The sequence below is a fragment of the Lygodium microphyllum genome, chromosome 23 (genome assembly GCF_053477565.2).
Source record: "Lygodium microphyllum isolate KBCC chromosome 23, Lygodium_microphyllum_v1.1.10, whole genome shotgun sequence".
Classification (NCBI taxonomy): domain Eukaryota; kingdom Viridiplantae; phylum Streptophyta; class Polypodiopsida; order Schizaeales; family Lygodiaceae; genus Lygodium; species Lygodium microphyllum.
In genome coordinates, this window is record NC_141157.1 from 86,958,678 (window position 1) to 87,102,856 (window position 144,179).

The 144,179-nt window shown below is 40.0% G+C and overlaps 1 protein-coding gene across 2 annotated transcripts; it reads right to left on the bottom strand.

Moving 5' to 3' along the window:
* Window positions 1–20,909: 20,909 nt before the first annotated feature.
* MAP1D (methionine aminopeptidase 1D) lies at window positions 20,910–87,573 on the bottom strand. Of its 2 annotated transcripts, XM_087664720.1 has the most exons (10): window positions 87,348–87,571; window positions 87,179–87,260; window positions 84,798–85,029; window positions 53,477–53,638; window positions 53,203–53,244; window positions 53,029–53,100; window positions 42,934–43,013; window positions 39,916–40,013; window positions 38,775–38,822; window positions 20,910–21,485 (listed from the first exon to the last, which is right to left on the bottom strand). In XM_087664720.1, exons 1-10 carry the CDS (start codon window positions 87,451–87,453, stop codon window positions 21,340–21,342), a joined length of 1,068 nt encoding a protein of 355 aa, XP_087520846.1. In that variant the 5' UTR covers window positions 87,454–87,571; the 3' UTR covers window positions 20,910–21,339. The 2 variants fall into 2 exon arrangements, with proteins under 2 accessions (XP_087520846.1, XP_087520845.1); XM_087664719.1 differs by having other exon boundaries at window positions 53,029–53,244; window positions 87,348–87,573.
* Window positions 87,574–144,179: the final 56,606 nt, after the last annotated feature.

Sequence of the window (144,179 nt, forward strand, 5' to 3'; positions counted from 1 at the left end):
TCCAATATGCCTGTTTTTCCTTTCTGCAATTCCATTTTGTTGTGGGGTATGACTGCATGAATATTGCTGCTTTATGCCATGCTCCTGCAGGAACCTTGCAAACTCATTTGAGAGGTACTCTCCCCCTCCATCTGACCTTAGGCCTTTTATTTGCAGGCCTGTTTCTTTTTCAACCATAGCTTTAAGGGTTTTGAAATGCCCAAAAACTTCACTTTTCTTTTTCATAAAATACACCCAAACTTTTCTGCTATAGTCATCAATAAAAGTAACAAAATAATGACAGCCTCCAAGAGATGCAGCTTTAGTAGTCCATACATCAGAGTGGATTAATTCCAATGGCTTCTCACTCTCTTGAACATGTCTAGGAAATGGTTTCCTTTCCTGTTTTCCAAACTGACAGGCTTCACATACCTTATGCATTTCTGCAACCTTGAATTTAGGCAAACCTGCAACAATATTTTGGGCCTGCATTGATTTAAGTCGCTGTACATTAACATGACCAATGCGTTTATGCCAGATATGAATATCTGCAACTACACCGGTCCCATGTGCAAACATTGCTGCACTCAATTCAGACATGTCTGCATCCAATGTAAACATTCTGCCCTTCTTCTTTCCTTTTGCTATCAAGCGACCTTTATTTTTCATATCCTCAACAAAGCATCCATGAGGTTTTGAGAAGAAGAGCAATGCAAGCCAAAGTTATTCTCCTCAAGTTTCATCATAGAAATCATATTCACAAACTAGGGATGTCATCCCTAATATTCATAGATAACCTAAAGTTCTTGCTCATCTCCAAGTCCATCTAAGCATGCTCGCACAACATCGTCATCATCATCAAATGCTACATTGCTAGATCCAAGAGCTTCCACAATACTCTTGATCTTTAATGCATAGTAATTAATGGAAAGATTCTCTTTTTAACTTGATTCAGTTCTAACTTGAGTTGCAGCTTTCTAACATTTGTGTTTACCTCAAACAATCTTTGCCAAATTCTTTCATATAATTATAGGCATTTCGAACTCCTGCAAATAACCTATCATACTATTTGTGATGCTCAGAGATTGCAAATATATTGCTTTACTCTATGCCTGCTTCTAGGCCTTTATATGTTCTATAGTAGCATTTTGCTGAGGGATTTCAGATGCCATTGCCATGTCTCCCTCAATGTATTTCCAAAAACCTTTTCCCTTCAAGAAGCATCTCAATTTGAAATTCCATGCAGCATAACTATTGTTATTAAGCTTCTCAACGATAATTTTGGTTAAAATTGTCAAACACTTGGAAAAACCAAGAACCTTCCAAAACCTACAATCTGCAACCAAGCCAATATCAAGTGAACTACAATCAAAATACACAACCTTTTTCATTGAGTGCACAATAATTTCTGTAATATATAATCAGAATGCGACGCCTTCTATGTGTACAAACACCTAAAACCCTACAAATTCACAATATGTAACCTTTGCACATGTAAATGGAAAATATAGCAAAATCTGCAGTGTACCTAGAAACTACTTTCAAGCAACTTAGAGTGCTAAAACAAAGGCCAAAACAACCTTAGATTGTAAAAATCAGTGCAGGAAAGCCTAAAGGCATGATCTATAGTATATCCATTGCTCTTCATCCTCAACCATGACATCCTTATGAGCCTCTTATAGCTATATTCCAAGGCAAGAAACTCCACATAGCCACGGGACAACTTTGATACCGTATAAATAGACAAGAGGATAGAGAGGTGAAGTAACCAAGAGCACACACACTCAATTGAGACTTAAGCACACATAGAAGTAGGGCTGAAATATTCTTCTTATTATTTCTTCTTCTTCCACTTAAAAAGACAGTCTACAATGTGATAAAAGACTAATATGAAAGTATTAAAACATATGTATATGCGATTATTAAGTGTGAACCCACTAAGAAGAAATGAAGTGCCATAATGAATGTTGCATAACCAAGAGTAGACTACATGGGTATAGTCCAGCTATAGAATCACTAGCATATCCTCCATGTCAATCGCCTAACACACCAATGGGTAAATCCCTACCACCACATCACCAAGGCATATAGTAAGCATATAGTGGATGCTAGCTCATGTGGAGCTCGACATTTCAATAAAGCATAATACCCATGGATATATAAATTATTTGAATATTTAAATTTTGAAATATATGCCTCAGATGCTAGTTGTTTGTTTACAAGGATAGTAAAAATTTTGTAGTGAATACCTATATGTGGATGACCTTACAACATATGACTATGAAGATATAATCAATCAAACTTGAAGGGCTTTGGGCATCAAGTTTAAACTGATAGATTTAAGCTTTGATGCACTATTATTTAGGCATTGAAGCGTGGCAAGATCCTTGAAAATTTTTAATCTCTCAACCATATTATGCACATGATATCTTGAAAGCATTCAATATGGTTATGATTGCAAGGAGATAGCCACATCTATGGAGGCCAAATGAAGTTATCCATTGAGAATACCTTGCCACTAATAAAGATTAGGAGGTACAAGAAGCTGGGCAGTAGTCTCATCTATTTGGAATTTCAATAGGTTCTCTATCCTTATGCATGTCACGAGAACTCTGAACTTTGCATTAAGGTTTTTACACTTCTTTGGTCTAGCATGGTGGCTCAGATTGGTCAAAGAATAGTAATTCCAAGAAATTTTTTCGAATTCTTATTTCTCTTTGGGCTCAAAAATTCTCTTGGACCAGTAAAAAGAAGCCAACAATGGCATTTTCTTCTATTGAGGCTTAGTGCAAGGTAGGTTGTTTTTTTGCATGTGAAGCAATGTGATTCATGAAGATCCACATGGAAGTGCAAGATGAAGATCCAACGGTGCTAAGATGTGACAACTAGAGTTGTACTACCATTGACAAAAATATGAGTGAACTAAACATATAGAAATTTAGAATCAGTATGTGCACCACTTGATCAAGGATGGAATGGTGGAATTGGTCTACCATCCAATAGAGGAGAACATACTAGATATCTTCACCAAGGCACCTACAAAGGATCTGCTTCAACTTCATCTTGAAAAATTCAATGTTGTGCTAGGGAAGTAGTTTAGTTGTGGTCTTAGATATGCTCAGCATGCAAGCTATGGAAGGTGCCCTCATTATGAGAAGAGGCCATGGTGCAAGCCCCTCTTATTGGAGAAGTGCATGATGGACATAAAGGGTCCTTCAAGGTCCTCTTTCACACCTCAAAAACTCATGCCCACATCATGTAGTGTATTCCTTTGGTCTTGGATGGACAACTAATTCATGTTATTCTCTTGCGAAACCTAAAGGAATTAGAGGATGCTCTTAGGCAAGATTGTCTCATTGGGTAAAAGTGGTGAACTTCACACTTTTTCTCTTGCCTTGTGCTCATTGGGATAGGTTTTAGTGGAGCCTTACTTGACTTTCTCGAATAGAAACCTCACCCCACAAAATTACATTTCGAGACTGTTGGATTACAAGATTTGGTTTGTGAATTGAGGTGGAGAAATTTCTTTGGGAATATCCTTATGTGTGGCAACTTGGGTCATTGTATTTCAAAATGCTCCCTCTTAAGGCACAACAACATCTAAGGTTTCTAAAGCAAATATTTCTATGCAAGTGAATGGGCCTCTAGTTATGTCTCAACATTAGTACACATGTTGTCTTGGGAAAACTAAGCTCATCGTACATTGCTTACTTCAAGAGATACTCTTCATAATCAATAGCAACAATACCCCTCTCAAATGGTTATTGTTGGTTTTGCAAAGGGCTAACCTTGTGGATACAATTTGAAGTGAGATGGAGTAACGACAATAAGTTTGCAAGGGAAAGCATTGTAGAAATTGCTTTTATTCATCAATTATGAAGTTAGTGTAATGGAATGAAAGGGCCTTTTGACTAGTGATAAAGAGTATGGAACTCATGTACTGCCTTTGTTAATAACTAAAACATGTTATATGGAGGAGCGGAAGAAAAGAAACATTAGATGGCCAATGCTACCTCTGTATATAAGGATTATATCATTTTCTCTTATGGCCATGCTTCTCATAGATTTGGAGTTATGTCAGTGGTTCATTATCATGTGAATTATTGATGGTAGAGATTGTGTATTTGGATGAGGCTCCATGTTTACTAAAAGTATATGCACCCAATGTAGCTTGGGATCAACTTATAGTATCTCTCCAATGCTTGCAAGCATTGTGCTCAAGTGACTTTGGCTTGTTCTATGTTGGATGGTCCAAAGCACTAGGCGTAGGATGCTTTGGTGGCTTCCTAATTGAAACAAGATGTCGACTTTGCTCCACTCCAATTTTGCTTAAATTGCATATTATTATCTTCAACATCTTGATACTTGCACTAGATTCAATAGAACATACATTTTTTAGAGTGACTCTTTTCTTCTAGTAGTGCTAAATATGTAGATGGATCTTAAAGTATATGCACCCAATGTAGCTTGGGATCAACATATAGTATCTCTCCAATGCTTGCAAGCATTTAGCTCAAGTGACTTTGGCTTGTTCTATGTTGGATGGTCCAAAGCACTAGGCCTAGGATGTTTTGGTGGCTTCCTTATTGAAACACGATTTGGACTTTGCTCCACTCCATTTGAGCCTAAATTACATATTATTATCTTCAACACCTTAATATTGCACTAGATATAGAATGTACATTTTTTAGAGTGACTCTTTTCTAATAATAGTACTAAATATGTGGATGGATCCATGACATGTTCTTTCATATCACTCACCATCCTTCAGTATTAGAAATGATCCATTAGTTCGCATGTTCTTTTCAAGGGCATTAATTGCTTGCCTTTGTGACTCAATCAAGCTTGCTTGCTATATGATTACTTTCAAAGTATGTGCTGCAACTTACTGCTTTATTTGAAAAATGGGTATACTTTGAGGGTATGCAAAGCATGGTTTATTTTTTGGGAGAATGCATGCACATTGTCCCGCAAATATGGATTTGAGCATGCATTTGTTGTTAGAGTTGAATCATAGTGCTTTAAAATCTATGTTAGAATATTATTTTAGCTTGCAATAGGCTAGGGATACTTTTGAATACAATCACTTATATTCAGTGGTGGTTGAAATGTAGAGTTCAAGCTCTCCAAGATGAGCAATCTATAAAATATAAGTGTTTGCCCATTTAGATGCATTGCATGACAATAATTGCCAGACTTGTGGTCTTTTTACTCGTCAATATCAAAAGTATGCACATGAAAATGTTATATGCCTATTGGGTTCTAAAGGGGCTATGTTAAAGATGGGTTCAGACGGAGACGGTAGCATTGCAAACCATGACCAACCTTCTGCCTCCTTTGTGTGAGCAGTGAAGGCGGAGGAGGCACAGTGTGCTATATGAAGGTAAAAGAGGTTTTTTCTTAGTGCCAAGGCTCTTTCGAGGGGGAGGAGTCAGTAGAAAGAGGGTGGATCCAATGGAAAGAGGAGGGAAGTCTCAACCATTTGGGGGATGCCACGTCAAAATCATGCCCCTTTGATATATCTCTGTCGCGGCTCATTTGAACCCAGCCTAGGTGAGCCTCAAACCAAGCCTCAGACCATCATTCCAATGTGCCTAGATTACTATCATTACATTGGGTTCAGATGGAAGTCATATTGATATGTAATGTTTGTCACTAATATATTGTGGAAATAGTACAAGACCAACTTGAATTGAACAAAAGGATTTGATCAATCCTAATATCATTAAGACAAATGTGGAGATTATCTTATTCCATCTTCAGTGTAGTAAATGCCTTGGATATGATGCCTTGCCAGATGAGTTATTCTCAACTTATATTGATAAGCTTAAGGACCTACATTATCCACTCCATCGAAAAATTTAGAGAATGGGCCAAATGTTGTTGATGAAGGGAAAAGCCCGAGTGAGAGCACGCACAAGCGAAAGCAATGGAGGAGTGAGCTATGGTGGATGGAGCAAGAGAGAGAGAGTCTCAAGATGTTGGAACTCCAATAGTCATAATGTGTTACCGATCTTCCCTTATTCAAATGTCACTAAAGGAATAAAGAATGAAGTGACACTGATGGGCGTCCGCCACCTACAGTGTACAAGTGTGTGGATACTGTCAATACAGTAATACATGGATGGTATAAGTACATGTGCCTTTATCCCCAACAACCTCCTACTTAAATGCAAATGTTCCCCTAGTGAGGAAAGAATAAGAAAAAAGTGACAAATTACAAATGTATATAAAGTACAATAGGATGAGAAAAGATGTCATCTCAATCAATGCCCAACAACTTTTTAAGGAAGGCATAATGCTCCGCTGAGAAACTTTTAGTGAGCACATCTACAAGATATTGGTTAGTTGTTGAGATCTTGACAAGCTCAATACAACCTCTCAGATAAAGTGATAACACATCTCAATGTGCTTTGTCATCACATGGAAGACCCGATTCTTGGCCAATTAAAGCACTCAATAGAATACGAATGCAATGTAGGAACCACATTAGTAATACCAAGGTCTACCTAGAGATGGCCTAACTAGAGAGGCTCCTTGCAAGCCTCTATGGCTACAACATACTCTTAACTCTGTAGTAGAAAGGGCCTTGCATTTTTGCATCCTAGACATCCACGAAATAGCACCTCCAACAAAGGTGAAGACATAACCAAAGTGAATTTCGTATTGTCTACATGTCTTGCATAATCAAAGTCAATGTACACCACCCACAATTCATGTATCCTGGCCACCATAACATATGCACCTATATGCAAGGTCCTGAAGGTACCTCATGATGCCCTTTATAGCATTCCAAGGTTGTCTACTAGATGTAGCCATGCACAACAACTAGCTATCACTTCATACATCAAACTGCCCACCATGTATACATAAGGGACATTGGCCATCTTGGCCTTCTACTTATTAATAGACTACATACAATTGGCCTAAGTAATCTTCACATGAGGAGGTAAAGGATAGCCAATAGGCTTTACATCCTACATACGAAACCACTCAAGAACCTTCTAGATGTACTCCTGCAATAAGTAAAGGATCCCTTAGAGTAATCCCACATGATGCACACCCCAAGAATATATGAGGCCTATCCCATGTCCTTCATCTCAAAAATCTTTTTGAGCTAACCTTTCAAAGTATTCAGCTCATCATTGAGCACTCCTAGCAAGCAACATATCATCCACATAGAGTACCAAAGTCATAACGCTTCCATCACTAGCCTTCTTCGTGTATAAACACGGATCCATTTCACTACAGGTATATCCATGTGAATGCATGAAAGCATCAAACTTGTGGTACCATTCCCTAGGTGTCTACTTAAGGTAACAAAGGCTCTTTCTCAACTTGCATACTAGGTGTTCCCTACCTTACAACCAAAGCCAATACGAAGCATAGGGTAGTCATCTTGACTACAAGAGAAGACTTCATCAAAGTCAACACCACACTCTTGCTTAAAACCCTTAATAACCAATATGGCCTTATAGGTTGGTTTGGAGTGTCTAGGGGTACTTTTCAACTTGTATATCCACTTGTATGGCAAAGCATGCTTTCCACTACGCAAAGTAACCAAATCCCACACATTGTTTTTCTAAAGTGAGTCTTACTCTGACTGCATGGCCCTCTCACCAAGAGTAACTATCAAACTTCACCAAAGTCAACACTATGCTCTTGCTTAAAACCCTTAATAACCAATCTGGCCTTATAGGTTGGCTTGGAGTATGGGTACTTTTCAACTTGTATACCCACTTGCATAGCAAAGCACGCTTTCCACTAGGAAAAGTAACCAAATATCACATATGGTTTTTTTGAAGTGGGTCATACTTTGGCTGCATGGCCCTCTCTCAAGAGTAACTCTCACCTCTACATATGGCCTCATTATAGGTAAGAGGCTCAAGAGCATATGTTACTATAACATAATCCACAGAAGGCATAAACTGATCAAGTTGGTGTCTATCTCTAGTAGACCGCCACAAAACTAGCTCTGGAGTCTATACCTCCTATTTAACATCATGGTCCTAGGCCATAAGAGCATCAACTGCTACAAGTTGTCTAGCTAGTTGTATAGTAGCAGGAGGCTCCTCCACCTGAAATATCACCATGTGCACATCAATGACCTACTCAAGCTACTTATGCATTTTCTCCTCATGAAAAACAACATCATGGTTGTGGACAACCTTTTGATCCTACAAATCCCATAGGCGATAGCATATCTCATTTGCATCCCCATAACAAAGAAAGATGCATTTTACAGACTTAGGTTTGAGCATATTGTGCTTGTCCTTGGGAACATGGTAGAAAGCCTCACAATCAAAGATATACAAATGAGCATATGATGGAGATTTTCTAGACCATACCTTCTCTGTAACTTGATAGTCAAGAGCAGTATATGGGGATCAATTAATGGAGTATAAGGTACTAATAACTACCTCAGCCCAAAAGTACTGCAGTAAGCCTGCATGGCTAATTAAGTGGAGCATGTACAAGGCATTCAACTGATGCTTAATACCCCTCTCATCACAAAATTTTTGAAAGGCTTTAGATACATACTCACCCCCATTATCAAATCATAGGCATTTCAGTCGATACCCAAATTGGTCCTCAACAAAGCAAGCCAAAAATGAAATGTAGCCAAGACTTTTGACTTTTTCTTTAAGGGATATGCCTAGACCTTATGTGAGTAATCATCAATGAATGTAAGATAATACTTCACGCATTAAAGACTTGCAGGGCATAGCACCAAAAGTATCATAATGAACAAGAGCTAGAGGATCATCCATGCATGTAATGCCAGACTTCTTATGCAAACTATGGGTCTACTTGCCATAAAGAAAATAATCATAAGAATCAAAACACTTATAGTCAAGTGGTGGAAGATATTGCAAAGGAGTAAGCATTTTCATTCCTTTTAATGGCATGTACCCAAGGCGACAATGTCATAACGATACATGTGGTACTATAGCCACTACCAAAACATGGTCGATAGACCGAGATACAAGGGATAAAGAGTGCAAGACTTAACACCTTGTGCTAGAACAAGATTGCCACGGGTAAGATCCCACGAGGAATCACCAAAAGATACAACATAACCTTTATCATCCAATTGTCGACGAGCCAAAAGGAGGCTTTTAGTCAAAGTTGGAACATGGTGTACTTAATGCAAAGTAAATATACTGATTAAAGGAAATTGTAGCTAGACATCAATAATACCAATAATATCCAATTCCAAGTCATTATCCAATCTAACAGATCCTATCATGCTATCGTAGGAGTGGAACTACTCTCAATGAAGGGTGAGATGAAATAAAGCCCTTGAATCAGTTAGCCAACACTGAGCATAGGTGGACAAGGCATTAGTCAACTATGAAACATCAAGAGAAGAAGCTATAAGTATATAGTCATAATCAAAATTAGTCTGTATGACATTAATCTCTTCAATCTCAATGCTGGACTTACTAGGAACAATATTGTGATCATTATTCATTTCCTACACTTTGCCCTTTCCCTTTTCCTTGCGCTTATTATCATGGATTTTATGGCACTATGGCCAAATATAACCATGCTTCCCACAATAGTAACAAGTCAATGAAAACTTACAGCCACATGACTTATTGTGAGACTATCTACATGACTGAGAGCAAGACTTCTGAGAGTCTCTCCCACAGTGGTCATTACCGCTCCTACTATCATGGCCTCTAACTATCAAAGCATGAGAGGTATGGAAAGCATGTACATTTTTTCTCTTAACCTCTTCATTCACCAAGAGTGCATCCTCTACATCTTGCAATTTTAGCCCATCTGCAAGCATATTTGCATACATAGTAGTATGAAATGTATCCCATGACTCAAACAATGTAATCAACAAGAATAAGGGAGGAAGATTGTCCTTCAATCCCCTACTATGAAAATAAGTGGTTGAAAAGAACATGAAACTCATTTAAGTGGACAAACAAGGAAGTCCCCTCCATACGAAGATCCATGAGTTGCTTCAACCAATACTTCTGAGCGGCAAGCCTTTGCTTATCATAGACATTACGAATCTTATTCCATAACTACCAAGTGGTCTGCGTGACATTACAATGTACTTGCTTAGAGAGTTCCAAATGATTGTAGATTTACATAACTCATCTAGTTCAGCCCAATCTTCTGCATCAATGCATTTAGGCTTGACACCCTCATGTCTCAATGGCTTAATCAACAATTTTTGCACTAGAACCTATCAAATGTGTGCTCTCTAATAGCTATAGTTGGTGCTATCCAACTTGTCAATGTTGAAGATAGCACTGTCATTCGAGTCTCGAGAGTATAGACATAACTCAATGGAGTCCCAGGGTTTCACTAAGGGAAGCTCAATTGGATAAACCCAAAGCTCTACTCAAATGAAAAATAGCTAAGTAGCTCAAGTGACTCCCACTTGAACAAAACCAAATGCCAAATGAGCAATGCAAGTTCAAAACATCAAGCACATGGCCATTTGAAATCCCAAATACATAAAGCATTAGAGCCAAAAGCATAAAACTTGAGAGGATCTTCAAGCTTGTAATGGCAATGATCACTATAGCAACCAACTAAAGCTCCAATACATGTAACCAAGCTTGAATGCAAAGCTCAAGGTATTCCATAAGCATATCTGGCTGCATAGCATCAATATCATAAATCAATACATCCATTGAAGTACCTAGATATCATCAGATCGCAATAGGCATAGACTTTCACAGTCACTTATCTTACTGTGACAGTATACAACATGTACATCCTAAACAACAGTTAACAACAGGTTTGTCCTGAACACAATAAATTACAAGTTTTTCCTCAATATAGTAAACAATAGGTTTGTCCTGCAACACGGTAAACAACAAGTATATCTTGTACATAGTAAACGGTGTCGTGCTGCTATGTGGTCACAATGTGAAAAACTCTAGAGTGCATCATCATTCGACTTTCTTATTAATCTAGAGACCCAATGCCATATTAGTCATTAAATTTTTAGAATAGAATGATATATATTAAAAAAAACAAGTGGCTTCCACCCATTTTGGGGGGATTTTATGCAAAAAGAAGGATTGGCAAACTCGCGGGACGTGTGATCTCAGTTTTCAAGCAATGAACAACACTCCAAATTGGGAGAATAAAAAGGAGTGATTTGGGGGGATTCTGGTCAGGTGTCCTAGTATTTTACCCCCCTTTCAGAGCCAACAAAAGCATGATATTGGCAGTCTAAGCAACAGAGAGGAAGTTATTATTTTATGCACGTTTTTGTCTACAAGCTATTTATCTTCTCGTGATACAAAAATAAATTGGCAGGCTTCACCTCTATAAGTAGTCTTCTACATCTTCTATTTCTTTAAACCCCTTATCTCCCGTCTACTCCTCTCCCTGAAGCTTCCTTCACCCTACTATATCTTACCCTCGTGGTATACTTTCGACCCCAAATGCTCCAACAATGGTAAACCTGGCGTCGACAGGTGTGTAAACATGGGGGATTCTGCAGGTTCAAGTAGTGGTGATGCTTTACAATAGATGATTGCTTTGTTGCAGCAACAACAACAATAGTAGTTGTTGTAACAACAACATATGAAAACTCGGCAGGAAGCAGAAAGAATTGATTCCTTAGCTGTGAATGCATTGCATGCCAGTGGGATAGGAATTGAAGTAGTTAAAGGGTCAAAATGTTTCGGCCTTCATCCGGTTGTATGAAGAAAAGATGTTGTTTCATGGGGTACTATAATATGCATGGAGTCGGTATTTCTCCCGTTTGGACATACATGCATTACATGATCGGATTGATGAGTTACATCATAGAAGAGATGTTGATTGGGCAGCTTTTAAGAGAGCTTTAAGAGAAGAGTTTTTCTTGAAAGATGTAGGGTTGGTAACTAAAAAGACATTTATAGATTGGATTGAAAAGCCTAATAAAGGGTTGGCTGCTACAGCTTTGCTTTGTGAATTTGAAAATCAGTATGCGCAGTTGGATGCCGATGAGCAACAATCATTAGAGAGTCAGAAAATTGATTTATTTCTAAAGGCTTTAGATCGTGTCTTGCAAGAGAAGCTGACTGATCCTTTAGAAGATGCATCTTCTGAAACGGGGCTGAAATCGAATTGGGCTAATGTAACCGAGGCAGTGCATATATTGGTAAAGAGAGAGTGAATGAAATTAAGATGGGGTACATGCACGACACCTGCCAGTGCTTAGAAGGGGGCTAAAATTCCAACCAAGGTGCTTGTAGTTATGGCATAACAATTGGCTATACCTTTGGTCCAACTCTTAAAGGTGATGTTATGGATGAATTAATCAAATGCATGCATGATTTGACGTTGAATTTGGCATTAATCTATGCAAAGGTTGAAAATTTAGATGTTAAGGTAGAAGAGAAGGCTCGTGCAACAGCCCAAAGACCGTACAAAACGAAGGAGACAAGAGGAGATGCATTTGGTGTGACTATTTATAGCATGAAAAGTGAGACCATACAACCTACCGTGAAGCGGAAGCAAAAAGGTTAGTCTTTTGGAAAAATGGCAAAATACATGCAACAAAAACTAGTCTTCCAATAGAGCCAAATTTTGGAAATTGCGGCATGGAGAAGAGGTTGGAAGAGATGGTTGCAAGGACAACATTTATTGCCATAGATGCAGCCACATATGGGTTGAGAATTGAAAGGACTGATGAAGCTCATAAAGGAGGCATGGCTGAAGCAAAATTGTGCATTTGCATGCAAGCATGAGATTACATGGAAAAGGGTAAAACAACAAAGTTTGAATTTGTTGATGCAAGTCAGAGAGTACGAGGGAGAACAAGATGGAGTGCATCAGTGGATTCATTTTCAGCCTATGCTTATTTGGCTAAGGTTCATAATCAAGAAGCTCTTGTGAAAGAAAAGAGAATAAGAGATGAGGACGCTGCTGATCCTTCCTCTTCATGCCCATCTAAATGCATAACATGAAGTAAAATGGAGCAGTAGAAAGAACTGAAAAAGCCATACCTGAGCATGTTATGGAGGATGCATCTCAGGAGAAGAAACAAGAATGGCTCCACTCTATCCTAAGTGTCTTCAATGTCCACTATGTTAGACTCTTTGTCCCACAATTCAAAGTCAATGGGTTCTTTGTCCATTCTTCTAGACTCCTCATGAGCTTTAAGCTATTAGTTGTCTTGATAGATCCTATGTGAGGAAGTCACCACTTGGATAACATACAACTATCTCTCATCTAAAGGATTTGGGTGAAAATTTATTTGACAAGTATAAATGATGTATATAAGCAATGTCCCATGCAGATTTTACGCGTTATTTGTACAAATATCTATACTTGCACACAATGCTCAAGAACAATGAAAGTATTGATGCAGGTTGACAAAGACATAGAGAAACAAATTCAAAGGGAATATGATGATGCATGTAATGCTGATTTGGAGCAGGTTGATGTTGAAAATGGGTTAAATGGGAGTGTAGATAGCAAGCTTGTGGCTAAAATTGGTCTTATGGGCAGCAGTAAGCATAGAGATAAGGCTATGTATAATGGGAATGTCCATCAACAAGCACATGAAGAAGAAGATGCTTGTTTTATTCCAAGAGGTCATTATTCATGAACGCATTAGGCTCATACCTACAACAGACACAATTTTAAAGTGGGAGAAAGAGAAATGCCTTGCATAGCTTTCTTGGATCATGGTTCCAAAATCAATGTTATGACACACAGCTTGTATAAGAATGAAAGTTGGCCAATTGATGTAGATCAAGGATGGCGTATGCGGGCAACAAACAATTCATCAAGGGATCTTTATGTGGCTTGTCTGAATGTACCCGTGACTATTGGAGATGTTAGGGATGAATATCATTTTTTTCTGCAGGATTCATGTAGTTATCTGGTGATTTTGGGGCAGCCCTATATTTCAGAATCAAGGCTAGAAACAAAAGCCTTAGATGATGATTCTTCATATGCCCGGGTTTGGAGTAAAGGCAATACAAAGACGTTACAGTTTCGCATTGTTTGTGTGAATCATCCCCGCAATCGCGATAGTAATCACATGCCACCTAATGCACGCGAGTTTAAGGATTTTTAGATAGCAATGCTATAAGTGGAGGCTATGGCAGTGCCTCTAGGAAGATAATTATGCCTCCAAGAAAGGGAGAAAATGTGTTTGTGTCTGGATTTCAAGAATGGGCAGCATGTAGTATTGGTAGTTTTAAGAATATTTTAGCCATGTGTAGGGCCTGAAAAGAAATATGTAGGATGGGTTGAAAAAGAGCTAAAGACATATGATTTGATGGCTACAAATGAAGGTATTTCAGGGCTGCTTGATGTTGATATAGTGACTGAAATTTCTACAGCAGTTAATACTAAAAAGAGGGTAGAAAAAGAGGTTATTTATGTTGACACTTTAGAGATGTATCAAGTCATTCAAGAGTTTGTTGAGCATGAACGTTATGGGCTGCAAAACAGGGTTGAAGCAAGGGTGGATACAAAGTACAAAACAATTTCAAAGAAGGTTAAGCATGTGGCTTTGCCTTTACCACCTGAAAGTGATAGGTTGACTGAAAAAGTGACTCAACAGCCCAGTTTACGGTATCTACATGGAGTAGGACATAAATTTACAACTGAAACTTTACAAAAGCTAAAAATTGGTGATGCATGCTTTCTTTTGCTTGTAAAAGGAGCTTGTTTCTTGCAGGTGTTGGCAAGGCATGGGAAAGCCTTTTCGTTTCAACCTGATGAAATTGGACGTGTTGATTCCGACTATAGTTGCACCTATGGTAATCTTTACAGTACCTCATGTGCCATGGAATTTAAAGCCTATTCTAGTACCTCGAGCATATTTGCCTAAGCTGCTAGAGCTTTTGAACGAGAAGATCAAGATATCTGGATTTTGGAGCCCTCTTCAACTCCATATTTGAATCAATGGTTTACTGTTCCAAAGAAGAATGGTTATTTGAGCTTTTGAACGAGAAGATCAGGATATTTGGATTTTGGAGCCCTCTTCAACTCCATATTTAAATTAGTGGTTTACTGTTCCAAAGAAGAATGGTTATTTGAGGTTTATATAGGATTTACAACCAATTAATAAGGTCACCATAAGAAATCTTGGATCAGGCCCGATAGTGGATGAATTTGCAGAAGCATTTGTAGGCAAGGAAATTTACTCTATGGGAGATTTATATCCAATATATGATCAATTCCAGGTTGCATTAGAAAGCCAGGATATCACTACCATGAAGACACCACTTGGATTGGTTAGGATGTGTATGCTTCCACAGGGAGCAACCAATTCATTGGCGCATATGATGAATGCTATGCATAAAGTTTTGAGGGAGTATATTCCTCAGTTGACCTTACCCTTTCTTGATGATGTGTCGATCAAAGGATGTGATATCTATGAGAAGAAGGAAGAGTTGAATGAGCATGGATGTAGAAGATTTGTGGTTGATCATATTGCTAATTGTGACAGGATTTTGAGCCATCTTGAAGAAGTGCATTTGACTTTGTCAAGAGAAAAGTCAGTTTTTGAAGTGAAGGAAGTATTAGTTGTTGGGCACATATGTGGACCATATGAGAGAAAGCCCTCACCAGCAAAGATTGATGCCATAAGCAGGATGCGGGAGACATGTTTGAATGTATCATCCGAGGTGAGAAGATTTTTGGGTGCATGTGTCTTTTACTTGATATGGATTCGACATTTTGCTCATGCGACTGAAAGTTTATATCAACTCTTGAGAAAAGGGCAAAAGTTTTGGTGGGTAAAGAGCATACGAAGGCAGTTCAGATGTTAAAGAGCTTATTGATTTTAGCCCCAACACTAAAGAGAGCAAATTATGAGAATGGGCGGCCTATTATTCTCACTATGGATACAAGCCCAATTGGCATTGGTTGGGTAGTGGGTCAAGATGATACTGATGGGAATAGGTATGCCATTCGGTTTGGAGCAAAGGTCCTCAATGAACGGCAACGACGGTATTCTCAAGTTAAAAGAAAGCTTTGGGGTGTAGTGACAACCCATAAGTGTGATAGGGAGTATTTTGTGGGAACTCTTGTAGTGGTAGAGACTGATTGTCTACCTCTATTGGGCATGATAGTAAATTGCTCAACTCCTGATATTTCCATGTTACAGTGGATTGCATATATAAAGTCACTTAACCCTAATTTTCAACGTATTACAGGTAGAGAAAACCTTGTAGCTAACATGCTTTCATGACCAAGGTTTGAAGATGAAGAGGAGCTGATGGAAGATGAAGAGGACAATGTGATAGGTGCTGAAAATGACTTTATGATAGCAAGGAATGAGTATACAACTATTGTACTATAGGTATAATTGTTGTAACAGGTATATCAGTAGTAAGAAAAGAACTTACAGCCATGGTAAAGAGATGGGCAGTAGAGAGAAAGCATTATCAGTGGTATGCTTCTATGAGAACACAATTTTTGTAAGAGTTGTATAAGAATGATTTGCTAAAACTAGGACAATATCTCAGCCTCATGACAAAGAAGGTTGAGTGATCTGAAGCTGAATTCAAAAGGATTAACACAAAAGATTATGGGTTTTTCTTGAAAGATTGATATTTATGGAAGCATGCAAAGAAAAAGAGAGGAGCTCCAGTATGTGTATTAGGAGATAGGGCTTCTCAACAACAGGTGATACAGGAGTTTCATGAAAGCTTATGGGCTGGACATAAAGAAGTTTGGAGCACATTTGCCAAGATCAAAGAGAAGAATTGGTGGCAAAACATGTATAAAGATGTGGAGCATTATGTGGAATTATGCAGTGTCTGCTAGATGTATCCCATGGTAAAGCATAGAGATGGGTTATAACCAAACTATGGTCCTACGCATTAGACAGTTAGAAAGAAGGCCTGAAGACATTAAGACAACCATGAAAAAGCTGAAGACTGCAAGGATCAAGAACAAGAAGAGTTTTAACAAGCGACACAGGCTTTGACCACGAGCTATACAAGAAGGGGACTAGGTGTCAGTTTATGACAACAGCTTGGAAAATCAGCATAGTGTCAATCGGAAGATGGCAAAGCGATGGTTTGGTCCATATGTGGTAAGGTTTGTTTTTTATAATGCTACCTATACATTAAATGAGATGGATGGGACATGTCTAAGGATTCCAATGGCTTTAAAATGTATCAAGCTCTTTAAACATAGGGAGTCTTCAACACATAAGTTGAAGGAGTTGGATACTGAGCATGAACATGAGAATATGGAAGAAGAAGAGATAGAAGATGAAGACATTGACATGGCAGAGGATACTTCTTTTGACACTACAGATCCATATGACTTTGGCACATGCCAAAGGATATATAGGTTAGGAGGGGGTGGATGTCATGCCACCACACGGTCACAGTGTGAAAAACTCTAGAGTGCATCATCATTTGGCTTTATTATTTATCTAGAGAGTCAATGCCATATTAGTCATTAATGTCAATGTCCGCAGTGTGGATAGTTCAAAAATACTAGATTTTTGGACAAGTTTAGCCAATTTTTGATATTTTAGATATTATCTCTTGTAAATATCTAAAAATTGTAGACAACTTCTAGTATAGGATGACATCTTTTTTTAAAAAAGAAAGTGGCTTTCAACCATTTTTAGAGGATTTTATGCTAAAAGGATTTGGCAAAATTACGTGACGCACGATTGCAGTTTTCAAGCAATGAACAACACTCCGAATTGGGAGGAGTGATCTGGGAGAATTCTAGCTAGGTGTTCTGATATTTTACCCCCCTTTTGGAGCCAACGGAAGCATCAGAATGGTGGTCTAAGCAACAGAGAGGAAGTTATTGTTTTATGCACGTTTTTGTCTACAAGAGATTTATCTTCTCAAGATGCAGAAATAAATTGGCAGGCTTCACCTCTATAAGTATTCTTCTACATCTTCTATTTCTTTAAACCGCTTCTCTCTCGTCTACTCCTCTTCCTCAATCTCCCTTCACCCTACTCTCTCTTACCCCCGTGGTAGACTTTCGATCTCAAACGCTCCGACAACAATAAGTCTGTCCTGCATAGAGTATACAACAAGTATGTCCTACACAGAATAAACAGTGGGTCTATTTGCGACTATTGTTGACACACTAGAGCACTTGTTGAAGCTTATTAGGTCGAGAAGAAGCCCACACAAGCCAGAAGAAGCCAATGAAGCATAGAACTAATGCGTACCTTCTTGAGGGATAGCCATTTAACCTTGAGCTTAATTTATAAGTTTCAAAACCAATTTGAAGCACACTAAATAAAAAGAAGCTCCTCAAAACAATGCTCTAATACTAGTCAAAGGAAGAAGCCTAAGTGAGAGCACGAGCAAGCCGAAGCAATGGAGGAGTGAGCTATAGTGGATGGAACAAGAGATCAAGAGAGAGACTCAAGATGTGGAAACTCCAACAATTACAATGTGTAATTGGCCTTCCCCCTATTCAAATGTCACTTAAAGAATATAGAATGAACTGGCAATTATGGGTGCTTACCACTTGCAGTGTACAAGTGCACAGATACTATCAATGTAGTAACACACATGCAATGTAAGCACAAGTGCCTTTACCTCCAATAGTTGATTAAAAGATTGCAATGCTTCTATTGTTACCAAAGGTTCCTTCATCTCATACTCTAAAGTAGTTAAAAACTCACCAAAGAAAATATAATTTCACTTTGAGATAGAGCAGTATGCATAATAATTTAAATGGTGAGTTGGGGGACTCATTATGCCAAAGCATCAAATCATGAGATTTTAATGATTTAGCTAAATCTTGAAAAAACATTTAATCATATCAACTATTCTTTTCTTTGTTGCCAATCAACATCTTCCATTGATTTCGGTCCTAGAATACTCTTACTATTTATACAATCAACTTAAGTGGAGTGGCACACAATGCTTGATGGAGAAGTAATCGAAGCAATCTCTCACTTGATCCCTTTGTTAGGGATGCCCTCTTAGCACTTTGTTCTTCACCTTGGTGACTCACCCTATGCTCTCTCTACCATGGCTAATGGTGAAATCATATGTCTTGCTTTTCCCAATGGGATTAAGCTTCCTAGATAATCTCTTATAGAGGATTGATTTATATCTCTAAAGACTAAAAAGTCTAGCTTGAATAGAGCAATGGTCATTTGAAGAGTATTTGGTGTCACATTAGGTCTCAACATTAATACACAAAAATCCACTCATTAGTTGTATATATAGACCTACACTTTGGGTTAGCAAGGTGGAATTGCTTTAGATGGAGCAATCACTAGTACCTTGGGATATCCATTGGAGTTTATTTGGCCCCTCAAGCATTGCTTAATTGGATATCTTCACACATTTTACGACAAATTTATGTACAAAAAAATATCAAGGTTGGCCTCTACATATGTACCTTAGTAATGATCAATATAAACCTACTTCTTGCCTTTGCTTCCTTGAACATTGAAATCATTACAAGAAATAGTATAGCCCATTCGTTTTGCTATGCAAAAAGCAAGAGATCATCTAGGCTAAGTATATGTCTCTTGGTAACCTGCTACTATACCATATAGATAGAGATGCATTGTTAGACATTAAGATTCATATAACACTATGGATGGCCCTGTTACAATTCTTATATAAGCAACACAACCTTGAGCGAGTATCGCTCCATGGCTTTACTTGGCGTCTCACATGGTGATGACACTCAAATTCGACTCAAAAATTCAAAATACCACAAGCTTTCCTTTTTTTCCATGTGATTGCTTCTTGGCAAGAGAGACTTCACTTCACTACTTGTTCCCTAGACACTAAAAAGAATTTTGATTACATGCAAGGGCCACATAAGCACATGGAACATCATAAGTTTAATATAGTGGCACAACCATGTTTGAGAATTATAAGAGTATGTCTACTTTCTCACCAATCTTAGGTTTGTTCTTATCACATTGCCTATTAATACTCTCAACTTCCTCAAACCTACCAACAGACTTGGACCAATTTGGAGGCATGGCTTCAACACCAACCTCCTTAAGCCTTCTTTACAACAATTATCCCCATGATTTAAATTATTAGGCTTTTGAACACTCAAACTATTATTTGAAACAATCAACCAATCAAGTTTATTATGAGATAGTTAAGAATAAAATATCTATGACTAAGAAACAAACAAAGTTTGGTTTTCATAGGATAATAAAGCTATGAGTCATGATATGTTGCTTCAATTGTGTAGGTCTAAGCTTTCCTACCAAGATAATGTCTTTAGTGGAGGCTTATTGTAGGGGATTCTCCAATAAGAATAACGCTTTGATGTTGTGAAAGGCCTCATGGCAGATGCATCTCTTGTACCACATGTAATGGGACTCATCTCTTTATTTCCAACCAATTTCTCCAATATAGACTTTGGTGACATGACAACACCTAATCATACATTTCTAGGTTTCCAACAAAATGCCATCAACTAGTTTAGACATGGAGCATCCCCATCTTTTTTTATTTCCTATTTGGAACTAGTATTTGGCACATCTAGAAGGCATGTAATGCATTCACTTTTTATTGAGCCTCAAGTATCCATGTACCATGTTCATAGACTATTAGTGCAACAAGTTCTATGGTTTCTACTGGTTTGGTCTTTAGAGAGGTTATTGCATGGTTTCTATTGGTATGGTCCTCAAAGAGGTAGTCACTCCATAGATGGCTCATGTGTTGTACCAGCTTTGTGATTCCCTTCTCCTATCATTTAAGCCTTGTGGCTTCATGTGTTGTTTTCCACATGTTTTCTAGCCCCCTTGGTTGGTCAAAAGGTGTAAATATTTCTGTTCTTTAATTCCATATTCCTTGTGTGTGTGTGTGTGTGTGTGTGTGTGTGTGTGTTGGTAAAATAGCCAAGCCCCCTAATATTACCTCTCAAAAGATAAGATACAAGTCATTGAAACACCTTTATGGATTCTATGAAAGAGAGAGAATCTGGATTTTCATATTGTTGGCCTGTCCACTGCCATACTGTTAGACTTCTTTAGAGTGAGATTGTTTGTACCAATTGAAATAAAAAGGTGCAATAAAAATTACATTGTTACATGTAGAGAAACTTTCTCTCTTGCAATATGCCTCTACATAGCTGAATTTTTATAACCTCCAAAAATAAAGGGCATGCAGTGCCTTAGTCCAGCCCTTTAGGCAAGACTCAACTTTTGTGCATCGTGTATCAGGCAAGAACATTGCCTGAATCACTTCCAGTAGAATCACTTGATGATATTCGTATTCATATCTGTAAGCTGTCTCCTGAAAACTTCTGACAGCCATGTAAGGCCTTGTTTCATTTACAAATGCCCTGTCAAGGAGTTTTTTCTCTCTACAAATTTCCTTCAAAGTTTGGAGCTTTGATTTCGAAAAAGTAGCACTCAAAACATCGCCTCCCTTGTTCCCCTTGTTCTTGCTTAAATCATGCTTTTGTCAAAACTTCCACCCCTGTCTCTGTTATGAGAAGTGTATGTTCAAATTGTGCAGACATACTACAATCAGCTGTTACCGCAGTCCAATTGTCATCCCATAATTCATCTTCAATGCTCCCCATTGTCAACATTGGCTCTGTGACAAGCATGAACAACTAGGTCAAGGGGAAAAAAAAAAGAGCATAGCCACACAGTGAACATATTTAAATTTTAGTGTTTATCTTACATCAACAGAATTCTGATTTGGACACTTGGTGCATCTTAAAATTGAGAATATAGCTTGGGGTTGTTATGCAAAGAAATTGCATACATCGTTAACACAAATGAAATTTCATCAAGAGCACAAACTGTACTATATTGTACTGTGCTCGTATTCTTAGCATGCTAGCTAGGCTGAAAATGAATATCTGAACATAAAAACCTGGCATCATCTAGTCTTGCTTCATGAAACCCTATCTTGACACGAATGTATCCGCATGCATGTGCCTTCTTATAGGAATGTGTTACTTCTCACAAGTCTTCACTTCCAGGATTTTAAGCAGTTTTGACATCTTTGGAAACCATCTTCCATTTCCCTGAGGATATGCCCTCTATAACAGCAAGCAATGGATGCTTGATATGTCTATGCCACACTCATCCCCAAGCTATGCCATCAGCCAATTAAGTATAGCCATGCACAAATCAGTACACACAACACTACTATGTCTCCTGTTATCTGAAAGGAACTGGGGAGTCCGACCTCTTTTATGAGGCCAACATTTCCTTCGTCATGATTCTTTCACAAACAATGACAAGGTAGGATGTTACAATATGAGGGTCTCTTATAGTGGCACCTGTTTTATGCTTGATAATTCATGCATCTCTTGGTTCAGCAAGAGAAAGCCCACCATCGAGTACATGGCAGCCTTTAGAGCTGCTATGGAGTGCCTACAGCAGCAACATTTGAAACTGGCCTTTGGAAATAATCTAAAGGGCACTGAACATAAACTAACTTGCAAACATGAAATAAATCAGTAAATTCAAAAGACACTGAACAAGAGAGCTAGAATGCTCTAGCTTAGCAGACGATACTTGCTAGGACCCAAAGGTTGGTGCACCTTACGGTATTTCTTCATCACAGTTTGAAGCTTACACAAATCACAAGTGACCTACGGTGACAAACCAACACTCTCCCAATGCCAATGATCCAACATGTGCCTTGGTCTTGAATCAGCCATATTTTTCCCCAATGCAGTGTCTCAGCTGCTCTCACCAACCTTTGACCAAATGTGCAACAAATTTGTCCATCCACACTCGAGAAGTGTAATATACAAGAATGCATGTTGTCCTTTGTCCAATTGACATGCATAAGTGACATTGGAGATGCAAACTGCATCCCACACTCCTATGTGCTGTAAACAATGTGTAATACATACAAATCTTAGTTCCGAAATAGTTTGATCCACTATATAAAGCCTCAACCCTATTCATGCATCAATCCTAGTGCCTTGCTCTAAACATTGCACACCCAATTCACTATCAAGAAACTGATTTCACGCCTGCCCTACTATCACAATAAACAAGCATTCAATTCATGCCCAAATCCAAAGGGCAATTGCTATGATCCTTACTAGATGTAATCCGTTAGAACTTGCCTTGCATTTCTCTAATTTTCACATGCATTTTCCGCAACAAAGGGTTGCAATCTAACTTTTGTATACTCCAACTTAGTTCCGAATGGTTGTTATTTCAGCTACAACCAAGCAGATGCTCAATGACCTTGTCATCTTCAATATTGATCTCCAACCAACTTTAAAGTGTTCCCAAATGCTGAATGCATAGAGCTGCCAAACCCTAAAAATGACAGCAATATTTGAGCCCAATTTCATAGAATATTTACTTTGATGACTGTCTTGCATAGTCCCATGCAATCGCACACTGCTCCTCTCACAAATAGAGGAATTTCTTACGATGAAATTGTCAGAAAGTCACTCTTTTCACAGCAAAATTGTTCAAAAAGTGTGCAAGGCTCAAGATTTTAAAGCAAAAGAGAGAATCTCAACCCATGTTGTAATAACCTATTTTAATGATATTTGGCTAAAAAATAACAACATACCTTGTATAAATGGAGTCAAAGAGCTACTCAATGGATTCCCCATGCAAACGAGAAGATTAGCTACTATCCCGAATCCATCCATATTGTCAACTCATGTTGGTATCACCATATTTTGGTAGTGATGTGTGTGAACATACTTAGGACCATCAATGCACTTTTTCTCTCTAAGAGGTCTTTTATCTTGACCTTGTATTCATGCCTATTCACTCTAGGGTGTACCTAGTCTTATAAATCAATCTATTGATAACTCTTAATGGACGCTCTCAAGCTTCTTCTTCAAGTTATGTGTGCATTCTTGCAATCATAATTCAAACACTTGGTATCAAAGTAGGCTTTGACCTCTTGGGCAAAGTCATCAACACCCTCTGATTCATCTCCTCTGATTGGGATAAGATTTGACAAACATTCATAGGTCCATTAATACTAGTAACTACATGTAGGCTTATAGGGCTTGGCATTATCATACTTTCAATTCAGGTTTTTTTCATGCTCCGTTTGCACTACCAGTTTAGTACACAACTTCTTTTGTTCATTTATGCAAAGTTTTCGAGAGCAATCATTTCTACAAGGGCTTTTCCCATTGACTTTGCGTTTGTGCTATACAGCACGGGTTGCTTTTATATAGATTTTCCTCTATACATGCAACTTTTGCATATGGCTGGGCTTACATGATATTTCATGTATTTGTTACAAAAGGGCTCTAATGTTAGAATTTGCCAATTCCATGGGTAGTGCCTAATGTTTTAGTTATTTGGTTTGTAGTGTGAACACAACTACATTAATAAGTTGTATCGCCACTTCTAGAGTTAAATGAACTCTAGTTGAGTTAGGGATAGGTCTAACTTACTAGAGACCTATTGTACTTTCATTCTACCATACTAGCACTTGTATCTTTTGAGTGTGCAACTGCTGCCCACTCTTGCTCATTGTCTTGTGTCCACACACTCTCTCTCTCTCTCCATTTCCAACTTTTGGTATCAAAGCAGCTTCTACATACAGATTTCAAACAGCCACCATCAACGAGTGCCACTCCACCAAGGTCTTGTTGCAACTAGCCAATGTTCAGCCCGAGGAAGAGAAGTTTTGGAGGAGGTGATATTGCTATTTTCAGCTTGCACGCGGTTCCATACACAGTCTTGCATGCAGCTATGCACATATAGTCTCTCTTAGCCCTATTCGTAATATTCTCAGCTTGCCTGCCATTTTCTCAACCTTGCCCACCATTTTCTGCAGACTTGAGAAAAAACGCAAAAGCTCTAATTTCCCAAATTTTGGGGTTTTCAAAAATTTCTACAATTTCTCATCCATCTTGTTTGTCTCATACTAATTTCGAATAAATTTTCAATTTCTCACACTCTATGCCAATAAATTTAGGGATTTTGGACGGACTTTCCCAATTTATAAAATTTCTCAGAATTTCTTCAAGGAAAGTTGGAGCTTTTGCCCAATTCAAATTCCCCTATGTGAATCTCCACCAAAATTGGCAACATTGCACAATTTCTTCAACATTGGTGCGAGGAATTTGGGGCTTTTCAGTTTTTTTGGCTCCAACATGCATCATGAGACAAATTCCAGCTGTAGGTTGCTATTGGCACATGTCCCAAGGCAACATTTTTGCAGAAATTCAAACTGTAAGGTAAAAATTTCTTCAATTTCTTTGAAATTTTAAAAAGAAATTTGGGGCTTTTGTCTTGCACGCATCCCAATGCAACAACCAAGACTATTTTACACATGACTTGCAATGACCAAGAGGTCTCACACCTCAAACACCTCAATGTCACGCTCAAGGACAAGTTATGGTGCTACTACTACTGCCTCTCCTCCCCTCCTGCGAAGGATTAGAGGAAATAGGATTCGAAGGATGCTCAAGCACTTTCTTTGATAGCAATATCAGTGAAAAGGGCCACCATTCCACATATTCAATCTTGCAATACCTCAAAATCAGCATGGGATATACTTGAGCGTATGTTTGTTGCCTATAATGAGACCAAGATCTCCTACCTTCGCAAAGAGTTGAAAAATCTAAACATGGATAAGGGTGATAGCATGACAGATCACTATGCTCATGTACAGGATTTGCGTGAGCAATTGCTTAATGTTGATGAGATTATTCAAGATGGTGAATTGGTGAACATCACCCTAAACTCTCTTACAAAGTCATATCTTGGTTTTCACACCTCTTTGATGTTATCATTGAGGGAGGGGACAGCAGCCCCTTACTTTTGTGGAGTTGAAAGGCCTCTTATTGCAAGAGGAGCAAACTCCAAATAATGTTGCATTGTGGTCACGTGATGTGGCTATGTTTTCCAAGTTTAAAGGCAAGGGTAAAGCTAGGCAAAAATACACAAATTCAGTAAAAGGGTGATGATGAACAACCATCAGATAAGGCTGTCCAAGACTTAGATAAGTCTAAAAAGAAAGAAAAATGTCATTATTGCAAGAAGCCTGGTCACTATATTGATGAGTGCCGAAAAAGATTGGCCAAGGAGAAGAAGAAAGACTCCGGTTTGGCTGTCCAAGAGGCATCAGCCAATAAATCAATAAATGGTGATGATTCAACCAACTTGGTGGACAAGGATTATGCATTTCTCACATGCAGTTATGATTCTTTTATGGCTGATTCAGCATTTAAAGCTCCTAAAATGCAGCAAACATGGTATTTTGATAGTGTTGCTTCAAAGCACATCACTTCTAGGAAGTGTTTATTTACTTCTTTGCATTTGGCTCCTATTGGGAAGTGTGTCACATGTGCAAACAGCAACAATAATGATATTTGTGACATTGGGATAGTCACTATTACTATTGTAGATTGTTTAGACTTCGTGGTTCTAAATGTATTATTTGTATCTGACATTACAAAGAACTTGATGTCTATTTTTTACTTCAATAAGCATGGCTTTCAAGTCATCTTTGAGGATGACAAATGTATCGTCAAAGATAGAGAGATGGACTATATACTCAAGCTATCAACAACCTATACAAGGTCTTACACCCGCTATGCAAAATACAGAGCTTTGGCATGCCTATTATGGATATATGAGCTTTGGGAGTTTGATGACCCTTTAGAGGTGTCATATAGTAGATGCATTGCCTCTAGTGGAGACTCCACCTCCTCGTACATGTGAGGTATGTATTTTGGGCAAGATGCACATATTTGGCTTCAAAAAGGATGGTGCAATGCATACTATCCAAAAAATGTGGCTCATTCACTCTAATGTTTGTGGTCCCATGAGGACACGTGTACTTGGGGGTCACCTTTATTTTGTTACATTTATTGATGACTACTCAAGATATACATGGGTGTATGGGCTGAAAGCTAAGTCTAACATATTCGTGCATTTTAAGCATGGGAGTATATGTGTCGTGCATTTGAGACCCATTTGTTGAATCGTGGCATTACACATCAAGCCAGTATTAGAATGACTCCTCAACAAAATGTAGTTGCTGAAAGGAAGAATCACAATCTCATGGAAATGACTCGTTGTATGTTAAAAAGCAAGGGGCTAGCTCATAAATTTTGGTTAGAAGGGCTTCAATATGCCAATCATGTATTGAATAGGGAACCTACAAAGGCTTTTAAGACGATCACTCCATTTTAAGCTTGGCATGGAAAGAAACCCAAAGTTGACTACTTTCGGGCGTTTGGTTGAATGGCCTATGCACATGTACCAAAAGAGCTTTGTGGAACGCTTGGTGATAAGGCTGTAAAATACATTTTTATTGGCTATAGTTTAGAAAGCAAAGGCTATCGCATATATGACCCATGCACGAAGAAGGTGTTTGTCAATAGGGATGTCATATTTACTGAAAATACAGCATTTTCCCATGAACAATTTCAAAGCCAACCACGCATGACATTGGTGATGTTTTTGGAGGCCTTTTACCACTTTCTTTAGAGTCCATGCCTGTTGTAAATGGCATGACAGACCTATTAGAGCAAGTTGTTGCTACTCCATATACTCTCGAACGATAAGGTATTAATGAGGGTTTGCCACACGCAGTGAAGGCAACAATTCGGTATGAAAGGGCTGCTGTAAATCCAACAAAAACAATCTTGAGATGGCTATTACAAACTCTCCAGGAGTGTAAAATAGATGCCCCATTACCTCAACGTACTAGACAGACTACTACCTCCTCCTCGAAACCATAATGCTTTCTCAGAACTTCCAATGATGGAGAAGCCTGATAAGGCATCATAGGATCCGAAGAAGAAGGTGGTAGAGACATTATGAGTCAAAATCGAGTTGCGTGTGAGTCTCACACAAAGACTAGCCTCCACAATCACCGTAGGATACTCTTTAGAAGAGTACCGGCTCTAATACCATGTGAAAATATGCTAGGGTTTGCACTAAGGAAACACAGCATGTACGACCAAGACTGAAACACAAAGACTTAGACAAAGACAAGCAAAACTCAAACACATAGACAAACACAAAGAGAAGAAACTCAAAAGTGAATGAATGCTGTAAATGAAAATAAGAGTTTACAGAATGCCCAAGGGCAAAACAATGCAATGTCGGAGAGTAATGTCCATTGGAGATGAATCCCAAGTACAGTGACCACCGTTCAACAGTGCGGAAATTGAGGAAAACACCAAATGCTAATCATCGAAGGATTAGATGACTAATATAACTACAAGGAAGGTGCCTGGGAAGCAAAGGCTGGCAGCAGGAAGCTACAAACACAGCTGTAGAATGGCCGCCAGCAGGGAGAAGACGGTCACCAACTGTCGCCTGGGATAATAATGCCGAACACAAACTGCAAGGCTGACGCTTGATGATGAGGGAGGGCTGCCACCTATCGCCTAGCTGATGGGGAGTCGAACGCACAACGAAGAAGGCAATTTGTGGGCTGGTAATGGTAGATGGACCAAACGTGATAGAGGAGTGAGTACATGCACTGAAGGGCGAAGTCTGCATGTCTGTTTATAGATGTTGAAGAGTATCCCAAAAAATTAGGGTTTGGAGGGACCACTCAAACTCTCTCTCGTTAATTAAGCGTATTTGGGGGTTGTTTAAAAATGCTAATCAGCTATAAAGTGTATTTTAGCTCAACAGGCTCCTTGTGTATGCTACTTTAAAATTAATGCTTATTTGGCCAGCAAGGGTTCAATAATAGTTCGACTATTCCCACTCTATACATTAAGAATGAAGGGGGAGACTTGTTGATTATCATTCTTTATGTAGATGACATGCTACTCATTGGACCTACAAAGTGAAAATTTGCAAATTTTAAGGCTGAATTAAAACATGCATTTGCTATGTCACATATGGGCTGTCTACACTATTATTTGGGGATTGAATTCACCCAAAATCAGCATGGCATCATCATGTCACAATCACAACATGTGGATAAGTTGTTACATAGGTTTAATATGCAAGATTCTAAACCTTTTGTGCACTCCTATGGAGCCAAGCTTAAACCTATCTATGCAAGATGGTGAAGAGATGTCTGTTTTTACAATTTACAGCCAAGCTATTGGCTATCTTATTTATCTTTGCAACACACACCCTAACATTTAATATGCAATATCTCAAGTGGGCAAGTATATACATAGCCCACGGACCATACATTGGCAAGTTGTTAAATGGAACTTTAGATGTTTGCAAGGTACTCAATCACATGCATTATTATTTTTCAAGGAGGAGACTTGCATCTATAGACTTACAATGATTCAAATTGGGCTGGTGATGCAGACACTAGGCAATCTACTAGGGAACATTGTTTCTTTCTAGGCCACTTGTGCATTTCATGGCTAAGTAAAAAACAACCTAGAGTAGCTACCCCGTCTTGTGAGGCTAAGTACAAGGCAGCCTTCATTGCAACAGTGAAATATGTATGGCTATGTAGATTGTTGGCTGATCTACAGATTTCTTTGGAGCGTCCTACACCCATTTTCTTTTACAGTCAAAGTGCTATTGCAGTGGCACGGAATCTTGTGTTTCATGCTCACACAATGTGTTTCGTGCTCTTACAAAACACATTGAGATACATTCCAAGGGAATGCTAGAATTGGTCAATTCTAAGTAGTGTATGAATTTGTTTCTTGTAAATAATGAAAAATGCACTTAATAGCTTGTTAATGTAGTATCTATAACCAGCCTTCCTCCTCAGATAGGGTGGTAAATAACCTAATTAAGCACTATTTACAGCAATTAACAAATACACAAAACTAAAATGCACACTTTCCAATATAATCTTGGACATTGGACATCATGTTGGCCCCAAAACTAGCGCCCCTTTTGGTCATTTATTTAGCTTAATTGAAGAAGAAGTTGATGTACAATGGGATTCTCCCAATCCCTTTCGGTATTCCAACTCTCCTTGCTATCCAAAATGACCAACAAGTCTTCAATCCGATTTGCCCCTTGATTCGGGCAATCAATTGGTCTTCACCCACTTTAATGAAGATGGAAAATGTCCCCAATTCAATGATTTGCTAGTCCCTCCACTTGAATAGGCTATAAATAGCTTCAACCTTGTTGAATCCAAGTCTTGGAGCTTCCAATTGTTGGCACGCTTCCCAAGGCTGCTGCTAAACCCTAATTTCTGCTGCAGATCAGGGTTTACAACAGAGAAATCTAAAATTTCTTAGTCTCTAGTGATCTCAATGTTGTAATCTTTGGAGCAAGGCTGTAGAAAGGCTAGGAGATGAGAGAGAATGTTGAGGAGAGAGAAAATTCAGACTTTCTTCGTGAAGAACGAAAGAAAATATATCATTTATTGCTGCTGCCCTGTCTCAACAGCCTGTGGAGGCAAAGAACTAAAGAAAATCAGTCATTTACTATTGCTGCCCTATCTCAACAACCTGTAGATGCTATCACCTGCCGTTGATTGGTCTTCTCTTGCCTCCTCCCTCTCTCGTATAGACTGAATACACTAAAATGCTTCTCTCCAACCTCTAAAGACGTATTTCAGTCTTGCATGGGCATTTTTGACAAGTGGCAACCTTTCCAAATAATTTTTCCAACATTATCCATAATTAAATAATATTACTTTTCAGTCTTTAAATACTAAAAATTCATCTAATAATTATTTCAGTGCCTTGAAAAAAAATCTGACTAGCCAATAATTAAATTGACTAGGCAACTTCCATTCTCGAGTATCTCTACGCCATCTTTAACCATCAGATTAGCATTAGGTACCATTAAACGTCACTTCTCTTATGTCACCAACAACTGACACTTATAGCCAAATGAATGACCTACTGGCACCAAATACCACCAAGTACCTATGTGGCATAACTTATAGTAACTTTTGCCTTTAACATCCCATGATTTCCTTAAGTCCCGAGCTTGTAAATTTACTCTAACCCCAGTTACACCTCACATGTGCAACATTTACTTAACCATGTGATTAAAAATTAATCCACATATTAAGTGAGATTTCAAAAATGCATATCCTCATGACAATATCCTTCGACTATGCATATATTTGCTCACTTGTGATATTGCATATTGTATGTGAGAACAAGTGTTGTACAAATAGATGAGGCAACTAATAGCCTTGATTGTAAATAGCAACATTTCATAAATGATTGCCATCGTGCATTGAAAGTTTCAGTCTTATTTCCATAGGTATACTCATAGGCTTACAATCTTGCATGTTAAACCTTACTAACACCTACTGAACATATTGTGGCTGAGACATGAGAATAGTATGTTGGTTTTGGGTAAGTTGGTATGAACTTTGAAGATATGCTAGGATCTACACGCCATTATGTTAGAGACAGATGCTATACAAGAGAGATCTATTTGATGTATGTCCCTGCACAAGAGAATGTTGCACACGTTTTTACCAAAGCACTTCCTTGTGAGAAGTTTAAGGCTTTTCAAAAATCCTTGAACTTGCTACCCTTTGGTGATTGATCTTCCTATACTTCTACCACATTAGCACTGCAAGGGGGTGTTAGAATTTGCCAATTCTATGGGCAATGCCAAATGTTTTAGTTATTTGATTTGTAGTGTAAACACAACTACATTAATAAGTTGTGTCACCACTTCTAAAGTTTCTTCTAGAGTTAAATGAGCTATAGTTGAGTTAGGGATAGGTCTAACTTACTTAAGACCTATTGTAGTTTAATTCATCATAACTAGCACTCGCATCTTTGAAGTGTGGAACTGCTGCCCATTCTTGCTCATTGTCTTGTATTCTCTCTCTCTCTCTCTCTCTCTCTCTCTCTCTCTCTCTCTCTCTCTCTCTCTCTCTCTCTCTCTCTGTGGACCATATTCTGAGTGAGTGGACCATATCCTGTGAGTGAGTGGGCTGAAATGCAAGGCAAGAGAGCACAAGAACAGGCAGATTTTAGACGAGGATATACAGCGCTAGACTATATTCTCACACTTAGAACCATTATTGAGGAGGATCGAGCCCGAGACGAGGATCTATTGTTGTTTTGTAGACTTTCGCAAAGCTTTTGATACAGTGCCTCGTACACGCATCATGCAAAGATTGCAAGACATTGGAATACCAGAGGGTATATGATGGGGTGTCTATGCATTATATGAGGCAGTGGCAGGTCATGTACGAGCACCTGGGGGGGTTATCAGAGAGGATTAACAATACCATAGGAGTAAAACAAGGATGTCCACTTTCATCCACATTGTTTGGTCTATATATAGATGAAGTGTCTAGTTACATAGACCGAGGAGGAGGAACTGGAGCCAGCCTAGCAGGGGTGCTGATATCGATATTACTGTATGCAGATGATATTGTTCTCATTTCAAATTCACCAAAGGGATTGCAATGCCAAGAAGATGCTTTGCACATCTTCTGTAGAGATAAAGACCTCACACTGAACCTTGGGAAGACCAAAACCATGGTTTTCAATACTTCAGCAGCATGGGTGACTAGATCTATGTACCAGTTCACATTTAGGGGAGACATATTGGAGCATGTGAGGGAATAAGTCTGTTTGGGAGTCACCTTCTCCAACCCATGTTTTTCGTTGAGAGAGGCATCAAAGGCACGTTTGGCACGTGGATACACAGTACTAGAGGCACTCGAGAGTCAATGTGCAGAGGGATTATTATGATGGTTGGGAGTCTTAGCCCACTCACTGATCAAATTGGAGTAGAGAGGGATTATTATGATGGTTGGGATAGCATGGAAAGGCCATTGATCATGATGATAGCACGCATGATTAGGAGTAAGCCCTCCACCCCACATCCCATTATCAGAGCAGAGCCAGGGGCAACACCTATAGTTACGGAGGCGCTCTTCAAGGCAATGACCTTTTGGCAAAGACTATGGAAACTTCCACGCCATAGATACTCTAGATTGGCACTAACCTCATCTAGACAACTAGCAGCAAGATGCGAGAAGAACTATTGGTTTTCACAGATGGCTATTTGGATGAGCCTACATGTTTGGATATTGACTATCTTCCACCTTTGGATTATAGCCTTGACTGCCCTACACTTTCTCTCAGCCGATCAGAGTTGAACCAAGTGATCAAAGCTGATATCTTGAGAATTGAGACGGCAAGGACATGGATCCATCCATCCACCACTTCCTCTAGAATCAAGAATGGAGTTCTACAGGAGTCATTTCTTGTGCCTCTCTGATGATGGTTTCACTATTCGGCCAGCATATATGGACACCCATGACCCATCTCTCCCATAGCGTACAGGTTGCTATCGGACAGATTTGCACCTCCTCACATAGGCTTCAGATGGAGACAAGCAAATGAACAAGTACCCTAGCAGAGATTAGGACTTGCCAGCTTTGTGATCGAGAGCCTGAGATGACGGAGAAGCACTACATATGCAAATGCACAATATACTATGACATACGAGGACGGTACCACTACCTCTTCCGTGATGGATTTGGACCCCTTCGTCACGTCATGGAGTATGAGGACCAGAGATGCCTAGGTCTCTTCCTCCTGAAGCTCGAGAGACGCCGAACTGCACTACTTCAAGACAGGAGGCCAGCTCACCCAGAGGGACACACAGAGAGAGCAGTGACAAACTTCTTCTATAGAGCCAACCCTACCGACACTACCAGCCTAGCAGAGACAGAGCCACCCCGCCAGACACCTTACAAGCACACTGTGGAGTCACATTGGATAGAGCCATTTCCTTCGTCGAGCATGACGACCCCGTCTACCAGGACCACGTCCGAGGAGGCCACACCACAGTCGGATTAGAGCCATTATCACAAGACACCGCAGACTCACCACCAGGCATATCAATGAAGCAGCTAGGGACCGCATCATAGCTGAGATCATGTGCAGATCTTGAGACTACTTACAGCCCATAGTCTCCGCCACACTTTTCTACATGGTTATATCAAATCTGATTCTCCTTTCCTTTCCTTTTCTTTTCTATCGATGGAACAGCACTACACATGGTTTGTTAGATATGATCAATGCCCCACTCTCATTAGGTGCTACCAATGATCCATGGTGCTCAAAGTTGTAAGGCCCCAATTATGAGGAGAAGCCAAATGTGAGCCCGGACATTGGTTGAGTCCTGACTTGTATATCAGATGAGGTCTATGTGGCCGGATGGCAAAAAGGTGACCGTTGTGGATCTAATCTTTGGGTGATGGTAAAGGGAATATTCCCTAGAATATTCCCTGGCCGACTAGTGGAGGCTTATATGGTAGGTCGATCAAGCCAACCTCACGGCCTTCGCAGGCTATAAAAGCTAAACCCCTTCACAGCCATCGATCACTCATCTTTCACCCAGTCAGAGTTGTTGTTCCAGCTAGCCTTAAGCTTTTCACCTTGTCTAGATCGCCATCTAAGCTTCACACAGTGGAAGCGCATGGGTGGACAAAGCCATCTTTGTATCAGTTATTTGGAGTTAAAGAATTTACTGATTCTCCTCTTATCTGTTGTGTACTCTCTATCTCTTTCTCAGATTCTGTTCACTGCGCCGTGTAATATTTTACATGGTTCAACCCTAGTATAGTCTCATCATATAGTTGTTTTTAGTATTGTTTCATAGGCCACCTACTTATTTGTAATGTTATCTTTACCTTACTGATGAGATGACATTAGACATGGATATACTCTTGATTTTGTCTCATAGGCCACATTGGCCTCATGTAGACGTTAATATATCATTTCATTTCATCTTCTTTTTTTTCGTAAAAGGTAATTGTATTAATTACGAAAAAGCTTACGTGATTACAAGATACACAATGGCTCTACCCCGTCGTGTATACACACTGACTCTTTACAAGAACCAGACGGCCAAAGAGTTACAAAATCATGGCAAAGACACAAAGGAAATTGCCATATGCCAGGGACATAAGTCCTCCTGAGAGAGCATGTCAGAGTGCCGGAGAAGATCTATCTGCCAATACAAGAGACCTTTAAGCTTTGCAATATGCCGCTGAACATTATAGGTGGAATCAAAAAGGAAAGCATTCCGAATGGTCCAGTTGTGCCAACAGCCCCAATATCAAAGAAAGTTGTGCCAACAGCCCCAATATCGAAGAAAGTGAAACAAGATCTTCATATGCGGTTGTGCCGGTGTGGGATATTTGGGCTGCGCAAAAACCCAATCAAACGGGCGTAGCGAGAAACCAGCCACCGCTCGCCAGACGGCTGACAAGAATGACCAGATTTACTGAGCAAGGGGGCAAGAAATAAAACAATGATGGGCTGATTCCACAATGGTGGTGCAAAAGAAACAGTTGCCATTGGAGATTCGACGCTTGGAAAGAGCTGAAGCAAGCAGAAGACCACCAATCATCATTTCATCTCTCTCTCTCTCTCTCTCTCTCTCTCTCTCTCTCTCTCTCTCCATTTCCAACATCTAAAACATTGTGTAGGGAATTGGAGTTCGCCTTGTGGTGGTTTCAAAAGCTACAAGTGCAACAGAGCTACACATTCTAGTTTTGCTCCAATCAATACTAGAGCACAATCAACTAATCCTTGGTAGATTCGGTGGGATAGCAAAGATGCGCATGCTCATTTCTTGATTGCAATATCTATCAAACGTACCATGATTCCAAGCATTCACACATATGAGAGAGCTAAAGAGGTTTGTGATGCACTTACATATTTGTATCAAGGAAGAAATGAGGCTCATGTTGCTTACTCACATAAGCAATTAGAGAGTGAACATATGGAAAAAGATGACTTTATAAATAGTTTTTTGACTAAGATCAAAGATCTTAAGAAGCACTTTGTTGCTGCAAATGAGACTTTGCCAAACAATTCACTGTGCAAATTGTTCTTAATGGTCTTCCTTATTCATATCAAAGTTGTGTCTACTCTCTATTTGATTATGAAAGGCAATCCCAATGCTTTGTCATTTGATGACTTAGTTTCTATTTTGCTGCAAGAACAATCTCCGCAAAACATGTCCTTTATGCATGTTGCAAAGATCAAGCTTTTGTGGCTAGTCATAAAGTAAAGAAAGAGTGACCTTTTCTACTACTAAGCAAAAATTTGCAAATACTCTTCAGATAAAAAAGGCCAATACAGATGAGGAAAAAAATAATAGTAAAGGCTATTGCACTTATTGTAAGGCAAGAGATCATGTCATCAAGGATCGTTGTGAAAGAGGCTAAGAAAAAGGAGGCTAATATGGTTGTTACAGATAACTTTTCTTCTAATTTAGAACTTGCAAAGCGTGGACATTTAGAGCGCAGTGCAACTATAATCCTTCTATGTAAGTCTTCCATGTCTATTGTGGATTTAAACGTATATTGCTTTGCCAACAATGCCATTAAGCATATTACTTTGCAACACAATCTATTTACTTCTTGAGTTTGTCCCTAAGGGCAATAACAATATTGCCAACAACCCCTATTATCTTGTAAAAGAATCCGTAAAATTGTGTTGGTGCAGATAGTAGTACTTTTACACTTACAGATGTTTTGTATGTCCCAAAGATTAATAAGAATTTGCTATCAATTTTTACACTTCCAAGATTGGCTTGATTATCAATTTGTGGATAACATATGCATGATTCACGATCTCTAAAGTTGTGATACCATTTGTGCATCTAATTCACTATGTCATGGATTGTGCAAGCTCACTAATTATAGTAAATATGCAGATGATATGGCATATCAGTTACAAATTCACAAGTTGTTTTAGATACAAGCTTTAATATACACAAATTCATGAGTTTAGCTTGCAAAAATCTAGCATAATGTCTTCATTGTCTACTATTGAGGCACTAGCAAAACACATTCGTGAGGCCTACATATTGGGTAAAATACAACCTGTTTCCTTTTCAAAGGATCGTTTAGTGAGAGATGTCTCTAGACTATAGCTTCTACATATTGATGTATGTGATTTGACACACACATTATCCTTTTGTCAACTATCTATACTTCCTAATCTTTATTGATGATTGTTCCAAGCATGCATGGGCATATCCTTTAAAAGCCAAGTCCAAAGAGTCTGTATGTATGGCTGAAAATCCATTAGAATCTAAAGTGGGCACTCTCCGTTATGATCGAGCGGAAAAGTATATGTCTAAAGAGTTCAATGCATTACTAGTCAAATGTAGAATAAAAACCAATATATAATATTGTATACCCAACAAAAAAATGGTGTAGTTGAGAGAAAGAAGAGATCTATCATTGAAGATTGCACAATACATTATCAAAAGTCAAGCTTTACCACATGTTTTCTAGCTTGAGGCTATTATCTGTGCAACTTATGTACAGTGGAATGGACCATTTGATGCCCCGTAATGTATCCAACAGCCATCTAGGGACTGTCAGCTTCCCGAATAGCAACCCTCTCATCAACCATTTCATCATCAGCAATGCCTTGATCAATGGGCTAGAAATCAACTTATTGTTCAGTATGCGTTTGCTATTAATTTTGCTACTGCAAACCCTCAATAGGTTGCTGAAATTGACCAAAATTGGATGGTGCACTTGGTTGAAATAGTAGCAGCAAGACTGTCAAACATATCCATGGGGCCTACATTAGGCTGATTTTTTTAGCCCATGAAGGGCTAACTAGTATGTTTAATGAATACTACATCTCTACTTTTAAAAAATCTTGTTTGTAGAGGGCTGGTACAAGAGATACCCTTTACTTTCTGCACTATAGCCAATTAAAATGCATTTGATAGCCTTGTCTTGCAATTTATGTCTTTGTGGCTATGGCACCAAAGCATATGCCAAACAACCAAAGACATGAATGTGTGACTTTGCTAGCTTCCAACCATTCCAAGCCTCGTAATGTGTACATTCAGGCAATGCTTTAGTGGGATTGTGATTCAACACATATACTGCACATATAATAGCATCAAGCCAAAACTTAGGAGGCAGCTTATCATGTGAAAACAAACAATGTGCCATCTACATCAAAGTCTGCTTCTTTCAGCCATGCCATTTCATTGAGGTGTGTAATATGTAGAACATTGATGTTTTATGCCCCTTTCAGCCAAAAAAGAGTTAAACTCTTGTGACATGTATTCCCCCCCTTGATCTGTACAAAGAGTAATCAGCTTGCATCCACTGCCATTTTCAGCCAAGGCCAAGAAGGTTTCAAAGCATGCAAACACTTTTGATTTGTGCCTTAAAAGTATATGATATGCATCCTCTAATGCTCTCCTCTCATATAAATCAAGTTGATATAGGCCATTATACAATGTTCGAGTGACAACAAGGGCATCCCCATCACTATAGCTTGTTGCATATTCAACTAGGAGTTTCACAAACTAGATTGCTATACATGTGCAAAGGCATACGACACATCTGGAGAGAGAGAGAGAGAGAGAGAAGGAGAGATTGAAAGAGAAAAAATTTGAGAGAAGAGAGAGAAGAGGATTCCATTTAAGGAATCACGAAATAAAGCTTGGTCATCATCACAAAGATTGTGAAAGAGCCTAAATCTTGAAGCCTCGAAGGAGTGGACGTCATAGCACAAGAGAGGAGCACGTCTGGAATAGGTCATGAAGTTACACGAACAAAAAGGAATCCTCCATTTTCAAGCACTAGTCAGCCTCATCACAGGCTCGCTTGTTCAACTATCATAGGAACTCAACAGCATGAGTTATTTTTTTTTTTCATTAAATTTCATATATGTTACATTTAACCATTCACCCTGGCATGCAGCATGCTCTTGGATGCATCATAACAGACTTTAGTTTGCATGAAACCATTGTATGCTTCCATTGAACTGGTAATCATTTTAATGCTCATGTTATTGAAGGGTGTACTTAAAAACTCTATGCTTTCAGTTTAACCACCAGTTCGCAGACATCAATGCACTTGCAAACATCAAGCTCAAAAGAAACTGATCATAAAATGTTTCTGGAAACCTCTTACAAATCAGCAATAAACAAAACAAAGAAAACAGTCCCAAAAAGCAAAATTAAATCAATTGTAAAGAAATCGAACCTATTGTGAATGTCTGACCAACCACCATACGTCCAGGATTATTATTACCTGGCAGACATAAAGAGAACAAAAGAAAATTTTAACTGACAAATACCAAATGCACCAGGTTCCTGCATCCTTGATTACCAGTTATCTATATGGTTTCATCTTTACACCCAGTACAGATAGCTTGAAGGATGATTTTTATTGATATAGGGACTTTTAAAATTTTATAAAAAACTTTTGAAGCTTCCAACAGATTGTTGCATTAAAGGTCAATTTATATATATTTATGGATTTGTCAAACATTGAATTGATACACCATTTTTGATCAGGCAATCTTTCATAACTGTTCAGAGCCAGCTAAAAGCTTTCTCAAGGAACATATCTGAAGCCAATGTCTTACCTACTTCAGAAAGGAAACAACAAGCTTGTAAAAGTTATGACCTCCACTTACTCAAGGGACAATTAGTAGACTTGTTCCTCATCTTTATGACCCACACTTCAGAGGCATACTAGCTTCCCTCAACTTTTATTCAGTTATATATTTCGATAGTCTAATATTTAAAGACAGAGAAACTCCAGCCAGTGTCATAATAGCCTTGTGTTCAATTTTTGTACATTCGACACTGCAAGGTATAGCAACTGAGTGCCTAATCAACACCTTAAATTAGCATTAAATCATCAATGTGATCCATTGTGATTATATTCGTTAACATTGCTGGATCATATATCAGATATCATACGAGGAAGCATAAACCACCCCAAATAACTTTGTGCCTCTTACAACGAAGCATAAACCACCCCAAATAACTATTGATGATTAACTCACATAAGAAAAAACCTCCAGCGGTACTTATGCAAGCTGCATAGCATCAGCTGCATTGAACATCCAATCACACCATAATGAGAATGCACATATATTAATCCAGCCTTGTCAAGTATACCACATGGGGGCTGGTTAACATGACCTTTACCATTACATTACACACCTAGGAGAAAGTTTCTGCAGTATAAACTAGTTTTCAGCTACAAAACTGGTTCCTTGTTTCTACCAACAGAAAGTGTTTGGATTGATCATCTTGCTTAGCATTTGTTTAATACACGCTAAAAATGTCTCATACAAAGAATTTGATAGCTGGAGACAAGTTGCAGCACTTACGAAAGTGTAGTATTGTAGGAGAAGAATGAAAAACTTTCCCAACTCCGTGGCCAACAAAGTGCCTTACAACTCCATAGTTGAAATTATCTGCATAATCGCTAGAGAAGTTTGGATAGTAATCAGTACCAACCACAAGGATTCCTCTTGCCCTCCTCTTTTTCTCATTATTTTTTCCCACCTATTCAAGATGAACAAACCCAAATAAAAAGAAAAAGGGAGAACGCAGCAACCAAGCAGCTGGAAATAAATGCCTCACCAGGTGAATGTTTACTTTAACCTCTAAGTGAAGCCAAAAGAGTCCAAATTGTTGGGAAAACTAACATGTTAATGGATATAGCACCCTCTAACATTGTCAAGCATAAGAAAAGAAGGTTCAACCAATAATTGAAAAGAGAAGCACAATGATAATGTCAGTAGTTAGCCAAAAAAATGAAACTTGAGAATTTCCCTTTGGCTCAAATAGAGATGCCACAAAACACAATATCAAGCACAACTCCTTGGACGCCTTGCAGTCAATGTTATGTATATCTGAATACCAGATTCCCTAGACAATCCTCTAGGTGCAATCCTAATCCACTAGGTCCTTCTCAGAACCTATCACTCTTCTAACAAGAAGGCATAAGGTCTAATTGTAATCCAACACAATTACATGCTCTAACCCATGCCAGGTCCCAAAGCTGTTGTCTCCAAAGTAATCCAATCTTAGTAATATGCATTCATATTCTTGTTTTGAATCATAGGTGGAAGTTTCACCACTACTAACATGGGAATTGCCATTTTCCTATGTCTTCTTCTTATGTTACAAAGTATTCTGATAGGCCATCTCCATGTGCTAAATAAGCTAACTTCGTGACCCAGTCGAATGTTGTGGGATGGAAATAATTGGACAAGAGGTCCAGTTTGCCTTGGAAGCCCCTATGCAAAAGGATACAGAATCTTAGGTGAAACATTGTGAAATAATTTTTTTGCTATATCTCTGCAACTATCTCATGAGAAAGTTTAGTATGGACACCCACGTGGCAAAAACTCTCCATGTACGTGAGTGGAGTAAATCTTTACAAAGTACTATCCAAAAGTTTAGCCAATACCCAAAAGCTAGCTGTTTAGAATACCACATCTGTCCATGGCCCAAAAATAGAACTCCATAGGTGAAAGTTATATAACAAGTGAATCCCCTACTTTGGATACAACATGTTCCACCTTGCACCAAGTGAGCACAAAGATATCATCGTAAGTACCAAAAGAGTTTTTGAAGGTTCAAAAGACAATGTAGCCAAATGCCGATGCTGATAGGCTCGCACATGGAGAAGTATGAGTGTGAGCTAACAAAGCAGAGAACAAAACCACAAGATACTTTGGTACTATTGTAGGAAAGGGTGTGCGAGAGATTGGAAAGATCCCTCCCCAACCTCTACACTCCCCACCTGAACTAAAGAAGAGGATGTTGGAAGATTCTGCCAAGGCTTGATTCGAAAGAAGCAGCTGAAAGAAAAGGAAAGCTTTCCATGCTGGAGACAAAAACATGCCACAGACGCAGACTCTCAAGTGAGCAAAGACTGCTTCGTCATCACAGTCACAGACTCTTGAGTGAGCACAGATTGCTCCACAACATCTCAAAACTTGTCCAAGTGATGGTCCATCTAAATGTAGAACTTCATGCAAGACTCTGCACAAATATGTTGAAACTCAATCTGGAAGAAAAGAATTCTAGTGTTGCCAAAACTGGGTATCATGAAAAGGCACAACTTTGTAATAGGCCATTATGCAATCCAATTCAATGCCTGGCTCTGACATGTTCAGGCCCCAACTCCTAGAGAAGAAATTGGAAAGTGTTGAGGGGGTGCAAGTGACATGTGGAGAAGTGGGTGAAGAGGGACGTGCCTTGTGGTCACTTGAGGAAGAAACCAGTGAGGTGGTGTATATGGTAAATCTGCACACTCCTTGAGGACTGAGTACTGAATCAGCTGCCTATATTGAGACCTATGGAGCCTTGTAGACTTTGCTATGCCCGAGCATAATGGAAGAAATCATTAGCCTGACATACTCTGGTGAAAAAATGAGTAGTGCAGGTCTGCTATGTGTCTGGGCTAATCTGTAGAAAAAATCAGGGTTGGCTAACTTGCAGGACTAGCATTACGGAAAGAGATAATGCTGGCTCCAACACGCAGCCTTCCAGGATTTGAAAAAGCTGATGCAAGCATTGATCCACCACTGTTGAAGAGAAGCTGAGTCACCCGATTCTCTTCAACCAGCTACTCAAGACACAGCCTTGTAGACTTCACTAGGCCTGAGCAGGGTGGAACCAATCATCAGCCTGCTGTACCCTGGAGGAAAAATGAGCAGCGCAGATCTGCTATGAGGGTGTTGGGGTACGAAAAATCAAGGTTGGCTAGCTTCAGGACTAGCACTACAGCAAGAGAGAATGCTGGCTGCAAAAAGCATTCTTCGGGGATTATCTATCTCTCTATATATATATATATATATATGAAACCAAACTTTTACAAATCGACGCAAGTCTGCTTCAACATGATTGCAGGCCTCAAGTCATGACTTGCTATCTTTCAAAGTCGATGCAAAGACAACATAACACACACTCAGTTTGCACAAACCAACTTATTTGTTTCAACCATATTCAACTTTTTTCAAACGCCTTTATTTAAACAATTTTGGTAGCTCTAATGTCACTTTCATTCTGGCTGTTGAGCTCTTCTAAACAATCCTCTTGACTCTTAGATAAAGATTTGCACACATTTTCTGTGTTACTGCAACTCTAACACATCTAAGACTAGACATGTTTGGACAAAAGACCAAAAAGAAATTGTGAACACCCATTTACCATAATAACACTCAGGTATGACTTTGAAGTTTTACATAAATAGGAACTTTCACAGAGAACTAATCCTGTTACCACTACACACATCTTATTCCCAAAAATCATTTCCACCTCCAGATCTTTCCTAATTAAAAATTGACTTATAGAAGCAAATACAACAATAAAGCCTACTTCTCATTACTCACTTTATCACCTTCCCTATTCGTTTGAACTCAACACCTGGGCCACAGATCGAAATAGCTTTGTCTAAACATGTCCTTGTCACCTGAGAACCCAATGCACTGAATAAAAATCCCTTCATATTCCTCTTAAGCATGACATGTACATGGATGGAAACCAAATGGGATCCTTAAAAGCATCATCTATAATCACATTTGCAGTTTGATAGATTTTTTTAAAGGAGTCATATTCACTAATTAAGATGCATTTTTCTTTCTAAGGGCTAACTTCAATCAGCATGATTATGGCAGTCCTCAGGAATGGAATGCATGCATTTGGGATTTGTATCTCTTGGCAGTAAGATAACACGCACAAGTACACTGCCACAAAAATGTTTAACGTTCAGGGATAGAAACCTCTAAATCAAGTGCCAAGTTCTTAAATGTATCATTTACTGCTGAGAGCCTATTTAATAGATCAATCAACCTGAACATTAATTTTCCAGATTTAGAGATCCAAAGTAGTTAAAACATTGTGCAAACAAGAAATGAGAGACTTGGATGTGGCATTACACTCAAATCATCACTAAGAATGGGGAGGGGCAACAGTATAAATACAGAGTGGAAGATACCACAGGCTATGAAGACACTGCCACTGATCTGAGTTGTGTGCAGATCAGCTAGTGTTGGACACTATTTGGACATTTGTTTTTGATGATATGCAGTGAACCATTATGTACATATGGCACTAGCCAAAAGAAAATAATGAAAAGGATAAAAAATAATACCAGTAATTACGGCTTTGATAAAGCCTTATAAAGGCTTAAAGAGCACCGTTGACAGCCATTAAATCAAAATAAGGGACCACCCAATACTGAAGAACCATCTGCCATCACTATTGGAAGTGTCCCTGAATTCCCCACAAACAGCCGCTATAAGTGCCCCCCCCCGGTTATCATTGTGAGACTTGAGTCTATCAACCACATCCTCCAAATGCCACCAAATAAGATAAGGAACGCTGCCATAATGGCAAATGTGCGCTCATGATCATCACCACTGATGTCAAGCTGGCTGCCAAGAGGATAAAGACAAGCACAATGACAGATGAGATATGGGAAGACGGCAGCCAGAAATGCACCTTCTCTCAGCCAATTCATAGCTTCGCTCAATATATCTCAGCAAAATTCATTCCTAGGAGGGTGCATTGAAGAATTTCTGCTGCTAAATGTGAAGAAAATTGTGGAGTAGCTGCTAGGGTTTGCACTCCGGAAACACAGAGTGTATGACCACGACAAAAACACAACGGTACAAACACAAACATGCAAAACTCAAAATTCAAACACAAGTAGAAAGAAAGGGAAAGAGAACAACTTTGAAGTGAATGAATACTATAAATGAATGTAAGAGTGTACAGAGTGCCGAAGGGTAGAGCAGTAGTGTCGGAGAGTGACATCCACCAAAGACGGAACCCAAGTATTGTGACCACCAGTAGGAGTGTCGGAGTGAGAAAAACTATCAAACACAGATCTTAGTGGAGGCTACAAAACTTGGAAACAACAAAGACGATGGTAAAGGAGGCAAGTAGTAGCCAAAAGCTGCAAACGCAAGCTATGGAAGGGGTGATGATGAAAAGTGGCAACCAGAAGCTGCAAACGCACCAGTGCAGCATGCGCCTGATGAGGAACACCTCTCACCTAGGCAGCTAGAGTGCAAATGCTAGAGTGCAAACGTAGGCAGCACCAAAGGGTCAAATAGCTAGCGATGGCAGTGGAGGTTCAAACACAGCAATGGATGGTCACCAAGCAGCAAGCGGCAACATGGAAGAAGTCATCAATCAGCTAGAGGGGTAGAAGGAGTGATGGCAGTAGCCATGAAGACTGTGGATTGGCACGTGGTAGGAGAAAAATGGCCAAAATCTGCACAAAAGGGTGAGAAACTTGCACAGAAGGGAGATGGACCTGTCTATTTATAAATACGAATGGACCCTCCCAAATTAGGGTTTCACAAAAACTCTCTCGAACCACACACCATTTTTGCATTTTTCATTAAATAAGCATGTTATGGGGCTGTTTAAGAGGCTAATCAACATGTAATGCATTTCTTAGCTCAACATTAAACCCTAATCTATTAGGGTTTACCAACCACCCTAGGAAGAGTGCTTAGAAATTGGGGCCTAATACTTGAAATTCAGCAGCTGAAATTCGTGAATTTCAACTAATTTCAAAAGGCTAGCCAGCCAAATTGAGTTTGGGGCAAATTTTATTTCGAAGGAGCAAAATGAAGGCCAATCCCCAAGCAAAACAATGGGCAAATTGGTTTGAAGGCTTGCTAGTTGCTATGGACAAAATGTATTAAAGATTGAAGGAGATTAGGCTAGATCTTAGTGTATCTTTACCAATACAAGTTAAAGAAATACCACAAGTGGCACCAATGTTGGGGCCAACCAAGTGTCAATGGTAACATTTGCATTAGGGTATAGTTGAATTCATTGCTTGTTGTAAGTAGTGCATAATCAAGTTATTCACCACCCTATCCGAGAAGGAAGGTTGGTTTCAATAGACCTAGTTTTCCCTTGGATGTGAATCCTTCCTCGAAAGACCTCATACATCATCATTAAAGTTGTAATCCCCTTGAATGTTTCATGAGTGGAGATCATGCATCACCATTGAAGTTGAATCATTCCTATGAGGAAGAAGAACACAATGGATCATACAGCAAGATTGTTCATGTATAGCATCTTCAAGTATGATGGTATTCCTTCACCTCTCTGTTAGCGATTGTCATCCCCTGGACAGTGCGGAGCAGGCATCCACGTCACCAATGGACAGTGTGGAGCAGACCAGTGCCATGTCAGCAGGGCCACGTCAGCTGCCACGTGGCAGTCTGGTGCAGGTCGGACAGATCTGTACCAGTCGGCTGCATTTAATGCAGCCGACCTGCCATATTTTATCGCATATTCCCAGGCTATTTATAGCTGGCAGCCAGCACATTGTTTCCTACTTGTGATTGCAGATTCCAGCAGGAGATCGTGCAGATTACAGTGTACTTCCAGGTGAACAGCAGGTTGCATCATCGAGGTGGAGACACGCAGTCACGTGCACTGCGCCCATGTATATATCTGCATATCTTTGTATACAGCATACCTTATACAGCAGATCTTCATCTTCCACTCTCTCTCTCTCTCTCTCTCTCTCTCTCTCTCTCTCTCTGTGTGTGTGTGTGTGTGTGTGTGTGTGTTCACTCTCTCTCTCAGTCTTGGTCCCACGCTTCTGCATCGCTGCACTCTGACATGGTATCAAAGCAGTGAAGAAGGCTTGATTGAGTGAAGAACCTGCTTGAAGAGGAGATTCCATCGTGACACAAGGCTACATTTCCAGCGTTCGAGGGCGAGTGGGGGGGCTGCGCATCGGAAAAAGACTGAAGCAAGCGTGGGCGCACGGGAAAGGAGTCCAGTTGGTAAATTTGCTGCTGTTTGCTGCTGTTTGAAGAGGAGGAAGCCTGTGTTTTCAGCTTTCAAGTGCAGGTTTTACTTTTTCATCGCCTCCGGCGGTTGAAGAAGGTTCGGGACACAAAAGAAAGAACCCTAGCAGGCTGCGTTTTCACAGTCAGAGGGGCTGCTTTTGCGTTTGTGCAGGCATTGCAAGTGAAGATGTTTTCAGAGATTGACTTGGAGTTCCAGACGATCATGGATCGGAAAGTGCCTGTCTTACCGGCTCTTCCTTCAGATCAAAAGCTCAATGGCGACAATTACCGCATCTGGCACGTGATGATGTTGGCCATCCTTGAGTCTTACAATTTGGCGGAGCTTGTACACGAGGAGATCGACTGGCCCTCGACGAGAGATGAGTCCAAACTCTCTTCCGATGCTCGTGCGGAGTTGGCCAAGGCCCAATCTCACTGGGACAAACTGAATGCCCAGATTCGTTCTTTTCTTTTTCTGTCTTGTACTATGGCCGTGATAGTCCACATCGAGCACTTGACAGTGGCTCAGGAGATATGGCTGGAGCTTGACCAAATGTATAACCGGATGACCCTTGTGAAGAGGGTTTCTTTGGAGATGCAGATGCTGACCTTGTCCGTGAACAAGTCTTCTTCGTTGCGGGAGCACATCAACAAGCTTAGACAGCTTCAGATGCAGGTTCAGAATGCGAGGAAGCTGATTTCCTCTGAAGACATGGCGATCACACTCTTGTCCTAGTTGCCGCCACGATTCGGTGCTTTTTACTCCGCCCTTATTGCTTCGAGGCGTGAGTCTACTCTTCAATGGGAAGAGTTGGTTCCTATGGTCTTGGAACAAGAGGAACAACTGAAGGGACAGCATGCTTCCAAGTCGGAAGCATTGACAGGTCAAGCCTCTCAGAAGAAGGGGAAGGACTAAAAGAAAAAGAAGAAGGACAACAAGCCAAAGAAGGACAAGGAAAAAGAATTCACATGCCATATTTGTGGTAAGACCGGCCATTGGAAGAAGGATTGCCCCGACAAAGACAAGAAGGACACCCACAAGAAGGACTCAAAGGATTCTGGAGCGGTGACTGCACCCTCATTAGCTGCGTTTCTTCATTTAGCAGTCATTGAGGACTCTACACCGAAGGCTTCTGATACTGCGATGACAGCCCCACAGGTCCGAGAGTGGATCATAGACAGTGATGCCTCTCGGCACATGACTCCTTCATCAGTTGGTGTTGCCCAGTTGCGACCTTCGCATGGGCAGATTCTCATCGGCGATAGCTCTTCGGTGTCTATTGCAGGACGGGGTGAGATGCAGCTTATTCCAAATGGACGTGGTGGTACCCATACCTTAGAGATGTTACATGTGCCAGGTTTAGGATATCATCTACTTTCGGTTCATAAGATTTGTTCACTTGGACTTTTGATAGAGTTTGACAGTGATTCAGTACGAGTCCTTGATCATGGATCCCGGCAGGTTCTCTCATCCAGATATCTACAAATTGACGTCTTCTGCCGCTCTCACTACTCTTCTTCTTACATCTCAAACACAGTCCAAGCTCTGGCATGCTCGGTTTGGTCACCTAAACTATGATTCTCTTTGGAGGGCGTCACGTGGACATCTTGTTCGAGGGTTGCCGGACATAGTGGTGAGCCAACAGCCATGCGTCTCCTGCATTTGTGGGAAGCAGCATAGGGATGCGCTTCCCAACAAAGCTTCGCGGCGGTCTACTTCACCGATGGAGCTTGTATCTACGAATCTTTGTGGCTCTATGAGGAACGAGTCCTTGAAAGGAAGCTCGTACTTCATGTTGATCATAGATGACTACAGCAGGATGACTTGGGCCTACTTCTTGGCGTTGAAGTCCGACTTTCTCTGACTTCAAGGATTGGCTTCTCTTTGAGGAGAACCGATCGGGCCGGCGATCAAAGACCTTGCACTCCGATAAGGGTGGTGAATTTGTTTCTCATGAGTTTGCTCGTTTTTGTGCAGATAGAGGCATTCACCAGGAGTTTGCTAACACCAACACTCCTCAAGAAAATGGCATTCTTGAACGCAAGAACCGAAGTGTGATCAAGATAGCGCACACCATGATGGAGCACCGACAGACACCTCAGTTTCTGTGGGCCAAGGCTGTGGCTACTGCAGTTCACATCCTCAACCGATCCCCCACTTCGGCCGTTGATGGGATGACACCTTTTGAGGCTTACTTTGGCACTAAGCCCGATGTTTCTTATTTTAGGGTTTTTGGGTGTGATGACTATGTTCACATTCCCAAGACTCATCGTGATAAATTTGAAGCGGCTTCCTGAAGACAAATGTTCGTTGGCTACAACTCTCAGTCCCAAGGCTATCGCTTATATGATCCTGTAAAGCGGGATGTGTACACCAGTCGAGATGTGCGGTTCGTGGAGGTTCCGACCATAGCAGCGGGTAAGGAGCATCTCGTTCTTAGCGATCCAAGGGAGAGTTAGGCTCCCAAGACAGTTCCTTTGGAGCCCGCGCCTTTTGGTTCCGATTCTGTTTCAGATACAAAGTCTATTGTTCCACCGATCACCCCTGAGGAGTTACCACCGGTCACCCCCGAGGAGTTACCACCGATGGATATCCCCGAGTCTTCAGCTGATGGAGAGCGACGAGGAGAGATCCGGCCTCCTCCTCGTTGGGCCCGTGACACACTCCGAGATTCAGGGACCGAGGGAGTCCCTGAGGAGTGGGGACCGCAGGATGGTCCACGGCGATCACGGAGGCACCAGGCACATTCTACGGAGCTTGTTTGCTCTAACTATTGTTTGATGACCCGTGTTATGCAGGATCAAGAGCCCACCTCCGTGAAGGAGGCTTTACAGTCCGCACCTTGAAAGAAAGCTATGGAAGCCGAGTTGGAGGTTATTGAGAGGAATGGCAGTTGGTACCTCATGCCTCGCCCCTCTCATAAAAAGGTGATTGGTGTCAAATGGGTCTTCAAGACTAAGTACCTTAGCGATGGTTCTTTGGACAAGCACAAGGCTTGCCTTGTTGCTAAAGGTTTTGCACAGCGCCCCAGGATTGACTGTCATGATACTTTTGCCTCCACTACTCGTATGGCGACTATTCGAGCTGTTCTTGCCTTGGCTGGCCATAGAAGATGGCTTGTCTACCAGTTGGATGTGAAGTCGGCCTTCCTCAATGGTGATTTGAAGGAGGAGATCTATATAGAGCAGCCTCTTGGCTTTGGATCTTCAGATGGGCAAGTCTATAGGTTAAAGAAGGCCTTGTATGGCCTAAAGTAGGCCCCGCATGCATGGAACAAGAAGATTGACTCGTTCCTTCAATCACAATTGGGATATCGGCGTTCCAAGGCCGATCCGCAGCTTTTTGTACACACTTCCGAGGCTGGTTGTGCGCTTTTTGTGTTGTATGTTGACGATTTGATTGTCACAAGTGATCATGCACAAAAGGTCAACGAGACAAAGGCAGCTTTACATCAGACGCCCGAGATGACGAACTTGGGTCTACTCCACTTCTTCTTGGGCCATGAGATTTATCAGTCTCAGAGGGGGATTTTCATCTCTCAGCAGAGATATATACAAGAGCTCTTGGTTTCTTTTGCGATAGAGGATTGTCAAACCCTTTCTACTCCTATGGATCCGGACTGGAAAGCCACTTCCCATTCCGATTCTCCCTTGGCGGATGCTTCCTGCTACCGTCAGTTGATTGGATCGTTGATTTGGCTCCTCAACACTCGTGTTGATCTTTGTTTTGCTATAGGTCTCTTGGCGGGGTTCATGAGTGAACCTCAAAAGGTGCATTGGCAAGCTGCTCAGAGGATACTTCGGTATTTGAGGGGGACCTCTGACTTAGGGATTCATTATCCAGCAGGCACAGGTGGTTCAGATCTTGTACTTGCAGGTTGGAGCGACTCGGGCTCGCGATGTGAACCACAGGCGGTCTACTACAGGCTACTGTTTTACCTTGGGTGCAGGTGTTATCTCATGGAGTAGCAAGAAGCAGCCTATGGTAGCCCTTTCTTCAACTGAGGCGGAGTATCGGGCCGCGTCTTCCACCACCTGTGAGGTTGTGTGGCTTCAGAGATTATTGGAGGAGCTTGGCTACCCCCAGACTCGTCCTACTTTTCTGCGATGCGACAATGAGAGTTGCATTGCCTTGGCACGGAATCCTGTTTTCCATGCCCGGACAAAGATAGAGATCCAGTACCACTTCATCAGGGAGAAGCTTTTGGATGAGACCATAGCTGTGGCGTACTGCAAGACGGAGGACAATCTTGCAGATTTGTTTACGAAGGCGCTTCCCCAGGCTCTACTTCGGAGACATGCCAGATCCCTCAGCCTTATGCCCAGTCCAGGCTCTGAGAGGGGGTGTTAGCGATTGTCATCCCCTGGACAATGCGGAGCAGGCAGCCACGTCACCAGTGGACAGTGTGGAGCAGACCAGTGCCACATCAGCTGCCACATGGCAGTCTGGTGCAGGTCGGACAGATCTGTACCAGTCGGCTGCATTTAATGCAGCCGACCTGCCATATTTTATCGCATATTTCCAGGCTATTTATAGCTGGCAGCCAGCACATTGTTTCCTACTTGTGATTGCAGATTCCAGCAGGAGATCGTGCAGATTACAGTGTACTTCGAGGTGAACAGCAGGTTGCATCATCGAGGTGGAGACACGGAATCACGCGCACTACGCCCGTGTATATATCTGCATATCTTTGTATATAGCATACCTTATACAGTAGATCTTCATCTTCCACTGTCTCTTTCTCTCTCTCTTCTCTCTGTGTTCACTCTCTCTCTCAATCTTGGTCCCACGCTTTCGGATCGCTGCACTCTGACACTCTCATCATTGACAAGGATCTACAAATGACTAGTCTATTTTGGAGAGACATATTTGAGAATACTTACACTACGTATACTTTGGTTTGAGGGGTGTCGTCGTTGAGCTAGGGTCTAGACTAAGCATAGGGTTATACAAGTTTCCTGAACATCTTACTAACATCCTTCAATGACCTAAAGGGTTTGGAAGGCTACTTGACTAAGCATAGGGTCATACAAGTTTCTTGAACGACTTGCTAACATCCTTAAAAGACCTAAATGACTTAGAGGAGATTCAACATGTGAGTTGAATCTCCTCTAGAAAGGAGGTTTTCGACGCTTTCCTTTCCTCACAGTGTCAACTAGGGCGTCCATTAGGAGAATGGCATGACATTCGACTCTTTCCCAAAAGGTATTAACACCTAGTGCACCTAATATGGGAGTCGAAGTTAAGCCCAATACTTTGCCTCACTCAAGCTCTCCAAGAGGAGAGGAGATTCTTCTCTCCGATAGACTAACATTAATTCACGGCTTGCCAACAAGTGGACAGCACATTTTGATCTATGTCAAATTCAGTTATGCACAAAACCATCATGCAAATACAGATCACTTTAAAAGAGGAAATCATACACAAGGTGAGCGGGGCTATATCCCAACTCACAAGCCCAAAACCTATGCCAATTTTCACTCATTTTTTGGAAACAAAGTATGAGTAATCCAATCTTAGTGCTCTATTCTGGCAATCGGGATAAATGATCTCTGCCCCTTCTCTAAATCTCAGCTCGATAATCACCAAATGACTCAATGAATTTCCAAGTAAGATGATTCATAGAATCACATGTCCAATACAACAAGTGGAGAAAGCCCAACAAGACATGATATATCACTAATAAAACCAGGCTCTGCACCTCCCTCTCTCTGCTAAAAGTAATATAATAGCACTCTGAATAGGAGCTTTATTTCATTGCCCAACAAAAGAGGGCACAATTGCTGCTATCAAATAATGTCAATTCCTACATGACAGCCCAATCAAGCTTTTTTTCATTACATGACACAAGCCTGGAGTCACATGATTTGTGCCAGTTCATGAGGGTGCCTAAAGCTAGGCAAAAGATCTCTATGGCAGCAATATAAGCTCTGCACATGCCCTTGACTCTCATCCAAATAACTGTTTTAGTCATAACCATGCATTCAAGCCCCCTAAATCTAGCTCATGTAGGAAAGTTCTATGAATAGCATTTCCCTCCAAGGACTAGTATTAGGAGAACAAAACTTTTAACTTTGTACAATGACCTTACTCTTACATAATAGAGTCTACTCCTTGTGCCAGTCAATAGTCAGCTTTCTGAACGTGCTCCCCCAGGACCGTTCCTCGGCCCATGTGCTTACAGAGCCCATCCTCCTCCTGATCCATGCCCTCATTCTCTCTCATATGTGTCTCCTACCCAACTGATATAACCAGGTCCATCTACGTGCATCAAACAGAGTTCACTGAATTTTCCAGATCATCATTACTCAACCACAATGCAAGCACACATGTTACACGTTTTCTGGCTAGTGATTATTTAGATTTATGTTTCTTACCTTCGCTTCATGCAGAGACTCACAGAGTACAAAATTAGCTTGGGGAGTGCACACAGAGATGGAGACAAAGAAAACCCAAACTTAATTCAACACAAAAGTATTTCTGCTAGTAACTATGCAGTTTAATATCATATATGACCAAGATACATGCACCAAAGGACAAAGGGCTTGTTCGTGAACTTCACAATACTGAACTGAACCCTTCAGTGACATTGATATCATTAGACAAAGAGGACACAAGGATATAACCACAGACACAAAGCACAAGGTTGCATGCCAGACCTCCACCAGCTGCTTTACATCGCTATCCACATTGCCACAAAGAAATGTCTTGGATGTGTCTCCATGATATCCCTGCATAATCAAAGAAGAAAAAATAGCAGTTAACAAACATGCCATGAGATGCATTGTCATAAGCCACAGTTTAAATCTTGAAGGGTGAAAGTTGAAGCTCACATTCAGGAACACAGTAACGTCTATGTTTACTATGTCTCCATCCTGCATGTAACAATAGATCAATCAAGAAAAGGGGCTGCATCTCCTGACATTCAGGATTATGGTGCCAGCATGTATAAACAACAGGTGAAAGACAAGGTATTGTAGCCTGGAAAGCTATGGTGCAAAACTGCAGGCCAGTAATATGTGAAATTTGCAAGCTGCAAAATAATATTCAGAAAAACTAAGCTTTCACCAGACAGTAGCAGCTTTCCTAAAGTCGGTTGTACCAAACCTGCAAGGGCCGAGAATCCGGTATACCATGGCATATGCATTCATTCACAGATGTGCAGACGCTCTTGGGAAAAGCCCCATAGCCTAGAGGGGACGGATATGCCCCAGCATCAATAATCATTTTATGCACTGCCTTGTCAATCTCATCCGTTGTTACACCTGGCTGCAAGATCAAAAGAAACATCATAAATTTAGAAAGCAAAAGAATGTAATACAGGTACCATTAACTTTTGCTTACAAGCAGACAAAAACTTGACAGAGACAGCATCATAAATTCACTGTTACCCGTATACACATGGGCTAATTTCTTTCAGCTCTTGTACAGCCCCAAAAATTTCCTAGATAGTACTTATTAAAATGACAAAACTCCAGAGTTTTTAGGACAACTAGCTTAGAAAGTTCTATAAAAGGGGATCATGGGCAGGACCATTCTTTCATTCCTCGTCACATCTTCGCCAATTGCCATCAGCCCCTTCTATTATCACCAGCCCGTTGTGTCTTGTTGACCAGCCTCACTAATGCCAATCCTGCCACTCCATCATCATCATCACCCTGTTGGCAACCTACTGTGCTGCTGGCATCATTGTCTTAGCCCTAGGCATTACCATTCTCAGCTGGCTGATATCAGACCTGCTGCATTTTCAGACAGAGCTGCCACCCTGCCGTTAAGTCCTTGGACATCTAGGATGGGAGCCCACAACATAGGTCACAGCCTTGGGTCATTTAGTAACTAGATGTGAATGTGCCCTTGGGTTAAGCAGTTAAATAAAAATAACTCTTTGGATCATTTACAATTCTTTCAACGTAAGTATGGCTTGTTGTCATAGTTGAATGTCTCATTCGTATTAAAGCACCCTGCTCTTCTACACATGATGCAACAACATGCACAAAGCCATTGGAAGATCATAAGACCATGATGGTCTGTGCTAGATGGGTTTAGCTTCCTCTCAAATAGCCAAATGTGATACTACATGAGAGAGGTGGACACAAGGGCACATGCAAGCAGCTGGTGGGTATGTGAACCAGTATTCGTGGCACATGCTCCAAATATGAATATTAGCTGATGTTGGTGCTCATGCACTCAACAAGGTGGCAAGCACCTAGCCAAAGACAAAGAAGTTGTGAAGAGAACACGCACAAGTGTGCATGAAGTCAAGGCAGTGAGTGAGTCATGATCATCAAGACAGTAAAGCATGTGTAGCAGCAGGTAGATCTCTTCAGTTTGCTGACCTTGCATGGCTAGTCTTGACAGCATGGCCACATTGATAGTGCTAATGGCAACCCCATTTCCCTGCTGATTATGCCCACATGGGTCACCACCTAATCATGATAATTGCTGCTTGTCCCAATAGACTGTCCCCCTTGATCAGGAGACGATTTTTTCTGCCCGCATGTTTTTTTTGTTGATTAAAAGGAGTTCCATTTTTCATTTTTTAAGTCTTTTCAAGATATGAAGTATAAATAACCAAAAAAGGGTTAAACTTCCATCCCCCAAAAAAAGGGAAAAATTTCAAGGGGAAAATAGCCAGAAACAATTTACTTTAAAAAAGAGGTGCAACCCAAACCAAGGAGGTGTGGAGGTTGAGAGAAAGGGGATGGCGATTAAGAGTATAATAATGAAAGAGGAGAGGAGATTCTTCTCACCGATAGACTAACATCAATTCATGGCTTGCCAACAAGTGGACAGCACATTTTGATCTGTGTCAAATTCAGTTATGCACAAAACCATCATGCAAATACGGATCACCTTAAAAGAGGAAAGCATACACATGGTGAGCGGGGCTATATCCCAACTCACAAGCCCAAAACCTACGCCAATTTTCACTCATTTTTTGGAAACGGTTTGTGAGAAAAGATCGGATTAAAAGCTTCACGAGATTTTTTAAGCTAGACATAGGAAAGAAGACCTTGGATACTTACACATACGAATTCAAGGACCCTCTATGGAGATACGCAAGATTGTGCAAAAGAAAACACAGAGTATACAACCACAACTGGAACACAATGAACACAAATACTAATTCAAAAAGCAAATGTGAAGAATGAAGATACTAGTGCTGAATAATCAATGATGATGAACACAATGCTCAAGGAGAGAGCTGTCCAACAGTTGATGACTCTTGTGAGACCAGGGCCGGAGTGTCATCTGTCATAGATGTATCCTGAGTGTAAAAACCACCAATAGGAGCTAAAAATGATAAAGGAGTAGGCACACAGCAAAAATGCAGCCTATAGGAGGAGTGTCAGAGCAAGATGATCCACCAGGAGCTAGCTGACAGCTATAGGGCAGGGACTGATAAGGAGCAAAACACAGCAGTCCACCAGGTGCGAAATCGGCAAGGCGGCAGCTGGAGAAGGCAAAATAGGTGCTGAAGATGTTGAGGAGGCAGTCCACCGACTGATGCAGATCATGACCAGCATGCATGCGTCAGCTAGAACAGCTGAAAAATAGGTTGGAAACAGGTCATAATGATGCTAGAAATGATGACAATTAGCAGCTGGAATGCATTATGGCAGCCACTTGGAGTTGATGGCGACAACAAGATGTCCACAACAGCTCCAAAGGATGATGTCAGCAGGCTGGGAATAACTGCAGTCCAGCAGATGATGAAGGGCAGCTAAAGGATGTCTATGGCAGCAGCTGGTGTTTAGGAGCATGCAGCCACAACAACAGGATGTCCACAACAGCTCCAAAGGATGATGTCAGCAGGCTGGGAATAAATGTAGTCCAGCAGATGATGAAGGGCAGCTAAAGGCAGCTGGTGAGTAGGAGCATGCAGCCATGTGACACAGACTGAATGGAAAAAAGGGATACAACTGGGATGCAAGTGACATACCACACTCTCTTTATAGAAATGGAACCAACCAAAAATTATAAGTGTGTGAGTTTGCTTCTAGGACACTAAAGCACACAATAAGTGCAACAGATCACCGCAATTGTTGATTTCAAGGAGAGTGTGAGAGACAGTTGCAAGCCGTAGGACTCATCATGAACAGAAGGATAGAGTAGCTGTTTTAGAATACTATAAAAGAGCCTTAATCAAGGCAAGGCGGCTGCTCTTTTTTTTTCCTTCTTGGAAGACTCTGTTGGGAATAAAGGGCCATCATGCCTTTTATATGAGCACGGGTGTGAACACACCCTTAGCACATTGTACTTTCATATATATATCTATCTAAAACCTAAAGTGGTACACTCATCATTGTACCAAAAGTGTGCTCACACTCTACACTGCTTGCTCTTGCTCTCTCTCTATCTCTCACTGTACATACGACAATATGCCTTGATCTCCATGCCTAATCGATTCCTACAAACTCGTATTAGAGCTGCGGTTGAGGCATTTGCACTTTTCGAAGTTCGTGCAGGTCAACAGGTCACGTCTCTGCCAAGCAATGATTCCAGGGTGCAGGCGCAAGACAAAAATGTCATCTCTAGATAGACGACGGGTCATTTCGGGATCTAGCAAGCAGGCGTGAACCAAGCAACAGCTTTCAGGCTCATGGCAGGTCAACGACTGACTGGCGGCAGCTTCCGACTGCAGGCAACTGGCAAGTGACAGCTCCCGTGGCATCAGGTGGCACTTTTCTCTTTTGCAATGCGACTGCAAGGCGACAGGTCACGACGATTGCAGCTGGTCAACAGGAGCAGACTCGTCATTTCCCTTGCAATTTTTTTTTTATTTTTTCAAAGGTTTCCTGCAAACAAGCCTTTGCCCACTGACGGGCGTTCATGCATGTAGGCATAGTCATAATTTTGGGCAAATTTAGACCCAGAAATTTGGGGCTTTTCCCAGATTTGGGAAATTTGATGCAGGACAAGCAAATCTGTTTCGGAAATTGCAGGAATTTGTGACATTCTGTCCCTGAGATTTGGGGCTTTTCATGTACATGCACAAATTGGGCTCAAATTAACCCAATTTCTCAACATTGAGGCACATTGGACCCCGTGCAATTTGGGGCTTTTGCAATTTGGGCAAAATTTGTGCAACATTTGGTCATTTTATGTACATGCAGGTTGAATTCCGTGCAATTTGGACATCAACACTTGGTAAAATTTAGGGTTTGCTGAAATTGCTTTATTTTGGCAAAATCGGATAGTCCTATGCATGACAGAGGAAATGCAGATGTGTGTTTGACGCTTTGAGCACAAAATTTTGGGGCTTTTGACTGTTCGTGTCAAATTTTATGCCCGTGGGTACATGTACAACAGAAATTGCAGCTGAAATTTTGGGATTTCTCATGTAATGTGATGCACATGCCCTTGGAACAACTGTAATTAGTTGGATAATGCTGTAGCACTTGGTTTGGTGCTTCTGAAAACTTAATTACAAATCTGAAATCTGTACTTCTGCGTGGTCATTTATTGCTGATTGGTACTTGTTTGTACCTTGGTCACTTGGGTGACAGTTTGGGCCTGCATTTGCTGCTTTTTTCGTCACATTTGGGCTGAAAATCATGGCTGGCAGCAATGATAGCAGTAATTTGATGCACATAAAGAAGCTTGAAGGCGCACATAATTTTGCAGTGTGGCAAAAACGGTGCTACAATATCCTGTTACAAAAGAAGCAGGCAAAGCCAATCAAAACCAAAGGGACAAAGCCTACGGACATGGATCAAGACGATTGGGATGAGTTGAATGAGCTTGCACGCTCAACCATAGAGCTATCGATTTCTGATGCCTTGCTCTTCAACATTGAAGGTTTGGATTCTGCATATGCTATATGGACTAGACTAGAAGAACTGTATGCACAGAAGAGTGCTGCAAGCAAAGTGTATTGGCTGAAAAAGCTTATGGATTTGCGTATGAAAGAAGGTACAGCAATGTCTACTCACTTGAGTGAGTTTAACTCCATTTTCAGCCAGCTAGTTGCCTTGAAGTTCATGATTGATGAGGAATTTAAGGCTACTTTCTTGCTTTGCACTCTACCAGAGAGTTGGGATACATTTAGGACTGCTATGAGCAATTCTAATGTGATCCTTTTGTATGCTGATGTAGAGAGTGCTCTACTTATGGAAGAGATGAATCGGCAGAACAATGCATCCAGTAAGTCTTCCAATGCTTTGCATACTAGGGGCAAATCACAACAAAAGGGCAAATATGATGGCAAGGGACGCAGTAAATCACATGGCAAAGATGTTGAATGCCATCATTGTGGCAAAAAGGGTCACTTTAAACGTGACTGCTACAAATGGAAGAAAGAGAAAGGAAAAGGCAAGAAAACAGATAATAGCAAGACAGAAAAGGACAGTCAGCCTAAGAAGAGCAGTGTAAAAATTGAAGAGGTGAATGTAGTCACTCATGACAATGACAGTGGAAGTGACATACTCTTTGTCTCTTCACACTTTGATGCACATTCTTTACTTGCAGATACAAATGATGACATGCATACCTGGATTCTCGATTCAGGTGCTTCCTTTCATGTCACCCCTCATCATGAGTGGTTCTCCGCCTATACAGGGGATCGACATGGTGTTGTCCATCTTGGGGACAACTATACATGTGAGATTGAAGGTATATTACAATTTCAGCATGGCTCTATCTTTACACTTCAACATGTACAGCATGTACCTCAGCTCAAGAAGAGCTTGATTAGCACAGGGTAGCTAGATGATGATGGTTTTCATACCACCTTTGGTGATGGAAAATGGAAGATCTATAAGGGATCTAGGGTTATTGCTAGAGGTTGCAAGAGTGATACCTTGTATCCACTTCATGTATCTAGTGTGCATGACCATGTTGTTGTCGTGACCGAACAACCAAGCGTTTCTTTGTGGCATGGCCAGTTGGGACACATGAGTCAAATAGGAATGAAAGTGCTTTCGTGTTTAGGTTACTTGCCTTGTCTTCGTTATGTTGATTTTGAGCATTGTGATCATTGCATTTATGGCAAACATGCATAGACGTCACATAAAAAGTCTCTTTCTTTGAAATCTTCTCCTCTAGAGTTAGTACATTCGGATATATGTCAAATGCCATGATTATCTTTAGGGGGAAAGAAATATTTTGTCACCTTTGTCGATGATGCTACACGGAAAGTATGGGTTTACCCTATTCGTAGCAACAATGAAGTGCTTGATAAGTTTAAAAATTTCTTGGCATTGGCTGAAAATCAGACAAATAAGACACTTAAGTGTCTTCGCTCTAACAATGGTGGGAAATATGTGTCCAAGGCCTTTTAGGCATTTTGTGACAGCAAAGGGATAAAGAGGGAGCTCACTGCCCTTCATAATCTGCCCCAAAATGGAGTTACAGAGCGTATGAATCGGACCATACAAGATAAGGTCCGTACGATGCTGTCTCATGCTGTATTACCCCATGGTTTTTTTATAGAGGCTATTATAATAGCCGTTCACTTAATTAATCAGTCACCAAACAAGTCTTTGGGAGGGGGGGGGGGGGAGGGGGGTGTTTTCGGGCAGGCCACCTTTATATGCTCATCTGAAAGTGTTTGGTTGCGAGGCTTTTGTGCACGTTTGCAAAGAAAAACGCAACAAACTTGAGCCAAAGTCTTGTAAATGCATTTTCCTAGGATATGGTAACGAGGTTGAAATGGGGTATAAATTGTGGGATCCCGAGAAAAGGAAAGTAGTACGCAACAATGACGTTATCTTCCGGAAAGATCGCATGCACAAACAGCCCGAAAAGACTGAGAAGGTCCATAGGATAGTAGGAAAGATGTCACAACTCTATAGAAACAGAATTTGTATCTTTTTTCATTAATTTGTCTATATAATGATTTATTAAATTTGTTTCCTTTGCACTAATTAGATATAAAGAAAAGTACATTGGAGCTGGCCACTGATGAGTGGTCACACGTTATGGTGGACCCACGCAGTGGGTTAGAGAAAAGATAGTTCACACTTCCACCTATATGGCCCGATTGGGCGCCTGTGACTAGAACTCATGCATATCAAGGTTAGACTCGCACACAGAAAGGATTGATGCCTTAAAGTGTGGGCTAGATCCACCAGAACAGACAATTACAATTGATAGCATGATCATGAAATGCTTGTACAATGTGTATGTGTGGACTGAAAGCTTGAAATGCACATTTCTTTGCATAGAAAAGTCACATGAAGATTCTGATACCGTTTTTGCGATGTACACAGAAAAAGCTTTCATATGACACCCATATTGAGGGGGTACCTAAATTTTAGGAGATCCCTAAATTTTAGGAGCCTTGAATTAGCCTAAAAATACTAGTCCTAAAAAACAGGGACGTCATTCTAAAAATAGTAAATTCTGTACTCTGACTGTGCTTACTAAATTTGGTTGTTTCTATTCTTGATAGTATTCCGCCCAAAAAGGAAGGCCATAGAGAAGAGACAAGTATCAAAACACTTGTCATACAAGTTTCCAAGTGTCCCACTACTTGTCAACATCTCATGACATGAGGCTGGACACTTGTCTTGTGCTACTCCACTTTCCCCTTTTGTACTAGCTCTTCCCTCTCCTATAAATAAGAGCTCGTTTTTCTTCATTCAACATCATTTTTCTTTGTTGTAAACTCATGTACAGCACCCACAGATAGCCAGAAACTGGCCCCATCCATCCCCATCATCATCCCCCACTTCTCCATTATCAAATTCCTCCATATTCCCTCTTCTATCACTACTGTTTTACAGGACAGCAAGCCTGTAAATTCATTATAGCACCTCCTTCTCGAGCTCTTTCTTCCATTTTAGCAACAAGAAGCAAGCCCTATCCATGTACTACTGATCAACAATAAAGAAAGGCTGATTTCCCCTCTTTCTTCTCTCATACTATAAAGAAATCAATTCTTATCATTGCATAATAGATAATGCATGTGTGTTCGTACATCTTTGCATGATCTTGTGAGAGTGAGAATTACTTCTCCTCACTCCCAGGTTGATTGTAACTGAGCTCTTCCCTAAGGGACTTGGGTTGAGCAGAAATACATTCCTTCGGGGGGAGGGAGGTTTGTGTTTGCCCATCTTCAACCCTCAATCTTGTCTCCATTACTTTTACATTTTCATGGCTGTAATTTTGTGAGTAATTTTCATTTTCAGCTTTAAGTGTTCATTCTCTTTTATATTAAATCTCGAAAACAAGCGAATATCATAATTGTTAAGCATACTACGTTGTTCGGGGCGTTTAGAGAAGAAATACCTTTTGAACAGCAAAATGTGCCCAATGTACAGCAGCAAATACCTGCTGTAAATGAACCTGTAAATGCTGGAAATGATCAGCCAGCTATTGTCCATGAAAATAAGCCACTACATGTGCAAAAACAACCAAGACAACAAGCTGTTAATGCTGATTTGCAAGCTGAAATGCCAGGACAGCATGCTGAAAATGGAAATTTGCAGGAACAGCCAGCAAACAATGACCATTGGGTTAGGAGATCGTCTAGGGCTACTAGACAACCTGACAAATTTGTTCCTGGTGCAAATAATGTGGCTGATTATGTCATGTTGACAGACTATGGTGAACCGTCTTGCTTCAAGAAAGCAATGGACAGACAGGACAGCAAGAAATGGTATAAAGCATGTTATCAGAGATGGAATCTCTTGGAAAAAATGGCACTTGGGACTTGGTGCAGTTGCCTAAAGGGCAAAAAACCCTTCCATGCAAATGGGTTTACAAGATGAAGGTCACTTCTGGTTCCTCGCCAAAGTACAAAGCAAGATTGGTTGCAAAGGGGTACAAGCAGGAGCATGGAATTGACTTTGATGAGATTTTCTCTCCTGTAGTCAAGATGGCTACATTGAGAACCATTTTGGGCTTGGTTGCAGTTGAGGATATGGAGCTCATACAGATGGATGTAAAGACTACGTTTTTACATGGTGATCTGCATGAAGACATATATATGCGGCAGCCTGAAGGGTTTGTTGAACAAGGGAAGGAAAAAATGGTAAGTAAACTCAAAAGGAGTTTGTATGGGCTGAAACAAGCACCAAGAGAATGGTATCATAAATTTGATACATTCATGCAATCCCAAGGCTTTCATAGAAGGCAACAAATGGCAGCCTGATTATCTTGGTTTTGTATGTTGATGACATGCTGATTGCTGGCAGGGATACTCATGCCTTGGACTCACTGAAGCAAAGTCTTCATGGCAGCTTTGACATGAAGGATCTTGGTGATGCAAATCACATTCTTGACATGCGAATACTCAAAGAAAGATCGAAAGGCTTACTCTATCTATCTCAGCAGGAGTATATCTCCAAAGTTTTGCAACGTTTCAATATGGAGGGGGGAAAAACAATTGGGGTTCCGTTGCCTCCATATGTGAAACTTAGTACAGAGAACAGCCCTACATCTAATGATGAGAAGGTTGAAATGGCCAAGATACCATATGCTTCAGTTATTGGCAGTTTGATGTATGCCATGGTTGCTACACGTCCTAACATTGCCTTTGCAGTGGGAGTGGTTCGCAGATACATGGCAACCCCTGGCAAGAAGCATTGGGATGCAGTGAAAGGTATCAAGAGATACCTCAAAGGCATGAAGGAGTTGTGCATCTGCTTTGGAAAGCAGAAAGCATCTGTTGTTGGCTTTACGGATGCAGACTATGCTAGTCATGCGGACTGTAGGAAGTCCACTTCTAGGTATGTGTTTACTTTCACAGGATGAGCAGTCTCTTGGATCTCCAGGCTACAAAAGTGTGTTGCATTGTCTATTACAAAGGCAGAGTATGTGGCTGCCACTGAGGCATGCAAGGAGGTTTTATGGCTTTCATGTCTAGTGGGAGAGCTTGGTATCATAGAGTTACCTATTCTCCATTGTGATAGTCAAAGTGCTATCATGCTAGCACAGAATCCTATTTTTCATGCAAAGACAAAGCACATACAGGTGAAGTACCACTTCATTAGAGATGTACTTGACAACAAGAGCATTGAGCTTGTCAAAGTACATAAATATGATAATCCTGCAGACCTTCTCACAAAGGGTCTTCCAGCAAAGCGGTTTGCTCATTGCCGACAGATGATGGGAGTTGGATAGATATATTTATTTCAACTTTGTACATAACTAGACTTAGCTAATTCTTTTCTCCTCTTAAGGCACATTGCCTTTAGGTGGGAGGTTGTTAGAAATAAAGAGCCATCGTGCCTTTTATATGTGCACGGGTGTGAACACACCCTTAGCACATTGTACTTTCATATATATATCTATCTAAAACCTAAAGTGGTACACTCGTCATTGTACCAGAAGCGTGCTCACACTCTACACTGCTTGCTCTCTTTGTCTCTCACTGCGTATACAACAATCTTCCTCAATCTCCGTGCCTAATCGATTCCTACAGACTCTTCTCAAGTGTATGGAAATAAGGATAGAGGGGGCATATAGAGAGACATACAAAGCGAGAGATGAAGGGAAAGAGAGAGAGAGAGAGAGAGAGAGAGAGAGAGAGAGAGGTAGAAGGAAAGAGAGGGATAGAAAGTAGGTAAGAGAGAAGTAAAGAGATGGAGGAGTAGAGAGTGGGTGAGATAGAGGGGGGAGGGGGGTATGGAGAAGCAAAGGGTTAGAGAAATTCATAAAGAAGAACCCAAAGAAAATAAAGATCCTAGACAGCACCAAAGCGAAGCAACGCTTAAGTCCGTCAAAGGTCTCCTTCATCGTCAACCAATGCCCAATGGATTATCGGAGCTATTCAAGTCCGTTAAAGGCCTAGTTTAAGGAGTACTTGAGGAGTGAAAGAGTCACAACTACAAGCTCAATCTAGCACTTACATCCAATAGCTTTCTTGCCCTTAGGCAATGATACTAGATCCCAAGTCTTATTGGCCTCCAATGCAGCCATCTCCTCATCCATTGCTGCATCCCAATGAGCATGACCAATAGTCTCCTCAAAACATGTGGGCTCAACATCCTCAACTAGTTTCACCATATAAGCATAATGGTAAGCTGCATAACCTTCAAAACCAAATCTTTTAACAGGGTATCTCACCCTGCTAGACCTGCGTACCACTAGATCACTCAATGGAGCCTTTACACTATTATGAGCTCTCTGTACACCTGGTGTCTTCACAGAAGGAATAACAAGCTCATCATCTAAGCTCTCTGAGCCACTGGAGTCTCCATCAAGAACTGCATCAATGCCTTCTGACACTATACTTTTTCCTTTGTCTTTACCTGTAGTGCTACTAGATGCACCTGAAGATGTAGAGCTACTCCTTAGTCTCCCAGACCAAGGACTACTACATGGGCAAAGAGAACTCACCCATCCCAAAGCAATATCCAGGTGACTTCATATTAAGTTTAAAAAAAATAGTATAAAGAGTAAACGGTGTTTGTATTATGGTTAGATTAATTTTCTCACAGAAATAAACATTTATAGAAAGAGAGGGAAAGAGAGAAGCAAAGAAGGATAAAGGGAAGCAAATAAAAAACGAAAACGATACTTTTAGAATCACTACTTGTAAGTGTCCTCTCAAGCGCAAGACCTTAAAGGCTCTAAGTATTAAGTCTCACGGAAAATGTCACGCTCTTAGAAAGACAATTATGATGCATGATACCTCTTATAAACGAATGGTTCGATTGCTTGGCAAAAGGGTTATTAAACTACACTTAAAATTATTACTAGAAATCCATGCAAGGGACTAGAGATAAAAATTTGCACTCTAGTGTAACAAACCTTTTGTATATCAATTGTTACCAAGACATATTGGCTCAAAGATTCCAAATTAATTTGATGCTCGTGAACTTTGAAAGATAATTTGTATTTTTTAAGTGTTTCAAAATATTATTACACATTCATCTTTCTATTTAAGGGTGGCCAATGGTCAAAGTGCCCTATAATTATACTTGGGTCGTCATTGACAAGATACCCAAGAGAAATTAAAAGTTTAGTTAAGTAGTCTGATTGACTAGAAAGCTTGAATGACTTAAACTTTTACACTTTGACAGTCACATTACATAGAAGCCCATATAATGAGTGGTTTCAGAATCCAAGCCCACAACTATATATTATAGATCTCTCTCTTAATTTGGCATAAATTCTCATGCTGAAATTTCAGCCACACGCTTTATATTCTCCTATTTATCTCTCATCCAAGAAGCACTTTCTACTTACTTTAATCTAAGCACTAAAGAAGAAAATCAACTTCTTGAGTTTGCAAAAATTAGCATTTCAAAACCAGAGTTTTCATAATTACAGCAGATCAAACTTTTGTATATGGTTCACGTACTTAGTACCGTGGTTTTGTTTCAATAAATTCTTGTAAAGAGAGAGGAGACTCTCTCTCTCTCTCTTTTTTTTTTGGTAAAAGGTAATTGTATTAATTACGAAAAAAAGTACAAGATAACTTGATTACAAGATACATGACGCCAATCCAGGCCATCATGTGAAGAGGGGCTAAGTGCTACAAGTTACAAAGTTATGGCAAGGGGGCAGATGAAATTGCCATAAGCCAGGGACGGAAGTCCTCCCCAGAGAGCAAATCAGAATGCCGGAGAAGATCCAACTGCCAATACAAAAGGCCCTTAAGCCTCGCAATATGTCGCTGAACATTATAGGCGGAGTCAAAAAGAAAAGCATTCCTAATGGTCCAGTTATGCCAACAGCCCCAATATCGAAGAAAATGATACATGAGTTTCATATGTGGCTGGGCAGGAGTGGGGTATTTGGGCTGCCCGAAAACCCAATCAAATGGGCGCAGGGTGAATCCAACCGCTCCTTGCCAAATAGCCGACAAAAAGAACCAGATTTTTTTTGCGACAGGGCAAGAAAGAAATCTGTGGCGGGCTGATTCCACCGCAGTGGTACAAAAGAAACAGTTGCCATTGGAGATTCGTCGCTTGGAAAGAGCCGACGCAAGCGGGAGACCACCAATCATCACTCTCCAAAGAAATACTTTACATTTGAAGGGGGTCTTGTTCAACCAGCCCTCCATCACAGTTGCCCTCCACCAGGACCGGGGTTTTCGTAAGCCCCATAAAGCATTGGCTTTGGTAACTAACCATTGTTGATCTTTGATCAGAATATGATAAACTTGATTAGCAGAAGCTTTGCTTAAAGGCAGCCGGCCTTGTAGGTCCCAATCCTGCCAGGGATGATCTGAAGCAAGGGCAGGAAAGGGTTGTCTGCTCTGGAGCATCCGCAAAAGCTGTTCCCATAAAGGCCTATATCCCCGCGGAATCCTGTAAAGCCTCCTGGCTGTACGAAAAGATATAAGCACATTGCGACTAGCAAGGGTGGCATCCGCGACCGAAGACAAGCCCAAACGAGCCATCCGGTTGAATTGTGGTCTAAGCTCATTTTTGCCTTCCCATACAAGTAAACACGAGACTGCCAATAATTCCAATTGAAAAGAATTCATAGTCAAGCGATCCTCCGCTGGATGCCACTGAGCCTTTAGAAGGACCCGTTTCCAGGAACATACCAAATGATTGAGCAGCGACGAAGAAGAACTGGAGAACCTTGAATCAGCATTAAGAACATGCCACCAAGAAGTCCGGATTTGGGTATTGCCATGTAGAAGCCCATGGCTCTCAAGGAAATAACGGGCTATATCGACCCATGGATGATGATCCGAGCACATGGCCTGCCTGCATGTGAGTTTGGGCATCTAAAATAGCTCCGCCACCCATGCGTTTAGGGGTGCAGGCATGCGACCAAGAAATCCAGGAAATACCTGCATGCAATGAGTCCTTCTTCCATAGCATGAAGCGAATAGACTGAGTAAGAACATTGAGAGTCGTAGTAGTCCAGGGCAACAATGGCAAAAAATATGTCAGCATTGGCAACATAATTGTCTGGGCCACTTTGAGACGAATATGGAAGGGCCAGGCTTGAGATTTCCAATACATAAACTTGGCCACCATTTTCTGAGAAATCCACTGCAGAAGCTGCTTTGGTGGAACGTCGACACCCAAAGGGTACCCAAGGTGCCTGACAATGGAGCCACGAGGAACAACCAGACCCTGCCAGTCCAAGGACTGCAAATCCGACTCCGTGCAGCTGAGAATGGCTGATTTGAGCGCATTGATGCGAAGGCCGGAGGCTTGGCCAAAGATGCCCCAAACATCCAATGCGCGCTTGAGGTTGTCCTTGTCCGCCCGCAAAATCATAAAAGTATCATCCGCCAGGGATTGGCTAATGAAGTGCTGGCCTGAAGGAAGCGACAGACCGGCCAACTGAGAAGAGGCTACCATATGGGATAACATGGAAAGAACTGGATGTGTCGCGAGGGCAAAGAATAGCGGGCTCAAAGGGCATCCTTGTCTGACTGAGCGGGCAAGTACAAATGGCTCAGTAACACCACCGTTCAGCATGACTCGCGAAGACGCCGCAGCGCTAATGGTGTAGATTAGACGAGACATCCGGGGACCAAAGCCCATAGCCGACATAAGTTCAGCAACGAAAGACCAATCCAGATAGTCAAAAGCCTTTTCCAGGTCCAATTGAATCAGTACTACCTCCTGGTTAGAATGCCTTGCATAATCAATAGCTAGTTGAGCATTCAATACATTGTGCAGAATATTTCGGCCCTTAATGAAACCATACTGTAGAGGATGCACAATGGCCGGGAGATGCTTATGAAGCCGATTCGCCATTATTTTGGAAAAGATTTTGTACATTGAACCCATCAAGGAAATGGGGCGCCACTGTGTCAATGTAGATGGCGAAGGAACTTTTGGAAGCAGTTTAATAAGGCCTTCTTTCCATGAGGCAGGCATGATCCCGGTTTGCCATACCTCCTGAAACAAGGCCTGCAATGGTTTCGCCAGTTGGGTAGCAAAAGCTTCAAAGAACTCATTGGTGAGACCATCCCAACCCGGGCTTTTATCCTTGGGCAAATGTAACAAGACGTCCATAACCTCTGCCTCACAAATATCGGACTCCATAATAGCTTGCATGTCCTGCGGTAGCTGATTGCAGACCAGGTCATAAAAATCCGAACGGGCCTGAGTGATTTGATCTGAAGGTGGAGAAGTGGTGCCGAGAAGATCACGGAAATAATTCCTGCACATCTGCACAATAGTCTGCGGATCCATGATAAGGTGACCTTCTGCATCCTCGAGTCTGGTCATATTCTCCCTGGCAGGAGAGGCGTGAAGAGCTCGAAAGAATTTATGGGTTTGACATGCATTATCTTGCAACGTCTCTGTCAGATGTTGCAGTTTGGCCTGCTGATATGATTTCAATTGGAATTCTTTAATAAGATCCGCCACTCGCATGGCCAGTGCGAGCAGAAATGCATCATCCGGAGTGTCCACCAGCAGAGAACGAACCAAAGCCAGCATGTCCTCGGCTGCCTTGCGACGCTGCCGACAAAGAGATGCATGGTGGATCCCATACTGCCGAGCAACCCGCTGCACATTAGAGAGCAATCGTTCAAATGACGCAGTGCCCTGAGAAGAGAAGTCGAAGAGAAATCTGTCAATCAATTGCTGCATATAGCCCTGAAAGATGGCATGCTTCAGGTAAGACGAATTGAAACGCAAAGGGAGTCTCTCCAGAAATTGCTTGAACGGGGCAATGGGTTGTGCAAGCAGCTCAAGCTGCAGAGGGAAATGGTCCGACAGGGCATATTGCTGCAATACTTTTATTTCAAGCAGCTCAGGAAGAAAATCATCATTCTGCATGATATATATACGATCCAATCTCGACCATGTTGTTGCATACTGGGCAGAATGGAAAGTAAACCCTGTAGCGGACGGGTGTAGCCAGGACCAGAGATCTTGCTTGAGGACGTCAAGAGCCAACGCCTGCCACATACGACTTTCCGGCATATCCATCACCGAATGCTCTGATGTGGACTGGGAGGAATCCACACACATATTGAAATCCCCCATGAAGAAGCCCCGTCTGCCAAGTGACAAGGAGGCCTGCAAAGTTTGCCAAAGTGCCCGACGAGATAAGGAATCATTCGGAGCATAGAGGCCAAGTAGCCATAAGATTTCCCCTTCGAATATAATTTCAATCACCAAAAAACGGCCATGAACATCATTTTTAATCAGAACAGGCTGATATTTGTCATGGACAATCATGAGCACACCCGAATAATGCATGGCCTGTGACCCAGCATAAAACAATCTAAAGCCATGGCAATCTACCACTTTTCCGGCTTCATCGTGACTCTTGTGCTCAACAGCGCACAGGACATCCCACTGATTTTCATGCAACACAGTCCACATAGCATGTTGCTTGTGTCGAGAACAAATTCCACGCACATTCCACGTGGCGATTTTCATGTATATTCAAAACAAAATCAGGTACGAGGCACTACTTGCCTCGATTTGACTTTGTCAGCGAGAATGTCCAGGACTCCCTCGTCCAAGAAATCTGCCAACACTGCAAAAGAGTTCTGCGGACCAGATTTGAAAGTAGACGGCATATCTGCTGGCTTTTGGATGGAATGGGGATAACGACGGTCCCACGGGGTAATGACATTACCTCTAGTATCAAATGCCAACTTAGCAGAAGGACCCTTTGAACGATCCGAGGACATTTTCCTGGCGGGGTGATGACGGGGGGCAGAGGAAACCATAGCAGGAGCCGAGCGCTCAGAAGACTGCATTTCCTTCCTTCGCATGTATGTACGCATGGAATCTTGTGATGTAGTAGGCACATTGTTCTCCATGGCCGCAACAACCCTGTTGCCTTTTTTTGCACGGACTTCCACCCAATTAGTGGCGCTAGAATCCAGACCCGCAACCTGTTGTTTACCTTTGGCCAAAGCTTGGGGCTGATGGGTAGCATCCAGCGATGGGGCATCACATACCATCTCTTCCATGGGTGGCACAGCATGGCCATCATGGGAAGTGTGTTGCTGTTCCGGGCACTCGGCCATAAAGTGCCCCAACTGTCCACAGGAGAAGCAGTGCCCTGCAAAATTGCCCCATTTCAAACGAAAGTGTAATGGGTGCATGCCAGGGCAATTGAGGCATAACCAGGCAAGCCTTTTTCTTGCAGTGTCCCATAGCATACACAAGCGGTTGCGATTCACAGCCCGGAGACTGGGAGGGACCAGAACAGTGCCCACAACGGCCATGGCATCCTTCAATAGCGGCCAATAAACAGCCGGACAGTTTTCCACCTCGACCCAGACCGGGCATTCACGTTGCAGCAGACGCTGAAAATCTGCCATTGGGCGCCATGGAACCACATGAACCAACCGGCGTTCAAAAAACAAAGGCAGTTTAGACAGGAGAGCAGCACGGTGCGTCTCTGATTTCAACAGGACCTCAAAAAAACCCCGGGAGCCAACAAAAATCTCTTCAACACAGTCCCCTTGTAGCAGATGTTGCAACCACTGGCGAATACGGGAAAGCAACGGGATTCGACCAGTGAAGAAAAGTATCACTGCGCGATCATAAAATACCGAAAAAGAGCGTAGGACAGTTTTTGGATCCACGGTGGCGTCCAGCACATCGTCAGGTGCAGAGTCAGAAAAGGCTTCCTAATTATGTTGAACATAATCGCCAAGCAAAGTGTTTGCAAATTCCAGCAAGTGTTCCCAGTCCACTTCCTGAGAGTCCACCGAATCCGAGGCAACCTGGGCATAGGACCGATCCTGAGAAACGCCTATCTCTTCCGAAGCATGCTTGGTACGTTTACCCACAGGCTGGATGTCGGGACCAGAGGGCATCTCTTCGTTGCACGGAACCATATCCTCAAGTTCCTCCGCATCGGAATCCGGACCCAGTGCTGCCACTGTTTGATCTATGAAGTCCAGATCCAAACCAGCCATCGTATATGATGATTTGATCTCGAAGGAGGACTGACCCTCTGTTTTGCCGGCTCACTCGCTTTCCCTTTTTTCTGTCTCCGTGCAGGGGCAGACAGGCGAAGCACAGGCCGGGCGGTCTCCACAGCAGGACGGGACAGGCTGGGCTACCGGGCAGGGGTCCGTCAACAGTGTCCGGGAACAGGGCATCAGGAGGATGCTATCATGAATAGGGCATCAGTGACAGGGCAGCTGGGCGTGAACAGGGCGGCCGGAACAAAAGACGCTGGCGGCTTCAGGAGCAGGGCGACTGTTGAACTTAGGGTTTCTGGTGGAATAGACAAGGGCGTGAAACCTGATGGAGAGCCTACCAGAGCGACGCGCACTGCTGCAGTAGAGAGAAAGCGGCGGACGGATGCCAGCGGCCGATTCCAGCCGCAGACGGAACCTGCGTGACGACGGGACGGGACTTGCGGGACGGGACCTGCGGGACGGGACGGGACCTGCGGGACGGGGCCTGCGGGACGGAACCTGCGTGACGACGGGACGGGACGGGACGGGACGGAACCTGCGTGACGACGGGACGGGACGGGACGGGACGGAACCTGCGTGACGACGGGACCGGCGGCTGGACCTGCAGGCGAGGGCGACGGGCGGGACGTGCAGGCAAGGGCGTCAGGCGGGACCTGCAGGCGAGGGCGTCAGGCGAGGGCGACGGGCGGGACCTGCAGGCGAGGGCGTCAGGCGGCAGCGACGCATCTCTCTCTCTCTCTCTCTCCATTTTCCTGCTCTCTCTCTCTCTCTCTCTCTCTCTCTCTCTCTCTCTCTCTCTCTCTCTCTCTCTCTCTCTCTCTCTCTCTCTCTCTCTCTCTCTCTCTCTCTCTCTCTCTCTCAATTTTCATGGTGATGATTGAGTTGGGTAAGTTCAAAGTATTGTCATTCTCATGTTTTTCCCCGCACTTACAATGGTATCAGAGCAAGGACTTCTTTGCAAGAACTTTTTTGAGTGACAAGTTCTTTGGCCCAACTTTCTCACCATGTCAAGAGACAAAGAGGAGAATTTTGATGAACAACAGAAAGGCTCCCGACACTCTACATTTGTATGCTTCTTTGATTATGAGAAGATACAAAGATACAGGAGTTGAAAGCCGATCCAGAAATTCAAGCTTTGATGAAGAGAAGGGCTAAAATACGGGCTGAAGCGAAGATCTTTGAATATTTCCTTATCGAGAAGGCTCTTGAGATAGATAGTATTACGATTGTGAAGGCCTACCTCAGCATGAAAGGTATCAATGTTATTGATGCCACTAAGTCTATGAAAGGTAACATATCACCTATCATTTGAGAATCCACCCAAGCCATGACTTCAAAGCCTCATCATACACAACCTGCCTCTTCTTATTACAAGAATCTCTCCATGGAGAAGGGCAAAAAGAAAGTCAAAGAACCAACTATTTCCATGGTAGCTAAATCTCTAAAGATGTTTTTAGCAAAGGAAAACAATATTAAAAGAGACTTCAAGCCTAGAGAGAAGTGCGTCAAGTTTAACATTTTCTAATGTAAGAGAGATTCTCAAAAAGCTATATCTTTTACTAGACAATTTGATGTTGCTTTTGGTGGTGAAGATTATACAAAAAAATAAAAAATTTGAATGATTAAAATGCATCTAAAGAATGCTGCTTTAAATTGGTGGCTCAAAGTTGTTCAAGAGAAAAAAGAACCCAAGTTTTAGAAAGAGTTTAAGGAGATGTTTAACAAGAAGTTTCTGCCTTCATCCTTTGAGGCTGATGTACAACAAGAATGGGATGAGCTAAAGCAAAGCCATGGAGACAATGTTGAAACATATATCCAGGTTTACAACTGTTTCTCTAAAATTTACATCTCTTAATGAAGTTCCTTCCAATATGGAGATAAGAAAGTTTACCCATGGATTACATCCGATGGTATGACAAGCTATCAAGATGATAAAGCCTGATACTTTGGAAGCAGCCCAAGATGCGACCTTAGAAGCTGAAGGACTACATATGCCACATGGATGTTTAGTAAAGTATCAAAAGAAAAACCACAAAGGAAGAAGACTAAGATGTTTGACCAAAAGAAATCAGATAAATAAGAACCAAAGCATAAGGATGGAGATAGACCACCTTTTCCATCCAAAAAGCAACTAACATATCAACAGTTAGCAGAATATACAAGAGAAGGACAATGCTTCTTTTGTGGCGAAAAAGGACACATGGCCGGTCAATATTATAATAAGGCAAAGAAGGAAAACCAGCCTCAAAAGACACCTCAAGTAAATGTTGTACCTAAGGAAGCCTTTTATGGCTTGGGGTAAGATTGGTAATCAACCTATTCTCATTCATTTTGATACAGGGCCTACATAGCATTATATCCATTCTCAAATTGTTGAAGCTCTACATCTACCAAGGGAGAGGTTTGAAACACTAGAAATGCCAGGTGTTGCTTTTCAAAAGTTATTCCCATTCTCGAGAAACTACAAATTAAGATAGGAGATTATGTATATCATGAGAGTTTTGTCATGGAAGATCTTAGTTATTGTGATGTTGTATTAGGAATACCTTGGCATAGAAGAATAGATCCAGCCACCCATTGATTGAAATCAAAATAAGCTTAGATTTCCTTTTAAGGATAAAAACGTATCGTTTGATGTGGAGTGGAAGAAAACTCTATTCCCATCTTATCCCATGTATAACTCTATAAAGTAATGAAAAAGTATATTTTCTCATACTTGATTTTTGTCAAAAATTCTAACAAAGAGTCTAGAATTGAGGAGTCCATCTCAAATATGAATGAGGACCAAATGAGTTTCTTAAAGGAGTATGAAGATTGTTTTGCAGACACTTTACTTGACAAGTTACCACTAGAGAGGCTAAAAGATCATCAGATCAACCTCATTCCTGAAAGCTCACCTCCAAATAGTCCACCCTATCATGTGAGTCCAACACAACAAGAGAAGATTGTAAAGCAAGTGCATGAACTCTTGGAAAAGGGTCTAATAAGACCCAATTCCTCACCTTTTTGCTCTCTACTCCTCTAAGTGCAAAAGAAAGACAAATCTTGGCATATCCGTGTGGACTACAAGGCCCTCAACAAAATTACAATTCGGAATAGGTTTCCCATTCCAAGAATTGATGATATCTTGGATAGATTGGATGGATCCAAAGTATTCAGCCGGATTGACTTGAAGAGTGGCTACCATCAGATAAGGATTGCTCTTCAAGATATTCATAGAATAGTATTCATGACAACTTTTGGTTTATATGAGTTTCTTGTGCTACCATTTGGTCTCACCAATGCTCCTACAATCTTTAATAGAATGATGGAAAGAATCTTTAGAGTATATCGAAACTTTACAAGTACCTTTTTTTATGATATTTTGGTTCATTCAAAATTTTAAAAAAGAGCATAAGTAGCACTTGAAAATAGTGTTTCAAAAACTCCGCAAACACAAACTTTATGTGAATGGCAAAAAGTGTGAATTTTTCCTAGAAGAGATTCACTACTTGGGCCATATTGTATCCAAAAATGGGATTCGGATGGATCTAGAAAAAGTCAAGGCTATTGTAGAATGGCCAGAATCGACTAGTGTTCATGAAGTTCGAAGTTTCTTGGAATTATGTTATTATTACAAGAGATAAATTAAATGATTTGCACTGATTGTTCGACCATTGCATGACTTAACCAAGAAAGCAATTGCATTCCAATGGACCAAACTAAAGAAAAAAGATTTTAAAGCCCTAGAGTTCTATATTAACAAAGGACTTGTTCTTATTATACCTAATTTGTCGAAACCTTTCTTTGAGGAATGTGATTTTTCAAAAGACTACATTGGTATAATCTTAAACCAAAGGGCATGCAATTGCTTATGCAAGCAGAAGATTGCAAAATGCAAAAAAGAAAACTACTACCTATAAAAAGGAGTTAATGGCCATCATTCAAGCTTTAAAATATTAGAGATACTATCTTTTAGATTGAGAATTTCTCATCAAGACGCACCATGATAGTTTGAGACATTTTCTCAACCTACCAAAGATTTTTGAAAAGCATATGCGATGGGCCAATTATTTAGCTCAATTTAACTTTCAAATATTGTATATTCCTATGAAACAAAACAAGGTACGTGATGCCCTATCAAAAAGACCTCAAGTTTATGCAATGTTCATGATTCATCATACAGATCTCACTAGTATGAGGGACGTGTATGCTTCTAATGAATTCGACTTTGTTCCAGTGAAAGTTACCTACGCTACTTTGGATGTTACATAGAGCTTTGGATTTATGCAGTTCAACTTGAGCTTATTTTCACCAAGACCATGGAACACTTATTTCATGTACATACTCTCCTGATATGTATTGGATGCAATTACCTTGCAGTGGACAGATTCAATCAGTTACTTTGGACCTGGCACTAATGTTTGTCAATGTGTTATCAGTGATATTTATATACTTCTGGGTTATGTATTGAGCTTTAGTCAATGGATTATGCATTTCACAGCTCTCCTCTCTTTACCCTGAGATCTCCTATGTGCATAATGTCTATGCCTACTGCATGTATGGTTACTAACACATTGCAATTGTGACAACCTTTAGTGCCGGTTGTTCCTATTCTTTCTTTCTTGATTACTCACACCTGATTCTTGGCATATTGCTGCAATTTATTACAACACCATGCCATTTCAATTTTATGCATTCTATCTGAGAGAAGTCACTTGGATTTGACAATTACTTGATTACATTTAGTGGACAACTTATCCTTCTGACAATTTCTCTTACTCGACCCTTGGTTTTACTGTGATTTTGGGGCTGTTTTGTTGAAATTTACAACAGCTTGTTTGTCTTGGATTGTGCCTTCATACCTTGCATAAGCCTGGCGGGTTGAATGATAGTGCTATCTTTAACATTGAGAAGTTGGATGGAAGTTATGTAAATCTACAATCATTTTGTCACTCTCTAAGCAGGTCTACTATAATGTTGTCTCAAATGGGCAAACCATATGGGAGTTATAAGACTCGCAATGTCTATGATAGGCAAAGCCCTGCCTCTTAGATATATTGGCTGAAGCAACTCATAGACTTACATATAAAGGAGGGGACCTCCATGTCTATCCACTTGAATGAGTTTCATTCTATTTTCAGTTACTTGTCTTCGAAGGGAATTAAATTTAAGAACAATCTTCCTCCCTTGTTCTTACTTGTAGCATTGCCCGAGTCATGGGACACATTCCATACTGCTACATATGCAAATATACCTCCTAATGGGCTAAACTTGCAAGATGTAGAGGGTGTGCTCTTGAATGAAGAGATTAATAGAAAGAATGTCGATGCTTCCTACACCTCTCATGCTTTGACAGCAAGAGGCAATAATGATAGGAGCAGTAATGACTATCATGGGAGAGACTCTCAGTAGTCTCATTCTCAATCACGTGGACAATCTCGCAATAAGTTCCGTGGCCATAAGTCCGCATTGACTTGTCGCTATTGGGGGAAGCAAGGTCCTATTTGGCCATAGTGCCATAAAATGTGTAATGACAAATGCAAAGAAAAGAAAAAGAATAAAGTGCAAGAAAAAATGATGATTGCAGCATTGCCCCTAGCAAGTCTAGTGTCAAGATTGAAGAGATTAATGTCACGCAGATTGATTTTAATGATGACTATATACTTGCAACTTCTTCCCTTGATGCTTCACAGTTGACTAATGCCTCATTTACCTATGTTCAGTGTTGGCTGCTTGATTCAGGGAGGGGTATTGGAGATGTCCAACTATAGTTTCCTTCAAGCAATATGTTTACTTTGCATGATGTACCATGTATGCCATGTTTTGGCTTTGACCAAAAGCTTGCTTTCGCTTGGACAATTGAATTATGCACGTTATGTTGTATCTTTTGGTGATTCCTCATGAAAACTTACCCGTGGGAATCTTGTCCTAGCATGAGATGCCAAGTGTGGCACTCTTTATCCCTTACTTATATCTATATCTATCGACCATGTTTTGACAGTGGTTGTTGCACCACATGTATCGTTATGGCATCATTGCCTTGGACACATGTCATTAAAAGAAATGAAAATGCTTAACCGTTTATAGTATCTTCTGCCCCTTGACTACAGTCTACAAGTGTTTTGATTCTTGTGATCATTGTCTTTATAGCAAGCAAACTTGTAACTCGCATAAGTCTAGCATTACATGCATGGGTGTACTGAAATACCTACGAATTGACAATGGAGGCAGATAAATATCTAAAGCCTTACACAATGTTGGCCACACACTTAGCCTTTCCCTTTTTAGACTTCCGCTACATACTTGCATACTCATTGCATTGCACTTAGCTTTGCTTTCTTTTATTTTCAGCTTTGTTTTTTTGGAGCATCTCACTACTCACCTCTCTACTGGCAAATATTTTTCTCTTTTGCAAGGTTTTGTATTTCGGTATAGGGCTAACATATAGGCTTACACCATTCTTTCTTGAGCTGGAGACAAGAGATGCGTGTCGTTCCTTTCATGGTTCAATCTACTTGGAGTTTTACTCTTCTACCAGCATGGAGACTTCCCTCCCACAGTGGATTGTGCAACATCTCTCTTGATGCTATCATGGCGGTGACTTCTATCCTCGGCCTTTCCCTCCTGTTGTACCTTCCCCTATGCATTGCATGCTTTCATCATCGTTGTACTAGGGTACTTGGAAAAATGAACAATTTCCCCATGAGGGACACTGTCCAAGTGGCACCTACTGCATGAGCATTCTTCAACATACTATGTATCCCATTGTGAATAGCACCATTGGACGAATCCTAAGTTATTTCCACTAGCGGATTATACTATCTTCATCACCCTTTTCCTGGTCATCAACATCCTCGAGTGGTTAGGTGTACTTCTACTATTTTGTGATGTGTTGGGTATACCATCCCTACTCTCGTCTTTTGGATCACTGATACTTAATCGGCCACTACTCCTAAAATTAACTTTTCACCACCAAAAAAAAAAGTTCAATGTAGTTCCATCTGTCTTTGTAGAGCTTGGTAGGCCATTGGGCAACCAACGTCGCATCCTTTGTCTGATTGCCCTATCCTCTCTAGGGTAACTACTTGGACTCCCTTGGTAAGATAAGCATCGCCTCTATAGTCTTGGTAGGCCATTGGACAGCCAATGTGCACCCTTTGTCCGATACCCTTGTTACTTTGGGGTGGGACATATTGGGGTAAACGTTGTTGGCCTTTCCTTTTAGGCTCAGTTTTGGGCCTAAGAGGGGGTGTTGAGCTAAAACACGCTTTACAACTGATTAACATTTTTTAAACAATCCCAAAACATGCTTAATTAATGAAAAACACAAATTTGATGTGGTTTGAGAGAGTTTCAATGGTCCTCCAAAACCCTAAATTTTTTGGAAACCCTTCAACATCTATAAATAGACAGGCTATCCACCATTCAGCCTTATCCTTTTGCGCAGGTTTCTCACTCTACCATGCAGATTTCAGTCATCAACCACCTACCATCTGCTATCTAACCATCACCAACTGCAGCCCATCCAATCCAAGGTGGCTTGTTTTTAGCCATCGCCCTACTGTTTAGAGGTCTCCATCTGCTACATCATCATTGCACCTGATCAGCTTGCGTTTTCAGCATCTGGGGCCAAGCAACAGGCTACTGCCATCTCTCCCATAGGGTAACTACTACAATGCCTACGTTTTTTATATCCAACAAGCCGTCTCCATCAAGAAATACCTCTCCTATTATCACTTGACAATCCTCTACCTAAGGTGATCAGTTTTCAGCCTTCCTCTAGTGGCACACTACAACGTTAACTAGATTTCAACCTTTGACTGCTGTGTTTTGGTGACCAGCTTGCTACCCTTTATGATTCAGCACTCTCTCATCTCCAAACGGTGGTTACTACACTTAGGACCTATCTTCGACGGACGTCACTCTCCGACACTCCATTGCTCTGTCCTTGGGCATGTTGTATACTCTTACATTCATTTACAGCATTCCTTCACTTCAGAGTTTCTTCTCTCTGGGTTTGAGTTTTAAGTTTTTGCATTTAGGGTTTGAGTTTTGCTTTGCTTGTCTTTATCTAAATCTTTGTGTTTCAATATTGGTCATACATGCTATGCTTCCTCAGTGCAAACCCTAGCATATCTTCACAGAGCCTCTTACCTATTACGAGGCCATGCGCAAAGGTAATAGTCACTCTTGGGAGAGAGCCATGCAGTTAGACTATGTCTCACTGTAAAAAAATCATACGTGGGATTTAGTTCCTTTGCCTAGTGAAAAACGTGCTTTGCCATGCAAGTCGTTGTACAAGTTGAAAAATATCCCTAGACACCCCAAGCCAACCTGTAAGGCCAAATCAGTTGCTAAGGGTTTAAGAAAAAGCATAGTGTTGACTTCAATGAAGTCTTCTCTCCTATTATCAAGATAACAACCCTACACTTGGTATAGGTTTTGGTTGCGCAGCTAGATCTAGACCTCTATTAGATGGATGTCAAGACGGCTTTCTTACATTGAGACTTGTATGATGAGATTTATATGTAGCAACCTAAGGGCTTTGAGGAAAAAGACAAGGAACACCTAGTGTGTAAGTTGAGAAAGAGCCTTCATAAACTTAAGCAAGCACCTAAGAAATGGTACCACAAGTTTGATGCTTTCATGCATTCACAGGGATATACCTGTAATGATATGGATCCGTGTTTATACACGAAGAAGGCCCGTGATGGCAACCTTATGATATTGGTACTCTACGTGGATGATATGCTGATTGCTCGGAGTGCTTATGATGAGTTGGATACCTTAAAAGGTTGACTCAAGGAGAGCTTTGAGATGAAGGACATGGGACAAGCCTTGCACATTCTTAGGATACACATCACATGCAGTCGCTCTAAGAATGTGCAAGGCCAGTATGATGAGATTTATATGTAGCAGTCTAAGGGCTTTGAGGAAAAAGACAAGGAACACCTAGTGTGCAAGTTGAGAAAGAGCCTTTATGAACTTAAGCAAGCACCTAAGAAATGGTACCATAAGTTTGATGCTTTCATGCATTCACAGGGATATACCTGTAGTGATATCGATCCGTGTTTATACACGAAGAAGGCCCGTGATGGCAGCCTTATGATATTGGTACTCTACGTGGATGATATGCTGATTGCTCGGAGTGCTTATAATGAGTTGGATACCTTGAAAGGTCGACTCAAGGAGAGCTTTGAGATAAAGGACATGGGACAGGCCTTGCACATTCTTAGGATGCGCATCACATGCGATCGCTCTAAGAAGCTCCTTTACTTGTCGCAGAAGGAATACATCCAGAAGGTCCTTCAGCAAATTCATATGCAAGATGTTAAGCCTATTGGCTGTCCTTTACCTTTTCATGCAAAGGTTAGTCAAGCCCATTGTTCGTAATCTCATGAGTAGAAGGCCGAGATTGCCCAGATCCCTTATGCATCCGCAATGGGCAGTTTAATATATACTATGATAACCACTCGTCCTAACATAGCATTTGCAGTGGGAGTTGTGGTATGCTCTATGGCTACCCTTGGCAAGCAGCATTGCGATGCCATAAAAGGTATCATGAGGTACCTTAAGAGCACTGCAGATATGTATATATGTTATGGTGGCTAGGATACAGGAGTCGTCAAGAGTACTAACTCTAATTATGCAAGACATGTAGACAGTAGGAAGTCCACCTTTGGCTATGTCTTCACCTTTGCTGGAGGTGCCATTTCTTGAATGTCCAAGGTGCAAAAATACACAACCCTATCCATTACAAAGGTAGAGTATGTTGCAGCCACTGAAGCTTGCAAGGAGACTCTTTGGTTAGGCCGTCAGGTGGCAGACCTTGGTATTACTGATCTTGTCCCTACACTACATTCAGATTCTATGAGTACTATTCAGTTAACCAAGAATCCGATCTTTCATGCGAAGAAAAAGCAGATTAAGGTGTGTTACCACTTTATCCAAGAGATCATTGAGGACAACTCCATTGAGTTTGTCAAGATCTCAACTGACCAAAATCTTGCAAATCTGCTTACTAAAAGTCTCTCAATGGAGCATTTTGCCTTCCTTAGGAAGCTGATAGGCATTGGATGAGATGATGTCTTTCCTCATCCTATAGTGCTTTATGTACAATTGTCATTTGTCACTTTTTTCTTGTTCTCTCCTTACTAGGGACACATTCGCCTTTAAGTGGGAGGTTATTGGCGATAAAGGCACCTGTGCCTAACCACCCGTGTATTCATCACACTATTAGTACTCGCACACCTCTACACCACAGGTAGCGAGCACCCATCACTATCACTTCATTCTTTATTATTTACACTTGTGATATCCCTTGCACTTCCTCTCTGAACTTGTATCAAACTCTAAACACAACTCTGATTTGCCACAAAAGTATGGCTTTGTGCTCTCATTCCATGAGAATCTATCTCCTTGTTATGCACATTCTTCTCTAGCACTATGGGAACGAGCTCCTCCCAAGTAATAGTATCTATCACAAGGACACGAATTTTTTATGCTAGCCCCAATCCCATCCCAAGTAATAGTATCTACCACAAGGACATGATTTTTTTATGCTAGCCCCGACCCCACCCCCACCTTCCCCTAACCTTCTCGCCCCTACCGTCGCCTTTCCCACTTCTCCTGCCCCCGTCCCCCAATCCTCTACTAGCCTCGCCCTACCCTTGCCTCCCCCCAACCCTTCCATCCCCAACCTCTACCTAAACTCTTCCGCCCTCGCCTTCTCCCAATCCACCCACCCCCATCCTCAACCCAAACACTCTTGCCCCCAACCCACCCACCCCCCCCTTCTATGTCCTAACTCCCTGCCTTGCCTTCATCATACCTTCTACTCCCAACCTTGCCTTGCCCCTAAACCCGACCTTGCCTTTCCTGCCCTTTGCCCCCAAACCCACCCCACCTTTGTAAACCCCTGCTCTGATCTTATACCCCTTCCTTAGCCTTTTTGGCCATCCTACAAGGAAACCCCAAGGGGGGAAGGGGAACCCCTTGGGAATCTACTCACCTTGATAACTTTCCCATTGGTCTCGGCAATAATATAGATGGAGAAAAGATTGATTCAAAATGACAAGCCAAGGACCTCAAGATGTCAATGGGTGTCAAAGGTAAAAGTTGTAATAAGTTATACAGGACATGTATTAGATGGTGTCTAGTAGGGCTTAGGACATTTATTTGACCAATAAAGGTCAATGGTGACACTAGAAACTAGGAATTAATTAATTAATTAATCAATGCAAGTTTAGGGGTCAATTAATGCCAATTCAACGGTCATGCTCAAGATAGCTTGGGAATCAAAATGGCCTAGCCAACTAAATTGTGGATGGACATTTTTACTTTTCTAGACAGGGACAATGGATTAAATTAATTCTCAAAATTATTAATTGTGAAAATTATTTTAATTGGATGGAAAATCCATTTGGAAAGCTACGAAGTGGCAAAACTTGCCTATACAAGTGAGGGGAGGTTGGTTGGAGTATTTATGGGCTGGGGATTTTGGAAGGGGGGGGGGGGGGGGAAGAGAGAGAGAGACATTTTGAAGGTAAACCGGCGAGAGGAGAGGTTGTAGCAGCCATTGCCAGCAATCAAGAGGCGATTCTGATCAGCCATCACAACCAAGACAACAAATGAAAGCAGGTGGAGACCTAGAATAGGCAAATGACAGCATTTCGATAAGAACAACACATTTTCGAGCCTCTAGGATGTAGATGACTGTATCTTGGCTTATATGGAGGTAATTGGCTGCTTGGCTGGTCCTTTGATGGGTTCACTTGCTTGCCCGTTCCACTTGGCTCCTACTAATACCACTATTCGATCACCCTTTTTGTACTTCGTGAAACACTTGGGCAAGTCCAAGTGTTTCTTCTGTCGTTCAACTTCCAAAGTCTTTGATTGTTTCTCTTTCTCCTCCTTCATCTTCCTGCACCTTAGGTGGACTGGATTTGGCAATAGAAATCAGAATTTTCTCTCTCCTCGGCATTCTCTCTCATCCTCCAACCATCTCTCAAGTTCTCTTAGTAAAACCCAACCATTGGAGATGTGGAATTCAAGGATTCACTGCTGTAAAACCTAATTACGATAAAAATTAGAATTTAGCAGCCATCTTGAATCCCGTGCTTGAAGATTGAAGGCCTAGCACTTGGAACAATTGTTGGAAATTGTGTGATTTCGGTGTTTCCAAGAGGTTGGCTGTCCAAAATTAAGTGATAACATTTATATTTCAGTTTATGTGAATTTTATGCTTACTGTAGTTGCTACTTAATGAGGTCATTACCACCTTTTCCCCAAAAGGAAGATTGGCTTTAGCATCCCTCATACAAGAGGTGAGAAAACTGGCGTAGAATGCATGTTACTTCAATGATGAGATATGTTATAAAAGCATCATGCAAAATCTTCCAAAGTCATGATCTTTATGAGGGATGCAAGCTCATCCCAAATCTCCTCCATCTTGTTGATGCAATCCTTCATCAAAAAGAAATCTATGGCAAAGAGAAGTTGTAGCTTCAACTCAAGAGTCATGTGATGCCCAAATGTCCAGACTTTGTAAAGAGATGTCAATCTAGTTCAAACTTCTACTACCATGCAAATACATGTTGCATGCAAGAGCACAGAATGTATGCGACCCAAATATAGAAAGAGCAAGCTCTGGTGTTGAGCTGAAGCCATAAAGCCATCGAGTTTGAGGTTGCTCCAACATGGGCATCCATGATAGGTTAGTGATGAGGAACTGTAACAAAATCCTAACTCACATTCAACTTAACCTCACATGTGCCAAGACAAGTGCACAAATTAATTATCCCAAGAGCGTATCATGACCCCATGACAACCCCTCTTGTAGCCTGTGGGAAGCACCTTGGGCATGTAGGGCAGCCCACTCTTATTGGACAATTTCAAAACCCTGAAAAGATACCTTGGAGAAAGCCACAAAGAGATGCAAACTGCATTGCCCACTGCTCGTTGCTCCAAATCCCCACTTGGGCTACCATAAAAGGATATAGATGTTACTAACACACCATCAAGCAACTGAGCTTCAATGCTTTAGCCTCTATCTATGCTTGATATATCCATGAGAGACATCATGGGGTGATTTTGGTCCTCTTCTACAGCTTTTCATGCAAGTTCCACACTCATTTAGCATTGCCATATCAGCAAATATATCTCATTAGTAGTTTTCACTTTTCCTAGCTATTTGTTGTTTCCTAGCTAGATGTTCCTTCACAATTATGTTTTCTTTACTCTAACTAGGAAGCATGATAATTCCCTAAGTTTCAAATGTATCTATTTTTGTCTCATAATTTGGCCTCTTGTAGACATTAATTAAACACACACACACACACACACACACATTCTCTCTCTCTCTCTCTCTCTCTCTCTCTCTCTCTCTCTCTCTCTCTCTCTCTCTCTCTCTCTCTCTCTCTCTCTCTCTCTCTCTCTCTCTCTCATATACATATATCGTTATGCTAAGCAAAACAACAACAAAGGAAGGAATATCCACCATTGTATAGTTGCAGTTAAGGCATGCAACTTTTTTGGAGTTTTGAACATCTAAAATAGCCTACCCATTGAGAAGCTAGAAGACATGCCTTCAAACTTTGAATCACATATTAATGTTCTGACATCATTTCATTCCAAGAACTATTGTAACCCATCTCACAAAACCTCCAATGTTACCTTGACTAATGTTCCAGCATAAGTCAACACCTCAGCAGCCAGGCAACCAGAAGCTCTCATGCAAGCTATGCCATGCTTGTCATGTATTTGCGGATCTCTTGAAAACTCTGGTACATGGCTTAAGCCCACATAGGGTGGTCTTGGTATATGATCCGGTACAGGAAGTGGAGCTGAAACCTTTCCACGCTTCAAACGAGGCCTTTTCAAACTCTCCTTCTCCTTGTCTCCAAGTCTACCTCATGGGGGGCAGAGACAAAATAACAGAAAATCTGATTCAACTAATAAAATTGCATGTTTTTTCATTCACAATATCCAAGTTATAGTAGCATCAAGCATCTCTTTTCCATATGATTTCGATCATTAGTATGAGACTTGAACTCATGCCAAATGTCTAATAGCAGTTTCTTCCATACCAAAATGTTATGCTAGCATGGTAACATCAATGATTTGAAAGTCTTACTAAGTTAACAGGAAGAAGTGTTGTAAATGAGTAAAATTTTGAGAATGTTTTGACTGGTTGTAAGCATCCCAGTTTTAGTTTAAAGTATACCTCATAAAAGCTTAATATAGAGTCTTTCAACAGACTAGAATTGGCGCAGGCAACAGTGAAATGAGCATATTCACAAATCAAACCTGAATATGATAATCCAGGTGATACCCAAAGAGTGAGTGACAACTATTTATCATAGTAACAAGGGATGGCCATTTTCTAGCTTCCCGTCCCCATGTTAGAGCCCCCTCTCATGGTGACAGGGAATGGCAATTCCTGCCCACATCCCTGTTCCCATACCTGTCCCATGTTACTGAATAAGAGAGCTTGGTATAAAGCGTGCAACAACACGCAATCGAACAGCTGTTAAATGCAGATAATTCTCAGGTTGTGGAATGCCCACAAGAACGTGTTTTATTACTATAAAAGCTATTGCACCTTTGACTTCTCAGCTATGTCACAGATCTTTGCTACACAATTTGTCTTAGAAATTTGTTACATGGAAAAGTATTTCATGAAAATACATGCTCTCCTTTCAGTCTTCATCTCTATATTGCAACCCATAGGAGTCTCGATTCAAGTCACAATTTCCCTTGCTTTGATTATTTTGCAAACGGATCGAGTCTAGGGTCAAAATGTTCCAAAAGCCCAAACTGGGGCAATTATCCTAATTCAGGGTGAACTGAGCTGTGGACCATGAGCAATCTGAGGATACTAAGCGGGCCTTGAAATTGCCCCCATTATTGAGGTCCAGGGTTCAAACCTTGCTGTTGCCAAGACACCCTTTGCTTGTATAAGAGACTGAGGTTCTGCAAGTTCCCAGGATACCTCAAATCAGATCACTTTTGCTTTTCTCCTTTTTTGAGCACTCAGAAAGCTGTAGGCAAAACTTCAAATAAAATTTGGTCCAGAACTTCAAGCAAAATGTCAGGCAATACCTTGAAGAAATTCTGAAATTTCACTGCCTGCTAATTCAAGTGTTTCTAAACTGTTGCATCACAATGGATCTTCTGGCTTATCATGTGGAGGTGCAGCATCACTTATCACATCTTTTTGCCAAAGTGATCTTCCAGTACTACGGAATCAATTGGGACTAGTGAGGAACATTTCTCATTGTTCATGGTTGTTATGGGTCCTACAAAAGAGTAATTCAATTCAGTCTTGGCTACAATATCATTGTCTTGAAGTGCTTCATCATACAATGGTGCATTAGCACTGGTAAATAATTGGCTATTACAGAATTTATTGTCTGTGGAATTTGCCAGTGTTGATAAGACGCATATGTCTTCATCTCATCATTGGATGCCATCACGGCAGCAAGGATTAGCATGGCCTATTGGCATCATATAAAAGCACAGCACTGGTGGACTATTAATCTGAGGTCTTCTTGGAGAGGTTTGTCTCTTGTTTCACCGCAATTGAGGTGCTTCCAAAAGAAGTGCAACTAGCAGCTTCACAGTTGATGGCCTTAAACTCAACTCTTTTAAGCTGGATCTTTGCCCTATTTGTCGGGACGATACACAGACATATTCCTTTCACCACCCCCTGGAGCTTTTTATGAACGGTTGTAATGCCGGTTATCATTAATGGGTAGTGACTGGACAATAATAATGGGACTAATATTGTATTGAATTACACTTTTGCAGGTTCCATTACAACCACAAACTATGAGACTTGTTCTTCGCTAATCCCAATAGACTCCATAATACCGGAAGATCACTGTGGCAAAAGATGTGATACGTGATGCTGCACCTCCACATAATAAGGTGGAAGATACAGATGGCAAGGACGAAGTCACAGTGCATAATTTGCCATCAAATTGTGCAGACCTGCACATGACTGATTATTACAAAACTCAGATTGCAATGAGAGGGATGATCAGCCAGAATACCTTTTATTGAAGAGCAGCTCAGCAAAGCCCGACCTTTTGCGCGCGAAGACGATGACAATCTGGGATGGCCGTTGCTTTCTATCTGCGCTCGGCAAACGAGCTTTCGTCAGCATAATCAGAGAAGCAGCAGAGTAGAAAAAACAGAGACTGGAGAAGGAGGAAGCTGCACCTAGTGGAAAGAGGCGCTGGTGAGAGGATGGGAGGGCGCTTCCCCAAAGAGACGACGTGAGAGTAGGCTGGTGCGCCATGGCTGCCGCAGCAGACAAGCGCATCATTATCAAAGTGTTGCTCTGATGCTGGTGGTGAAGATGATGCAACTCTATGATGGTAAGTGATGCTTGATGTCACTAGAGAGCGGACAGAGCGCTCTCTTTTGACGTGATAGGCTGGTATGGGTAAGGGTGAAGGGGCCAATTTACTTTTATTTCATGGAGCCTAGATTGTCTTGGTGCTGTATTGGTTTTTTTTTTTTTTAATATAATGCGCAGTTTATTCATTGAGAATGAAAAAACCTCTAGAGATGGGCAGGCAATGTCACATGCTTATCTACACTTACTGAGCCTATGCAAAGCCTACCTTATACACGTCCCTTTTTTCTAAGTCTACTTAATAAAGCAAGTGTATCCTCTTTATACATATTGACTAGAACTTCTTTGCTAAGAGGCCCTTCCTTCTTCATCACCACTCTGTTTCTATTCTTCCAGAGTGTGGACAGAACAACAACCCTTATGATATTCCATACTGTGATAGCCTCTTCATCAATTTTCCCTGGATTGCCTAGGAGTGCAGCTCTCATTCCTATGCCCTCATTGAATTATGCTAGCTTCATCCATTCTTTCATGCTTTTCCAGGCCCCTTTGGCAACTTTGCAGAACCAGAAGAGATGGCTGTTCGTCTCGGTATGACTGTAGCATAGAGCACACAGTGAGCTGCAATCCTTGAATTTTGCCACTATATCTCTTGTAGGGAGTTTCTTTGCAACAATCCTCCACAACAGCAGCTTCAGCCTTCTACTATGAGAGGCCTTTAGAGCCCTATTCAATCTGAACTTCCACACCTGGGGGGAGGTGTTAGGATATTGATCCTTCCACTCCTTCGCAACCTTGGAGGCAATGGTCCTGTTGGCTTTGACAAAATCCCTCCTCTTCCTCATCTTCCATGTTGGTTTCCCTTTGTGGTTACCAAGACACATCAAAGCCTTTTTGGGACCAACCTTAGCACATGTCAATCAGTAGTCTTTAACTTCATCAATCATGTGCTAGAGTAAATCAAATTCATATTGAGGGAGACTGAACTTTAGCTGTATGTCCTCCTTGTCCATGACTTTTCACTCCTGCTGGTTCCAGATGTGTTCCCATCTAACCACGCCTTTAGAGGTCAAAGCCTTCTTTGTTCTATCTGTGATCCCCTCTGGGATTTCCTTGTTTTTGTAGGCATAAGGACAAGTCCAAATGGATTGCAACAACGCTATGTCGCCTTTTCTTAAGTCATCTTCTTGCCAGTCAAACAATCTAAGCTGCTTCCTCCACACCTCAAGCAATTTGTGGACAGTGGGGTAGCCTTTGAACTTCATCTTGTACCCAACTGCAAGAATCCTATCTTCCCAACCAAGATTCAATCCCTTGTCACCATCAATTCTGGCCATCATAATAACACATTTGATGATAATGGCCCAAGGCTCGTTATATTCTAACCATAGAAGCAATTTGAAGAGCATCCTTTCAGCCTTGTCCTTTATAGGTTCAAGACTAAGGCCCCCATCAGTAATTTCAATGGTGATACACTCCCAAGAGATACTATGCATTCTCTCTTTCCCCTCGAATTTCCATAAAAGTTCCATCAGCATCCTGTTCACCTTTTCCCATTGAGATTTTGCAAATGGGGTGATAGAAGCAACAAACATCACCGTTGGTGAAAGTATCATGTCAAGCACCACAAGCTTGGTACCAAAACTTAAAGATAGATTGGCATACTTGGATATCTTATTTTCAACTTTAGATACCAACCAACTAAAATTATCCTTGGTGGAAGCACCTAAGGTAAGAGGGGGCCCCAAGTATCTAAACACTTGCCCAAGCTTAATCAGTTTACAACCCACTCCTTCAATCTAGTCCGGGGGGTCCTCCTCTCCAAGAAGCAAGATCTTAGATTTGTGCTGGTTGATCAGCTCACTTGAGGCATTGCCAAATAGCTCTATGGTGCTCAAAAACTCTTCCACATTCTTCTTGCAAGCTTCTATGATGGAAGAATTATCATCCGTGAAGAGCTGCATACAGAGCTATTTCCCATCTGGCAGGAGAAGGCCTTTCAAGAGACCCTTCTGAACCTTCCAGTCCAGCATCTTCAGTAAACAAAGTGAAAGAGAGGAGGCGAATATTTTAAGAGGGGGGGGAGTGTATGTTGTATAATTATGAGAGAGAGAGAGAGAGAGAGAGAGAAGAACTTTGTGTGTGTGTGTGTGTGTGTGTGTGTGAAGAGAGAACTAATATGATAGAAAAATACAACTATGAAACCATTATCACGAGATAAATAGATAACTATAAAACTAAATTATAATAAGTGAAATAAATAAAAATGTTAATATTAAAGTAAGTGAAATAAATAAAAATGTTAATATTAATCTATAAGAGCTACTTTTGAGAAATTCGTTATTAATATAATGTTTAATTCTTTGTTATTACGTTCTTTTCTTAACTAATTATACTTGATTGTTGACTTAATAATTAAATTAATTATAAACTCAATCGTTTTAGTTATTGTTTGGGTTTTTCTCACCAAGAGGAACTCTAGCTTGTATGGTTGGCTCTATCACAAGTAAATGTATGCAAGAGCCATATACTTTACAACATGTTTTAAGGATCAAGTTTTATGATTTTTTATTGTGGGGGATTGTTGAGACGTAAGGTTTCAATGGGGGAGGGAGCATTAAGTTTTTGAGATGTTGTTAGGTTTCGAGTGGGGGCCTAGGTTAGGGGGTCTTTAACATTTTTAAATCTTGCGAGGGAGGGAGGAAGGAGGGAAGGGGACCATTAAGTATTTGGTAGGTGGTTAGGGTTCATGTGGAGGTCTAGCATTTTAGGGATCGAGGGGTTACTGCTGCAATTTTATGTCAATAAATGTAGAGAGAGAGAGAGACAGAGAGAGAGAGACAGAGAGAGAGACAGAGAGAGAGAGAGAGAGAGAGAGAGAGAGAGAGAGAGAGAGACAGAGAGAGAGAGAGAGAGAGAGAGAGAGAGACAGAGAGACAGAGAGAGAGAGAGAGAGAGAGAGAGAGAGAGAGAGAGAGAGAGGTGCATCTCAAGCTACAATAACACGAAGGGTAAGCATAAGCATCACAACAAAAATCTCATCTCTATCACATGTATCTCATAAGATACATTGTCAAACAATGGCAACAAAAAGTTATTACTGTTAACTTTCAAGTCCCAACATTGAAATACACTTGAGGAATTTATATGTCTTAAAAGATATTGATAATGGCAACAAAGATTGTGTTAAACCCTCACAAAGACCGATGATGTTCTTTAGTGAACTACATCTTAGAAACCTCCTCCCACTCAAATCATAAAGACCACATGACCCATAATATTATTCTTTTCTTATTTACAAAGTCTTTAACTATCTTGAATCTATTGAACCATCACATGTTATATTAAGAACTCAACTATGTATACAACTCAATGCATCACAACATACTCTTATTGAAATGATTGAAAAAGGATATCATGGATTCTAAGCTAAAAATATGAAGCATACTTGCATACACGATAGATTTTTAAGGGGAGATCCAACCTCGTGATACAATTGTTGAGATGGCATTCTTAACACATATGAACATTGTTGATGGACCGCCTAGTTAGATGAGTCCATGCATCTACACTTAGCACATCAGTGGTCATTATGATTCTCACATGGCCATTCACTCATCACTTATTGCATTTAGTTAGTTACCTCTACCTACAACTAATATAGTTATAACACCAACTGATTAATATAGTCAATTATGCACTATTTAACATAGTAAGCCACTTTCATTTAGGTTGTATCTTATCTATACTTTGTGTACATTGTATAATGTATAGAAAAAGAAAGAAAAACTAGCAAGAAAAATGTTTTGGCATCCATCTCTCATCTTGTGTTCTTAAGTGGACTTCTCATTGCATGTATTGTATACGTTTGATGCAGCGGTTCAAGCAAGTCCCCCCACCATGCGATTCATGACATGGTATTAGAATTGCACAATTATTGAAGGCTAGTTTTGGAGATTGAAGAAAAGAAGGAGCAAGGATCAAGCAACCAAGCAATGGGTAAGAATCTCTCATATTCTCTCCTTTCATTAAATAGTGCGTGTAGAGGCATTGAAAGCAGGTAGAGCAAAAATCTCAGATCATTACGAGATGTGCGACCAAATTCATATATTTTCTATATATACACCTTATAGGACTTTCCTCTTGTGCTTTTGGGCATCGAAGGCCATGTCGGATCTCATTTTAGCTTTCTAGGGTTGTGGACAACAACTTCAAGGCATACTAGGCTATATCATTTGTTCTCATGTGCACATATCACATATTTCAAATCTGTAAGTTCTAAGATGTTTTCCATGAAGCAAACACTGGGTTAATCTACAAACAAGTTGCAAATTGTATGTATTGTTGAGCAACCAATGAAAAAAGATTATCTAGTTTATTATTGAATACTTCTTGTGAAAGATTGCAAAAGACTTGATTGTTGTTTAGTACTCAATTTTGTCATAATGGCTAAGAATAGTGAAAAATCTATTATTGAGGGAAGCTAGACAAGAACAACTACCCATCATGGAAGTTTCATGTGATGAGGTTCCTTATTGGAAAAGGCATATATGAGTTTGTTTTAAGTGAAGAAAATGAACCAAAGCCAAGTGATCGTTTGATTATAGAAAAATTAAACGCATGGAAAGAATAAAATGCAAAAGCTAAAAAAGCGATGTATTGGTTGTCTGCAATCATTGATAACACTATGCTAGGGTATGTAAGAAATGTAAAGAGTTCATATGCAACTTTAACCACCTTCAAAAATATGTTTTCAATAGATACAAAGGCACGGAAGATTCAGCTCGAGCATGAGAAGATAGGGAATATGTCTATAAATGAGTATATTTTGAATATGAGGAGCATTGTAGATGCTTTGATAGCTATTGCTGATGCAATGCCTAATGATGATTATTTCATTTCATCTACTTTGGTGGGTGGCCATAATAATAAAAGTGCATGGAAGTTTTTTATTACTTTTGTATATATATGAAAGCTGTTTCCAATTTTTGATGAGTTGCCCTCTCTCATGATTATTGAGGAGATCAACACGCGGGATGAATTGTCTAAAAGAAATGGTGAAGAGATCTAAGCTTTCCACTCGAGTTTGGAAAGAGGATGTGGCTAATCCTCGTTATGAAGCCGTGGCATGGGACATTTGGCAGTAACCAACAAAATAGATTAAACCAACAATTTGATGACATACATATCTCAGGAGACCATGGTAATTCTAAAGGCAAGAGGAGCTCTAAAGGAAGAGGTGGATGGCAAAACAAAGGTCCTAGTAATTTTAGTATCATATGTCATTACTACAAGAGAACGTGTAATATTGCAGACCATTGTTATGATAACAAGGATAACATTTGTAGTGGTAAATTGCAATAAGGAAACTATGCATAATCAAAAATACAAAATTATAATAAAAATGAGCATATACTTGTTATGTAGTATATGATGAATATTGTCAAGTTCTAAAAGTTTCATTTAAATTTTTGCTTTTCATCTTCCCTACATATTATTAAAAGCTTTTACAAGAGGTGTGCATCATGTCTCAAAACTAGGATACCTCTAGAATGCTAAAGCCTTTGCCAAGTGTCTATAAAAAAAGGAATTTCCAAAGAGAGTGAAGTTGCTTGGAATCTCCTTCACTTTATGGGTTCTCTCTCTCTCTCTCTCTCTCTCTCTCTCTCTCTCTCTCTCTCTCTCTCTCTCTCTCTCTCTCTCTCTCTCTCTCTCTCTCTCTCTCTCTCTCTCTCATGAGGAAGCATGTGTGTCTCTATCTCTTTCTCTCTTGTTAAGCCCTAGGCCCCCCCTCTCTCTCTCTCATGTCTTTCCTTATATTTAGACATGAAAAGATTTTTTATTCTAATTGAATATTTGGGCTTACATCAATACTTGTAATCTCTTTCCTTTTTTCTTTTTTTTTTGGGGGGGGGGGGGGGGGGGGGTGGGGGGGGGGGGTGGGGGGGGGGGGTGGGGGGGGGGGGTTTGGGGAAGGGGTAACCTAGGAGCATTCAGAGCACCCACTAGGGCATATGTGTGTGCTGCTTGAGAAGCAAGGTCCGATTCCCAAGGATAAATTGGTGAATCTATGGTTCTACCTATAGGAGGTTGTCAATAGATTACCAAGAAATGGAATCATAATTTTAAAAACAATAAATTTTCACATGCACCCTTTTCATGTATCTATGAACTCCTAGCTCAAAGAGCAAAAGAATGGCTATGGTGCTAGCTCATTTAAACAAAGGGAAATGAAGAGTTAAAGACATCACTAAACAACAAGCTATTAAAATGCCAACCTAACATGTAACAAGCAAAACTACTAGAAAATGAATGAGAAGAAAAATCATGAATGCACAAATTAATGTTATCATAGGGACCTACCAAGATAAAAGTAGAGCCTTGGTTTGAAGGCATGATGAAGTTGTCAAAATTATTTGATCATAAATATAGGTAAAAGTTAAAGATAATAACAACATGAAACTTATCACAAAGCATTTATTTGAATTGCACTACAAATGCATTGGAATAAAACTCCAAGCCTATCACGCTAGCCATTTTTTTCCAAAACACACACTGTGTGTGTGTGTGCGCGCGCGTGCGTGCAAAACTTTTTGGAGGATGCACGCAAATAGGAATTTTAAATAGAGCATAAATGGGTAGGCATAGCAACATGGATCTCTCTTGCCCTCCTCTCCCTCATTAATAGTTGCATTAACTCCCGCCAACACTATCTTCCATCTCCTTACTCTTCTCCTTCCTTATGGCATCCTTAAATTATTGATTTTTGATATTGAATTGAATGGCTATGATCATCTCCTCCTAATTCTAATAAAAGGAGACCTCCTCCTTGACCACACATGTATAAAGATGCAAAATGGGATGTGATTTTGTATATGCAGAAAGTGCTTTCTTTGAATTGGACACAAGGAAGAAAACCTTGAATGCCTATTCCCAAATATTCAAGGATTTTCTCCACAAAATAAATGTATTGGATAGTCTTAGAGGATGTCTATAGGTATGCAAAGAATTTTGATAATACTTGAGCTACAAGTAGGGGTAGCCAATCAATGGGTGAGAACAAAATATGCAAGAGAGAGACATAAGAGAAAAAGAAAGGAGAGGGTAGAGAAAAGGTGTGAGAGAGACAAAGAGGAGAGAAACAGATGAGAGGGAAAAAGAAAAGGACATGAGAAAAAAGTGGAGAGAGAAATGCAAGAGAAAAAGGTAAGAGAGAGATAGGAGATAAGAAAAGGAGAGAGAGAATCCTGTTTTCTTGAACTCCAATGGGGAAGGAGTGAGGGGAGTGAAGTTGCATATGATGGAGGTAAGGTAGTCATGTATGAATGTGTGCATATGCATGAATACATGTGCACATAACTAAATAGTTAATGAGGTGTAAAAGGGTACAAATCAACGAGCTTATATTAAAAATTATAAATAGACATAAAAAGTGGTGTGTGTTTATAAAGGAAAGGAAAAGGTAAGCATTCTAATGCCTATCAACGAGGATGAAAAACAAATGGAGAGAGAGAGAGAGAGAGAGAGAGAGAGAGAGAGAGAGAGAGAGAGAGAGAGAGAGAGAGAGAGAGAGAGAGAGAGAGAGAGAGAGAGACTTATAATATTGAGAAACCATGAAGAGGACAAAGACACATTCCCATCATTGTTGAGCTTCCTAACACATTTTTCAATGGCCCATTTATTTATTTGATACAAAATGCATCTTGAGGAAAATTCAATCCCCTCCAATAATGATCTCAATGGCCTTTCCTTGCACAAATCACAAGCCAAAAAGGAGGTAAATTAAGAAGAAAAAATAAAGCCTCTACGTTATGCTTGTAAGAGCAATCATTACTTTTGTCATATTAATGGTTAATGCCATGTAAGAGTAAGCATTGAGTAAAATAAAATGCAAGAATCCTTTGAAAATGGGCCCTAAAAGAGGCAATGGCTAGATATAGGGTACTATGCGATGTGCTATCCAACCTAGCATAGATCACCATGCACATCAAAATCATCAAAGGGAGAAGTAACAGTGATATCAATGGCAGGGTTCTTGCTTAGTGTTGTTTCCAACTCATTCATTTGCACACATTTGGAGGTCTTAACTATTATGTGATTTCTATCACCATGACCTAAGTTTTTTGCCTTCCCAAAAAAGCACATTGTATTGGCATCAAATACCTCTTACTAAGTCATAATAATTAAGGCTACATATAATCAACAAAATTAAGCATCTACATGGCATGTTTTGATTCGATTGGAAGAAAACATTAATATTTTTAAAATCATCATGCCCCTCCTTTAGGGGCCTAAGGATGTATCTCGAGATGCTTCAACTAATACCCTTCCCATGCATTGGTTGATAACCCACCCTTCAACCAAATGTTTTTTTGTTATCACTAACTTGATGACCAAACCCTTAATTAAGACTAATTTACTAAAATTCATGGGATGAAATGTTTAGATGACAAAGATACATTCAAAAAGTATATAGGAGATTAATAGATATTGTCTCTCTCTCTCAATAAACCTTGTTCCTTTAAGTGATATTTTCTTACCCATTTCACGTGTCTCACTTGCTTGTGCAAATTGGCTAGCATTCACATGTCTAGGGGGAAGGGGGATCATGTAAATAACAAAGAAAAACATTTATAAAATCCATGTAACATATAAACATCCCTCTTTCCTTAACTTCACCGTGCCTCTTTCACTCACATGTGTCTACGTTTAGGAACTCATGTTTGTACACATTGGTTTGTACATGGTAAAGTTGTTTTGATGTGGTTGTTTGGATTGCATAAATGCTTGCATTTAGTATCTTGGATTTATAGCCATGTATTGTGATGTGTGGATAGTTATTTGATACATTTGGTGTGTACACATGCATGTCTGTCTAAAGAGGATTGCATGTATTGTACATTTGTAGGTTTTGTTGTCCTTATGGAATTTCACAAAAGTCATGATTGTAGGGCAATCACCTAGAGAGTTTATGGTAGGAGTCCCACAAAACTCAAAGTTGTTATCTTACATGTTTTGTTGTCCTTATGGCATGAGTCTCATAAAACTCATGGTTTGTTGTCTTTATGGCACGAGTCTCACAAAACTCATGGTTAAATTTTTGCACGTTTTCTTTTTCTTGATGGTAGAGTGCTACAAAAGTCATGGTTGCCAAGCAATCATCTAGAGAATAATAATGGGTACTACCTAAAGTACTAACATGAAAATATAAAACAATTTCAAAGAATATTGGCACTTAGAATCTTTGAGATAGGCAAAACCTTTGATAAGCAAGCTATTTAGCTCTTAAAATTTCATGGTCATAAATCCTCATGCTCCATTGATGTTTTTCTCTATTACTTCCTTGCAAGTATATATAAATTGTCTCGTGGTATACATCTTTCATCTCCTAATATTAACTTTATAGAAGCTCTCATCTTTTTGGATATGCATCCCCCACGTGCACAAATGAGTCTTCATTGTGGGTATTTATATTTACTCTTTACTATTTATTATTCAAAGGTTTGCTTAGGTGATTCTTGAACTAAGGAGAAAGACCCTAAGCCTAAGTTGCACAAGGAAAGAGGTTTGATATTCAAAAAATAAAGAGGGTTTTTGAAGGTTGATTTAACGAGGAAAAAGGGAAAGGTAAGTCTTTGAAAGCTTTTTTTTTAATAATGTGGTTGAAAGTTTGTATTATCAAAAGGAACATATGTACAATCCACTGAGGGCCACCTTCAAGAGAGGTCTTAAGCCTTGGACATAGCTTTATAAAAAACCTTATAGACCGTGTTAGACAAAATAGAGCCACACTTGGCTATCAAAATCTCTTTCCTAACTCTGTCCCGCAACTCATTGGTCTCAATAGCTCTCTTCCTTCTACCAAAGACTACTTCGTTCATGCATTTCTACATTTGCTGAAGAGTGATTGCTCTCACCACATTCTAGAGCTTTATGGTTTGCTCATCCTTCTATCCTCTATCACCAAAAAGCACTAATTTGGTATCCATTTTCTCATTGAAGCTGCTTTCCTTATCAAGCTTCAAGCTTGTTCCATATGTCCCTTACCTCTTTGCATTCCCATAGGAGATTCCTAGCATATTCATTGGCACATTTGTATAGCACACATAAAGGTGAGACGCTCATCAACTTGTTTAACCTCTCCCTTGTGGGGGGCCTATTCATAACCACCCTTCAAAGAAATAAGTTTAGCCTTTTGGAGGAAGTTGCCCTCCTAATTTTGTAACTACACGTGTGAAGTGCACTTGACTCCTCTTGACTAGATCCTTGCTACTTTTGCACTTGTTAAGCAATTTGTTTTTGGAGGAGACCATGTACTTGGGTGATATTACGGTAGACATCGACTATTTTTCCTTGAGCTTGCTAATCACTTCAGCTACATAATGTCTTTTAGCCATTGATATGTTAAACTTGGTGGCCATCTCCTCAATACCAACACCCAATATATTCATTACAGCAAGATCCCAAACATTTCCCAACCTTAGCATCCCTTTACTAGCTAGCCTCCTAGCCATTTGAGGTTGTACTTCAAGGGGATTGTATGACGGGTCATAGGCCTTCACTAAAGGACCAGATCACTTGCTTCTATGTAGCATCTCCTCTTTTATCTTAAGTCCCAACCCCTTTGGCTTCAGCTAAGTATTCCTTACCATGCAGATGATAGCCCTTGTGCTGTTTGCGAGATTGAGGTATTTGGATTCTTCTACTTGTTAGCAATGCTTCTATCCAACTCACACCCTGGATCCCCGGTTTCCTTTCTCCATACAACACCAACCAATGGAAAATGAGGACCCATCCATAGCTAGTTGCCATTAGCTCTCTGAAGAAGGAGTCCAAGTAACAATGCATGGGCTTTGCTGGCTACTATGGGGACTCCAAGTCCACCCTCCACCTCGTCTGCAATGAACAAGGATCAAGCAATAGGTCTTTATCTCTCTCTCATGATAGGTATGCATGAAATAAAGGGTTTTCTTTGAAAGGTGATACGATGATGAAAATACTAAAATATAAGCCTTTGAAAAGCTATTTGTGGCTCTCTCTCTCTCTCTCTCTCTCTCTCTCTCCCCCTAGATAGATGAATTCTTTTCTAATTGAAGATATGAGATGAAATAATAGTTTAATGGTTTAACATGTGCATGCATTGTGTACATACTCTAAGGACACCCAGACATGTATGTATACTATAAGAAGAAATGATTATTCATGATGAATTATATTTTAATGGTTGAATATGTGCAAAAACACCCACAAGTATGCATATATTATAAAAGCACATACACAATATATATACATACTTACACACATGTCTGCACACATGTGCAAACACATACTCATGTACACACATATGCACACATGCTTATATACACATAAACATAAGAGAGAGAAAAAATGGAGATCGAGATAGAGAGAGGGGGAGGAGGGAATGGATACAAAATTACGAAACATGCACATACATACATGCATACATGCACATGCAAACATATACATCTATGCACAAATATATACATGCTCAAATGCATGCATGCACACACATGCATATTTAACACTCATATATATGAGGTAAAAAAAGAAGAGAGACAAGGCACTTGAGGAAAAAAGAGAGTTGAGAGAAAATGATGAGAGAGAGAGATAAGACACATACATACACACACTTATGAAACCACATCGATGGGAACATGTGTGTTGAACACACACATATATATATTTGCACACATATATGCATACATACACACACATACAGATGCATACACACACATGCATATATTAGATGTACACATGTGGTAAAAAGATGAGAGAGACCACATAAAGTGAAACACATATATTACACACACACACACACACACACACACACACACACACACACACACACACACACACACACACACACACACACACACACATGTGTGTTTGTGTGTACTTTTTATTTTTCCCCTTCTCTTATTCTCTCTCTCTATGTGTGTGTGTAGAGAGAGACAGAAATAAAATGAGGGGAAAAGGAAAAAGCGTGCGTGCACGCACGCACGCACGTGCGCACACACACACACATAATATAAATAAATAAATAAATAGAGAGAGATAGAGAGAGAGAGAGAGAGAGAGAGAGAGAGAGAGAGAGAGAGAGAGAGAGAGAGAGAGAGAGAGAGAGAGAGAGAGAGAGAGAGAGAGAGAGAGAGAGGAAGAAGAAGAAGAAGAAGAAGAAGAAGAAGAGAGAGCAGGGACAAGAGAATAAAAAAGAAAGGAGAGACAAGAGAGAGAAAAAGAGAGGGGAGAAAAATAATGAGCTATGAGACCAAGCAAATGGATATATGCATACAACACACACACACACACACACACACACACACACACACACACACACACACACACACACACACACACACACACACACACACACACACACACACACACACACACACACACACACACACACACACACACACACACACACACACACACACACACACACACACACACACACACACACACACACACACACACACACACACACACACACACACACACACACACACACACACACGTATACAATTGATTTATTTATCTCAATCACCAACGATCAATAGGGTGTCTTACCCTCTGTAAGCATCTCAAATGTGGTGGACTGCTTGATTCCCCTCTTTCATGGGAACATACATATCTAGTTTGCCTAACTCTAGGAGTATATACAAATGGAATTCCAAGCTCACTATCTAGGCTATCCATCGAGTCATATCTAGAAGTCAAAATCCTAGGAGATTCATCAAGAATTTTCTCTTTCCCTTTGCCTTCTATCACATTTCTTCTCGTCATTGACATAGTGCTATTAGTGGACGGTGATGCATGCCTATGTAACATGCTAGTCCAAGGTGAAACACTTGGAGATACATTACGTATAGGCCCAGTCATAGTAGTGCTCTGCAACAAAACTCAATAGATACACGATCTAAAGATACATAAGAAGGAATAGCAACTGGTGAGCCATATGAAGATGCTAACTCATCAAAGATAACATCTTTGCTGATTATTGTTTATTGTATAGATGGATCAAAGCATTTATAAGCTTTCCACTCCTGTGCATAGGCAATGAAGACACACGTATGTGCTTTAGGATCCAACTTCCTTTTTTTCTCATCTAGAATGTGTACATATGCAATGCAGCTGAAGACTTTCAAATGGCTGATGTTAGGCTTATGTCCATACAACATTTGATATGGTGTCATGCCATGAATCCTTATTGCAGGAGTATGATTCAACACATACATAGTTGTCATAACAGCTTTAACTAAACAATACAATGGCATATTCTTCTCATTAAGTATCACATGAGCAGCTTCCATAAGAACCCTATACTTCCTTTCTGCTACTCCATTCTGTTTTGGAGTGTAACTACAAGCAAGCTACCTACTGCGAATGCCATTCTTTGCCAAGAATCTATCAAAATCATTGGATAGACATTCACCACCATTATCAGATCTTAAGCAAGAGACCGAGCAATCAAATTCTTTCTCAACCTACCTTTTAAAATCCTTAAAGATAACAAGTACCTCATCTTTATACTTCAGGACATATGGCCATGTATGCCAACTGAAATCATCAATGAATGTCACTTAATATATGGATCCAACAAGAGTAGCATTATGGAATGTCCCCCAAACATTAGAATGGATTAACTATAGTGGCCTAGAGTTGTTCTGAATATATCTCACAAATGAAAACCGAGACTGCTTATTATCGAACTAACATGCATTGCAAACATGACCTAAATCAATGTAGGTAAACTTTGGCAAGCCTATAGCCATCTACTTCTTTTGCATAGTATTTAGCCTTTGAATATTAACATGACCAATCCTCTTATGCCAGTTCTCAAGATCTTTAACTACACCCTGTCCATGTGCAAATGTAACTTATTTTAGCTGATGAAGACTAGCATCTAGAGTAAACATCCGACCGTGTCTTTTGCCCTTAGCAATCAACTTACAACCATTTTTAAACTCCTCAATAAAGCAACCATGTTTATTGAACCACACTTGCAAATTCTATTCAGCAGAGTCATATGCCCAGCTGATAGTAGATTCTTAGTGATAGAAGGAACATGCAAGACATCATGGAAATTCTTCTTTTGTCCATCATGGATAACTAGGGGAGTCACAACCTTATGCTTGATATTATATTGAGTATTGTAACATGTAAAAACATAACCATGCTTATTCGAAACCATATCAGTGAACCATTCACCATGCAGGGCCATGTGATTAGAAGCTCCTGAATGTACCATACATCATTTGAGTTAGTAGCCTCAAAGACATTCTTTTGAACATAGGTCATAGCAAACAACCTGTTAGGAGTAGTATCCTCAGTATGACTAGAAATAGCATAATTCCCATGTTTCTTGCCTCTCTAGTTTGCTTGTTTCTTCTAGAAATCCTTAATAATATGCCCATACTTCCCACAATAGTGGTAGTACTTATCTTTATTTGCATTCTCATGTACATTCTGAGATTGACATGAGCCTTTGCCTCTAGAGCTGGATCTTTCCCTTGCTCGGAAGTATCCACCACCTCTAGCATTCTATACCTATTGATTATTTAGACTTTGAGATGCATTACGATGAGACCCTCAACCACAAAGCTGACTCTCTATCATGGTTGTCTTGGCCTCTTTGATGTGAGTAAAAAATTGCATCTCTACCTTTTGAGCTTCTTGAGCTTGCAACTAATACAAGCTTAACCTCTTCATGAATAAGCAAGGCAACCAACTCATTAAATTCAAGCATTTCTGATCGTAATGATATAGATGTATCAAATGACTTATACTTTGGTCCAAGGCCATTCAATGTAACTGCAGCTAGATCTTTGTCATCAACTTCAGCTCCAATAGATATTAGTTGATCAGCAATGGTATTTATCTTTGTGACATAATCTTGTATTGATCGACCTTTCTTGTCCATGGTATTAAACTTCTGTTTCAAATGATTTTTTCGTGCATTGGTAGTAGTACCATGGTACCACATCAAGATGTCCCATGCATCTTTTGGTGACTTGCAATTCATAATCTGCATGACCATTGCATTAGAGATACATAGTGAAAGCTACATGAACATTGCATTAGAGATACGTAGTGAAAGCTACATGACCATTGCATTAGAGATACATAGTGAAAGCTAGTGCAAGACTCTCCAAGCTCATGCAAGCCCTGTACTATGTGCTCTCTATTGTTTAGTAGCAGGATTTCATTGGGGAAGCTTAGGTTCAATCTCATCACTTGTAATTAGATCCCAATATCGTTTGCCATGTTTGTAGCTCTATGTCTTTAGTGCAATATTCAAGTTGTCAATGCCTAACTCCTTGCAAACCAATATCTCTCTTCACTAATAAAATGCTTGCATAACATTCAAGCAACACATGTACATTTTTATGTATTCAGCATCCAGTTCAGTCCCAGCTCATTCTAGATATGTAGCATGGATTAGTTTTCTAGTTAGGATCCCAAAAGCCTTCAGCCAACCAACATAGGTATGTCACCTTCTACATAAGAAAAATTCAATCCTAGAGTAAATGACAATAGAAATTATGCAATAGCCAATGCATTTTAACTCAATAACATCCACATACATATCAAAACATTTGCCACCATAACATATGTAACCAATAGCATATCATGTAGGTCTCATTTATTGCATAAGACATATGCATAAATGAAGAGGAGCCTTCCAATGTCTACTAACAAACAAGCAATGTGAAACAATAAGTAGTAAAAACTCTGCATAACCAAGGTATCCTTAGCTTAAAAAGGGTCTCAGGACTTATTAACCATGTGTCATAACATTTGGAAGTTGATACATAGTCATGTGTGCATCATTGCTTACACGCACCTCTAGAGCAAATAATGGTGACCAAGAAGCTTTTCACAGGCTGTGACCAGCACAAACCTGTTAATCTAACTATGCATGAATCCAAAACTAAGAATTCAATGCTCATAAGCATCCATAGACCATCCATCAACCATATAGCATCATCCAAGCTTTAACGGCCAACACCTTGAGCTTCAATGAGCTCTAGATTAGCAAGTACAACTGTTATGACATGTATGAAAGCACATAGTTTGTCATATATAGTAGATAGGTGACTTTCAATCCACTCTAATGGTGTCCAAATGTACAAGTAGTATGCCATAGTGTTTGCTCAATATCTCACTAATGTTTAAGTGTGCCAAGATTCAGCATTCACTGGGTGGAATACTTGGAGTTTTAGGACAAAAAATAGGCACAAAATCCACACAAATTTTTGATCTATTGTGATGTTGCTCATAATGCCCATTGTGGTCTTTCCATTGAGCTAAATGTGCTCAGAGTTCAGTAGAGGACATGCAGTGATTCTCAGTGGAATAGTGATTAGAGATAACAACCCTTCAAATGTCTGATGTAGTCCACGTTGTCTTGAAATAGGTGCAACTTCAGGCTAGTCTCCATGTGTCTATTACAGGTCAAATACTTATGTATATAGCACTCAACAATGCTCCACAAGTAGTATAATGGCTGCTTGTCTTCTTCCAATGGCTTTCCAAAGGCTGAATAAAGGAAATCCACCAGATATCCCTCTTCCCTTTTCAGTTCACATCTTGCTTGGTTTAGCAAAGAGGCAAAGAGTTTGAACATTGAACAGATCAGTTAGCTCTAATCCATTCCATGTTCTTCATTATTCTTCATCAATCTTCTACACACAATAAGAGTAACACACAATAGACTTGTTGTCTAGGTCTACCACTAACTAAAATTCTAACTATGGTTGAGTTACCAACTCAACTTATTGAGCACACACACCATACAACTACAGTGCAACTAGATATAGTCGGAAGAGTCAGGTGAGCTAATGAGCTTGATCTTCAGCATCTCTTTTCATGGCAATGGTAATAGGAGCTAGGGAAAAATGAGAATCAAACCTCAAAAATAAGATCCAAACCTTGGGGGTCTGATATCTCTAGGTATTTAGGTGTATCCTTCCTCATGTCCCACAATATACATGCTCTCTTCCCCGAGCACAATATGTCATGAGATGGAGTTGGAGATAAAGGAGTTCGCTTGGAGATTTAGCTAGAGCATCAACTTCCCCATCCATCCAATGTGGGAGGTTAGGAAGGTAATCTACTCTAGGAACTCATGTACTAGTGTGTCTACTAGAGAGAATTGAGGAGACCACAATATCACACATCAACACAATTGCCTCGGTATCCAATCGTGGATCTAGTCTCTTTCCTGCCTCAAGCCAAAAAGGGAAAAGTAGAAGCCTTAGCTAGCAAATAGATATTGCTTCTGTAGGTTCTCTTTGGGGCAGTTGGTGGATAAGAACAAATGTCCGAGCTTGAATCTGCCCCATGAAGATGAAGTATATGCCCGATGTTGCAAAGAAATCTACATAACATTTCTTGATCTTCTAAAGTGGCGTAGAGACATGTGCCTTGAAGAATTTGCTCATATTCTAGATCTGGGCCTTCCTTCTTGCAATAGACTCTTGTAACTTAGTGCAGAATTCCCTCTTAATGTCTGCCATATTAGTGGACTCATTATGAGCAGTAGACAAATAATCCATCTTGATCTTGTCACCCTGTTTGCTCTACTTGTTCACCTCCTCAGCTACTCGAACATCCTCATGGTTGCAATTGTCATTAGTTCCTAATCTATCTTTGATCTTGTTACATCACACTCTATATCTAAGCCAACCATGAACTCTCCCTTCTTATTCAAGAAAGCAAGAATATAAGACTAGCCTTGAGTTATAGCAAACTCACCTACTTAGCGCTATGATGTTGTAGTCGAATAGTGAAAGGCTTGTAAATGGCTCCATGATCCACTTGATGCTCCCTTGAACAAAGATTTACTCACTTTACATCCATCACAAGCACACCATCATTAATAGGGGAGGATCGAGAAGATGAATAAGAAGAAGTAGTTGTAGTAGAGCTTTGCCTTCCTTGGTCCCTCACTCATGCTCACATCTCTTCCTCATACACTCTCTAATCTTACCATTAGGATGAAGAGACAAGAAGAGAGAGAAGAAGAAGAGCTTCTCAATCCCAATTATTCCCTCATGCACACACACACACACACACACTCTCTCTCTCTCTCTCACTCTCTCTCTCAACAATGATGGTGTAGATAGATAATAAAAAACAAAGAGAAGAGATTGCTTAAAACTACCCACATATGAATGAGGCCTTTGTTCACTTCTTTTTTGACTTTTATTCATTAGTATTAGGGTTAGGGTTTTTGCTAAAAGTTGGGCACCCTATCTGGTGTGCAAATTGGATGCTGTATGCGCATGTAGTGAACGCCAGAAGGTCCCTAAGAACAAAGAACTCTACTAAAACTCATAAAGTAAGAAGAAGGTTTTGCATGACATGAGACAAAAAGACAAATTGGGTAAAATATCCCCCCATGCCTTGTGTGAGCGCTCCACAAGGCATGTATAAATTTATTAATCTCCAAGCTAAAAAATAGCCCAATTTACAATTAGCATGCTTTGGCTTTTGTATTTGCTTTTGTCCAAATAAAGAATAAAGTGGCTGGGCGTTCAAAAGTTTAGCCTGTGCCCAAATACAATGTCCAATAATGAGATACTTAAACTGAGCACCTATGCGCATACAAAATAATAAATGTTTGTCAAGCACTTCAATAAATAAGTGCACCTAAATAAATATTAGCACCACACCTTTAGTGATAAGATGCGCACCCATAAAAAATGATAATTTCTTCTAGGTAATATGAATACATGCCATCGCCCGGTGCTTCCCAATGCCACCATTGCCTGCTCTACACATCAACTGCATCATTCACGATTGTTAGAAAATAATAAAATTAAACCGACAAAAGTGAATACCTAGCAGTCTTCAGCTACAAAATAAATAAATAGGTTGGAACTCTATATGTCCTAACCTTAATTTAATATGAGTGCACTCTAAACTCATAAACGTTCATTAATTTAAATATGTATTTTGCGGAATCAACTGCTGTGGAATCACCCACATGCACATTAAATTAATCTGATGCCTGAAAAGGACAAATGTTCTCGTCAACTTCTCGCACAAGGAATCCACCTTGTGTATGAGCCTCGGCAAATAAATATAGTTTTACGGAATCCACCACAAAACCTCACAGAATCCACCATGGAATAAAAACCTCATGGAATCCACTGTGGTCTCATGGAATCCACCATGGAATATGCCTTCTGGCATCACTATCCACTCTTATAGCTTGTAATTGGTGCTTTCAATATTACATGTATCTCACTTAGATTAGTTGAACCTAAAAAGTGAATAATGGTTTTATGCCCAAAATCCTAATATTTATTGCAAGGCATCTAAATTTGAAAATTAATTAAAATTCTGCATGGGAATGAGCCCAACCCTTATAAGTTATCAAGAGTCACTTTGTTTTCAAATTGTGATTTCTCAAGGTAACCCGATGAAGCTTAAAAAAATTTAAACTATCAACCTTCTTTAAGATTCCTTTGCCTTTGACTTTCTTCATCCTTGGTACTTTTCTCTTGAGTTTACATTTACCCCCTCCTGGAGAGGTGCTAGTCCCTAAGGGCTAGTGAGGGTAGATGTTGCATGTTGGGGATAGCCATGGTGTAGTAGTCTTATCGAAAAAGTGGTAGTTGTCCTTAATAAAGAGGTTGAAGAATGTCTTTAGTTCTTTAGCACGTGATGGATTGAGTTTGGATGATGATTTACTTATATGCGATGGTGTTGTTGTAGAAGATGTGAAGGATGGAAGGAATGGAGGATGTGTAGTAATTGATGTCGATGGATCATCTTCTTGGTCTTTAGTGGTACTTATAATGAGCATGCACCTTGTAGCTAGGAAACGATTAAGATGGAGATACCTTTAGCTTATAGACCTATCTACATGGTAGTGTATATTTACCCTTAGGTAAAGGAGCTAACTCCCATGTAGCATTCTTTTCTAAAGAATCCATCTTTAATTGCATAGCACTTTGCCAACTTATGGCTATTATCCCTAGTCAACATAACAAGAAGGCTCACCATAATTTGTAACCGTGATATAATCTAGAGATGGAGTGTATTTATCACATGGACTAGAAACCTTGACTTCACCTTAGCATAGGGATAGATTATTTGTTTAGTGAAGGGAGACCTCAAGGGTAGCTATTGCAAAACATTATGATCTATAGGTGACAACAACAAGACTTAATAGGGGAGCGCAACCCAATGATTGGGATTCGAAGGATCCATAGTATGTGTCCCTCGTAGCTTGGTAGCTCAATAATAGCCACTGGTTGTCCCACCAATCAATCTTCTGAGACATGAGGCCTGTCCACCATACTGTGGTAGTCCCACCTTAGCATCAAGCCATGCATCATGTGGAACACACCATACATTATTCTCATATGCTGGTTGTCTATACTTCTGATACACTCCTCTATGGACATCAACCATTTTAATGGGATGCTTATTTAGTTTATTCTAATTGAAAATAATATCATGGTTGTGTGCTTCTTTCTTTGATTTAGGATCTTACAAGTGATAGTCCATTTCACTTGACTCTTCAAAGCCAAGAAAGATACATTTCTTGGACTTAGGATCAAGCTTACTTTGCTTGTCCCTAGGTATGTGCATAAATGCCTCACATCCAAAGACATAGAAGTGATCATAGCTAGATCTCTTGCGAGACCATAGCTTCTCTTATATTTGTCATCCAATGGCTTCGAAGGAGACTTGTTGCTCAAATTCTTTGTTGTCTTTATAGCTTCTACTCAAAATCTATTGGTGAGACAAGCATTAGAGAGCATACTATAGTTCCTTTCTTGAATGGTCATGTTTATCTCTTAGCCACACTCTTTTGAGTAGGCTTTTCAGGAGCTATCAAGTCTCTTTTAATATCATGGCTTGCACAAAAATTGGTAAAGGTATGAGAGATGTATTCACCACCATTGTCAATTCTTAACCACAACATAGTCTTTAACTCTAGAAACATGTAAAGGATACAAAGTATTAGATTTAGGCCCTTTGGCCACAACAAGAGATCCCTTGCAAATCTTCCACACGTGATCACCAAATATCACCATCTTTTGTAACCACAATCATTAAGCTATCATGTACTAATTAGACTCTTAGTTAAGTTTGGAATGTGCCATACATTTTGTAAGATAAAAAAAAGATCCATTTGGCGATGACAAGTGTATATCCTCAATGCTAACAATGCTACATATATATTTATTTCCAAGACCGATGCATCCTCTCTTTCCAACATTATAAGTAGAGAACCACTCTCTATGTGGAGTAATATAAAATGATACTCCACAATCCAAAAGCCAGTTTTGAGACATGTCATTATCAATGAAAATCAAGAATATATCACCCAAAGAGGACAGTCTCTTTAAACATCTAAAACCAAGTTGTTTGACTTGAAAACTAGTCACCAATGGTGGTTGCCTAAACAGTGCCAAATATATAATGAATCTAAATTGGACCCCAACTGGCCAAATGCTACCCCAAATTTATATTGGATGGCTAGGAATTTGAAATCCTTAATAATGCACAAATTTTAGGTGCTAATTTTAGTGTACAATACCTTCTTCTAATGGGATGGGTCTCGATGTGGCTATTAAATCCTATTTTTTGCAAAAAATTAGGGTTTATAGTAGAAACCCCTTTGTTTTCCACCAAATATGGTTGAGTTCTTTTGAGAATGATAGGGAAATGGTGAGATCTCCTAAGAATGGGTTCAAGAAGGTGAGAGAAAACCAAGATGAGAGAGAAATATTATTTTCTTCACCTACTGTGAGGCATCTCCAAAACGTTGTCACTTGATTAGCAACGATGTTGCCAACCCTTGGAAGGTGTCTCCCTATTGTCCCTTGCTTTGAGGCTCCCAGATGGCCATCTTCTACGACAAATTGCTATTCTCTAATCAGAAAATGGACATATCCTCTAGCACTTCACCACAAAAAGGCCTCAACAAAATGACATGAAAGACATTGTGTATCTACCAATGTGGAGGCAATTTTAGTCGATATGCCACATCGTTGATATTTTCCAACACTAAAAGGGCCTATAGAATCTTATACTCAACTTTGGATAAAATCTCTCTCTTCCTTTCATCTTTTTCAGCCCTGCCTTTTCAAAACACAACAATACATAATCACTCTTTGCAAATTGCAAATAATGTCTATGGTAATTAATTGCCTTCTTTTTCTTTTCCTATGATCTCTAAAGTGCATATTTTATCTATGCATAGGCTACATCCAAGTTTTTCACATAATGATTAGCCTCAAAGATCTTATTCTTAGTCTACAAGATAGGTTGTATCTTCTTGCCATCCTCAACCACCTCAAATGGAGCTTTGCTAGTGGAAGTATGCAGTGCATTGTTGTATGCAAACTCAAATAATGGAAAATGTTGCATCCACTATGTCTTGTGGGCTAAAACATAGCACCTCAAAAGATCCAACATTATGGAATTGGCTTTCTTTGACTAACCATCTACCTACAGATGGAAGGATGATGAGAATTTCAGTGTGGTATCCATATTCTCAAACAATCCTTCCAAAATAAACTAGTCATCCAAGGGTCTCGATCACTGATGATTGACTTTGGTATACCATGATACTTAAAGATATGCTATTAAAACAATTATGCCATATGATTAGCCTTTATTTTCTTCCTTAGCAAAATGAAATGGGCATGTTTTCTAATCCTGCAAATGATAGTTCATATCCCATTGTTCCATGTAGGTGTCCTAGGAAGCTCAAAAATAAAATCTATTGCAATGCTCTGTGAAGGCCTATCTGTAATAGGCAAGGGCTACAACGAGCCCTGACATCTTTTGCCTATCACGCTTTACCTTCTAACATATGATGCATGTCTTGACAAACTGTTTTATATCATACCTCAAAGCTGGCCAATAAAATAAATGCTCCATTGCCTTGACGTGGCATCAATATCTTTGTGTCTTATATACGGAGGAGGAGGATGACCTTTAGTGATAGCTCTAGGCCTTCATTATTCTCTGACACACAATCGTCCATGCATCGTTAGAAATCCATCTCTAAGCACAAAGTGCTCATGCCTTTGGCCATCACAAAGCTCATTATAAACATTTAGCAAAGTTTGAAGTTCATGGCATCCAACTTAGTGTGATAAATCATGCTGATTGGCCGAAATTTGTGGCTTAGGTGACTGTGCATCAATTATCACCACAACATTCTTTTCACCATCAATATGTACAATCTAAAAATGAAACATAGAGATAAAAGTTACCCATCTCATATGTTTCTTTGACAACTTTGTCTGCATCAGAAAGTATCTCAAAGTCTAATGATCTATATGCATTATGAAATCAGCCCCCAACAAATAATGTTTTTACATAGACAGTGCATGAATTACAACCAAGAGCTCTTTCTCATAGACCTATAAATTCTTCTCTGCACAGTGGAGATTTTAGCTCTCATAAGCCACAACACGGTCATCCTGCATAAGAATAGCCCCAATGTTGTTACCATACACATCACACTGAATGATAAATGACCTTCTTAGATCGGACGACACAAGCACATGATCTGAAGCACAAGCATTTTTAAGCCCAAAAGGCATGCGAAGAAACTCATATAACCCAAAAGATGTCTTGAAAGTTGTCTTAGTCTACTACGTATCTGATGATACCCGCTTTTCAAATCTATACGATTGAATATGACTATCTTCTATAATCTATCCATAACATCATCGATCCGGGAAATTGAAAATCAATTCTTTATCATGATCTTGTTTAGGCATCATAATCAATGCACATATGCCATGAACCATCCTTTTTCTATACCAAAAGCATTGGAGAACAAAAAGGAGATGAGTTAGACTAAATTAGTACTTTTTCTAATAGCTCATTCACTTGACTTATAATCTCCTCTTGTTGGTTGCACTCTTTGTAGGGTGGCTTATTAGGTGGGCTACTTTGAGGGATAAGTTCTATGCTATGATCTTCAAGCCTTTCAAGCAACAATAGTCCTGGAAGTGGGTGAGAGAAGCAATTGACATACATTTTTAGAAATGATATGCAATCCTTCTCTTAGACATGTTTCCAACATTCTCACTATCATCTTTATACTTGGTAAAAACCAAGTACGTCGAAAGATGATTTTTCATTACTTTAGAAATGGCAGTTGCAAATATAACATGGATAGATTACCCTTTTAACTTTACATCAAGTGTGAGTGTCTTTCCCTTATGCTGAATAGTGATCTCTTTTGCATGAGAATCAATCACTGAATGCATATGATGACACCATGGCATTCTAAGCAATACATCACAATCCTCGGTAAGCAATGAAGAACTCTTCGTTTTCCACATATCCTTGTATATGTAATTGAAGATATCCAATGAGTGGTTTGATAGGCTTTGCATGGCCTTTACATGCCATTTTAACTTCCCACATGGATCCCATCTCATCCTCAATTCTTATAAGAGGCTTCCATGACAACATAGATGAAGTTGGTTCATGCACCATTATCAAAGAAAATCGATGCATTTTGCAAGCTTTCAAAATTGAAGCAAAGTTGGTGGCATTTTGAATAAGGCCCTCATCTTGCATGTGTCCAAATCATTTTAAAACTTTAGGATCATATACATGCTTAGCATAACTAGAGCCCAACCAAATACAAGAGACTATATTTAGTGCTAAAAGTCAAACTTTAGACCTTGCCATATATCGGTTTTCCCTTCTAAAAAAATTTCATGATGCCACAAGCTTTCAAAATGCAAATAAAGAATATTACATTTGGGGAGAGTCCCTCTTCTTGAATGTGTCCAAGGCATTTCAAAGGCTTACAATTGTTTCCATGCTAACATATCTAGAAATTAGTAGGAATCCAAGTGACTATCCCAAGAACTTCTTCTACTCTTGCAATGGACATGTATAGTATACATGCTCACTAATGCATTTCCTAACACACTATTTGATATATCCATTAGCTCGAGCCTAAAGATCTTGACATCATGCTCACCATATTAAAGAGACTACATTGGGGTATTTAAACACTCCTTGTGTGGCATGAGCACGCATGCTTTGGATACATACAAAAATTCCAAATATTATTTTTAAGCATGCCTTGAGAATCTCTATATGCATTTTACTATTGTGGTGTAAATCCTTTTGTCCCCACAAATGTTTATTGCCTCCAAAAGCATACAAAATTCATGGTGGGCATGTTAAAAATATCCCATTTTGCACTATAAATGGACTTCCTTTTCTTCTTGACTCCCTTTAAACCCAAGATGGATTGCTCCACCATATACCCATAGAGGTTGCTGTTGGGATAAAGGGCAATGCCCATGTCCGTAAGGGCCAGGCTGTACATAGTACATATACCTATCTAAATCATTATTGAGGTACACTCTTCAATACCACAAATCGTGTGTCTCTATCTCTTCTCTCTCTCAACTTGCATCTCTACACAGAAGCTCCATTATAGCTAACTCAACAAAGTGGTATCAGAGCTTGGTTCAGGCAATCAGGAGCTTGGCATTTCTTTAGGTGCAGGAGCTTGAAGTTGAAGAAGAGTTCATTGTGAAGAGTCTGCAGGCAGGGTGCAATAAGGTTTGAAGCTTCTTCTTGAAGCTTGAAGCTTTCCTCTTCATTTGAGCTTGTTGGCAGCCATCATTGGCCACTTGGGGATCCTCCCCATCATCTCCAACACTTGGACCAACATTCCAATCTCTTTAGGGCTGAAGGTGTCATTAGCGTGGGTATGCAGATCTGGTTTTTAGCATGCTTAGGACCTACATTAATAGCTGCTCCTCTTCATTTGGCATCATGATTGTGCTCCAGACTTTGCATCTAATGCTTAGCATTGAGCATTGAAGTGTAGTATTACACTTGGGGCGGATGATATACATTCAGCTTTAGGTTTGAAATACATAGTATTCATATATGTAATAAACATGGCAGCAACTATTTCTTGAGTGAATAATGCTTATGATTCACTTATGTAATGACTATCTGATGCCCATTTGGTGCTACATGACTTGGAAATGTTATGTCCATGATAAGAGATCATTTTGGGGTGATTAGAGTCATCATTTTGCTTGGTTTTTGACAGAGATTTGGCTGTTGGAATAACAGGGCTGAATGACATTTTGACTGTGTATGCATTATGTCTTGCTTATAGACTTGGTCTCGGGCATTCTAAACCAAGCATTCATGCTTATGGGTGATGTTACATGCTTGGATTTGATTCCAAAATGCATTTGAGCAATGATTAAAGCTCATTTTTGGATTAGCTTTATCTATAGGTCTAATGCTATACATCATGACAATTTCTTGCATATTCAGGACAACATATCTCACTGTCAGGAAATTTGATATGTTTCTATGCAAGAACATTATGGTGATATTTTGAGCAGCTTTGCATGATCTTTGGAGCTCAATCTCAGTCAGTCCGAGAGGTTATTTCAGTTCTGAATTTTTAGGACAGATTTTTCCTGAATGTCAAGGCTGCACTCTTGAATTGCTGGATAGCCACCTCTATTGTTAGGAATTTCAGGACTGCACTCTGTTTTTGTCAGGAAATTGGTATGTTTATTGTCATTGAATGTTTTTGAGATATTTTGGGCAATGAATTTATGTATGTTCCTACTACTACATACTTGGGGATATTCCTAACATACTATTGAGTGGATTTTGGAGCTTCAATTGCTTAACATTAGTTGTCATTTACTGTCACACAATTATTTGGCTGTGAATCATGGCTAGCAGTAGTGACAATCATCTTATGCATACCAAGAAGCTTGAAGGAGCATACAACTTTGTAGTTTGGCAAAAACAATGCTATAATATCTTGTTGCAGAAGAAGCAAGCAAAGCCGATTAAAGTAAAGGGAACACAACCAGCTGATGTAGAGCAGGACGACTGGGATGAGCTGAATGAGCTTGCATGCTTGACCATTGAGCTATCAATTTTTGATGTCTTGCTGTTTAACATTGAAGGGTTGGATTCTACTTATGACATTTGGAAGCAGCTGGAAGAATTGTATGCTTAGAAGAGTGTTGCAAGCAAAGTCTACTGGCTAAAGAAACTTATGGATTTGTGTATGAAAGAGGGTACTGCAATGTCTACTCATCTTAGTGAGTTTAGCTCCATTTTTAGCCAGCTTGCCGCTTTGAAGTTTAATATTGATAATAAGTTCAAAGCTACGTTCTTGCTTTGCACTTTGCTAGAGAGCTAGGATACCTTCAGGACTGCTATGAGCAATTCTAATGCTATGCTTTTGTATGTTGATGTAGAGAGTGCTCTACTCATGGAAGAAATGAATTGGTAGAACAATGCATCCAGTAAGTCTTCTAGTGCTTTGCATACTAGAGGCATATCATAGCAGAAAGGCAAATCTAATAGCAAGGGATGCAATAAATCATGTGGTAAGGATGTTGAATGCTATCACTGTGGCAAGAAGGGTCACTTCAAACGTGATTGCTATAAATGGAAGAAAGAGAAAAGCAAGGGAAAGAATACATATGATAGCAAGGAAGAGAAGAAAGAGAGTCAGTTTGCTAAGAAGAGTAGTGTAAAGATTGAAGAGGTGAATGTAATTAGCCATGAGAGCAACAATGGGAATGATGTACTCTTTGTCTCTTCATATTTCAGTGTGCACGTGCTTTGATAGCTGATACAGATGATGACATGCACACTTGGATTTTGGATTCAGGTGAGTCTTTTCATGTCATCCCTCACTGTGAGTGGTTTACAGACTATACAGGAGGTCGACATGGTGTTGTCCATCTTGAGGACAGTTATGCATATGACATTGCAAGCATTGGTAGTGTGTAACTACAGTTTTAGCATGGATCTGTCTTCATTCTTCAGAATGTAAGGCATGTACCTCATTTCAAGAAGAGCTTGATTAGTATTGGACAACTAGATGACGATGGATTTCATACTACCTTTGGCGATGGGAAATGGAATATATGTAGAGGATCTATGGTTATTGCCAGAGGCTCAAAGAGCGATACTTTATTTCCTCTCCATGTATCTAGTGTGTGTGACCATGTTGTTGCCATGACTGAGCAACCAAGTGTTTTCTTCTGGCATGGTTGGTTGGGACACATGAGTCAAAAATGAATGAAAGTTTCTTGGATATCCAAGCTATAGAAGCGTGTTGCACTATCTACTATCGAGGCAGAGTATGTGGCTACCACTGAGGCATGCAAAGAAGCCTTATGGCTGTCACATTTGGTTGCTGAGCTTAGATTATTGATGCTCTTGTTCTCCATTGTGATAGTGAGAGTGCTATCATGTTAGCACGGAACCCTCTCTTTCATGCAAAGACAAAACACATACATGTGAAGTTTCATTTCATCAGAGAGATACTTGATAGCAAGAGCATTGATTTGGTTAAGGTGTGCACTGATGATAGCCCTACACAACTTCTCACGAAAGGTCTTCCAGTAGAGAGGTTTGCCCATTGTCTTGCCCCCCATTGTTGGCAGATGATGGGTATTGGATAGGTATAGTGTTTTCAGCTTTGTACATACTTAGACTTAGCTAATTTTTTTCCTCGACCTTTGGGCACATTGCCTTTAGGAGGGAAGTTTTTGGGATAAAGGGCAGTGCCATGTCCACCCGTAAGGGCTAGGCTATACATAATACATATACCTATCTAAATCATTATTGAGGTACACTCTTTAGTACCACAAATCATGTGTCTCTATCTCTTCTCTCTCTCAACCTACATTTCTAGATAGAAGGTCCATTGCAGCTAACTCAATAGTTGCCTTGTTTCCTTGTACCTAAACTGGACCTCAAGCCCCTTTTAATTGATTGGCATGTGCCATAGAGTTGTATGACACACTATAAGGGATTAGACCCATAGGCACTCATATTGATGCATTGTTTGAATTGTGAAAAAAACATACTAATGCATCTATGAGTATGAAAAAAAGTGTGTCAAGAGTTTTTTGGAGTGCCACATACAGGCAAGTCTACAATTTTAACATTTAATTAAATGATTGATTATATGTGATATGACCAGCAATTGTCATGCTCATAACACATGAATATAAACATGCTATGTAAAAAAAAAACTAGTGGGTTGCAAATTTGTGGCATACAACCATGGTTTTACAACTAGTAGCTCCTTGGTTTTTTAATGCCCTTCTTGCATGCTCATTGGGTTAGGAATCAACTTTACAAATTACATGTGCATATTAAAAAAAGATTACACACATTAATATAGATTGAGATAATTAAATGTACACGATAGAAATGACCAAGAGTAGATGATGTGACTTGAAATATATAAACGATATATACATGATTTTGAAGCAAACTAGTATGGCTTCTAGTATTTTAAGATAATGCTATGCATATCAAAGCTTATATATCTACAAAAAGCTATCACCACCACCCCCTCCCTCTGCATCATTGATCTCACCATCCTCATCACCATGCTCTCTTGATTGTGGCACCCTTTGCTTTAATCTACATCATCCCTTGCTTTGCTCTGTCCCTCTTTAGCCACCTTATTGTGTTGTATTTATAGATGAAAAAAAATTCAAGCTTAGAATAACATAGAAATTTTGATGCATTTAAAAAAATATATGGCTTAACGATTTCTTTGTATCATGATTTGACAACATTGCTACTCATTGATGATGCCCTATTGCCACCACAAGTCACCCTTGTTGATCATGGCTATGTTGTTATGAAATAACTTTTTGATCTTTTCTTGAGCCCAATGATTTGTAAATCTCAAATGTGGGGAAGTATGATACTTCTCATGCATTGCATCAATAGTTGCTTGTTGTAGTGCATTTGGGTCCTTGTTGTGGAACTTGGCTAAAATCCAATCTCTGTAGTTCTCTTGCACTATCTCCTTTCTTACAAGATTTTGGAGGACCCCACCCAAAGGATCTAGTTGATAGTACACAACTTGCTAGGATTCTATCTCCCTCTCTTCATTTTGTTGGGCTTCTAATGGTCTCTCTCTATTTTTCTATGGAGAGGAACTTCGACCGCCAACAAAACAGCTTCTATCAAAACAACCTCTATTTTTGTGATTGTGATCATGGCTACTACTACCACCACTTTCATGGGACATAGCATATAAATACACATTAGAATCTAAATACATATATGTATATGCACATATATACATAAAAGCCCATGCATAGCCTACACATATACATTAGTAGCACATAATTTAAGCCTAGAAAAGGCTATAATATTATTTTGTTGAAAATTATGAGCACAGAATAGAGATTGGTAACTATACTTTTGGAAAAGGCATTTGTGCAAACCAAGAGCCTAAAAGTGAGGCTTAACATGCATCTTGGGCAAGAAGATAATCTAAAATTTAAAAATCCATGCATTGGGAAGTGGCCTCTCAATGCATGGGGAGATGATTGTACCCAATTGGTCTCATGAGCATTCTTTTTTCTCAACTCTACTCTTTGGCAATTAGTTATTCATAAAATTTCTTCAATTTTTGTGCAAGCCTATGGTGAATTCTTGTAACATTGGTATTAGAGCATAGTGATTGTTGGTACATGCGTCACTTTCAAGGTCTCCATTAAGATCAAGGTATCCACCCATCATCAAGGTTTGTATATCAATTTCATCCTTTCCAAGGTGAGGTTGACCTTTTCAAGGTAAGATAGATATTCTCAAAGGTATTTTTCTAAAATTCTTATTCTCTCCCAAACATGTTTGGTTTCCATACCACCCATAAGTGGTTTTCTCTACAAAATGGTGGTTTTATGAGAGAGAGAGAGAGAGAGAGAGAGAGAGAGAGAGAGAGAGAGAGAGAGAGAGAGAGAGAGAGAGAGAGAGAGAGAGAGAGAGAGAGAGAGAGAGAGAGAGAGAGAGAGAGAGAGAGAGAGAGAGAGAGAGAGAGAGAGAGAGAGAGAGAGAGAGAGAGAGAGAGAGAGAGAGAGAGAGAGAGAGAGAGAGTCTTTCTTATCCCCTCCTAAGAGGGTGACCACACGTATCTATATTTTCCCAATAGCCACGAACCTATACCTGTCTCGCGCGATTATTCCTTACTCGCAAACTCAACTCTCTCCCCACTTGGCCCCACTAATTGAGCACAAGGTGCGGGAGTCTTGTGCGGCTCACAAAGATTGAGGGCGGCCCCCAAGCGGAAAATGACGTGCGTGGATGGAAACCCCACGATGAGTAACGAAGCCCTAGGTGAGGACATCATTGCCCATCCAACCGCAATATCTGTCGTAAGTAATGTATTTCAAGATTGATAAATGCTCACTTTGATTCCCACATGAGATGCATTAGACCCATGTTATGCCATAGGAGAATAGGACATTAAAAAGGATAAACTGCATCACAAGTGTTCGAAGGATTGAATTTCCCAAATGCGCATGCCAAAAGAACTCAATTGTATTTAGATACCATGCGATGAATTCATAAACAACATTTAAGGCTTCAAGCATGCCCTCGCAATAGTAGGTGCATTTTCCTCACTTTGAAGGTAAATGTTGCAACTTGCATGCCTGAAGGATTGCATGGCAAACAGCTTAGTCTAGAAAAGAATCGTTATCGAAGCTCTAGACCGTTGTCCAAGCTCTCGTTCATAGCTTATGTTTGATAGATTGGAAGTCTTGATGTTATGCATAGTTAACACAAACGGCGATCATAAGGGCTAAAACTGAGATGCCTTGAGATCTGTCCGATAGCTACGATGTTATCAATCTTATAGATACAAACAGCTCCCGGCCTCAAAGGCAAATAAAGAGCTCAGGGTTAGGAAACCCTAAGTCAAAGGAAAGACCGATGCTTTTGTACTCATTAGGAAGAAGGTTCAGTTATCAATCAAAGTAAGGGATTATTAGAACTCATGTCTTGAGCAATGTTGAAACTTCGACATATGTCCTAGCCGAATGGAGGAAGTGTTAAGTAAATTTTGCATGGAATCTCTTAGATCCCAAGGGGGAGAGCAAATACACGATGGAAAGGTTATCGTGACTATTTCTGCAATGTTTGGAAAAGGATACCATTGATCGAATAACGTCCTAAATGCTTTTCTATTAAAACTGATTGTGGGATGTGATTTGGATGATTATTCCAAGTGTTTGTATTTAATGGTAAATGCATGGCAAGGGTCAGTAATGACAAGTTGCCATGGGGAATAAATGAATGTTTTCCTGGAAGATGATATTAGGGTGATTGCCTTGATTGTGCTTGAATTCTTAAGTGGATTAATTAAGGAAGGATATTTTTCGGGGTGGATCATCTCCAAGGTCATGCCGCATTTCAACCGAGAGGGCATTGCTCGATTCACGGGCCGAAGGTCAAGTGGTGAAAAGGCCAACCAGGGAAGTTGTGTCTCACTCCTTGGTCGCTTGGGGGTCAGTGGAGGTCTGGACACCCCTTGCCTAAACTAGAATAGAGTTGTGGACTTCCGTGAGTCCAATGTCTAGGGCATTGGAAGATCCTATTCTAGATAAATGATGGAAATTATAGTGCCATGTGATTTGGACTGGGTACTTTTGTTGGACAGAAGGGATACATAATTTCTCCTATATGGGCAAGAGACAAAGATTAACTAGAAAATAAGTTAAGGAACTTGTTTGTCAAAAGGACTGCTTAGACTGTTTTCGTGTCTATGCTATAAGTTACGCGAACAAACTCGGTTCCCTATAAAAGGCTTAATTAATGAAGTTGATTTTGAATGTCACACATAAATGTGATAGGACCTAATTAGAAAACTAAAGCTATTGAGGGAACTGGGTGGGCGGAACCCTGATGGGTTCGTCCTATGGCAGGGTGGTCCGAGAGAACTGGGATGCTTCTCATAAATTTTTACCGACATTCGACCTTTAGGTATTATTAGGTAAGGACCCAATTCATGCCGTTTTAGGGGACTGGAATGGGACTATGCCCTACGGGCAGAGAGGTTGAGTGATGCACCCCTCTCATTTCCCATTCTCTTTGAACCAAGTGCAGTATGGATCTGCTTTGGATTGGGTATCTCTGTGTAAAGTAGGATGTCCACGACCCGATGTTAGAATGCTGTTAGGAGACCTTGACCACTAGGGACTCAAGTTTCAGGTTGATCCTAGTGGGGTCGACCACGAACGTTCCATTGCAAGGTGGACTCGGGAAACCCTAGGCAACAAACCCTATGACATTCCATGGGAGTGCCGGACGGTGACTCTTAGATTCGTTTCTCAATAGATCGTTAAAACGTGCTTGGACAGCCAATAGGCGAGCATGTTACAAAAAGTTAGCACAAATTAATTAGACTAAGTAAGCTTATTAAAACCATTGGCCAGTAGCCATTTTGTTTTGCAAAGGGGGAAAAGTGCATTACTCAATTGACCTCCTTTTCACATAGCCCCCTTTCCCAAATCTTCCTATTCACATGTATCCAACATGTATTATGTTCAAGGGAAAGTTCTTGTGCATGAAGCTACAAAGTGATTTACCAAGGCTAAAAAGTTTTGATAAAGCTCCTATTTCTATGCAAGGAATTAATAGCTTATATTTTAAATCCAAAACGTTGTTCACACACATGGAATTGATCACTATGAGATTATATAAGTGATGATCTACACATGAACATAGTCCAAGCATAGTTCCTACATGAGACTCTAGAGTTCTTTTTTTTGACATGTAGGCAAATCTTCCAAAGTGTTTGTTTCTCTGTAGTGAAGAGTTGATCATATTCAATAACTACAACCTTGTTCACATGCTTGGAAGTTTATTTCTATGGGCTTTGCTAAAGGGATGTTTTTGTGCACTATTATGGAATCCATATTGTAGCCCTTAGCTCGTCGAAGGGTTTCCATTCTTTCGAATTATTTATTGTATAAGATTTCTTAATGCTTGTCTCTAGACACAAATCATTGTCTTCAAATGCTATGACTCTTTAACCAAGCTGACTCATGATGAGTGTATTCTACACACACATAGAAGGGAGTTCTCTTCTTTTTGGTTGTTTATTTTTTTGAAAACATTGCTGATGAGTTGCTTTTTTCTCCTCATAGAACATATAATTAGGCCTTTATTTTTAAATTATTATTCACATTCTTTTCTATGCCAATGGTGGACTTCTCAAAGGAGTTTCTCTTATTATCTATCTCTTGTCATGACTCCTGCACATGTATGTATGTATGTATGTATGTATGTATGTATGTACACATACATATATATGTACACACACACGTACATATATATATATATATATATATATATATATATACATATATACACACACACACACACACACACACACACACACACACACACACACACACACACACACACACACACACACACACACACACACACACACACACATGTATATATATATATACATACATATGTATGTATATATATATATACATGTGTGTGTGTGTGTATAATATATATGTATGTATATATATATATATACATATGTGTGTGTGTGTGTGTATAATATGTATGTATATATATATATACATGTGTGTGTGTGTGTGTGTGTGTGTGTGTGTGTGTGTGTGTGTGTGTGTGTGTGTGTGTGATGGAAACCCCTTTACAACCATTCAATATTTTGCCTTTGGGCAACCTAACCAAATCCCAAGTGTCATTTTCAGCCATTGCAATATATTCTTCATCCATATCTGTGTACCAATTCTCATCCCCAATTGCTTTACTAAACTTCGTAGGCTCTTTGTGACCCATCACTTTAGTTATGTAAGCAAAGCATCTAGCTGAATACCCACTGTAAGTTAGCCTATCAATAGGCTTTTTGACTCTCTTTGACCTTCTTGACTGTGGTGCACTATGCATACATACTTGCTTTGGCTAACTCTAGGTATAGTAATAGATGGTACGTCAGGTTTATTATTAAGATTGTGGCCCAGTAACATCTTCAAAATTTTTTCCTTTGCCTTTATCTAATCTCCCCCCATTGACATATTTGTGTTAGTGGACATAGAACCATGACTGTATAAGTGATCTGTCCATGGACTAATAGTAGAGGAGAATGTATCTCCTATAGGCCTATTAACAGTAGTACTATCCATGGTACAAATTTCAACATGAGTATCATGTGCTAATCCATCATAAACAATAACATTTGGTCACCATACCATGTAGCTAGCTCATAGGTAGTTGGATTGTAGAATTTGTAGGCTTTTCAATCTTGTGCATAGCCAATAAATACACAGCTATCAACTTTTGGATCTAACTTCTTCCTCTTCTCATTCAGCACATGTACATAAGCAATACATCTAAAGACTTTAAGACGATTGATATTTGGTTTGTGCCCATATAGTTTCTCATATGGTATAAGATCATGAATCCCAACTATAAGAGTTCTATTTAAGATATATATTGCACTTACAATTGCTTCAGTCCATGGTAAATTCTTTTGATTTAGCATGGCTTTGCAGCTCCCACAAGCACCTTATTTTTCCTCTCTGCCACACCATTTTGTTGTGGTGTATAAGTGCATGCAAGCTGCCTTTTAATGCCATACTCAGCCAAGTACTTATCAAATTCACAAGAGACATACTCATTGCTTATATGAGATCCCAAGCATGGGATAGAACATCCAAGCACATGTCTTAAAATCCTTGAAAACATCTAGCACTTTGTCCTTGTACTTCACAATATACATCCAAGTATATTTGTTGAAATAATCAATAAACGAGACCTAATATCTTGCACTATTGAAGGATACATTATGTGTCGAGATGCCAAATATCTGAATGTACCAACTGTATTGGTCTAGTACTATTTTTGACATGTTTGACAAACAGAATTCTTGCTTGCTTCACAAACTGACAAGTGGAGCATACATGTTCTAACTTCATATACTTAAATTTTGGTAGACCAAGTAAATCCTCCTTCTACTATATGGTTTTTAGCTATTGTACAGTTACATGTCCAATGTGCTTATGCCAAATTTTCACTCTTTAACCACTCCAGTGTTATGAGCAAACATGGCTACCTTTAACTTAAGAATAGTAGCATCCAAGGTAAGCATCCTACCGTCCCTTCTCCCTTTAGCAATCAGCTTGCAGCAATTTCCATGCTCTTCATTAGCCTTGCCTTGCTCACGAATGCCCTTTGATACATGTGTCATAGCAAATAGCCTATTTGACTGATCATCAGTAGCATTGCTAGAGGATGCATAGTTACCATGCTATTTACCTTTTGCTTTCATGTCAAGCTGGTTTTTATGAAAATCTTTGCTACATGTCCATACTTGCCACAATAATGATAGTCTTTGTCTCTATTCGATTGATCATGAGATTGTCAACAACCACCTCTGCCTCTAGGTGATCTCCCCTACCGTGAAAGGATCCCAATCCTCTTTGACCTTATGCATTTTGATTTTGCCAAGCATTTTGTTGTTGCTGTCCATATAGCATTTTGAGTGTTAGCACGACCTCAAGAGGCTTCATGAGTCCTACCACCTCTAGCTCTTTGACTAGAGTAAAAGATAGTATCTCTACTTTGAGAGGTAATCAAACCTATATTCAAACCAAGTTTGACTTCTTTATGCAAGAGCAATACAAGTAACTCATCCCAATCAGGGGGTCTGGTCGTACAGAAATCGATGTGTCAAAGGCTTTGTATTCCTTACCCAAGACATTTAAAGTAACTATAATAATGTCATCATCCCCTCGACCTTCGACCCAATAGAAGCAAGCTGATTTGCAGTGGTTTTAATTTCTGTGGTATAAACTTGCATGCTTCTAGCATTTCTTGACATGTTATTGAACTTTTGCTTCAATTGAATTTTCAGTGCATAAGTGACATTGGCATAGTTTTTCATAAGAATCTCCCATGCATCCTTTGGAGTCTGATAGTTAGTGGTTTGGATGGATATAGCATTTGATAAGCATAAGGAGAACCAATGCATAACTTTACTACCTCTTTCCATCTACTACTTATGTGCGGTCTACTTCTCAGCTCATGAGAGTAGGATTTCTATTGGGAAATCTTGGTTTAGCTTCATCTTTAGTACATAAATCCCAAAAACCTCTTCCAATCAGGAAGTTTTGAATTCTAAACTTCCATAGAGCAAATTCTTATTTTCAAGTTTCTTCTCACCTACAATCTGAGTGATATTATCAATTCTTATTGCATTAGCCATAATGCCACTCGTTCAAGACAATGCAATGTCTTTTCAGCTAGGTAACAATAGTGCCTTCAAACAATCTCCACAACCTTATTACAATTTACTAGCTAATGTAGCTCCAATATTATCAATTGCTCAAGATGCAAATCAATATTATTTACCAAAATCAGTTGTAGTGTAACCAAGCTCTAAGATAGCAAATAGACTTTATATTTGTAGTATAAATAGTCCCATAAACATCTTCATACATGTACATGACACCTAAAGATTCAATACATCCACTAAAAGTACTAGATTAGTAGCAAAACACTTTATGAAAGACCTATCCAGATGAGTGCTGGCTGTAAAATAATTTGAAGTAGTAAAATAACAATTTAATTGTGCTCAACATAAGCCCAAATCTGCTCAAAAACATCTTAGGACATCAGCACAACATCCCATCATCAAAACATATCCATACTAGCACCAGTAGATGGATAGAACTCAGGCAAAGACGAAGGAGATCCTTGCCAAGCAAAGTAACTAGTATAGTAAACTAGCTCTAAACTAAGTAAACAATGCTCAAGGCATTAGGCATTTAAACATTTTATTGACATATCAAGCTAAAATGAGAGTGTTGTTCATTGTAATCATCATTAGACTCAGTCTACACTACATTTATCTCTTTAATCTTCACACTAGACTTACTAGGGATAATGCTATGATTATCAGACTTTGCATTATCATGCACTTTTCTCTTGTCTTTTTCATTTCATATTTTATTGCATTGTAGCCTAATATGACCCTGGTGCCCACAATAGTGACATGTCAAAGAGTACTTATATTCGTGGGACTTACTGTGAGATTGCCCACAAAATTGAGACTTGCCCCTATTGGTCCAAGAATCTCTACCATGGTTATTATTGACCATTACCACCAATGCATGAGAATTGGGAGCTACATCAATGTTCTTCCTGTTGACCTCTTTGACCAATAGAACACTCTCTACATTAGTATATTTAAAACCACCCTCAAGTGAACGAGCACTTATAGTAGTACAAAAGGTGTCCCATGACTTAGGTATTGTAACAAGCAAGAACAATGACTTGATATTATCTTCAAACTAAATGTCTTGCAATACAAGTTAGTTGAAACTGGAATGAAACTCATCCAAATGAGTAGACATAGTCATACCCTCCTTCATGAGAAGGTCTACAATTTAATTTAACCAATATAATTGATATGCAAGACTTTATTTGTCATAAAGAGCACAAATCTTTTCCATAATTCATAAGTACTACTCTCAGTGTCAATGACATTAAAATACACTTGCTTTGATAATGACAGCACGATAGTAGATTTGCATAGTGCATTAAGTTTTTCCCAATCCTCTGCATCATGAAGTGTTGGCTTTATGCTCTCTAACTTCAATGGTTTAACTTGCCTCTTATGCACCAACACTTGCCATATTTGTGTCTTCCAGTATTGGAATCTATTTCCACTAAGCTTTTTAATATTGAAGATAGCACTATCGATTGATGAACCTACCATAATGATACAACTTTCTGCAAATAATAAGAGTATGACCTACTGTACATTTAGTAAAATAGCCCCAAAATTAATACAAAGGGTGGAAACAAAGGAGACAAGAGCTATCCACAAACTACAAGCAAAAGATTGTCGTAAACAAACTATATGTTCTCCAAAAGAATGTTGAAAATTGTAATTACAACACTACTATAATAAATGTAACAATATGACCAAGACCATTGTGTATAAATAATCAAAATATACAAAGCTCCCACTACTAGGAATATCTGAGTAATAGTCGAGATATATAAAAGCAACTAGCAGTAAATAGGCATACAATCAATGCTAAAGTTTAATCATAAACTCAAAGTGTTAGTAAACAATACATCCCATAGGCACAGACATCATGTATGTATGAGATCTCAAGATCAAGTGTAGAGATCCCCGTTAAACACACAAATGATTGAGTAGAGAATAATGAAGCTCAATATATAACCAATAAGTATGTATGCATCACTGATATCCTATTGATAGAGGTAAGTGACAATATCCAAAGCATGTAAAATCAAATTAGCCCATTAACATGTGTAACTACATCCAAGAGAGCATGTACATAAGGCAAGAGTTCCATTGTCTCAATAAACCAAGCTCAACTGCATAGAAGATCCAAAGCTCTAATGCAAAGTATCCAAGTAAATGTAAATATCTCAAAGTGCATCCATTGAAGCATATCTAGAGTGTAAAAGAGCAATGCAAGGCTCAATACATAAAGTACATAACATGTGAGTGCCCAAAGACATCAACCAATAGATCCAAAAGCATAGAATCTAATAAGTCTTGAAATCTACAAGTGACAATCTCATTGAAGCAATTGAAGCATACAACCAAAGCTCTAAGACATCAAATGTACCTCAAAACTAGGTGCCAAATCATTCCATAATCATATCTAGCTCATACATCAATGCTAGATATCACCATAGATATATAGCATACCCAAAATATCTTATAAACACAAGAAGTATTTAAAGCAAAGAGCTCACTATTGTATACTTGCTGCCTAGACTAAACTGATCTTATCAAGCTCTAAACAATCCAATGAACATTCCAAAGCATTATTATAACATCTCGGCACCAAAACATCATCATTGAAGCATTAAACATGCATAATGGAGCTCATTGTTTGTAGTCCACAAGGTATAAAGTATATCTCTACCAAATAGTGAAGCAAATGTTCGGGGTAAAGGCACATATTCTTAGCTACCTGTGTATTACTACACTGACATTACTTGCACACCTGTATACCACAGGTAGCGGGCACCCATCATTGTCACTTCATTCTTTATTCTTTTAGTGATATTTGAATAAAGGGAAGGGCATGATCATACATTGTGACTATTGGAGTTCCCACGTCTTGTGTGTCTCTCTCCCTTACTCTTGCTCGTTCTACCATAGCTCTTGCTTTTGCTCATGTGCTTCTACTTCGGGCTTACTCCCTTCAACTGGTATTAGAGCCAACCATTCGAGGAGCTTCTTCATCCTTTGATTTAGCTCAAATTCAAATCTTCAACTCAAGTTTTCATGGTAGCCATTATTTCTTTCTCTCAAGGTATGCATTGAGTCTTTCCTTCTTTCGGCTTGTTCGTGTTGAGGATTGAAATGACTTGTTTTTTGAGATTTTTATTGTTTTTGTGAGTTTAATTATTGATTTTATGATGGATTGATTGTTTTTGGATGTGGTGGAAGTGTTTTGAAGAGTGTTGGGATGGGTTGAGTATATTGAGAAGATCATTGTGGTTTTTGGTTGAGATATGATGCCCTAATAGGTTCTATGATGTGTCTGTTTGGTTATGATAGGGTTTTTTTTGCCTCTCTTTTAGTCTATTTTCTTTCTATTTGTGAGGTTGAGATTGTGAGTGAGTCTTGAGAGGAATGATTGAGAGTGTCTTAAAAGGTTTATGATGGTTTGAAGTAATTTTGGTTTGAGATATATGGTTTTTATGCCTTTTCTTGACCTTCTATAGCACTCTCTGTAGAGCTTCTGTATCTAGTCTGTAAGCCTCTATTTGCTTCTATAAGTGTTTTGATGGATGGATGTTTAGATTGGGGAATGTTTTTCAATCTTGAAAGAGGAAGAATACAAGCTCAAAATAGCTCGAAGAAGTAGTTGAAGAAGACCTAAAGTGAAGACTATAGTGCCAATGGCACTGATGAGCTTCCAAGGGACATTGTAGTGGCTCTAGTGATTTTACATATCAGGCATACCTCTTGAGAGGGGTATCCACAATCAAGAGAGGATTATTGAGAGTTATTCTTTGATATTACAATGTATTATTGGGATAGAAAGCATATGTGAGAGATATAGAGTACAAAAGCTAAAAGCATGCTAATTGTAAATTGGGCTATTTTTGAGCTTTGAGATGAATAAATTTATAAATATATGCCTTATGAAGCGCTCACATAAGGCATGGGGGAAGATTGTACCCAATTTGTCTCTTTTCTTCATGTCTTGTCCAGATCTTTTTTCTTGTTTTATGAGCTTAATAGAGTTCTTTTGTTCTTGGGGACCTTTCGGTGCTCGCTATGCACACATCCATCATCCGATTCGCGCACCAAGCCTATATGTTGGGAAGGGCCAGATATAGCCACTAGCTAGCAGGCCACAAATTGTGCTACTATCCTTGCTCTCCTCTTGCCCCTTTCAACAGTAACTAGCCTCTCCCATGGCTTCCCATCTCCTCTGGCAACCGATTGAAGTTCCAGAGAAAAAGTTTGAGCTTCTTACTTTGGCATTTGAGCTCCCACATATTTAGAACCCTAGTGCATATGAGTGAACTATTTGGGATTTGAGCTCCCACATTTTTAGAACTCCTAGTGCATAGGAGTGAACTATTTGGGGCAACCATTGAAGCTCAACCCGAGATCTCAAACCTCTTCAATCCCAGCCCCCAAGACCTCCTTTAGCCCCTCTTGGCCTCAATTCTCCTGGATTGAAGATATATGTAAAGAATCCTTATGGGCAACCATGAAAGATCTATTTGAAGCTTTTCATTCTTGAAGTTTAAGCTCAGGAACAAGCACATGAGTTCTTACTATCAGAGGAAGCATCTTTCCCCTTGAAGGATTCATCCATTGGAGTGCCCCAATCAATCAGGCTGACTTGATGAAGAAATTGGCATCACGGTGGATCATGCTTCATCCATCTACTTCAAACACCAAAGAGTTATGCCAATTGAATCCTAATCTCCCATTTTAATCCGCTTGCTGAGCTTAATTCCTTTTGTTGAAGAGATTATGGTTGCATATGACCTCTTAGTTTAATCTTTTATTGTATGCATACTACCCACATAAATTAGTATCCCACTTGCTCCCATTTGCCTTCCAATGCATCAGGATTAACTCTAAATCAATTGCTTTTGCTAACATTAATTCTTCCTTGATCTTGTATACTTTGGATTAATCCTAAGTGGATAATAAGCCATTGTAAATGGGTAAGTAGTAGCCCATGAGTCACTGGACTGTCAAGGTAAATCCTACCCAAGCTCTTGATTCAATCCTCCATCTCATGAAAAGATCAAATGCTTCCTTTCCAATGCACCTCATGCTCATTGCTTAAGTAAAAATGCCCATCATATATACTTTGGTGGCTGAGGAAAAAGGCCGATGCCATGTGAGGTGGTAAGCCAAAAGAGAGACGACTCTCCCTTACCACTTAAGACCCTGAAGCGGTGCACAACTTGGCCCATGATTTGGAGCCCAATACTTGTATATAGGTACAGATACACTCCATGGTCACCCCACTCTCAATGAAACACCCCCGTTTTTGGGCACCATTTCAGTGCTGCTCATGGGACCCATGTATGACACTTGACATGTATGCGATCAAAGGAGATGAATGGCATTAAGATCCACTTATGCAGTGATGACATAGCAAAGGAACTTGTAAATGTACTTGGGATTATGCTCAATATGCCCAGGATATTGTTTATGATGATGCTTATGCCCCTTAGCCCATGAACCATCCTTATAGTGCACTTGGAAAAAGGAGCAGACAGTGTTTTAGTCATAGTCACTTAGCGACAGCCATAAATATCCAATTACAAAAAATTATGTGTTACACCAAGGAGTCAATAGCTCATCTCAAAGAAGGTTTCACACCCTCCAGTTTGAGTAAAAAATCTCCCCAATTAGAGCTACGGTCTAAAAGTTATGGTCATTTTTGTGTACTGAGGTCACGATGGATAGGGTGTAGACCACCTTGGGAGGCACACAATTCTTTGATAATTTTCTATCACAAAGCTTAATAACTCATCTTGAAGAGGGCTTCCTCCCCTTTGATTTTAATAAAATATCTCATCGATTAGAGTTTCCCACAAAAATTCATACCCCATTTACTGATAGTGGGTCCTATGGACTACATCTAAATGGTTGGCTAGAAAGGCAAAATGAAGGCCCATGAAGAGGTCCAGAGGGAGATTAAGGAATCTAGGATATCAATGGACCTAGATTGGGACAATATTATCATGATGATATGCATGAGGAAGTGTTTGATATGGTTCCCTATAGCTTGCTCAACCATACTCTATGTTGACATGAACTTCGTCACATGGAGAGGCATAACGACATGGTTACCAACCACCACCAAATGATGTCAGAAATTGATATAGAAATTGAGACATTGGCCCAAGAGAAGGCGAATGAATCCAAGCACAAGTCTTGATGGCCTCTACCACTGGAGCCACTACATGGCCCATAGGGCATTCTTGGATCCAAGGGTATTCCCCTTTCTACCTACGAAGTCAATGAACCCTCTCATGCTAATGATGAGGCTCTGTTGAGCTCCCCCATCATCCATGCACCCAACCCTCCCATGAGATTCTCACCCACCATTGTGGTAGAAGCTCATCTACTCTTCTTAGGAGCCCCAATGGAACTTATGTGGCTTAGTTTTATCATGTACAGTATGGTATTAATGGCCAACATGGCAATAATGGACAACATGGTAATAATGGATAACATAGCTATAATGGATAACATGGGATGAATGCACAATATGGTCTGTATGGACAAGAAGGTATGTATGGACATCATGGTATGTGTGGATAGCAAGGTTTCTATAGGTGGCAAGGCCCTCATGATCTCCATGAGAAGATCCTTCTCACTAAGTACAATGAGCAGTCTCCATCATCATCATCATACTTTGAAGAATGGACCTCCAAATTAGATCCCTACTTCAATATTTTCCCCCACACAGATGATCAAAAAATTATATTTGCTTCTCTCCACTTAGAAGGATTTGCCCACACATCATGATGCTATATCAATCAAGAAAATCATCAGTTCATTGATTGGGAAGACTTTAAAATGCATATGGTTCAAGTATTTGTATTCCTCATGCAAAAAGAGTGGTTGGCAAGATGATGGTACACTCTTGACCAATGTAATCTCACCATATGAAATTATATAAATCAATTTATGAACTTGACTATGTATATGGAGAGCATTAGTGATGATGCCAAATTGCACAAGTACATTTATGGGTTGGAACCAAGCCTATCGGTGGATGTCATGGCTCAAAAGCCTACTACACTATTTGATGCAATTGAACTGGTTGAAAGATATGCAAGAAAGTACCATAAGAATGAGAGTTTTCAAGAAGGTTATGGACAACCCTACACCCCATTGAGATCAGTCCCATATGGGGGTGGTCTTAGAGGCAATCCATGTTAAGACTTCAAGCTCAGCTTTACTATCTTTAGGTTGTGTGTACCTGCCACTTAGCTTGTCTAGTTGTACCACATGCGAACATTAAATAAGTCAGTCTGTACTTGGTGTGAATGGTCTTATAGACCTTAGACCTTAGAGCATTGTAATCACCTTAGTTATATGGATTATGGAATATGATGATAATGGAGAGTGAGAGTATATGACTCTTTTTAGTTGCTCCAACCCTTCTCTCTCTCTCTCTCTCTCTCTCTCTCTCTCTCTCTCTCTCTCTCTCTCTCTCTCTCTCTCTCTCTTCTAACATGGTATCAGAGCCATGAATGGGCTCTGTGGTGGATAGCATTTGTGAAGCAAACTTGGAACTTGAAGATTCATGGTCCTTGACAAGAGGGGCTGACTGCCATTGTTCCATTTGAAGGTATGCATTGCTTCATTTGCTTTGCCATTGCTATTGGAGGTTGTCTAGGTCTTGTCTGAAGCATTTGGAGCCTTCATTGATCACATTAGAGAGAGCATTGATCATCAGTGTGTTGAAGAGTTGCTGAATACACCCCCAGGCTACATTGTGTGTTTGTGCATGCTGTCCAAACTGTTCTCCATGGCTGCAATTTAGTAAAATGATCACTAGTCAAGTGATCTACAACTTGGATACACACTTCGAAAGGTACTTGAAGGTTGTACTATGCTATTGCCTTTGTGAGAACTCATCTATGAGTTATAATAGTGAATTGCAAACCTAGAAACAGTCTTGAATTGCTGTATACATGGTATATACGTGATATGCTTTACATTGGAAAGGTTTTGGAGCTCTTGGACATGTCTGGAAGACTTTATTAGAGCATAGGTATGCTCAAGGAGACATGTACATTGGTTGTCATGCTTATGGGCTGAAGTTTGTTGACAAAAATACTCAAATCTGGAAGTATTTGAGAGGTTGAAATCTGTACTAGAATTTTCAATACTAATACAGGGCACTGTTTGATCCATACATGCCTTGGAATGATAGTTATGACTAGCTAGTATGCTGGGTGAATGTCTAGGCAATATCCATGTACACTTGGGCATGATTAAAAGGATTAAAAATTCAGTTTTGGAATGCATTTATAGATCTAAAAATTACAGGTTGAAAGCTATCATAAAACTGTGGACAGCAAACATGGTCTTTGCATGAAGCACTACATGACATTGATTGGTCCCTATCAATTGTACGATTTGGGATATGTTTGGGAATGTTTGAAGCATTAGGACAAGCATTGAATGCTACTAAAAACTAAATTTTGGAGCTAAAAACAAATGCATTTAAAGTGTCTTGGCTGATTACAAGCAGAAAATGTAGTCCATGACATTGCTTCTTGAAGACATAGTGTCTATGGTTGTATATATGGTCATGTATTGACCTCGACATACTGAAGAAAATGTATGAACTGATTTGAAGAAATTTTGGAGCTGGATAAACCTTACTTTGTTGAATATTTGTTGATTGCAATCAGTGAATAGAGTTTTGACACTTGTACTTACTAGTTATGCACCAATTTGTGCCCATATGGTCATATTTAGACTACTATATGTAGTAGTAGATATCTATGAAGTTTTGGAGCATGTATGACATGTATACATATCATTTTTAGCTGTGAATCAGCTGATGGTCAGTGACAATTTATAGATTTCAGATTGCATGTATGTACTCTAACAATAAGGTTGCATGAGACAGAGTTAAAACACCTACATGGTTTATGTATTAACTAATATACCTACAAGTTATACCACATGTTGTGGATGTTTTGAGATGTTAAGGGAATGAAATACTCTAGTTTCAGTAGTGAATTTGTTGGAGAAAATTGTAATAAACAGTCAAAGACTGCTGTTAGTCAGTTAGACTTGTTGGCTTGTAGGTAGTCACGCATTGTTTGCAACATGGCAAATGCAAATAGAACCGACAATATAACCCAGATAGTGGGGGGAAAGCTTGATAGAAATAATTATGTCGTATGGAAGTTTCGCATGGAGAATTTCCTGATAGGAAACGGATATTGGGACTTGGTGACAGGTGTTGAAGCTGAACCTGAAATTCCAAAGAGGAATCCTACAGCTGATAAAAAATGAGTTCACCGAGCTTGGTTGGAAAGAGCTTGCAGGGTGCTACACTGGTTATCTTTGTGAATCTCGGATGCTATGGTAATGCAGATCATGAACTGCAAGTCACTAGCAGATGCATGGAACATATTGATCAGGTACTATGGCACAACTACTAGTGCCAGAAAGATACAGTCGAAGCAAAAATTCAACAACATGGAGAGAAAAGGAAGATCTATATAGGATCATGTCACAGAGATTAAGACTATTGTAGATCAGCTGGTATCCATTGGCACACAGGTTGAGGATGAAGACATGGTTGCAGTGACATTAAATGGTTTGGGATTTGAATATAAGTCATTTGATACTTCCATCTCTATGTGGGTTGAAATGCGGGATTTCAATGAGCTGATTGCATTGCTTATTCATGAAGAGGTTAAACCTGGATTGGCTACAGGTTCTAGTAGCTCCAAGAACAAGGATGCTTTATTTTATTCAAATCAACGTGGTCGTGGCGGCTGTGGTAGAGGTTATGGTTATGGTAGAGGAGGCCAGCAAAATGTATCCTATGGTCATAATAACCAATAGGGTTCAAATGCATGAGGAGGTGGAAATTTCAGAGGTAGGGGGAGATCTAGCCCTAGAGAGGTAGAGGCTCCTGGCAGCAGCAGCATCCATATGACAATCCTAATAAGGATAAGGATTGTCACTACTGTGGAAAATATGGTCATATTGCAAAGGATAGCTGGAAGAAGTAGGGCAATCAAAGAGGCAAACAACATGGACATTATGCAATGTCCAGTCAAGCAGAACACGCATATGGGGATAGATTGTTTGCCATGGCATATGTGAAAGACAGGGTTGCTAAGAAGTCTCATGAGAATGCAGTTTGGTATATTGATTTGGGGGCATCGAATCACATGATACCTCGTGGTGATTGGTCTACAAATATGGTGCCTGAGAAGAATGGCTATGTATGCATAGGGGATGACACGTAGAACATAAAGGCAAATCACCTTTGGTAATCCATGATGGTAGGAAGAAGAACTTACATGATGTATTGCATGTCCCATCAATTACTAAAAATCTATTGTCTGTGGATCAGATGACTGAGTAGAATTTGTAGGTCCGATTTAACAAGCATGGATGCTTTATTGAGGAGTTTGGTAATGGTTGCAAATTGATTGCTCGCGGTCATAGGAATGGCAGGATGTTTACTCTTGACGCCACTTTGCCACAGCTGAAATCAACAATGTTTGCCCATGGCTCTGGCATAGTTAAAGACTTGGAAATATGGCATAAGAGAGTGGGACATGTTAATCTTCAGCGGCTACAAATGATGCAGAAGAAACAGCTTGTGACAGGTTTACCCAAGTTTCAGTATGCAAATATTGGTCATGTCTGTGATGCTTGTCAGTTTGCTAAACAGTCAAGGTTGCCTTTTGTTAGACATGTAAGAAATAGTACGCGATCATTGTAGTTAGTTCACTCCGATGTGTGGGGGCCACACCATAATGCATCTATGGGAGGCTCTAGGTACTATGTGCCATTCATTGATGACTTTAGTCTTGCTATACTTGGGTTTATATACTAAAAATAAAGGATGAGGTGTTTGCTATTTTTCAGCAGTTTAAAAAGCAGGTTGAAAAGGAATTTGATTGTTACATCTCTTGCTTGAGATTTCACAGTGGTGGGGAGTATGTGTCAAATGAGTTTGATAGTTTTTTGGCTGAAAATGGCATACGTAGGTAGCTTACATATAGCTACAATCCATAGCAGAATGGGGTAGTTGAACAAAAGAACAAGGTGTTGATGGAAGCTAGTTGGGCAATGATGAATGATAAGATTATGCTGCTCTATTATTGGGCTAAGGCTATTATGACATCCATGTATATCTTGAACATGACTCCCATTGTAGGTATTCATGAGATGGCACCATTCGAGAAGCTATATGGCTACAAGCTTGATGTCAATCACATGAAAGTATTTGGCAGTCTTGCTTATGTGCACATATCTGATGAGAAAATAAAAAAGCTGGATTTGAAAGCACATAAGTGTGTCTTTATTGGATATTTGCAGAAGAAGAAGGCATACACATGTTATGATCCCTCTACTCGGGATACATTAGTGAGCAAAGATGTCATCTTTGATGAGATGGCCTCTTGGTATGCATCATCGGCTATAGTGCCATCAGATATGCCTTCTACACATGTTTTTATAGTTGATTTGCAGCAGAGTACTGCAGTGACATAACCTAGTGGTACGATAGTATCTCCATGGATATGGAGATTCAGGAGCTTTGGCTCACTGTTCATTGACACCACCATGTCAGTGAGGGGGAGATATAATGTGGTGGACAACAAAGAAAAAGAAAAAGTCATTGACGATACATCTGGTGTGATGACACCTTGCAGGATGACTTTAGGTTATGACTTAGCTGACAATCTAGATAGTGAGCTTGGTATTTTGACAATGTATATGCCTGGTACTAGGCAGAATAGGTAAATTTCGCCTCATGAGAGAGGGAAATCGAGTAATGCACCATAGCTTAGACAATCACACAGAGTTAGCTACCCTGTAGACAGGCTGACTTATAGTGGTTACTCTGCAAAGAATTTTGCTTATATGACAAAGGTGACAGAGGTCAAAGAGCCTGCTACATTTGCTAAAGCAGTGATGGATAAAAATTGGTGCACAACTATGGATGAGGAGATAGATGCTTTGGATGAAAATAGTACTTGGGATCTTGTGCCATTGCCAGAAGGAAAGAAGACCATTGGCTGCAAATGGGTCTATAAAATTAAATGCAAGTCGAATGGTAGTGTAGAGAGGTATAAAGCCAGGCTAGTTGCTAAAGGATATGCTCAACAATATGTGCTAGACTATGAGGAAACATTCAATCCTATTGCCAAGATGGCAACCATACGAACAATGATCACATTGGCTACTACTAAAGGCTAGAAATTGCAACAGATGGACGTGAAAAATGCTTTCCTCAATGATGACTTGGAAGAGGATGTTTATATGGATTAGCCTGAAGGGTATATACACCATGATTTTTAGCATTATGTATGCAAACTAAAAAAAACATTGTATGGGTTAAAGCAGGCTTCGAGAGCCTGGCGTGGAAGACGCCGCCCGCTGCCTTGACCACGACTGCCTCTGTGCGCCTCCTGCCGCCCGTTGCCCCGTCGATTGCCCTCCCCCGCCACTGTGCTGGAGGTTGTGCCCACTGGAGGACGCCACCCACTGGAGGTCGTGCCCGCTGGAGGACGCCACCCGCTGAAGGTCGACGCCACCTCGTGCCGTCGGCCACGCCCGCCGCGCCGCCCCTTGCCATCGTCCATGCTCGCCCGTCTATGCCTCTTCGTCGCCCGCTTGCATGGAAGCTACCACTCGCAACGCCTCCGTCCCCCACCACCACCTCTCCCTCTTTCCCCTCCTCCTCCTCCTCCCCCTCCCCCTCCTCCTGCTCTTCCCTCCTCCTGCTCTTCCCTCCTCCTGCTCTTCCCTCTCCCCCTCCTCCTCCTCCCCACCCTCCATCTCCCCCTCCTCCTCCCTCCACCCCCCTGCTCCTCCACCTCCAACCCCCCTCCTGGTTAGTGTTAATTAACTCTAGTTAGTTAGCATTGCTTAACTATAGTTAGTTAACACCCTAATTAATCCCTAGTTAGTTGACCCTCCCCCCCCACTAACCTAACGATTAATTCAAAATTACATGAAAAATGAGTAAATTTCATTTAAAAATTAGTAAAAATACAGAAATAAATTCAAAAAAATTCCACAAATCCCCCGGTCCTTTTTTCACTACTTTTTTAATTTAAAAAATATTTCCATAAAAGGCAAAAATATTCTTTGAAGCAAATAAAACCCTAATTCTAATCCTACACTTCATACAAATTCATTTTAAATCCTAAAAAATCAATTGAGAACCCTGGCCGAATTAACATACATTGTGGACACTTGCAAGATGGCTGAAAATTCATTCTTACACTTCATAACATATCCATGTGTTATATATGTTTGACTGCATTCATTGCTTTTGGGGGACTACTGTGTACGCCTTCAGTCCATTGCATACACACCCCTACCAAGTATCTATTTTGTGAGCTTTATTTATTTTCATTACCCCTTTAACCACAATTAATTGTTAAAATGAACTATATTCACCCACCTTTTCCACACGCATTCGCGCTAAACACACAATTTAATAATTTAAAAATTAACCAACCATTCACTTTGTAGGCGCTACGTGTGCTTAACAGGCACCTTAATTTGTAATAAAAATGAACCAGCCGTCACAAAAAAGCACACGCTGGTAAAAAAATGCTCCACATCACTATTAATTTTTAATTGAGAAATTTGCATTTAGAGACCCAGTCTGGGAATTGTAGTCCGGGTTTTGATAAAGCACCATTTCACCCTAATAAATTGTAATTAAAATTTTAAGAAAAAGCTGTCGTTTTCTTATTAAGGTTTATAACTTAATAAAATGTCACCCATTGTTAATACTTTCTTAAAATGAACCCTTCATTAAAATAATTTTCCCTCACTGCATTTTTTTCCCCTTTTTAATAAATACGCTTCGTGGGATGGGCGCGTAAAAGTCTTTTAGTTGAAATTGATGGTCAAGGTTATGGTCTGGTCTTAAGGTACATTTTTATGGTATTATGATTTGACTATGTGGTACGATTATGGGAACTGTGTGTAGTTCTTTCTTTCTTGCCTGATACGGGGATTTTGGTGCTTGTTTCTTGCATCACATGAAGTTTTTGGTCGCATATGTGTAGAGGTCATGTCGAATTTTTTCTAGGATGTGTATTGTTTGGGGTGGTAAAAGGGTTAGTTACGTCTATGTATGTGTGTCCTTCTGTTTATTGATTTCTTTTTGATAGCCCTTTGGTTGTTTTACAGGCATTCTTTGTGATTGTTTGTGTTGTGGTGTGTGTGTTTTCCATCTGAATGGCGCCTCACGCTCCTCCTCCTATTTAGTATGTCCCACTAGTTAGTAGAGATTACTCTTCCCTACTAACTTTTGAGCCTATAGCGAAAGCAGGACTTGCGACTTTCGTGGCTGCTTTATTCCCCTTGATTCCAGAAGATCCATCCATGTGTGATGAGTTCCTTGCCTCATACAGCAAGAAGTCGGGACTGGTCCATGGTGCTTCCATGACATTGACACCTCGAGGGTTAGGGAAGGCTCTGTCTCTTTCCTACAAAGGAGAGCCCTTTATTATAGCTAGACAATTATTCTCCAACGATGAGATTTTCAAGCTATTACAGAAGCAGACCAAGATGTCAAGAAAGTTATCAACACTTCAGGAGTCTCTTTTTTCATGATCTGATCCCGTGTGGAAGTTGGTTTGCCAGTTTCTCCAAGATAGGTGTATGCCTGCCAAAACACCATCCCATTACTTGTCCAAAAAGCTCTTTACAGCTTCCAGGATGGTGTTAAAAGGAGTGGCTACTGATTGGAGAATTTACCTACTTACAAAGATAGATCAACATTTCGTTAAAGTAACCAGGGAAAATGTCACAAATGTCACATATGGATCCTACCTGTATGCTTTCTTGACATACTCAGGCCTAAAGAAGAGTGTGCTTCCACCTCCTCCATCTGATCCAGTACCTCCCCCTCCACCTTCAGAAGAATCATAATCTATTGATATAGAGAATCTTGATTCTCCTCCTCCACTGGTCATTTAGCGAAAGCGCTTGAAGCATGTGGTAGATAAAGCTCCTTCAGTTCTTCCTTTAGTCACAATTCCTGCTACATTTGGCAGTGACCTCCCTGCTTACCTCACATGTAACAACCTGTTCAGAGCACATAGAGAGTGTTCCTTGGACATATCAGTCCCTTCTTTGAACAGTCTAGTGTCAGGAGATGCCATTCCATTTCTTTGTAAAGACATCCAGAGTTCGATTGAACTTTCAGTGATGAGAGCCTGTGTTCAACAGCTATATGCTTTCTTTTATGAAGAACTGATGCAGTCCAAAGACCAGTTGCATAAGGCAACATCAGAGTTAGCCTCTGCTAAAGACACACTAGCATATCTGTTTAAGTAGATAGAGCAACAAACCTAAATGATTGAGGCTCAGAGAGAAGAGATATCTTCTTTGAAGATTCAGTTAACAGAAGCTCAATCAGAGGTCACTAGAATCTCAGAGGAGAAGGAGAAAATATCTAAAGAAGCTCAAGAGTTTCAAACTCTTTTAGATGCAAAACTCTCAGCCTTACAAACTGCTCATGACACAGTGGAATCACAAGCTTCCCAAATCAAGCAGTTGCAAGACCAACTGGCACAGTCACGGTCTGTTCCTCCAAGTCCCAATGTTCCTTTGATTCCTTCCATCTATAAGCAGGACTTAGCAGTTCTCTAGAGACAGGCTACACTGTGTCCTTTATTCCAAGATAAAATGGAAAGATTGCAGTCCACAATGGATTTGTTATGGTCAATGTTTGAGCATTTCCAGGAGTATGTTCCTCCGAACCATTCTTTCTTTGTCTACTATCAATTGCAAAATTTGACCTTTTACATGAAGCTTTCAACGATGGATCTTCCTATTCCAAAGGATGGTTGGAGTGGGGCTTGGTCTCCTAAGTTGCTGATAGAAGTGGTCCGTATGGTGTTTGAAGATTCTGTGATGACCGATACCATGTTGTTGTCATACATGTATCTACGAGGTGACCTGTTGATTCCAGATGAAGTAGATATGGCTTGGTATGTGGGAGATGTGGTTTTGCAAGCTGTTTTGTATGTCAACTATTTGGAGTTGCAGATAGATGACATGTTTCAGAGTTACTCTTCAAAAGTGGCTACTTGCTTTGATAATTCCTAGCACTCAATGATTGATTCTGCGGTCCTGAATCAACGTCAGAACACATCTTCCACCTATGTACAGAGCACTAACCAACTGAGGGTGGATCTCTTAGCTCACCTTTCCAAAAACCATCCATTTGATTCAACCTTTTTTGATGCCTATCAGAGAAGATCTATCTTAGGTCCCTCTGTTCCTAGCCTACTGTACTATCAACAAATGGCTCACCGCTATGATACCTATTTTTCCCTTTATCAAACCAATTCAATAGAAATCTTACCCCTTCTTTTCCAACCTCAATCTTTTCCTCAAATTCCCATATATACATATTGCTCTTTTATTGAAGATAGAGTATTTTCCCCTTCTCCACCATGCCCTTCTCCATCTATCCATATATCTTTACCTTTCCTAGTTATCAATTAACACCCTTCCTAATTGATTCCCTAAAATTTTCAGCTACTCATTCTTTAACTTATTCCTCCTTTTATGATTTTGCCTACCCATCTCTTCATCCACTTTTACTTATTCCACTTCCATCTTCTATTGCTTCTATTTCTCAACCCCCTCAGTTGGTTAGTGAATATGAAGGGTTTGATCCAGCAGATTCCCAGAAGACGAGGATGGAGCTCGAGTGATTCTCTTACAGGACCTCAGATAAACTGGTCAATAATTCCAGGAGATTGGACAACTGCCAGTTAAGCATACCAGAACTACCTTCATTTTGCTCACCAATATTCACAATCTCTAGATCCTTTAGTGAGATTGACAGCTCATTTTGCTTGGTATCTAGCATACATGCATAGGCATTCCCATAATGATCAAAAGGCCATTCCAAAACTTTGTATGAATGTCAATGTGAACATTGATTCCCACCAGTTGGATGTCCTGTATTTTCATGCCCTATGTTTGAATTAATATACATTGTGGACACTTGCAAGATGGCTGAAAAGTCATACTTATACTTCATAACATATCCATGTGTTATATATCTTGATTTAATTATTATTAAAAAAGAAAAAAATACACAATAGAAATAATAATAATAATAATAATAACAAATAAACCAAACCAAACAATATACACAAAACAAACACACCTAAAATACAAAACAAATAAAATATAAAATAAAAATAAAAATAAAAAAATAAAAATAAAACAAAAACATTAAGGTGCTTTATTTTTTTCAGTCAGTGGTCTTTGTTTTTGTTTGACTGGATTTATTGCTTTTGGGAGACTACTCCGTGCGCCTTCGGTCCATTGCATACACACCCCTACCAGGTATTTATTTTGTGAGCTTTATTTATTTTTATCACCCCCTTAACCACAATTAATTGCTAAAATAAACTATATTCACCCACCTTTTCCATGCGCATTCGCGCTAAATACATAGTTTAATAAATAAAAATCAACTAGTTGTTCACTTTGCATGCGCTACGTGTGCTTAAGAGGCACCTTAATTTGTAATAAAAATGAACCAGCCGTCACAAAAAAGCACGCGTTGGCAAAAAAGCGCTCCACATCACTATTAATTTTTAATTAAGAAATTTGCATTTAGAGACCCAGTTTGAGAATCGTAGCCCAAGTTTTGATAAAGCACCGTTTCACCCTAATAAATTATAATTAAAATTTTAAGAAAAAGCCGCCGTTTTCTTATTAAGGTTTATAACTTAATAAAATGTCACCCATTGTTAATATTTTCTTAAAATGAACCCTTCATTAAAATAATTTTCCCTCACTACACTTTTTTCCCCTTTTTAATAAATACGCTTCGTGGGATGGACGCGTAAAAGTCTTTGAGTTGAAACTGATGGTTAAGGTTATGGTCCGGTCTTAAGGTACATTTTTATGGTATTATGATTTGTCTATGTGCTACGATTACGGGAACGGTATGTAGTTCTTTCTTTCTTGCCTGATATGGGGATTTTGGTGCTTGTTTCTTGCATCGCATGAAGTTTTTGGTCGCATATGTGTAGAGGTCATGTCGAATTTTTTCTAGGATGTGTATTGTTTGGGGTGGTAAATGGGTTAGTTACGTCTATGTATGTGTGTCCTTCTGTTTATTGATTTCTTTTCGATAGCCCTTTGGTTATTTTACATGCATTCTTTGTAATTGTTTGTGTTGTGGTGTGTGTGTTTTCCATCTGAATGGCGCCTCACGCTCCTCCTCCTATCTAGTATGTCCCACTAGTTAGTAGGGATTACTCTTCCCTACTAACTTTTGAGCCTATAACGAAAGCAGGACTTGCGACTTTCGTGGCTGCTTTATTTCCCTTGATTCCAGAAGATCCATCCATATGTGATGAGTTTCTTGCCTCATACAGCAAGAAGTCGGGACTGGTCCATGGTGCTTCCATGACATTGACACCCCGAGGGTTAGGGAAGGCTCTGTCTCTTCCCTACAAAGGAGAGCCCTTTGTTACAGCTAGACAATTATTCTCCAACGATGAGATTTTCAAGCTGTTACAGAAGCAGACCAAGGAAATTTTGGATGTGAAGAAAGTGATCAACACTTCAAGAGTCTCTTTTTCCATGATCACTAATCCTGTGTGAAAGTTGGTCTGCCAGTTTCTCCAAGACAGGTTTATGCCTGCCAAAACACCATCCCATTACTTGTCCAAAGAGCTCTTTACAGCTTCCAGGATGGTGTTAAAAGGAGTGGCTATTGATTGGAGCACTTACCTACTTACAAAGATGGATCAACATTTCCTCAAAGTAACCAGGGGAAATGTCACAAACGTCACATATGGATCCTACCTATATGCTTTCTTGATGTACTTAGGCCTAAAAAAGGGTGTGCTACCACCTCCTCCATCTAATCCAGTACCTCCCCCTCCACCTTCAAAAGAGTCAAAACCTATTGATATAGAGGATCTTGATTCTCCTCCTCCACTGGTCATTCAGCGAAAGCGCTTGAAGCGTGTGGTAGATAAAGCTCCTTCAGTTCTTTCTTTAGTCACAATTCCTGCTACATCTGGCAGTGACCTCCCTGCTTATCTCACATGTAATAACTTGTTCAGAGCACATAGAGAGGGTTTCTTGCACATATCGGTCCCTTCATTGAACAGTCTAGTGTCGGGAGATGCCATTCCATTTCTCTGTAAAGACATCCAGAGTTCGATTGAACTTTCAGTTGATAGCCTGTGTTCAACAGCTGTATGCTTCCTTTTATGAAGAACTGATGCAGTCCAAAGACTAGTTGCATAAGGCAACATTAGAGTTAGCATCTGCTAAAGACACACTAGCATATCTGTATAAGTAGATAGAGCAACTAACCCAAATGATTGAGGCTCAGAGAGAATAGATATCTTCTTTGAAGATTCAGTTAATAGAAGCTCAATCAGAGGTCACTAGAATCTCAGAGGAGAAGGAGAAAATGTCTAAAGAAGCTCAAGAGTTTCAAACTCTTTTAGATGCAAAACTCTCAGCCTTACAGACTGCTCATGACACAGCGGAATCACAAGCTTCCCAAATCAAGCAGTTGCAA

What these genes read in the sequence shown, in the direction of transcription:
- MAP1D (XM_087664719.1), bottom strand. Translation starts at nt 87,453, where the DNA reads ATGATGCGCTTGTCTGCTGCGGCAGCCATGGCGCACCAGCCTACTCTC. An exon ending in CCAGCGCCTCTTTCCACTAG is followed by an intron (nt 87,261 to 87,347) that starts GTGCAGCTTCCT and finishes TGCCGAGCGCAG; the next exon opens with ATAGAAAGCAACGGCCATCC. An exon ending in TCCTACAATACTACACTTTC is followed by an intron (nt 38,823 to 39,915) that starts GTAAGTGCTGCA and finishes TATGTCTGCCAG; the next exon opens with GTAATAATAATCCTGGACGT.